The sequence below is a fragment of the Papaver somniferum genome, chromosome 5 (assembly GCF_003573695.1).
Source record: "Papaver somniferum cultivar HN1 chromosome 5, ASM357369v1, whole genome shotgun sequence".
NCBI lineage: Eukaryota > Viridiplantae > Streptophyta > Magnoliopsida > Ranunculales > Papaveraceae > Papaver > Papaver somniferum.
Window position 1 is genome coordinate 192,223,733 of NC_039362.1, and position 144,179 is coordinate 192,367,911.

The window sequence follows — 144,179 nt, forward strand, 5'->3', positions numbered from 1 at the left end:
GACTAATGATGGAGCAACAACGACACTCGGGGAAGCAAACTTTGCTTCCCGATTTTGAGAAAAATCTACATCTGTGGTAGGCCGCGGTGCCGGTTCATTTCTTCGATCTCTTTTCTTCTTTACACTATTGACCGCTTTTCTTAAAATGCCGCTCATATTCTATCAAAATTTTTTGATTCAGAAGAGTTTTAGAAGAAGGAAATAGTAGTGGTATGACTGAAAATGAGTTCAGTTGAAGCAATTTATAGGTTTGAAAAATACTACCGTTGGAAATATGGGCGTTGGAAAATCGACCGTTGGCGTTTTTGTCTCTAGCGCCCGCGTTGTTGTCTTCAACGCCAACGTTTCTGTCTCCAACGCCTGCATTTTTCCTTCCAATGCCAATGTATGTCTGAAGTTTGCTGACTTGATTATCAAACGCTAAGTGCTTTTAGCATAGTGGAAAAACCAATTTGGTTCCACCTGGCTCAACAAAAATTTTCATTTGACCATTGTCAAAGGAATTGCCCTTATCTCCTTGTATTGTAAGAACGTTCTCTTTTAGAATCTAGGATTCCTTCTGAGCCTTGGAATCCTATTCGGGCCAACTTTCTTTAATTTGGAAGCCAAAAATAGGTTCATCCGGACCCAATGGGATAATCCTCACGACTCCGCGGACTGTATAAAATCAAAATCTCTACCTGAAAAATTGGTATAGTCAGCATAATTTCTTTGACCATATTGGCATAGTCGATATTTATAGCGTTGACCAAAATGTCGTAGAAACGTGTTTCTTGTTCCTACCATAAGTATTAAAAAGGAATATTTTTTTATTACACTCAATACACTCCTTTCAAAATACATTTAATTCTGTCAAAGACCCTAAAAAATGAATACATTCTTAAACTAGTCCCGATTCATCCACACTTAATATCTTATTCCCTCTCTTCCCAATTCTAAGTGATAGTATTTTTTAACCCGATCTGAAATTAGACGGAAAAAAGATATTTTTTAATTAGGGAAAGTAAAGCAAGTCTTCCTTTAAATTTGTGTTGTATCATCGAAATTAGGTTATAGAATTTTGATTTGGTTGTGAAATCATGTCGAGAAAGATGCTAATCGATGGAGAAGTGAACAACTCTAACGAACAGGAGGAATATGACTATGATCTGTTTGTTATTGGTGCTGGTAGTGGTGGTGTTCGTGCTTCTAGAACTTCAGCTGGTTATGGAGCTAAGGTCAGTAAAATTAATTTCAACTGTAAGCTGTTGTGTGATTGTTGGATAATTGGTTGCAGTCTGAATTGTATATGGTTGTGAAAATTTCCTTTGAAATTATCTACAGGTTTTGACCTTACATGTAGATGGTGTTTGTTAAATAACTTCTCTATTAGGTTTGATAAGCAAAATTTATGTTGAAATTATGTTGCAAGGTTGCAATCTGTGAGCTTCCATTTCACCCTATCAGTTCCGAAACCATTGGTGGAGTTGGCGGAACGTAAGTTGTATTGTTTAAGCTTCCATGGTTTTATTTCTTTTATCAAGTCGTATCTTGTCAAAAATGTATATATATATATTCTCATGCTTTTGTTAAATTAAATTGCAGATGTGTTATCCGAGGTTGTGTTCCTAAAAAGATATTGGTGTATGGAGCATCTTTTGCTGGCGAATTTGAGGTTAGATGCTACTTGCATTAGGAACTACTATTTGTTTTGATCCATACTCTGCACGGTAGGCGCTAAATGTCTAGTTAATCATATTTTGTTATGCAGGATGCACAAAATTATGGATGGGAACTGAATGAGAAACCTAACTATAACTGGAAAAAGCTCTTGGAAAACAAGGTTAGTGTTGGCCCAAACTCGTCAGTTTTCTCTGAGAACCATTATCTGATGGACATAACCTTTATTAGTCCTTGACATAATAGTCTGCTTCATTTTTGCACAGGGCAGTTACCTCTTTTTAGCAATTATCTAATATGTTTGTTTTCTTATACTGTAGACGCAAGAAATAGTCAGATTAAATGGGATTTACAAACGGTTATTGTCAAATGCTGGGGTTAAAATGTACGAAGGTGAAGGGAAGGTAGTTGGTCCCCATGAAGTTGAGTTGACCCAAATTGATGGGACAAAACTGAACTTTTCTGCAAAACATATATTGGTAGCAACTGGTGGCAGGGCTCAGCGTCCTAATATTCCTGGGAAGGTATATATTTCTATATGGATCTTATGTTATTGTTTTGGTAGATAAAACATTTGTAGTGCCTGCGAAGGGAACCATTTGATCATAGTCTTGTCGATCTTTTCCCTACCATGTTTTCTTTCTCTATTCTTGTTTCCTTTTTAATCTCATGAGTGACACGACTTTTAGGAGCTGGGTATCACGTCTGACGAGGCTCTTAGCTTGGATGAATTGCCCAAGAGGGTTGTGGTATTAGGGGGAGGGTAAGCCACCATCTATTATCTTAGATATTTACGACAACTTGGTATAGTTAAATTGTTTTGTATGTCATAGGCTGATGAAATTTTTCCTTTTCTTTTTCGACATAGATACATTGCCGTTGAGTTTGCTTCAATATGGCGTGGAATGGGTTCTACTGTAGATCTTTTCTTCAGAAAAGAACTGCCATTAAGGTTGTATTCTGTCCGATACGTCCTTATCTTTTCTTTGGTTCCCTGTTTCTGATCAATTTGAAATGCACCCAAAAAATAAAACGAAGTTAACAGACAATTTTTGTCATCTCTATGATTGTCTACGATGCTTTGGTGCTTCTCTCATCATACTTTTGTTTCTTAATTATAGAGGATTTGATGATGAAATGAGGGAGCTTGTTGCAGAAAATCTGAAAGGCAGGGGAATTAATTTGCACCCAGCTGAAAACCTTACCGAGGTATTCTGGACCCTTTGTCACCGTTTTTTTTTTGTGTTAATTATCTTGATATATCTGGCAAGGCATTGCTTTCATCACATTATTGGTTTGAAGTTCCAAACAAATGCTGGGGATTAATTGATGGAAGTGGACGGAATAGAAGTGCATACAAATCTTTTGGATTAATACATGATTTTTGTTTCATGCAGTTGATTAAAACTGATGATGGAATAAAGGTGATCACAGACCATGGGAAAGAATTAATCGCTGATGTGGTACTGTTTGCCACCGGTAATGTGCAGCTTAGTTCTCATATTAGCATGGCTCCCGCTCATGCTTATAACTTGTGATATTATTATGTATGCAAGGCATCTATTACATTAATTTTCAATATGTATTTGTTCTCAATTTTTTATATTGCAGGTCGTATACCAAATACAAAGAGGTTGAATTTGGAAGCTGTGGGTGTGGAGCTTGATCGAACTGGAGCTGTGAAGGTTACCATTTGTTTTATTTGTTGTTTGATTCTGCATGTAGTGCTAGTTTTAAGTAGGTTACAGATTCTTGGAGAATTAATGGCCTGGGGAGTTTCCTTTGAGCTATTATGTTAATAATTTAGAATCTTAGGTGCACTGTTCGGCGAACATCATATAGACCATAATCTAGAGTCTAGATACATGGTTAATCACTCTTGAATTACCTCCGTTCACAAATTTTTATTGATCAAATGTTCTTCCAGGTTGATGAGTTCTCTGGCACCAACATCCCTAGCATATGGGCTGTCGGTGATGTCACAAACCGCATCAATCTTACACCCGTTGCTTTAATGGAGGGATCATGCTTTTCGGTATATTGATTGTTACTCAGCATGCCTTTTCTTTTTTCATTTTTTTTTCCTATTTAGAGAAGGATAACTTTTATGTCATGATGATATTTACTTAAGAAACAAAACAAATTTTTTTTTGAATGTCATAGTGATCTAAGGTTCTGTTTCTTTTGCATTTCCTGCAGAAAACTGTTTTCGGGAAAGAACCTAGTAAGCCAGATTACAGAGATGTGCCTTGTGCTGTGTTTTGGTAAGTTATTGATCTTATTGGCTATTGCATCTGCTTGTTCATGACAACAATCTCAACTTTCAATTCAGAGTTTTCCTAGGATATCTATCTTTGATAAGAAGTCTAATTTAGAAGAATTCTTTTGAACTGGTATGAACGGAGAAACTTCGTGTTGAGTGCTTTATATCTATTATAAATGTCAGTCCTTATTTTCTCACTTCATTTACAGAATCACAGAGTGTACAAAAAATATTACTGTCTATATGATGCTGAAAAATCTTTTGGATGGTTATGATTTGTTCCCTCAAAGCAAGAATAGGAAAATTAAGTACACGGTAGACATAAAAAATTGCAATCCCTGGAAACAAATCTCTCAAAGAAGCTTTTCCACTAATTACTTAAAGGTAAAATCTTCATTCACTATCGTCTTAGGTTGTTTTGCCATGTAAAAACAGAGAAATTGCTGACATGATGCAGATTTCATAGAGACCTCTTTGATTATCGATGCATTACTTCCCGCTAATAATTTTTGGCTCAAAATAGCTGATGCCGGAGCATCTTGGGATTATTATTTAGTTAGTTTTGTTTCTTAGTTCTTACTTATTAGCTCCTATAGAGGGCGTTTTGGTCAGTCTAGTTAGTTTCATGTTTCTTTCCTTGAATTTCTTTTAGAGAAAAACTTTTATTATTGTTTAAGAAAATAATTGACAGATTATCAAAGAGTAATTTGGCTTCTAGCCTTAGACTCGATTTATTAACGTCTAGTTTGATTTTCTATCCTTCTATTCTTCTATTTTCTGTTAGTTTATGCCTGTGTGTTACTAGCCAGTCCGCCTCAATAGCACTTCATTGTTATTTTTGATTGGCTGCAGTGCTAAAACTTCATTTTTTTTTTCTGTTTGGCAGTATACCACCTCTTTCTACAGTTGGACTCACTGAGCAACAGGCTGTGGAGCAGGCCAAGAGTGATACGTTGGTTTTCACATCAACATTCAAACCCATGAAGAATACTATTTCGGGGTAAGCATGATGTTTCTGTAAAACATCGTTCTCGTTTAAGTTGGACCCCCTAAATAGGAAAGGTTTCTTCTGCCAATGATGGTCGTTTATATTTATTCTTTTGGGATCATTTTTCAGCTTCAGTGCTTATGCATCATTTGTCTTTTTCGTGTTGTTTATTTAGGAGGCAAGAGAAGTCCATGATGAAACTGATTGTTGATGATGATACCGATAAAGTTCTTGGGGCATCCATGTGCGGCCCAGATGCAGCTGAAATTATGCAGGTATAATCCGTGCACACCTTCAAAGTTTGTGCCTGTAAATGACTACTAATTTCTAATGAGAAATTCATATCTTTTTTCCTATACATAATAGAGAATTCATGCAATTTCTTGCCTTCCATGAATCTACGCCTTCTCATTTAGCTTTCATTTTAAGTTATAAATTCGTCCAAGGGACAACAATCTATCAGTTCTATGTAATTTTAGTTTTTCAGTGTTTTTAACCAATCTCTTTTATGTTAACTTAATTGTGTTTTGGGCATCTTTATAGGGCATTGCTGTTGCATTGAAATGTGGAGCCACCAAGGCAATATTTGACAGCACGGTAAGCCAAATCCCTCAATTCAAAAGTTGTCTAAACAGGCTTGCATCAGGGTTTTTGAAACTTATAATAATTGACCATAGCTCATATCTGACAGATTGTACTTATTTAAAACCGAACGCTACTTGTTATTCTGTTGAGATTCTAAAACAGGTTTTTAATTCTCTACACAGGTGGGCATCCACCCTTCTGCTGCTGAAGAGTTTGTTACAATGCGATCAGTGAGTAGACGTATTCCTCCAGGTGGTAAACCCAAGACAAATTTGTAAAAAGATCATCAATGGAAATCAAGTTAGAGTGGGTAGTGCATTAGTTGGGTTAGTGTTCCACGTCTCTCAGCGGCAATACACGATTCTTTATTATGTTTTGGTTTCAATAAAAGTCGGATGTTCTAGTCATTGTATTGTTATTATGAACAAAAGAGAATGAGAAAGATTGAAATAACTATGGTTGAATGTTATGTTGCGTTACCATTTTGCCCGAGTGTTTAAGTTTTGCTGTCATTTCTTCATTTCACAATTCTCAGTACTTTGCCTTGAAGCATTCACCACTAAGAACTGGGATCTTCATACCAATTACACCCCAGGACGGTTGTTATGATAGATTTTTGGCATCTACAAGTTTACCCTTAAAATAAAAAACATTCCTCTGGAAGTCTTTCCTGGAAAGGAGCAAATTTGTTTTAAGTTGGATGTAAATCAGTCGTAGGCAACCCGGAATATCCACATGCGTCATATTTACGCGGTTCCACCTAAAATGAACTCCAGAAGAAAAGTAATTCTGGGATGGAAAAACATGTCAAAGCGAATTTGAATGTTAGTCGGTCTATTAATAGCGTGTTTGGATAGCACATCAACTCAGTCAAGGAAAGTCTAACTCAAATCTCTCAATTTGCCATTAATGAATCTGTGATTTCTGCAACTACCCATTTCCTCTTTTATTGTTCTTGTCTATTTCTTAGCTTTAATTCAGCTTTAACTTTTTTAGTTTCTTAGTTTTCTGTCTGAATCTCGATTTTTGTTCTTCATGTCTTAAATTGGTTTTTTTACCTGAATCGAGATTTTGCATGTCAGTGATTTAAGTTGAACTAAAGCTCTTGAGTTTCGATTTTACCCTTCTGGTTTGATTTTATGGCTTGTAGGTGTTAAGGTTTCACATGGTTATTGTTTCCTTGTGATGGTGCAAAGTAGTCATTGCTAAAGGTTGTCCCCTTAAAGGTTGTTGTTTTTCCAAGGTTCAGCTAAGTTCAAGACATGGCGGAGAAAACTATCTTTGGACTCGATTCTCGTTACTCTGTTGAAGCACAAAAATCTGGTACCCCTTCTTGTTGGTTGATAAGTGTAAATAATATTATGACATATTCAACACGACTCAATTCAAATCCATGGAATCGATCTATAAAAAGGAGAAGATTAAAGTCATAACTACAATCATAACAATAACTTCAATACTAAACCAAATACCAGAACTTCACTCAGCTCTCAAAACTATGGATCCAATTGGAGACTTGAAGTACGTTGAAGAGCAACTGATGGCAACAAATCTCAACAACCCTGGGTCAGAGGAAATTCGCCAAACTTTTGTTTACTCCAGTGTCAACCTAGATAAAGGAATCTCAAAATGGGCGACTAGCATTATTGAGAAGCTTCTTGCTGAAGAACCTCTGAAGACATAAAACTTGGAATTCCACCTCAAAAACCTTTGGGCTAAAAAAATCAAGAAAATCCAGATAAGAAACCCTTCACCAAATCATTTCATTGTCAGATTCTCTAATTGGGATCAAGTGAACTGGGTTCTTGAAAATGCTCCATGGTATGTGAATGGATGTCTCTTTATGGTCAAGCCATACAACTCTTTTGTACAAATACTAAAGATGGATTTCAGCACTCAAGAATTCTGGTTAGATTTCAAAGATTTACCACCATAGCTCTTCGAAGAAGAAACAATGTTCAAATTTGCAAAAAATTTGGGCGAAGTCATAGCTCTCGACCCTGAAGATGGAAATCCAGTGGACTCAAATGATGTAAGTGCTAACATAAAAATCAATGTCAAAACATCTTTAATCAGAGGGATACTAACGGAGAATGGTGCTGGCTACACTCAATGGATCCCATTTTATTACCAAAAACAACCTTTGTCCATCTTGTTTTGATCTAGACCATGGTGAAAATGAGTGTAAAAGGAAAGCAAACTTTGTCAAAGCTCTAGCTGACAAAGCTCTCTTCAAATTTGGACAAACCAATTTGTCCATTCAGGATGTTATGGCAATGAACCCAAAGTATGGAGATGGTTCTCCAATAACCATTAACAGGAAAATCTCCAAGAAGAAAGCTGCTGCAGGCAACAAAGTCCCATTCCAAAGACCATCAGACGACTATCATGTTACTGTTGTGTTCACTGAGGAAGATGGTAGTCATTCTGAGATGGGTGAAGGTTTTAATCAGATAAGAGGAAAAAGAGTTCGAGAAAATGTTTGAAGAGCAATCAATTTTGACAATCCTATATAAATGGATGTTGACAGTCAAGATGAGAATAGTGTATACCAGAATGTCCAAGATATTTAGGAGCTGAATCATGATATAGGAGGGTATTGAGACCTTCACTGCAATGCTATTACTGAGTACCATCAACAAGCAGGGAAAGAAGATCAGGTAACCACTTTCATTTTCTCTCAAATTACTCTGCAAGCACAATTTTTCCATTTAAATCAATTTATACAAATTTTCTACATTCATAGTTTTTATCTTATTCCAGTTAACTACTTAAATAAAATTTTTGCACAAATGAAAATTCTAGCTTGGAATTTCCAAGGCATTGGCCAGAAAGATACTAGAGACCATCTAATACATTGCATTCGAAGTAATGACCCAGATATTATTTTCATTTCAGAAACCAAAACAAATAATACAAAAACTAACTCTTTCATAAGACACTTTGGATTTACTAACTATTGGTCACAGTCATCTATTGTTTTTTCTGGTGGAATTGCTCTTCTATGGAAAGATGATATGGGAATTCAGTTAATAAATGAGCAGAGAAATCAGATAGAAGTCATGGTCACTGCTGGTCCTCTAAATTCTCAATGGTGGCTCACTTGCTTGTGTGGAAGTCCAAGATACCAAGAAAAGAAGGAGTTATGGGAGTCAATTGCAGCAAGAAGCCAAAACAAGAAAATTCCATAGATGTTAATAGGAGATCTAAATATCACAATAAATCCTCAAGAGAAGAACTCAAAGGAAAATCACGGACAATCAAGCATCAATAAACACATCCAAGTCTGGCTACTTCAGATTGATTTATTGGAGGTCAAATTCTTAGGGTACCCATATACTTGGAGCAATCATAGACAAAATGAAAAATTGGTGGAGGCAAAGTTAGACAGAGCAATGGAAAATACAAGATGGCATGATACTTTTCCTGCAGCAACAACCTACAATCTTACTGCTTTTGGTTCAGAGCATACTCCCATATTAATGCACACAAACCCAGCAGAAAAAAACTTCAAACAACCATTCAGGGTCTGTGAAAACTGGATACAACAAGATCCATGTAAAGAAGTTATTGAAAAACTTGGAGACAACCACAACAAGGCTCTGCTACTTATCAAACTGTCTCAAAGTTGAAAGCCACTAAAAAAGAAATCAAAAGATGAAATTATGAAGTCTTTGGAAATGTACACCAACACATCAAGGAGGTGGAGAAGAAAATTCAAGAAGCTCAAGCTAATCAGGGTCTTAACAACAACAACAACAACACTATGGAGAATCTACAAAAGGAGCTCAGACAGTGGTACAAAGTGGATTCCGACATGAAGTACCAAAATTCAAGAGAGAGTTTGTTGAAAAAAGAGAGAAGAAATACCAAGTATTTTCACTCAAGGGCCAACTACAGGAAAAGAAGAAACCATATTGATTCCCTCAGAGATGACATGGGTCTGTGGAATTCAAATAGAAAAGAAATAGAGCAACCCCTCAACAACCATTTCAGTTGCATCAGTACTTCCTCAAATCCACAAAGAGATGAAGAAATACTAAGCCTCATCAACCCATGTATAAATGAAGAATATAATGCTAGATTAACAAAAGTTCCAGACATGTATGAAATCAAAAATACTATCTTACAAATAAAATCTTGGGTTGCACCAGGACCAGATGGCTTTCAGGCAGGATTCTACCAACAATGCTGGAACATAGTAGGTAATGACATTACTCTTATGACACAATTGTTTTTTTAGAAATGTATATCTCCTTAAAGAACTCAATTATACCTTTCAAATACTTATACCAAAAGTTGAATGCCCTCAAGACCCATCATATTACAGACCCATTAGCCTGTGCAACATAAATTACAAAATAATATCAAAAATTCTTGCCAATAGAATCAAACCTATCCTAGATAAAATAGTCTCCCCATTTCAAGCAGCCTATGTCCCAAATAGATACATCTCAGATAATACAATAATTGCACATGAAATTGTTGATCACATGAAGAAAAGTAGAAATAAATTTGGAGAAGTTGGTATTAAGTTGGATATGTCGAAAGCTTACGACATAATTGAATGAAAATTCTTAATGGATATAATGAAGCAACTTGGTTTCTTCAACAAATGATCAACCAATGTATTGGAACAACATAAGTGTCTATTCTTCTCAATGGTTCTTCTTGTCAACCTTTCACTCCAACAAGATGGCTACGTCAAGGTGACCCAATATCTCCATATTTATTAATTCTCTGCATGGAAGGGTTCTCTAGAATGTTATGCAAAGATGAAAGTATAAAGAAAATTCAAGGCATCAAACCAAGAAAATACATCCCAAGCATTAATCATCTGCTCTTTGCAGATGATTGCCTTCTATTTTGCAAAGGCAAAGATCAAGAAATAAGGAACCTGCTACATATCATCAACAAATTCAGTGCTGCATCTGGACAAGTTATAAATTTCAACAAATCAAGTGTATTTTTCAACAAGCACATGCAACCTCAGATAGCTCATCATCTTACAAATTTACTTCAAATGAAGATAATGGGGGAATGAAAAATATCTTGGGCTTCCCCTCTTCCTAGGTAAAAACAAAAGGGAGAGCTTTAAGCCAATAGAAGAAAAAGTGCAAAGCAGGTTAAGTACTTGGCAAGGAAACATCATTGATCAAGATGGCAGATCAACTCAAGTGCAGTCTCTGCTAGGCACCATGGATAACTACCAAATGGGTTGCTTTAAAATGCCAAAACATGTAACTGAGTCCATTGACAGAATTCAAAGAAGATACTGGTGGAGAGCTGATAACAAGAAAAGAATGAATCCAATCTCATGGGGTTCTGTGTGTAAACCAAAAAGATTGGGTGGTAGGGGATTCAAAAATACCACAAAATTTAATGATGCTATACTTGAAAAGTTGGCTTGGAGGATGATTACAGCTGAAAACTCTCTTTGTGCTAGAATTCCGAAGGCTAAATACTTCCATAACAAAGACCCTCTGTGTGATGAAGTTACAACACAAGGCTCATGGATATGGAAGAGCATTTATAAAGTCTTTCATATTGTTAAGAAGTATTATGTGTGGTATGTTGGAGATGGAACCAAGATCAAAATTTGGAAACATAACTGGATTGCAAATATCCCTCACACACAGCTCTCAAATGCTTCTCAACACTCAGGAGAGAATGATATTGTTCAGAGTTTAATCAAGCAAGAATTCAAACAATAGGATATTCAAAATATAAATCAGAAACTCAGTCATGTACTGAGAGTAAGAAAATTCAAGAAATAAGAATCCCAACAAATGCCAGAGACATCATCAACTGGAGCTTAACAAGAAATGGTACTTTCACTGTCAAATTCACTTATAAAGCTTTGGTACAAGAAGTCAATGAATATAACATAAGCAGTGAAGCACAAAAACTCTGGATGAAAATATGGCACCTAAAGCTTCCTTACAAGCTCAATTTTTTTCTTTGGAGATGCTTAAAAGATATATTACAAACAAGAACCAAAGTGGGCAGATACATTCAAATGGAGGATTATTCTTTTCCATTCTGCAAGCAAGTTCCAGAAACTGATGTACACCTCTTTCTACAATGCGACATGGTTCAAGTTATTTGGTTTACCATCCTTCCAGAAGAAACACACTCTTTTCAACACTTCAAGTCCCTGCAAGAGTGGATCAAAAATTAGAGTCAAGATCAAAGCAGCATCTCTTTTAAAAAAGAGAAAAGTATCCTTTTAGCTACAATAATTATGTGGTAAATATGGAAGTTTAGATGTCTAACAGTTTTTGAAGGGAAAAATTTACATCCCAACAGCATTATCATGAGCATTAGAAATTTCTGCACTAAGTATAACATTCTAGGTTGAGAGAATAACTATACTAGCAGACATTAGACCAGAATAACTAAGAAAAAAAAAATGAGAAAAGCCTCTTCAAAACTGGTTGAAGTTAAACTTTGACGCAGCTTTTGACAAGCACTCTAAAACTTGTGGTATTGGTCTAATTCTAAGAGACCGTGCAGGGAAATTTCTGGAGGCCACGGTGAAAGTGACAAATGCTAGAGATGTTGAACAAGGGGAAGTTCTATCCCTTCTAGAAGCAGTGGAGTGGATAAAGAGTATAAGCTGGAGTAAAGTCATCATTCAAGGTGATTGTAAAACTGTCATTGAAGCTGTGATTTCAAATTTTGGTAACTCAAATTGGCAGGACCATAATCTCCTTTCGTATATTAGTAGTGTTAGAGCACTTCTCGGTCGAAATCGCATGCGTTGCTATCTCAAGCATGTTTGTCAATGTTAGTGATCAAAACTATAAGTCTTCATATCTAGCCTATTTATAGATGTCTCGGACTAGGACATAGATTGTGTAGTTAAGCTTAGTTTTCACGGCGTTCATCATTTGAAGACGAAGAACTACTAAGGGGAGCTTGTGGAACTTCATCGACAAAAGGTATGTGGAGACTTAAACTCATCTATCACTTGGAAAGTCTATTTCTACTCTATCTCCTATATTGAGACATAATTCGTATTACGTTATAGTTTTCTATATACACATTTGAGATTTCGAGCTGAGTGTAACTCGCTTACATATTTCTCGAAATATGTGTTGACAAGCTTTCACTTCGACCAAGTTCATCTTATATCATGTGAAAATTTCCGAGTAACATCTTACATGGTTTGTGAGATACAATCATTTGGTGTTGTCTTGGAATGTTTCATAATTGATTATTTCAATAACTTGAAAATTGCTTTGATGCTAATAGTGTGTGAAAAACGGTTATTGTCATCCTCTAAGAAAGTTTCAATGATTGAAATAAGAGTTTAGAACACTTAACCATTATTGGATATGTCATGTTGTGCACTCTTGAACATATATAATCCATCTCCGGGAACCACAGTATGCGCACCCATTTGCGTACATGTTGGTTTGATAAATCCGGGAACCTAAGTATACGTACCCGTTTGCATGCTGGCGTACAGGTTCATGTTCAACAATTTCTGCTGGGATTTAAAGTTTGCGTACCCGTTTGCGTACTGGCGTAACTCAATATTAGTCCGAGTATTTCAAGAATGCGTACCCGTTTTCATACTTAAAGGTTAAAGTTCTAAAATCGGTTTTAAATATAAACATTTATATAATAAAGAATGCAATCTTTGCAAACAGTGGCTATAATGTTCATGAATGATTCGAGTGAATCAAACCGATTTTACTTTAATTGTGTTCTTGTATAATTCTATGAGAATATAGCAATTGAACAACTATTTAGATAGTTTCATTTGAGCCATTTGAACTAGTTATGGTTAAGATGAATAAGGTTGATATGAGAGTAATCATATGGCTAACTTGGTTAACTATTTGTGAACCAACATGGTGTACACGTTTAGGTATGGTTACATAAACCTAAATGAGGGTACATTTCATTTGTGTAACAAGATAAGTTCGATATAACGGTTGAAAGATATTAGCTTGGTTGAATCGGGTTTTTCATCTAACGGTGAATATTGAATACTCTGTTACCAAGGTAACTTGGATTGCAAAACCTGATTTGAAAACTATATAAAGGAGAACTCTAGCAACTGGGAAACCTAATCCCCACACCTCCCGTGTGTTACTATTTGCATAACTAGAGTCGATTCTCCTCTAACCTTAGGTTTATATCAAGACCCTGTAGGTTAACGACTTCAAAGACTTCATTGGGATTGTGAAGCCAAACCCAACTATTTTCTTTGTAGTTGCGTGTTCCGGTCTTACCTGATTCTATCGTATTGAGTACAATTGAAATAATTGACTCGCGATTAATTTCTCCGATAGGCAAGATAAAAGTAATCACAAACATCTTTGTCTCATCGTTTGTGATTCCACAATATCTTGTTTTGCCATTCGATTAAGATTATTGTGAGGTGATTGATAATACTAGGCTGTTCTTCGGGAATATAAGTCTGGTTTATCAATTGGTCCATGTTCACCTTGATTTATCAAAAGACAGAACAAAAACTCTTGGGTATTTCAGTGGGAGATAAATTTATTCAATCTATAGACTTTTCTGTGTGAGACAGATTTGTTTATCAAGTCTTCGACTTTGGGTCGTAGCAACTCTTGGTTGTGGGTGAGATTAACTAAGGGAATCAAGTGCATAGTATCCTGCTGAGATCAGAGACGTAGGGAACGCAATTGTACATTGAATCAGTGTGAGATTGATTAGGGTTCAACTACAGTCCAGTCCGAAGTTAATTGGTTGTAGACTAGAGTTTGTAGCGGCTTAATACAGTGTGGTGTTCAATCTGGACTAGGTCCCGGGTTTTTCTGCATTTCCGGTTTCCTCGTTAACAAATTTCTGGTGTCTGTGTTATTTCTTTTTCGCATTATATTTTTTTATATAATTGAAATATCACAAGTTGTGCGTTAAGATCAATCAATTAGAGTATCCAACCTTTGGTTGTTGATTTACATTGATTGACTTTTGAACATTCGTCTTTGGTACCATTCAAGTAACTCCTCTTATATTCAATCGGTCTCGCAGATTTCTATTTTCTGATTGCGGATTGAATTAAGAGTTAGATATATTAAGCTATTTGATATACTTTACTCTAGATTGAGTCTGACTGTCTGGTTGATTCTCTAGAAAGTGTATTGGAGTAAGTTAATCGAATTTTTATATAGTGGTAAGAAGGTTGTCGTTCTCTCGGACTTGTGAAGATTGATTTAAGATTTAAGATTATGGAAAGAAATGAGACTATGGATTCCACCATTGACCAATTTTTAAGTGATTCAGTTAACAACAATATTTATGCAATTGATACTTTTAATTTGATTCTAAGATATTGCCAATATTAGATTTCCAAAATATTAATTGTTAATCGCAAGTATGGAACATCAAGAGCTCTAAGCTAAGCATGCACCATCAAGAAAGAACACAACTAATTAATCAAAATCTTATAATCAATTATAGTTCAGTGTAAATAATCATAAAGAAATTGCAATAATAAATTAATAAGAAAATACTACTTTATTATTGGAACAATGCTTCCTCCATAATCCCAGCATGAGATTCTAGTTCCTCATTATTACAAAGAAAACTAAATAGAATAAATAAAAGAAAATTGTGAAACTGGCTACCGGCTCACCGGATCTCCAATCATCCCCCTTCCTGTTCTCGACATCAATATATAGATTTCAACAAAATATAACCTTCCTCTTTTAATTCTCTTCCACATGTCATTCCAATGGGAGTGTGACACTTGTCTAAGAATACACAATATCACCTAATAAAGACTCGCCACATGTCCGACCACTTGCTTTTCTTTTCATGGGAAAGAAAATATTATACAATCACATACTGATCTTATATACGAGGTAAATACTCATTTTGTCATTATCTCTATTCCAAAACAGATGTCATGTATTAATGTGGTGAAGTATATATTATGCTCAAAATCAATCTTATTTAGTTGCAAAAGATATTTAGTTTCCTTTCTTCCTCCACCATGTCGACATACCTCGTACATTAATTATTGAGTAGGATTTTTCATTTTTCGTGATACCTCCTAAATCGTTCGAGAACTAATCACTAAGTCCTTCATCCTAAAATCCATGAGACCAAAATGCCCGAGCAAGTTAATTTTTTAAACCAACTTCAGCCCATCATCTCCTTCAATAACTTAAATTGGGCCTATCCCATTTAGATCCAAAAGTATCCAAGACCCCTGTACTCCGTAGTCCATATTTTCTTCTTGGAATCCTAGGTTTAGCCGATTTTCATGGAAGAGCTCATTTTATTCATTTACCTACAAAAACACAATAAATACCAAAATAAGCACCAACAACATATATTTTGGGTAGTAAATATGTAAGAATTAATCGCTCATCACACCCCCAAAATTATATTTTTCTAGTCCTCGAGAAAATTTATTCTAGAAAATAAAAACTCACTAGGTGGCCCTAGTGACAGAGTGTTGTCTCCGGAGAGTTTACCAGAGGTGTACCCACAAAACCTTTACTCCAGACCCTAGTTATCTACGCAGATTCTTGGAAGGCACTAAAGAATCTCCTTGGTTGGCATACAAACATTGACTATAGGAGGAAGTACCCTGATGCGAAATTCCAATTGTTGTACACGAGTTTGCACTCAGCATACTATAATTCATATATAAGTGACAGAGCTCTACTCAGATAGTTTATAGATATCATAACCGGAGTCAACCAATAACATGGAAATATTAAGAAGATTGATAAAGAGAAAAATAGATGGTTTAAAGTGAACGTTGTTTCTCATATCTGTCTGAAGGCCGCTTCTGCCAAGATGAACCTATCCTAATGGACTGAGATACCATTCTGACTAATATCAGCATAACTGGAAAATACAAGGGAACCAGTGGTCGATAAACCTAACTCTAGATCAACACAACTGGCATATACAAGGGCACCAGTGGTCGACTTTATTGAATTTATTCCGGTTGGTATGATGGTCTAGTCTCATTTTTTTTTGGTGGTATATCAATCACTCTATTTCACCCTAACAATGGTAACAACTTGAATCGTGTGCCCCACCAAATCACTTAAAAAATAAAAACTGAAGGATTAGGATTCAACGAGATATGACGAAACTACCATGTTTTTTTTTTTAAAATTCTAACACATGAGCTCTGTGCTTTTATGAATAGACTCTTTAGATGTTTCCATCTAGTCAGATTGGTTCCTCAACTCCTATAACCAAGATATTCCCATCCACTTAGATTGGTTAGTGCCAACCTTAATAAACATAAATTTCTAGGCTTTGGAGTTTATTTATTGCAACTAAAAAGTTTCTCCCATACCCCCAAACTTAAATCTAACATTGTCCTCAATGTTCTAAAATAAATTAAAAGCATGAACAAGGAGAAACGGTTACCACTCGAAGAAAAATAGTTTAGAAAAGATATTACCGTGTTGCAGATTGGGTTACCTCCCAAGAAGTGCTAAGTTTAAAGTATTCATCCAGACATCGGAAGGAATTAATCACCTCATAGAATCATAAACCAGTAGCCGGAATAACTGTGGGTCATCTGGATCAAAAAGTGCCAACCACAAGAAGAGGAAACTATAACAATCCAAGAAGACATCGAACATACCCTTGTTTAACACAACTACATCTAGTTGTGGTTCAGATTCAGGCTCTATAAAAGGGTCTAAATAAAAATATTTCATCCGTTGGATTTCCTCAAAGGCATTCTGAAGATCAGGCCGAAGAGTCTGGAAATACTCAACTAAGAACTTAGAAGCGCATAACAAAAGCTTGAATAATTGGGGATCCTCTAAGTCAATCAGATTTGACTCACACAGCTGACCACAATGAAAGAGGTGGTCTTCCTTAAGAAAATGTGTCGACCCTATTTTCCTAAAGTAATTAGGTTTAGTCTCAAAACTTAATAACCGACACATCTGAAAATCATAAGTTCCCACAATTGGAAGAAAAGTTTTTGGTGGGAAAACAAAGTCAATCTTGGTATCATAGACTGGGTTAACCACATCAACCATAGGATGGGTTTCTAACAACTGAGCTCTCTTATGGACACAACTAGGTTTAGGAAAAAGTGTATGAAGATAATCTTGTAAGATGGTTGAGGAACAAATGTCAAGTCCTACACGAGGGAACTTTCTAAGAGTTAAAGGTAAGGCGCCAGGAAAGTGATAATCACCCTCAAACTTAGAGTTTTCAGTGTCTCTAGGTAGACTAGTCACAATTTCCCTAATTTCTAAATCATTAGATTCCTGAAAATGGTCAATTGATTCTTCTAAGTTGTAATCAGGTGCATCCTCACTCATTTTTACGAGTTTACTTTCTTTTTCTAAGACTGTTGTTTCTAAATCGCTAGACTCAAAATAAACTCGTTCCTCTAAACCATCATTGGCTTCGTAATCAAAAGGAAGTACAACTTCGTCTAAAACGGTATTATCTCTAGTCAAATCCCCGTCCTTTTGAATAGGTGGATAATAATTAAAATTATCGGGATTTTAACCAGAAATATCATTATCATTATCAAGCTCAATAGGAGTAACAAATTCCTGATCACCACGCCTAAATACTTCAGATTCTTCATCAACATTGTCCACATCATACTCATCATTATCATAACATGTAAATGGATGAACCTTATCTACACAAGGAGTGTCACCAATTCTAACCTCGATATCTTATGCAAATAACTATCCTCATTTTCAAGAGTATTATTGGATACACTATATTGGAAATTCAAGTCATTTCGAGCAATACTTTCGTTCGTCTCTAACTCAAGTCTACGTGTCGACTCAACTATCCTCTCAAGGGTCTCTTCTAAAGAAAGCTCCCTAAGTGTTGGATCTAAGTTTTCACTTAACCTATTGAGGATATCTTCTAAAGAAGATTCAGTCGTTGCTGCAGTTCTTTCGTCCATAACTACGTTGTTCACCTCATCTAAGTTGTATGTCGATTCAGCTAACTTACGTGATGACTCAGCTAAATTCCTGACAGACTCTTCTAGAGAAGGAATAGGAACTGAAGGATCATAAAAAGGACTACTTTCAATAGTTTGATTGTATCCTCTAAAGACGAAGAACTAGTATTATAATCTTCTTGCCCATATGACCGATGCGCGTGTGGATAGTAATTCGGCTCACCCTGGTATGACCCAAAACCTTGAAAAGGTTGGCGTACCCAACCACTATTCACACTATGATCATAAAAAGAGTAATGTCCATGTTGTTCAGTTGGATAATCGTTGTATTGGCTATACCAGTTCGACATCCTAACTGCAAGGGAATTCTAAACAAGCACAAACAAGGCTGACTCGACCACAACAAGCCTATTTTATCTAGCAAACAAAAAGCATGATGGATCCACTTAGATTGTTTCTAGACTAGCTTCTATTCTTTCAAAAAGAAATTCGTTACAACCTGAGCAAACCTCTCTGGAATCAGTCCGAGTTAAAGTAAGTTGAATAGAGACGAGGGAAGCTCAGTGGAGCTTTGATACCCAAGGCCTCACCGGCGTTACAAGGCGGCGTATTCAACTCACAGTAACCATCATGAACTTCAAAGTATGCTCAAAAGAGTAATCAATATTTTTCGAACGAATTTTTTCTAATAAGCTCGTTACCCTATCGATCTCATTCTAGTCCAAATTTTAAGGCTTAGGTTCGCGTAGGTAACGTGTTCCTAAGGAGCTCAAGAAGGAAACGCTGATGAAATTCGAGTCCTTATCTTGATTTGGCCAGGCCTTGCCCTTTACTAGAAAATTAAATCTTATTTCAGGTCCTCAACTTATATGCATACGAAATCATCCAGTAAACCCGCTGACAAGGGATTCGCGGGTGTTTAGAGTTCTTACCTCCCGTTCCATACGGGGGATGTACCATTGAAGTCGACTCGGGCCACGACTCCTATGTCATGTAAGAACCCGAGAGGCCGAGGCGATATCGTAATCGCCGTCCTTATCTGCAAACAGTTTATTTAAAACTACCCTTCCGTAGGGTTTTAAAAATAAAGTCCAATGTTCAATGTCCAAAAGAAAAGAAGAAAAAAAAATGTCCAAAAATAAAATATTACAAAAATAAAAACCTTAATTACAGTTTCTAATAAAAATAAAAATATTTACAAAATCTTCTTCTTCACTCCTTTTGGATTTCTCTTTTCTTTTATTTTTGGGCTTTTCCTTTCTTTTCAGCGCTTTCTTTTTTTCCTTTAGCTTAGCTCCAAATCTGAAAGCAAACAAAAATACCAAAACGCGTAAAAAAGAACAAATACAATAAAACCTAAAAACAAATATATAAACAAATCCAAGTCAGCGGCGCCAAAAATTAATCGAATTTTTATATAGTGGTAAGAAGGTTGTCGTTCTCTCGGACTTGTGAAGATTGATTTAAGATTTAAGATTATGGAAAGAGCTGAGACTATGGATTCCACCATTGACCAATTTTTAAGTGATTCAATTAACAACAATATTTATGCAATTTATATGTTCAATTTGTTTCTAAGATATTTCCAATATTAGGTTTCCAAAATATTAATTGTTAATCGCAAGTATGGAACATCAAGAGCTCTAAGCTAAGCATGCACCATCAAGAGAGAACACAACTAATTAATCAAAATCTTATAATCAATTATAGTTCAGTGCAAATAATCATAAAGAAATTGCAATAATAAATTAATAAGAAAATACCACTTTATTATTGGAACAACGCTTCCTCCATAATCCCAGCATGTGATTCTAGTTCCTCATTATTACAAAGAAAACTAAATAGAATAAATAAAAGAAAATTGTGAAACTGGCTACCGGCTCTCCAATCATCCCCCTTCCTGTTCTCGACATCAATATATAGATTTCAACAAAATCTAACCTTCTTCTTTTAATTCTCTTCCACATGTCATGTCCAATGGGAGTGTGACACTTGTCTAAGAATACACAATATCACCTAATAAAGACTCGCTACATGTCCGACCACTTGCTTTTCTTTTCATGGGAAAGAAAATATTATATGAGCACATACTAATCTTATATACGAGGTAAGTACTCATTTTGTCATTATCTGAATTCGAAAACAGATGTCATGTATTACTGTGGTGAAGTATATATTATGCTCAAAATAAATCTTCTTTTGTTGCAAAAGATATTTAGTTTCCTTTCTTCCTCCACCATGTCGACATACCTCGTACATTAATTATTGAGTAGGATTTTTCATTTTTCGTGATACCTCCTAAATCTTTCGAGAACTAATCACTAAGTCCTTCATCCTAAAATCCATGAGACCAAAATGCCCGAGCAAGTTAATTTCTTAAACCAACTTCAGCCCATCATCTCCTTTACTAACTTAAATTGGGCCTATCCCATTTACATCCAAAAGTATCCAAGACCCCTGTACTCCGTAGTCCATATTTTCTTCTTGGAATCCTAGGTTTAGCCGATTTTCTTGGAAGAGCCCAGTTTATTCATTTACCTACAAAAACACAATAAATACCAAAATAAGCACCAACAATATATATTTTGGGTAGTAAATATGTAAGAATTAATCGCTCATCATAAGTCCTCTCAAATTGCCAAACGAATTGTCTGATGTGGTTGTTAGACCCCTGCATTTTCAATTGGTATCAGAGCAGGCAAACACATTAAAGACCTCATAAGTCTGTGTTTGTAGCGATCTGATATGGACAAAGGTGTTATCTCTATAAACGTACCACCAGTATTCGATGGATCAAATTACTTGTGGTGGAAAATTTCTATGCGTGCCTTTCTTCAAGCACGTGATTTTCAATCATGGGTTTATGTAGTTAATGGCTATGATGCTCCCGTTGTGGCAATAGGGAATGCGACAGTTCCTAAGGATATTGGTGCATATGACGCTGCTGAGATTCTTGCTGCAAAGAAAAACTCCGACGGTTTGAATTCCATCATACATGCCATTATCCCAGATCTTCAACACAATGTGACTATGTGCACTCGGTCTAAATATGCTTGGGATTTCTTAGAAACCGTATTCGAAGGGAATACCAGTGAAAAGGAAGCTAGGTTTCAAAACCTTAATTCCGACTAAGAAAACCTACGTATGGCAGATGAAGATTCATTTGATGAGTTTAATCATAAAGTGTATGAAATTGTTAATGCATCTTTTGCATTGGGTAAGACTATTCCTGAAAAGGACATTGTGATGAAAATTTTCAGATCGCTGCCATCTAGATACGATTCTAAGAAGCATGCCATCGTTGAAGGAAATAACCTTGATGCTCTCTCCAGAAACACTCTGGTTGGAAAGCTAAAGATATTTGGTCATGAGAATACATCCAAAATCGGAAAGGATGTTGCCTTAAATGCACAAAAGAACACTAAATTACTTGACAAAAGTAAAAGTGTTCATGTCTCTGAGGATGATCATTCTGAGGCTGATTCATCAGATGAAGATCTTGACAAGTCAGTCTCTTTGACCACAAGACAGTTTAGAGATCTCTTATTAAAGAGAAGTAAACAGTTTACCATAAACAAACCTAGGTCACCAGTTAAGCCTCACAATCGCATTCCTCCTAAAAACAGGGATGTTGACGAGGCTGATGACGAGGATATGCCACAGTGCTTTAAGTGTAAAGGTTTTGGCCATTTTTCAAATGAGTGTCCAAACCGTAGAAAATACATTGGGAACAAAGGTCTTGCTGCAACTCTTGATGCAATGTATGATCACTAAGATGCTAATGAATACGAAAGATCAAGTGTTGTGCTTCTTAGTGAAGATATTGATTTTGGTAATTGTAGCAACACATACATCAATCTCGATATTCTTCTAGAAGAAGACTCAACCAATCTGGAAGAAAAAATTAACCTTTTTGTTGGAAACTCTCTGTCTGATTTTTCAGGTTCCACTTTGTGTCTAGCAGCTTGCACATCTCGGGCGTCTGAATCATCTTATCCATTGACATGCTCTTATTGTTCACTCAAAGGTCATGAACTTTCAAAGTGTTTCAAGTACAAACACAAGATGAGATATGCCAATAAACTTCAATGAAGAGAAAATCGCCTAACAAATAATCTTAAACTTGTTCAAAAAAGTGCTGAGGTATGTAAGATTTTATCCTCTTCAAATAAGTTGGTTTTCCAAGGATAGGTCAAGACCACTAGATAAAAGAGTATGGTCTAAACATTTTGATAGACAGGGATCTATGAATTCCGATCAAAAGGGATGTGATAGACAGATTATTGTTCATCCCAACACAACTTAAATTGTGTTGGTTAGTGCATCTTTTCTCATGTGCCTGACTAAAAGATACAAGATTCTACACACCTCAGGCTTTTGAAAAAGAAAAATGGTTTTAAATTTCTTTTCTTTTCTTTTTGAGCTTTGCCTGTTTTGCAAAGTTTGGAATTCTTTCATACTCAATTGATATCGAAAGGGACTTCCCTGTTTAATCAATAAAATAGGGTTATTCTCAACAATTCGACTCTCTCTAGGGTTGTGAATTGTGCGTGAACCTTTGTGGTTAAAGATTACGTAACCCTACATTCATTTTCCTTCCTTGAAACTCTTTTTATCTTGAGACTGCTTGTTGAGCTTAAATTGTGATTTCCTCTCAAAAAGCCATACACTCATGTAAAATCCAAGCATCATGTCTTCTGATGGAAAATATGTTAATGTGATTGTTAAGCCATCAATCACGAAGGAAAATGAAAGATCTCCGTTATCTCAAACTTTGAAAAGAAAAAGAAAGAATGTGAGGAAGCCAAGAGTTGTTCCTTCAGATTCTCGGAATTTTTCCTGTGTTCTTGAAGAGTTGAAGGAAACAAGGAAGGAGAGTCAGCAAATAAAGGCTTTTGTTTTGAGAACTCTCAAAATTCAGAAGGCCCTGGTTCGACATCATCAGCCTAGAAGGTTTGTTGGAATTGACTCATTTCTCCACGAACCTTATGTTCCTATGGCTGTTGACGACAAGGAGTTCAGGGACGATAAAGAATTCTTCAGAGGTTTCAGTGTCTAGTACATCTTCTTATGAGTATTTATTTCTTGTGTTTTTAGAAGAATAACTAGGGTTTGGAATAGCCATTATTGTATGTACTCATAGATATGTCCGACGTTTTCATCTTCATGTTTTTTAGATTTATTTATTTAAATTCTAAGGTTCGGAAGATGATTTTTGCAATTTTAACCTTTATGATTTTATATATTGCAAATTGTTATGGGATATGTTGTTTACGTCTGTGAACCTGTGACTGTCTCATACTTGTTCAAAAGTTATCTCTGTTAGAGCATTGCTCGGTCGAACTCGCATGCGTTGCTATCTCAAGCATGTTTGTCAATGTTAGTGATCAAAACTATAAGTTTTGATTTCTAGTATATTATATCTAAGTCTCGGATTAGGATAGAAAGTGTAATTGAGCTCGAGGACTTCATGTCGATTCATCATACAAGTAGAAGAACTACTCAAGGAACCGGTGGAACTTCTCGACAAAAAGGTATGTGAAGACTTCAACTTATCTATCACTCAAAAGTCTATCTACTCTATTTCCTACTATTTGAGACAAGAAGTCGTATGCTATATATATACTTTGATTATACACATTTGGTATCATGAGCCGAGTATACCTAGCCTATCTATATCTCGAAATATGAGTTGGTAAGCTTTTCTCTTTAACCAAGTTTATCTTTACCATGTGACGAAAGTCATGATATGTTTCAATCATCTTGAAAATTGCTTTGACGAGAAATGGTGTAACAACTATATAACGTCCTCTAAGAATGTTTCAATGATTGAAATGAGAGTTTAGATTACATAACCAATGGTGGACATAAGCATTGTTGTGGAAACCCATTTATATATAAGTCATATTCCTTGAACCAAAGTTTGCGAACTTTGTTGATCAAGAGAACCGGAAGAATGGCGTGAGCCAAGTCTGCGAACTCAGTCCGCGAACTGCCGAAGTTCTCAAACCCGAGAATTTTTGCTGGAGTTAACAAACTACTTGCGTGAAACTAAGTCGACGAATCCAGTCCGCAAACTGGCGAAGTTCTCATACCCGAGAATTTCTGCTAGAGTTTGTAAACTCTGCCCGGTAACTTAAGTCCGCGAACCTAGTCTGCGAACTTGAGAAGGTTATATATCTGAAGATGATTTATGAACTTAAACTTAAAAAGACTAAGGAATGCAGTTTGCAAACCGTGGCTATAAAAGTTCATGAACCGATTCAAGTGAATCAAATCATCTTTGCTTCAATTGTGTCTTGTGTAGTACATGTGATTTCCATGCAATTGAATAACTCTCTAACTAGTTCATTTGAAGTCATTTTAACTAGTTATGGTGAAGAAGAACATGGTTGATATGGAATGCTCATTGATGGACACATTTTTGTGTCTAATTTGTCCTCAATGTTTCGTATTGTTAGTACTCGATTTCGTACTTATTATGGTGTTTTGTGTGTTTGTAGGTATTTTTTTGGAAATAAATATTGTTCGAAAATTCGGCTCGAAAAGTTGCTCGGAGCACCCGGGAGGACATTTGCTATACGGACCTCCATTTTTGCTAAATGTCACCCACAGCTATATGTAGCCCATTTTTGTCCACAACACCCATCTTCTTCAAATCAAATTTTTATTTTGGCGGGAAAGCTTTCCAAGACAGCAGCATCTCTTCTGATGGGATTTGTGGCGAGTTTTAGGGAGATTAAAGCGTGTAAATTGGTTGGAGATATCTGTTTTGATTAAATAAGACTGGTATGCCAGTTGGATTCGTCTAAATTTGGCTGCAATCGCGTGTGGAAGCAACCAGGGGAGGAAGATACTCGGTATTGTGTTGATGCTGATATGGAAAGATTGCATGCATTTTCAACGTCATGACCTATTCGTTGATGATCCGGGAGCATGTTTGTAGCATGTTGACATCCACAGACGCGTGAAGGAAGCAAGAATTGGAAGAAAATATTCCCTAGAATATTTCTCTTCAATGCCGATAATGGAAGATTTGCTGGAGTTATGGAGGATTATTTTCGGTTCTGGAAGGCTATATAAGATGTATAAGAGCATTAGAGAGGGAACGGAAAGTTTGGGAGAGGCGGAGAGCAACAACAGAAGAGAAAAAATCGCACCAGAGAACCACTATTTCTGCTGCTGCTGAAGAAAACGAAGAACAAAAGACCACCGGAGGCAGTCCTTCATGCTACAGTGACAACGACAGTCACACGAGGGTCGCAGAGATACAGCAACAACAACAGTTCAATTTTATCGTTCTTTGTAACAGTGTTTTCCAACAATTATAAACGTTGCAAACACCCGATTTTCATTATTTTCTCTCCATTTCATCTTTGTAAACAAATTTTGAGAATGAATCAATATTTTGAGCAAGTTTACACAATTGATAGACACATTTTCGTGTCTACGTTGTCCTTAATTTCATGTATTGTTGGTACTCGATTTTTTGTACTTATTATGGTATTTTATGTGTTTTTAGGTATTTTTGGAAATAAACATTCTTGGAAAAATCGGCTCGAAAAGTCGTCTAAAGCGCCGGAAGGAACATGTTATTCAGACTCTCACTTGTGAATAAGGGGCGCCCAAATGATAAGGGGTACCCAAAGGATATTTTCACCCAAGCAGCTGATCAGAGACACCCCTCATGGCATCTGCTATTCTCACCCCAGGACCGGATAGGGGGCACCCATCTTCTTCTTCACGGGAAAGATATTTGGCGGGAAAAGAAATCTCAACTGTGTGAGATTCTGGTCATGATATTATGGGGAAATTTGTGTCTTTAAGACATGATTATCTTCTTACCATGATAGTAAGATTTTGTACGTGTCTCGAATGGAAGGAAATCCTATATTTTTGGATATTTTCGAAAACAGGGAAGGAACTATTCACGGAATTAATTGAAGATATTCTCTTCATTATTTGGCTCAATTAAATGAGAAGATTTGGATATACCATACAACTCAGAAGACGTGTGAAAATGGAGAGGAAATATTCTCGTGAAATACTTTCATTAACTGCAAAGATCTTTTGGAGTAATTGAGATGATTGTCGACCTAAGATTGGCTTCACAATATAAATAAGAGTGTCTTGGGTATCAGTGAGGGATGAAGAGTTTGGGGATCGTTTAGAGCAAACCCGGTTTAATCATTATTTTCTCCAATTTCATCACTTGTAAACACTTTTGAGCAATGAAAAATTATTCTGAGTGTGTTTCCAATATGCGGAGCTAAACCCAATCCTTGGGGCTGTGGAGGAAGCCGTTGTTTCGGTAAAAGTGATATATTTTTATTAATTAATTACAACAATTCTATTGTGATTTTTGCATTGAACTTAAAATTGTTTATATGATTTTGATTAGTTAGGTGTATTTTCTCTTGATAGAACATGCTTGCTTTAGGGTTTTGATATTCTATGCTTGGATTAACATCTATTCTTTTGGAAATATATATGTCTAGGCAATACTATTAGAATCAATTTGAATGTTGAGTTGCATATTGTTTTATTAAATCACTAATATCAACCAAGTGATGAAATGGGTGTGTGAATAGTAATTAGGCTCATCATGATATGACCCATAACCTTCAAAAGGAGGATGTTCCCAACCACTATTCACACTATGGTCAAAGTAGTAATGTCCATTTTGTTCAGTTGGATATTCGCTGTATTGGCTATTGTACCAGTTTGACATTCTCAAAATAAACCCACTGACAAGGCTGACTCCACCACAACAAACCTACTGATTTCTAGCAAACAAAAAGCATGATGGCTCCACTTAGATTGTTTCTAGACCAGCTTATAATCCTTCGAAAGGGAATTCGTTACAATTTAAGCAAACCCCTCTGGAATCAATCCGAGTTAAAGTAAGTTGAATAGAGGCGAGGGAAGCTCGGTGGAGCTTTGATACCCAAGGCCTCACCGGTATTACAAGGCGGAGCAGTCACGCATTCAACTTACAGAAACTGTCAAGAACTTCGAAGTATGCTTAAAAGAGTAACCAATATTTTTCGAATGACTTTCCTGTTAAGCTCGTTACCCTATCGGTCTCGTTCTAGTCAAAATTTTAGGCTTAGGTTCGCGTTTGGTGTCGTTTTCCTAATGTGGGCAAGAAGAGAACGGTGATAAAATCCGAACCCTTATCTTGTATGGCCAGTCTTGGCCCTTTACTAGGAAATTAAAGCAGCCGTTTTCAAGTCCTCAACATATATGCATACGAAGGAAGATAGTAACTCGCTGACAAGGGATTCGCGAGTGTTTCGACAAACTTACCTCCCGTACCAGACGGGGGATGAACCTTTGTAGTCGACTCGGGCCACGACTCCTATGTCATGTACGAACCCGAGGGGCCAAGGTGATATCGTAATCACCGTCCTTCTCTGCAAACAATTTTTATTTAAACTACTCTTCCGTAGGGTTTAAAAAAATAATGTCCCAAAATTAAAGTCCAAAGTCCAAAAATATAAAGTGCAAAAGAAAAAGAAAGTCTAAAAAAAAAATATCTACAAAAATAAAAATGTCTTTTTTTTTTCTCTTTAAAAATAAAAAAAAATCTTCTTCTTTCGCTCCTTTCACTTTGCCTTTTACTCGAAGTCTTTAAGTGTTCACCAAAAGCTTTGGAAAAATTTTCTTTCGCTCCAAATTCCGAATTCTGTAAGAAAAAGACAAAAACCCAAAAACGTAAAGAGGAACAAATAAAAATAGAAACCTAAAAAAAAAATCTAAAAACTCTAGCCTAAAGACAAGTCTGCGTCGGCGGCGCCAAAAATTTGATGTATTTTCAAAGTTGTTGTAGTAATATGATTCGTTCAAGACTTGTGAAAGCGGATTTTTAGATTTTTTTAATAAATAAAAATAACGAACTAAATTAAAAAGATGTTGTGAAAATTATGGAAAGAATAGGACTAGGATTCCACCATTGGTTGATATTAGTGATTTAATAAAACAATAATTATGCAACTCAACATTCAGATTGATTCTAATAGTATTGCCTAGACATGTAGATTTCCAAAAGAATAGATGTTAATCCAAGCATAGAATATCAAAACCCTAAAGAAAGCATATTCTATCAAGAGAAAATACACCTAACTAATCAAAATCATATTAACATTTTTTAGTTCAATGCAAAAATCATAATAGAATTGTTGTAATTAATTAATAAAAATATATCACTTTTATCGAAACAACGGCTTCCTCCATAGCCCCAAGAATTGGGTTTAGCTCCGCATATTGGAAACACACTCAGAATAATTTTTCATTGCTCAAAAGTGTTTACAAGTGATGAAATGGGAGAAAATAATGATTAAACCATGTTTGCTCTAAACGATCCCCAAACTCTCCATCCCTCACTGATACCCAAGACACTCTTATTTATACTGTGAAACCAATCTTAGGTCGACAATCATCTCAATTACTCCAAAAGATCTTTGCAGTTAATGAAAGTATTTCACGGGAATATTTCCTCTCCATTTTCACACGTCTTCTGAGTTGTATGGTATATCCGAATCTTCTCATTTAATTGAGCCAAATAATGAAGAGAATATCTTCAATTAATTCCTGAATAATTGCTTCCTGTTTTCGAAAATATCCAAAAGTATAGATTTCCTTCCATTCAAGACACGTACAAAATCTTACTATCATGGTAAGAAGATAATCATGTCTTAAAGACACAAATATCCCCATAATATCATGACCAGAATCTCACACAGTTGAGATTTCTTTTCCCGCCAAATATCTTTCCCGTGAATAAGAAGATGGGTGCGCCCTATCCGGTCCTGGGGTGCGAATAGCAGATGCCATGAGGGGTGTCTCTGATCAGCTGCTTGGGTGAAAATATCCTTTGGGTACCCCTTATCATTTGGGCGCACCTTATCCACAAGTGAGAGTCTGAATAACATGTTCCTTCCGGTGCTTTAGACGACTTTTCGAGCCGATTTTCCAAGAATGTTTATTTCCAAAAATACCTAAAAACACATAAAGTACCATAATAAGTACAAAAAGTCGAGTACCAACAATACATGAAATTAAGGACAACATAGACACAAAAATGTGTCTATCAACAATGATGAGATAAACCCATCCTCTGGGGCGACGGAGGAAGCTATTTCGCCAATGAAATGTGGTAATCTCTATTTTATTTAATTTATGCAAGTATTATATGATTATTTTCCTTGATAAATAAATAGATAAAATGGTTTTTGTTAAACAATTGTTATTTCAATTGATGGAGCATGCTAGCCAATGGACCTTTTAGGCTTTTGATGAAAAAATATGGTATTACACATAAGGTAGCTACCCCGTATCATCCACAGACTAGTGGTCAGGTAGAAGTTTCCAATAGGGATATAAAACGTATATTAGAGAAAACAGTTAATCCTAATCGGAAAGACTGGTCGTCTAGTCTTATTGTGCCTTATGGGCTTACTGTACTGCGTTTAAGACTCCCATTGGAATGTCGCCTTATCGACTTGTTTATGGAAAGGCATGTCACTTACCTTTTGAGTTAGAACATAGAGATTATTGGGCTGTTAAGCAGCTAAATTTTTCACTCGACAAGGCAGGAGCCCATAGGAAACTCCAGCTCAATTAGTTGGAAGAGATTCGTAGAGATGCATACGATAGTGATAAGGAGTATAAGAACAAAATGAAACTTGTTCATGATAGAAATATCTTAAGAAAGTCATTTTCTCCAGGTCAAAAAGTTCTTCTGTATGATATCCGCTTGCATCTTTTCCCTGGGAAGTTACGTTCTCGGTGGACGGGTCCTTTTATTGTTCACACTGTCTTTCCTCATGGAGTTGTTGAGATCGAGACACCGGATGGTAGTAGTTATTCGAAGATTAACGGTCAGAGATTGAAACCCTTTTTAGCGCCCTTTCCTACAGGTGATATTGAGGAGGTCCCTGTTTACCCTTGATTGACCATCGAGGCGATTGTATGTTGTATATTAGTTTTTGATTTCTCTCTTCACCCAGGTACTATCTTTCCGACTTCTCTATTTACTAATTCCTCATGTTACTTTACTGTTTGGTATTGCTCTTTCATTAGAAACATTGAGGAGAATGTTAGATTTAAGTTTGGGGATGGGGAAGAAACTTTTTGTTAGCTTTTAGTTGCAATAAATAAACTCCAGAGCCTAGAAATTTATTCTTATTAAGGTTGGCACTAACCAATCTAAGTGGATGGGAACATCTTAGTTGTAGGAGTTGAGGAACCAATCTGATTAGATGGAAACATCTAAAGAGTCTATTCATAAAAGCACAGAGCTCAGGTGTTAGAATTAAAAAAAAACATGGTAGTTTCGCCATATCTCGTTGAATCCTAATCCTTCTATTTTTATTTTTTTAAGTGATTTGGTGGGGCACACGATTCAAGTTGTTACCTTTGCTAGGGTGGAATAGAGTGATTGAGATACCATTAAAAAAAAAGAAAAAAGAAGAGACCAGACCATTAGACCAACCGGAATAAATTCAATAAAGTCGACCACTGGTGCCCTTGTATATGCTAGTTGTGTTGACCTAGAGTTAGGTTTATCGACCACTGGTCCCCTTTTATATGCCAGTTGTGTTGATATTAGTCAGACCGGTATCTCAGTCCATTAGGATAGGTTCACCTTGGCAGAGACCTTCAAACAGATATGGGAAACACCGTTCACTTTTAACCATCTCTTTATCCATCTTCTTAATCTTTCCATGTGGTTGGTTGACTCTTATGATGTACAGAAACTATCTGAGTAGAGGTCTGTCACTTATATATGAATTTTAGTATGCTGAGTGCAAACTCGTGTACAGCAATTGGAATTTCGCATCAGGGTACTTCCTCCTGTAGTCAATGAGAGTATGCCAAACAAGGAGATTCTTTAGTGCCTTCCAAGGTTCTGCTAGATAGCTAGGGTCTGGAGTAAAGGTTTTGTGGGTACAACTCTGGTAAACCCTCCGGAGACAACACTAGGGCCACCTAGTGTTGGAATTTCGTGTACAACAATTGGAATTTCGCATCAGGGTACTTCCTCCTGTAGTCAATGAGAGTACACCACTAGAGCCACCTAGTAGTTTAACGGCTTGCTGCACGTGCTAAGTGTAGTTATTTTATTTTCTAGATTAGATTTGCTCGAGGACTAGCAAATAATAAGTTTGTGGGTGTTTGATAGACACATTTTTGTGTCTAATTTGTCCTCAATGTTTCGTATTGTTAGTACTCGATTTCGTACTTATTATGGTGTTTTGTGTGTTTGTAGGTATTTTTTTGGAAATAAATATTGTTGGAAAATTCTACCCGAAAAGTTGCTCGGAGCACCCGGGAGGACATTTGCTATACGGACCCCCATTTTTGCTAAATGTCACCCACGGCTATATGTAGCCCATTTTTGTCCACAACACCCATCTTCTTCAAATCAAATTTTTATTTTGGCGGGAAAGCTTTCCAAGACAGCAACATCTCTTCTGATGGGATTTGTGGAGAGTTTTAGGGAGATTAAAGCGTGTAAATTGGTTGGAGATATCCTGTTTCGATTAAACAAGACTGGTATGCCAGTTGGATTCGTCTAAATTTGGATGCAATCTCGTGTGGAAGCAAACAGAGGAGGAAGATACTCGGGATTGTGTTGATGCTGATATGGAAAGATTGCATGCATTTTCAACGTCATGACCCATTCCTTGATGATCCGGGAGCATGTTTGGAGCATGTTGACATCCACAGACGCGTGAAGGAAGCAAGAATTGGAAGAAAATATTCCCGAGAATATTTTTCTTCAATACCGATAATAGAAGATTTGCTGGAGTTATGGAGGATTATTTTCGGTTCTGGAAGGCTATATAAGATGTATATGAGCATTAGAGAGGGAACAGAGAGTTTGGGAGAGGCGGAGAGCAACAACATAAGAGAAAAAATCGCACCAGAGAACCACCATTTATGCTGCTGCTGAAGAACACGAAGAACAAAGACCACCAGAGGAAGTCGTTCATGCTACAGTGACAACGACAGTCACACGAGGGTCACAGAGATACAACAACAACAACAACAACAGTTCAATTTTATCGTTCTTTGTAACAGTGTTTTGGAACAATTATAAACGTTGCAAACACCCGATTTTCATTATTTTCTCTCCATTTCATCTTTGTAAACAAATTTTGACCATGAATCAATATTTTGAGCAAGTTTACACAATGATGAGCGAAACCCATCCTCAGGGGCGACGGAGGAAGCTATTTCGCCAATGAAATGTGATAATCTCTATTTTATTTAATTTATGCAAGTATTATATGATTATTTGCCTTGATAAATAAATAGATAAAATGGTTTTTGTTAAACAATTGTTATTTCAATTAATGGATCATGCTAGCCTAGGGTTTTGATGTCCCATACTTTCGATCTGTTATTTCTAAAAAATCAACTTTTGCGATATTAAGAATCAATTTGAATGAAGGATTTGCATAATTATAATTAGAGAATATAAATCACTTTGATATTGGTAATTAGTGGAATCCATAGCCCCAGTCTTCTCCATATTTTTCATATCACTTTTATTTAAGTTTCTTATATTTTCTATTTAAAATTAAGTCTAAAATCTGCTTTCACAAGTCTTGAACGAATCTTATTACTATAACAACATTGAAAATCACATCACTCATATGGCTAACCATTTGGTTAACTATTGTTGAACCAACAAGTGCATACGTTTGGGTACGGTAACAAACCTAGAAGCGTGCATGTCTAGTGTGTATAACAACCTAAGTTTTTGATCTAACGGTTGAGAAATATTAGCTTGAATCTAAATCAGGTTTTCATCTAACGGTGGATATTGATTGCTTTGTTACCAAGGTAACTTAATTGCAACCCCAGATTTGAAAGACTATATAAGGGGAACTCTAGTATCCGTGCAAAACTAATCCCCACACCTTACGTGTGATACTAGTTTGCGTGCTAGAGTCGGTTCTCCTTTAACCTTTGGTTTTCTTCTTCTAAAACCAGGTTAACGACTTAAAGACTTCATTGGGATTGTGAAGCCATACCGATACTACTTTTATCGTAGTTGTGTGATCTGATCTTGCATATTTTATCGTACGAGTACAATCAGATTGATTGTCTTGAGATTGATATCTCCGATAGGCAAGATATAAAAAGTAATCACAAACATCTTCGTCTCATTGTTTGTGATTCCGCAACATCTTGTTGCGCTACCATACGATTAAGATTGTTGTGAGGTGATTGATAACTCTAGTCTGTTCTTCGGGAATATAAGACCAGATTATATATTGGTTCCTGTTCACCTTGATTATTATCAAAAGACAGAAAAAAAACTTTTAGGGTTTATCTGTGGGAGACAGATTGATCCTTTGATAGACTTGTATGTGTGAGACATATTGTTTTATTGTCAAAGCCTACGATTTTGGGTCGTAGAAACTCTTAGTTGTGGGTGAGATCAGCTAAGGGAATCAAGTGCGCAGTATCCTGCTGGAATCAGAGGCGTAGGGAGTACAACTGTACCTTGGATTAGTGGGAGACTGATTGGGTTCATCTACAGTCCAGACCGAAGTTAGCTTGGAGTAGACTAGTGTCTGTTTCGGCTTAATACAGTGTGTGTTCAATGTGGACTAGGTACCGAGGTTTTTCTGCATTTGCGGTTTCCTCGTTAACAAAATTTCTGGTGTCTGTGTTATTTCTATTTCCGCATTATATTTTTTTATCTTTATAATTGAAATAATACAAGTTGAGCATTTAGATCATCAATTAGAATAATCCAACCTTTGGTTGTTGATTGTCATTTATTGATCCTTGGATATTGGTATTTGGTACCGTCCACGTTATTCCTTGTGTTTGATTAAAGACTCGCTGATTTCTATTAGCTTGAGTAAATCAAAACAAGAGAGAGATATTAACTCCTTGAGATACTTTTACCTAGATTGAGTCTGACTGTCTAGTTGATTCTCTAGAAAGTATTTTGGAGTTAGTCCATACAGATTGCTCAGCGAAATATTGGGTGGTGTTGTTAGACCCCCACTTTTTCAATTGGTATCAGAGCAGGCAAACACGTTTAAGACCTCACAAGTCCGTGTTTGTAGCGATCCGACTCTATGAACAATAGTGCTATCTTAATAAATGCACTACCAGATCCAAAGATTTCAGAATTCTCTTCCATGACTGATTTAATTAAATCTGTAGAAGAAATTTTATCTACCTCCACCAGGTTTAAAATCCCTTGAAGTGTTTTCAGGGCTTGAAAAGAAGCTTCAGAGCTTATCTCTTGAGTGAGTTATACCTCTAGAAAGAGCAAGAATCTCTTGACAGGCTTAATCAAGTTATGATGAATAATATTTATGTTGAGGTTGATATTGATTTACTAATTAGTGAGAGTAATGCTCCTCCTATGCATAATCCAATTAGTTGTGATAAACTAAACGAATTACAGGAGGATTTTAAATCTCAGTCATCTGAGTGTATCACCTCAAAGCATGAATTGATTCGTTGCTCAATTCCTGATACTTCCTATCAAGATAGTAGTATTGTCTTCTTTTATGAAGAATCTAGGACGTCTCTTTTTATCAAAAAATTTCCCTTCGCAATACTAAAAACTATCTGCAGAAACTGTTTTTATAAGTTGGAAAACAAGAAATCAGAAACAAAAATCTTTTTGGGTTCTCTTGAAGTTCTTTGATAGACTTATAAAAACAGTTCCTTGGGTGTTTCTCAATACTACAAGATTTAGGAGTTGTTGGAAAGAAAGTCTTTCTTGGTACCATGGTGAGCAAGACATTGTTCACCTCAACACAACTTGTTTGTGTTGAAAGTGCACATCCTCACCAAGAAATGCGCTGCTATATATACGGTGACGGAAGCACAACAACTGGGGCGCACAGATTATATTCGGTAAGGCTGTAGAATTAAAATGGACTCTTATAAAAGGTATGTCTATAAAATTTAGCAAGTTTTATGTTTCTATTACTTGTTTGAGTACTTATAATAATCCATGTACCTTGATTATCGTTCATTTCTACCTAACTTGATCTGTGTTTAAGGTTCTTAAATGTTTAGGTTTGAAAACATTAGTTCGGGATGTTTGGACTTCATGGTACACATACCAAGTATGCATAACATCATTTAAAACCAAAATACAGGGGTTTAAGTTCGCAAACCCCGTCTGCATACTGCTCCAGAATACGAAAATTCGTTTGCAAACCCGTATGCATACTTGACGTCGATATTCGGTAAACTTATTTTGGCCGTAACTTCTTCGTCCGAACTCGGATTGTCCTCATTATTTTTGCACTCTCTTCCTCTTTGAATCCTCTTCAAAATGAAAATGAGAAAACTTGAATTTGGATGAGTTAAGATTGGTATTTGTCCTATCTCTTGTTTTAGCTCCGTTTCGTTGCACTTGTTCCACTTCTCTTGAACTTGGGAACTTGGATTCTTGGAGTACTACTCTTCTAAGCTAATTTGTAGCTTTTATAAGAATGTTGTTGGTGAATCACAAAGAACGAAGTTCAATAATGGAAAGTAGTACGCAGTGCTATGGAATTCTTGAATATTCACCATCATCTTATGTGAACTATGATGCATGGTCGCTATTGACTTTGTATGTTCTTATTTGTTAAGAAAATATTTTTATACGCCTTTGGTAGCTATTCTTGGTATAAATCCGGGCGAAAAAGATTGATTCTACCCTCTAAGGACAAATCATCTTGTATGTGCGTTACGAGTTTGTCTTGATGTCTAGGAAACTTCTTATGAGAATTTATTCTTACTTTTGAGAAGTATTACTAGAGTTTGGAATAACAATTATTGTGATTACACGTAGCTATGTCCAAAGTTTCCATCTTCATGTTTTCAGATTTATTTGTTAAATTCTAAAGTTGTTTGGGAGATGATTTTTGCAGTATTAATCTTTATGATTTTTTATATTGCAATTTGTTATGGGATGTATGTTTGCATCTGTGAACTATGTTTGTCCCATACTTTGTCAAAAGTAAATTCATTCGTTGTCGGTATTTATGTATTGATAAAAGAGTGAATGGACTTTTGACAAATACAAAAGTTAAGCTTATTATGTCAATTGTTGATGGAAGATAGGTTAAAATCTTTTGTGAACAAGGATTATGTCTATTGATTGTCGTTATGCAAATAGTGCTGTAAGATAGAATGAATCCTTGTGTATTCCGCAGTATTGATCATCCCTGATCCATATTTTATGTATTACTGTGAGGTTCCGTAATGTATCTTATGTTGATCACTATGCAACCAAGTTGATTTTTTAGCTTAGTTGTTGTCCCGTGAGATATGTTATGTCGAGCATATTGAACTATATTAATCATCTTGTTTGGTTATTTAGTTATTTCTCCGTAAGTTTTCTTATGTCGAGCAAAACAAATACAATTAAATTGATTACTTTTGTAATTAGTTTGGTTGTGTATTCCAATTAGATTAATTATGGGTTCTCTTGTAATTAATCTAGTTGAGTATTTTCTTGTTTCCATAAGTTCTCTTATGTTGAGCATAATCAATTGAATTGATCATTTTTTATGTTTAATTTGATTGTGTATTCCGATTAAATTATTCATGGGTTTACTTGTGATTAATTGGATTGAGTTTTTGGATATAAGAAATCATTCTCATGGTTTTTTTGTGTCCAATAAAAATCCTTCTTTTCTTTCGAAATTAAGGTCGCTCTTGTTGTTCCTTCGGGAATGACATCAAATGGGGGAGAGTTCTTTTGGACTTGTGCTTAATGATCATATCTTGAGGGGTGTGCGGTTGTTTTATTTTAGAGGGGTTATCTTGTATCTTTAAACTATTTGATGAATGCATTTAGCGTCGGATTTATGATTGCATCTAAATTAGTTGGTATGTATTTTTCTTTTAGTCATGAAATGTCTCTCTCGGAAATTTCATTATGATCCCGTTCTTGTACCTTTGACAATTTTATTGACAAAAAGGGGGAGAATTAATATGTAGTTCACACTACAAATACATATGGTTTTCGGATCATTGTGTAAGGGGGAGTGGTTTCCATGTGAGATGGAGTATTGACTAATGGGGAGTGATACATATCACCATAGTATTATTGTTGAAGTTATGATACAATTGAACTTTGCGCTGTGTAATAATACTCTGACACTATATAATAATGATCGAGAACTATGTTTTCTCATTGTTGTAGCTACAGATCTTCAACAGTGGTGATGCTAAACTTACAACCTTTGGGATCATTGGAGTACTTGGAAGTGACAAAGATTTCGAGGAATGTTGAAGATTAGACATGTGGAATATGATCTACTAAAGTTTCTTTATCTTTTTTGTATTCCATATGTATTGATAGTTTTGTCACTAAAATTGACAAAGGGGGAGATTGTTATAGCATTGCTCGGTAGAACTCGCATGCATTGCTATCTCAAGCATGTTTGTCAATGTTAGTGATCAAAACTATAAGTCTTGTTTTCTAGTCTATTATAGCTAAGTCTCGGACTAGGATAGAAAGTGTAGTTGAGCTCAAGGACTTCATGGCGATTCATTATACAAGTAGAAGAACTACTCAAGGAACCGGTGGAACTTCTCGACAAAAAGGTATGTGAAGACTTGAAGTTATCTATCACTCAAAAGTCTATCTACTCTATCTCCTACTCTTTGAGACAAGAAGTCGTATGCTATATATATAGACTTTGATTATACACATTTGGTATTTCGAGCCGAGTATACCTCGCCTATCTATATCTCGAAATATGAGTTGGTAAGCTTTTCACTTTAACCAAGTTTATCTTTACCATGTGACGAAAGTCATGATATGTTTCAATCATCTTGAAAATTGCTTTGACGAGAAATGATGTAACAACTATATAACGTCCTCTAAGAATGTTTCAATGATTGAAATAAGAGTTTAGATTACATAACCGATGGTGGACATAAGCATTGTTGTGGAAACACATTTATGTATAAGTCATATTCCTTGAACCAAAGTTTGCGAACTTTGTTGATCAAGAGAACCGAAAGAATGGTGTGTGCCAAGTCCGCGAACTGCCGAAGTTCGCGAACCCGAGAATTTCTGCTGGAGTTGACAAAATACTTTCCTGAAACTAAGTCCGCGAACTGGCGAAGTTCTCATACCCGAGAATTTATGCTGGAGTTTGTAAACTCTACCCGGTAACTTAAGCCCGCGAACCTAGTCTGCGAACTAGAGAAGGTTACATATCTGAAGATTATTTCTGAACTTAAACTTAAAAATATTAAGGAATGCAGTTTGCAAACCGTGTCTATAAAAGTTCATGAACCGATTCAAGTGAATCAAATCATATTTGCTTCAATTGTGTCTTGTGTAGTACATGAGATTTCCTTGCAATTGAACAACTCTCTAATTAGTTCATTTGAAGTCACCTAAACTATAGTTATGGTGAAGAAGAACATGGTTGATACGGAATGCTCATATGGCTAACCATTTGGTTAACTATTGTTGAACCAACAAGTGCATACGTTTGGGTACGGTAACAAACCTAGAAGCGTGCATTGTCGAGTGTGTATAACAAGCTAAGTTTTCGATCTAACGGTTGAGAAATATTAGCTTGAATCTAAATCAGGTTTTCATCTAACGGTGGATATTGATTGCTTTGTTACCAAGGTAACTTAATTGCAAACCCAGATTTGAAAGACTATATAAGGGGAACTCTAGTATCCGTGCAAAACTAATCCCCACACCTTACTTGTGATACTAGTTTGCGTGCTAGAGTCGGTTCTCCTTTAACCTTTGGTTTTCTTCTTCTGAAACCAGGTTAACGACTTAAAGACTTCATTAGGATTGTGAAGCCAAACCGATACTACTTTTATCGTAGTTGTGTGATATGATCTCGCATCTTCTATCGTACGAGTACAATTAGATTGATTGGCTTGAGATTGATATCTCCGATAGGCAAGATATAAAAAAGTAATCACAAACATCTTCGTCTCATTGTTTGAGACTCCGCAACATCTTGTTTCGCTACCATACGATTAAGATTGTTGTGAGGTGATTTATAACTCTAGGCTGTTCTTAGGGAATATAAGACCGGATTATCAATTGGTTCATGTTCACCTTGATTATTATCATAAGATGAAACAAAACCTTTTATGGTTTATCTGGGGGAGACAGATTGATCCTCTTATAAACTTGTCTGTGTGAGATATATTTTTTTATTGTCAAAGCCTGCGATTTTGGGTCGTAGCAACTCTTAGTTGTGGGTGAGATCATCTAAGGTAATCAAGTGCGCAGTATCCTGCTGGGATCAGAGGCGTAGGGAGTACAACTGTACCTTGGATCAGTGGGAGACTGATTGGGGTTCAACTACAGTCCAGTCCGAAGTTATCTTTGAGTAGGCTAATGTCTTTAGCGGCTTAATACAGTGTGTGTTCAATGTGGACTAGGTCCCGGGTTTTTTCTGCATTTGCGGTTTCCTCGTTAACAAAATTCCTGGTGTCTGTGTTATTTCTATTTCCGCATTATATTGTTTTATCTTTATAATTGAAATAATACAGGTTGTGCATTTAGATCATCATTAGAATAATCCAACCTTTGGTTATTGATTTTCATTGATTGATCCTTGGATATTGGTCTTTGGTACCATCCAAGTTATTCCTTGTGTTTGATTAAAGACTCGCTGATTTCTATTAGCTTGAGTAAATCAAAACAAGAGAGAGATATTAAATCCTTGAGATACTTTTACCTAGATTGAGTCTGACTGTTTAGTTGATTCTCTAGAAAGTATTTCGGAGTTAGTCCATATAGATTGCTAAGCGAAATATTGGGTGGTGTTGTTAGACCCCCGCTTTTTCAATCTCTATTATGTCGGTATGAAAGTATTGATAAAATATAGAATGAACTTTTTATTTACAAAAGCTAAATCCTTTTATGTCATTATTTGATGGAAGAAAGGATAAAACTTTTGTTTACAAGGATTATGTCTATTGTATGTCATTGTGCAAATAGTGATGGAAAATATAATGAATTCTTGTGTATTCCGCAGTATTGGTCAATCTCGGATCCACATTTTTGTGCACATACTGTGTTGCTCTGTAAGTTCTCTTATGTCGAGCATGACCAATTGAGTTGATCATTTTTGTGGTTGATTCAATTGAGAATTTTGGATACAGATTCATGTTTTCATGTGATTTGGTTTTGTCCAAAGAAATCCTTCTTTTCTTGTAAAAGCAAGGTCGCCTTTGTTGTTCTTTCGGGAATGACATTTTACGGGGGAGATTTCTTTTTGGACTTGTGCTTAATTTCCAAATCTTTGTGGGGAGTGCGGCTGTGGAATATTTTAGGGGTTATCTTGTATCTTTATAAACTCCTTGATGAATGCATTTAGCTTCGGATTTATGATCGCATCTAAATTAGTTGATATGCTATTCTCTTTTGGTCATGAAGTATCTCTATGAAAATTTCTTGAGGATCCCACTGGTTTTCGTACCTTTGCCAATTTATATTGACAAAAAGGGGGATAATTATTGTGTAGTTCATACTACAAATATATATGGTTTACGGATCATTATGTAAGGGGGAGTGGTTTTCATGTTGAGATGAAGTATTGACTAAGGGGGAGTGATACCTATCACCATAGTATTGTTGTCAAAGTTGTGACACAATTGAACTTTGATGTTGTGTAAAAATACTATAACATTGTATAACAATGATTGAGAGCATTTGTTTTCTCATTGTTATCGCTGTGGATCTTCAACAACTATGATGCTGAGTTGAACACGTTTAGAATCATGGAGTACTTGGAAGTGACGAAGTTTTCGATCCGTGTTGAAGATGCCAAGGAGATCAAGCATTTGGATGAGAAGCTACAAATTTTTATTTATTTTGTAATCCATATGTATTGATAGTTTTATCACTAAAATTGACAAAGAGGGGAGATTGTTAGAGCACTGCTCAGTCGAACTCGCATGAGTTGCTATCTCAAGCATGTTTGTCAATGTTAGTGATCAAAACTACAAGTCTTCATTTCTAGACTATTTATAGATGTCTCGGACTAGGACATAGATTGTGTAGTTGAGCTTAGTCTTCACGGCGTTATCATTTGAAAACGAAGAACTACTAAGGGGAGCTTGTGGAACCATCGACAAAAGGTATGTGGAGAATTAAACTCATCTATCACTTGGAAAGTCTATTTCTACTCTATCTCCTATATTGAGACATAAGTCGTATTACAATATAGTTTTCTATATACACATTTGAGATTTCGAGCTGAGTGTAACTCGCTTACATATTTCTCGAAATATGTGTTGGCAAGCTTTCGCTTGACCAAGTTCATCTTATATCAGGTGAAAATTGCCGAGTAACATCTTACATGGTTTGTGTGATACAATCATTTGGTGGTCTTGGAATGTTTCGTAATGATTATTTCAATAACTTGAAAATTGCTTTGATGCTAATAGTGTGTGAAAAACGGCTATTGTCATCCTCTAAGAAAGTTTCAATGATTGAAATAAGAGTTTAGAACACTTAACCATTATTTGATATGTTGTGTTGTGCACTCTTGCACACATGTAATCCATGTCCGGGAGCCATAGTATGCGCACCCGTTTGCGTACCTGTTGGTTTGAGAAATCCGGGAACCTAAGTATGCGTACCCGTTTGCGTACTGGCGCAACTCAATCTTACTCCAGGTATTTCAAGTATGCGTACCCGTTTGCATACTTGAAGGTTAAAGTTCTAAAATCGGTTTTAAATATAAACATAAACATTTATATAATAAAGAATGCAATCTTTGCAAACCGTGGCTATAATGTTCATGAATGATTCGAGTGAATCAAACCGATTTTGCTTTAATTGTGTTCTTGTATAATTCTATGAGAATATAGCAATTGAACAACTATTTAGCTAGTTTCATTTGAGTCATTTGAACTAGTTATGGTTAAGATGAATAAGGTTCATATGAGAGTAATCATATGGCTAACTTGGTTAACTATTTGTGAACCAACATGGTGTACACGTTTAGGTACGGTTACATAAACCTAAATGAGGGTACATTTCATTTATGTGTAACAAGCTAAGTTCGATCTAACGGTTGAAATATATTAGCTTGGTTGAATCAAGTTTTTCATCTAACAGTGATTATTGAATGCTTTATTACCAAGGTAACTTGGATTGCAACCCCTGATTTGAAAACTATATAAAGGATAACTCTAGCAACTGGGAAACCTAATCCACACACCTCCCGTGTGTTACTAGTTGCATAACTAGAGTCGATTCTCCTCTAACCTTAGGTTTGTATCGAGACCCTATAGGTTAACGAATTCAAATACTTCATTGGGATTGTGAATCCAAACTCAATTATTTTCTTTGTAGTTGCATGTTCCGATCTTGCCGAATTCTATCATATTGAGTACAACTGAAATAATTGACTCGAGATTAATTTCTCCGATAAGCAAGATAAAAGTAATCACAAACATCTTTGTCTCATCATTTGTGATTCCACAATATCTTGTTTCACCAGTCGATTAAGATTATTGTGAGGTGATTGATAATACTAGGCTGTTCTTCAGGAATATAAGTCTGGTTTATCAACTGGTCCCTGTTCACCTTGATTTATCAAAAGACGGAACACAAACTCTTGGGTATTTCTGTGGGAGACCAATTTATTCAATCTATAAGCTTTTCTGTGTGAGACAAATTTGTTTATCAAGTATTCGACTTTGGGTCGTAGCAACTCTTGGTTGTGGGTGAGATCAACTAAGGGAATCAAGTGCGTAGTATCCTGGTGGGATCGGAGACGTAAGGAACGCAATTGTATCTTGAATCAGTGTGAGATTGATTAGGGTTCAACTACAGTCCATTTCGAAGTTAATTGGTTGTAGGCAGAGTCTGTAGCGGCTTAATACAGTGTGGTGTTCAATCTGGACGAGGTCCCGGGGTTTTTCTGCATTTGAGGTTTCCTCGTTAATAAAATTCTGGTGTCTGTGTTATTTCTTTTCCGCATTATATTTTGTTATATAATTGAAATATCACAGGTTGTGCGTTAAGATCAATCAATTAGAATATACAACCTTTGGTTGTTGATTTACATTGATTGAAACTTGAATATTGGTCTTTGGTACCGTTCAAGTAACTCCTCTTATATTCAATCGGGCTCGCAGATTTCTACTGATTGCGGATTGAATTAAGAGTTAGAGATATTAAGCTCTTTGATATACTTTACTCTAGATTGAGTCTGACTGTGTAGTTGATTCTCTAGAAAGAAAAATTATTGGAGTAAGTCCTCTCAGATTGCCAAACGAATTGTTGGGTGTGTTTGTTAGACCCCCGCATTTTCAAGTAGGATGGTAGAATCTGTCAGTAGTATTAGGTGTTTTTTCTTTCCTAGGACAGGTAATGAAGCGGGTGATGGCTTAGCCAAATATGCCAAGAAATTTAAATGTAACCAAGTATGGGCTGAGAACCCACCAAGATGCATCCACTCAATTCTTGAGATGGATAAATCTGTGTAACTTTCTTTTCTAGTAATGAATTTGCTTTTTATGATAAAAAAAATAGCACATCAGAAATAGCTTTTCGACTTTTAGAAGTCGAAAAGTTAGAAATCAGTTTGGTTATCAAATTTCTAAACGATTTCTAGAAATTAAAAAATTAACTTTTTGTGAAGCAAAATAGTTTTGCTTCTGACTTCGACTGACTTCTGAAAAAGCAAAAATCAGAAACAAATTTATATCCAAATACGCTATAAACTTTCTATGGTTGCGCTGCCCACAACTATACTAGTAGCATGGGAAATTGCTAAGAAACAACTGGATTAGTGGGTAAATTCTAAATTAAAAAACATCGTACTTTTTCAATTATCAAATTAGTAAAATTAGAACTAATTTTCGAAGAAGAAACACCGCTTTCCTATTCTTAGCTGGATTTAATGGAAATTTATTGCAAGATAAGGTGAAAAATTATCCAATTTGGAACAATGACTAAGCTTTTTCTTTAATTGCTTAGTTAAAACCTCGGTGGTTTATCGGTATTAAATTCGAAACATGCCTAGCTGAGCTAAGTTATTTGTATTTTAGTTGTTTGAATCAATCTTTCAAAGAAAAAAAGAGAAATTATAATGGAGCAGAACCTTGGGTTTTAACCCAAAATATCGAATAACTTTTCTTAAGGATGTTTGCCAAATTTGAGAGGGAAGACGATGAAGCTGCCTGTCATCATCAAAATAATTAAGGTAATCAGATTTCAGTCTCAAAACCTCTTGTTTCTTCTATCTCCCTCTCTGAAAAAACCTTCGAAAATTTCAGTCTTTTCTTTTTTCGTAGTTGATAGATATTGAAGAAATGCCGGCGTTTCTTCACGCCGGATTTCTGATCTTTGCTTTAGGATTAATTATATTACCAGTAGCTTTTGTTTATAGTGATCATCTCTATCTAACTCTTGAAAGAATTATTCCAAATGATCATAATATTGAATTGAATGAGTTAAAGAATAGAGATAGAACAAGACATGCTAGAATCTTACAATCTTCAATTGGTGTTGTTGATTTCTCTGTTCAAGGTTCTGCTGATCCTCACACTTTCGGGTAATCAGCTTTTTCTATTTCTGGGGTTTTGTTATTAGTTGAATGTGAATCATGTTTTCATTGAAAATTCTCGGAAAATCTTGATCTTTTGTGGGAAAGATTGTTATTTGGGCTTAAATTGATTTGGTATTGATTATCTGTAATTTTTGAATTCTGGGTTTTCTGGGTTTGATTCATATAGGTTATATTTCACCAGAGTGAAACTAGGCTCACCACCAAAGGAATTCAATGTACAGATTGATACAGGAAGTGATATGTTGTGGGTTAATTGCAATTCATGCAGTGGTTGTCCCAAAAGCAGTGGACTTGGAGTGAGATTTTGTTTTTTCCCCTTTTCTAATGTCCTTTGCTATATATGCCAATTTAATCTTGAGAATCTTAATAATATTGTGTATTTCTGGTTTGCAGATAGAGCTGCAGTTCTTTGATCCTGGCAGTTCATCTTCAGCTTCTCCAATATCATGTACCGACAGCGTATGCAGCTCCGTTGTTCATACTGTTGAGGCTGTTTGTCTTGAAAATTCTCACTGTGGTTACCAATTCCAGTATGGAGATGGTAGTGGGGCAGCAGGGTTTTATCTGTCAGACATGTTGGGTTTTGACACAGTTACTGGCAATTCTCTCATGTCTAACTCTTCAGCTCCTGTTGTTTTTGGGTGTAGTAACCATCTGTCTGGGGACTTCACTGATACAGATAATGCAGTTGATGGAATTATTGGTTTTGGGCAACATGATATGTCTATCATCCAACAATTATCTTCGAGAGGGATAACACCAAGGGTGTTCTCACATTGTTTGGATGGAACCGGCAGGGGTGGTGGTGTATTAGTTCTTGGTGAAGTTGTGGCAGAGGGTATTGTTTATAGTCCGCTTGTTCCATCAAAGTAATGGTCTTCTTAACCTACTAAATATTCCTGTTTACATGTCCCTTAATTTCATCATCCGTGCACGTTTTGCATTAGAGAATGTTGTAATGTTAAGTATGGTTGATTCCTCTTTTGATTCCTGCAGGTCTCTCTATAACTTGGATTTGCAAAGTATTGCTATCAATGGACAACTGGTGCCTATTGATCCAGCTGTTTTCTCAAACGGTCAAGGAACCATTGTTGATTCTGGAACAACTTTGGCACACCTACCTGAAGAAGCGTTCGATCCATTTGTCAATGCCGTAAGTTATCAGTATTAGTATGTCATTCAAGTTGTTCTTTCCTGATCAATATAAAACATATTTTTCTCGCTACAGCTTGTTGCTGTTGTTCAACAGTCCGTAAAACCTTTCATAGATAAAAAAGGAAACCAATGTTTTATTGCCCAAACCAGGTTCGTTTTTGAGAACTTTTTTCCAATCATATTTACTATTTTACCTTTTTACTGGTTTGTAAGGGTGCTACCTTAACCATTTGCATTATGTATGTGATGTTCAGTGTCAGTGAAGCATTTCCTCCAGTTATGTTAAATTTTGCGGGGGGTGCAACAATGGTTTTAAAGCCCGAAAATTACCTAGTACAAACATCTGGTCATCAAGTGAGTGTTTCAGCATGACCTTAGATATATAGCAAATAGTGGCTGTTCATGTTAGTGAAAATTTTAGAGTTCCGCCACCTTCTGAATTTGCGGAAAATCTATTGTTACAGGGTGAATGGTGTGTTGGCTTTCAAAAAGGTGACTTGCAAGGTCAACGGGTTACAATTTTAGGAGGTTAGTTCACTGAGCTGCAAAGGCTTCATCCAATTCTTCTCCTTAGCTTCTCGAGTAGAAGGTATGTGGTGTTCTGATGAGAACGATCTAATATTGCTATCTTTTCTCTTAACAGACCTTGTTCTTAAAGATAAGATTATTATTTATGATCTGGCTCGCCAACGCATTGGATGGGTAAATTATGATTGTAAGTTTAGCTTCCTCAAATCCCATAATGTCTATTGCTTATCAGCAATTCAGTACTATCCTTAGTGCATTCGACGATCTCACTTGGTACCTCTTCTTCTGTTACTAAAATGATTTAATATGCATACAGGTTCACAGCCAGTAAATGTCACATTGGGTTCTGGTAATGAGAAAATCAGAGAGGATGCTTTATACCAGTTAATAATACCAATAGCTGCCACTGCAATCTCACTGTATATCTCCTTGTTTACCAGGTTCTGATTTTTGAAAATTAGGATTATATACCAGTGCAGCCCTGTCTATTATAATGGATTTCAATGAGTCATAGGTCAACCAGAACTAAGAGTGAGATATGACCAAACTTGTACTCAGCATATGTTCATCAAAGAAAGATTAATTTGGCATCTGTTCTCCAAAAAATGCTGTTCACTTCTCCATTGACCATGGTCCATTGTATTTTTATTTTTTACTGTTATGGCATTCTTGTTTTGCATGCATCTAGCCCTTCCCCTGGTCATTACTTTTCTTTAGGACATTGCAAGCTGAAAAATGGGAGAATATGGACCCTCAAAACCCTGTCCATGGCATTGGATAAATAAACCTCACCAACTTCTCACCAGAAAAAAATCTTTGAGATTAGCAACACTTAGCTAAGTCTGCCATGTAGTAGTTTGGAAACACCTTTGGAGGGAGATATGAGCAATATGACTAGTTGCACTCTGCTTGAATAAAAAAATAACTAAAAATAGTGATTAAAGAAGGCAACTAAATAAAGATTAATTAATATTTCTATCTCATATTTCCAATGAATCCTACTAGGCTAACTAGGCTAGCCCTTCCCCTATTATCAAAGAAAAAGAAAATGTCACTTTGGACTTTGGAGTGTGATCTTGGTTAATAGATAGTCTCTCAGAGTCAGACTAAACTCATGATGATGATTACTTTTGTTTTCTTCTATCCAATCCAATATTATTATAATGTTCCAACCCTTTTCATTACAAGTTAAAACGCAAAGATTGTCCATTAGAGCAATACATATTTACGTGTATAATGTTAAATTATGTGACTTTTTGTACACATTGACAAGGTACCCTCAAAACATCTATGGCACTGGATTTGATTTGATCTCTCCAACTTCTCATTTCTCATACCCTTTGGTTATTCTGTAGTGACATGTTTTGTCCCTTTATTGAGTTTGAGTAGTTGGAGAGTTCATTCAATTGTTTTTTTTTTATCTCATTTGCTAATTTGTTGTCTTGGTTACCAGTTAATCGGTGGTATTCAGGTAAGCCTTGGTGATATCTAGTGTGGAATTGCAGTTTTCCCCAGTGAGGTTCTAGTTTTGCCTCTAATGGAAGGTAGTAATCTCTACTTTGATTTAGTCTTTTTCTTTTGCAAATATGATGGTTTTGTCAATTCAGGTTTTTTTAGTTTTTTTTTTTTTTTTTGCAGTACTAGATGGGGATGCAATTAAGGACTACTTACCTTCATTCTTCCAAATTCAAATGAACCAGGAAGATCATTTCTCGCCTACACTCTTTGTAGGTCATTGTAAATGGTATATATCAATCAACTTTGTGACAGAACCCCTAATTTTCTGCACTACTATGTGTTGGGTACATTTTCTGCTTTGATGGATACTAATCTTGATCACGTATCGGGTAGGCGATGTGGGAAGCAATGTGGATGATTACTTATTGGTCTATGTGGTTGCTGACGAGTGGACGGAATCCCGATATGCGAAATTCAGTTTGTCTGTGGTTGGTGAAGCCAATAACACATTCAAGAAAGGTACATTGTGTTATTATTATCAGATGGTAACATCTATGTATAGGTTCTAAATTTTAGTTGGTGTGTATGCTTATAGATACGGAAGAGGAAAATGATTGGGGTTTTGATGAGTTTATAAGGTTCAATGAACTTACGGATCCTAGCAATGGGTACATTGTTAATGATGCTTGCTCTATTGAAGTAGAATTGTGTTCGTTTTCGAAACAAGATTCCAAAGAGGTTGGTAGCTTGTAGTTCCCAAACCAATAATTATGACATAAATTAGCTATCCTCGATATATTATGAACAAATTCATTTACTGTTGCATTTGTTGATTTTGTCATTCAGGAGTTGGTGCCCGTGGAGCTCATAGAAATAGAATCCGACCATTCTGGTATGGAGTTTCCACATGAGAAAACCAAGAAGAGAAAGGAGCTAGAGGAGGACGATACTTCATCTGTTCAACTCAAAGGTGTAGTTTCATACTACCGGCTTCCACTAATATACCATGTTATCAGATTTTCATTCCAAAGATAAAGATCTTGTGATATAAATAGATAAAATTTATGAAAGTTGCAATGACCGTGAAGTATTTCAGGTGTTCTTAATTTCAACTGAATACTGGAATTGACAGCTATTTGAAGTAAATTGTTTGAGTAATTTTTATGTAATTAAGAAATGTCTTGAATTTTTTTTTTGTTCATTGTAGAAAGCGGCCTGCAGTTGATAGAGCTAAGCCGAAAGAAGAAGAAGAAAAAGCTATAGAAAGTGGCGAGGAAGCTATCCAAGATGAAGAACAGGTTATAGAGAGTGGCGAGGAAGCTATCCAAGATGAAGAACATGTTATAGAAAGTGGCGAGGAAGCTACCGAAGATGCAGAACAAGTTATAGACAGTGGCGAGGAAGCTATCCAAGATGGAGAACAAGTTATAGACAGTGGCGAGGAAGCAGTCAAACATGGAGTTACAGAGAAGTGGCCGGGAGAAGGCCGAAGGTTTAGTAGAAGGTTAAGGGGGAAGAAGAAAAAGCTGCAGGAAGTGGTGGAATCCTAAATGGAAAAGAAGTTGCAGAAATTGGTAAGGAGAATAAAAGGATCATAGAAGAGAGCATGTCATCAGAAAATAGTGAATCCGAGAAGCAACCTGCAAAAAGTGCCAAAAAGACTACAAAGTAAAAAGTTTCTAAAGTTATAAAAAGTGGCAAGGAAGCTACCCAAGATGGAGAACAAGTTATAAAGTGTGGCGAAGAAACAATCAAACATGGAAAACAAGTTACAGGAAAGTGGCCGGGAGAAGGCCGAAGGTTTAGTAGAAGGATTGCGGGGAAAGAAGAAAAAGCTGCAGGAAGTGGTGAAATCCTTAATGGAAAAGAAGCTGCTGAAAATGGTAAATTGACCACATTGTTTTGTGTTTTCAGATCTTATTCGCGGAGCATATAAAGAGCGGGGTTCAGAAAACCCCGATTGCTGAGGGACTTCCTAGACTTGCTAGGTGGAACCTCAAGGATATTTCCAATGCTATACAAACAGATTTCGAGAGTCTTGATAGTTACAATTGTAGCACTGGATCATTTAGGGTACGTTGCAATTGCACTTACACAACTATGCCTACATTCATTGAACCATTCTCCGAAGCAGAAAAACAAATATTGAATGGCATGAGAATGCAGCAACCACAACAAGATGAACTACTGCCTTGTGAAGTTGTTATGCGATCAACGGTGCAAGATGAAGGAGATGGAAATGTTGATGAACCACTGGTTTGTGAAGCAGAACAAGGTCAGCCTCAACAAAATGAGGAGGAGGTACGATCATCAACAGTGCAAGGAGATGAAGGAGTTGGAAATGTTGATCAAGAAGAGCTACTCATACTGCAAAACAATTAGGGATGATGATCTTAGAATGTCAATAAAGAATTTTTCATTACAGCTCCTTCTGAATATGTTGCCTCCGGCTAAACTTAACCAGAACCGGTCTCAATCAACACAACGGCGAGTCCTTCGGTACCCCGGCCATCCGATACGATAATTCACCATTTCCTATTCCCATTCTTTTGGCGCCCATCCGATACGATAATTCACCAGTTCCCGCCAAAAAAAAAAAATCCACTCCCTGTCCTGAAGGGTCATAAATGTTAAAATCTTTTTGGGTCCTTGTCAGAAGGGCTTTGTCTGAGTAAAGCTATCTTCTTTCATCTCTCTCGCTCATCGACTATTTTACTGTTTATCCATCCTTCTTTCAGCAATTTTGGCTCCCATTTCTGACTGATTAATTTTCAAGTTGCAATTCACTCTTCTCAAGTTGGATTTCTTCAGGTAATTTTTTTTTTTCTGCACTAAAAAATGAAACCCCGTCATCAGAATTCACACGAAAGAGTAATCAATCGCTCAAATTTGTATCTTTATTAGGTATAAAGTTGTCAAAGACTTAATCTTGACCCCTTCTGAAATTAATTCTTCATTTATTTCTCTGGGGCAAAAAGCTTCAGTTTTGCCTCTAATGGAAGGTAATGGTACTTGCTTTTGATTTTTCATCTTTTTCTTAATATGCTGGTTTTGCAATTGTTTTAGTTATTTCTTTCATTGTTTCATGCAGTAGAAAATCAGAATCCAGTTAACGGCAACGACGGGGATTCGACTTCCACATTGAAATGGAGGATTGAGAATGTGTCTAAACTGGATGAGGAAAATCATTTCTCTCCGATTTTCGTTATAGGTCCTCATAAATGGTATATCAATCAACCCTTTTCTATACTAGTATTGAATCTATTTTACAATATCTGGTTTAATCAATGCTCAAAAGTTGCTATCTATCATTGTGTTAGGTGTTTAGTGGCTTTTCGTAGAGGGTGCAATGTCAACGGTTACTTATCGGTCTATGTGGTTGCTCTTGAGTGCAAGAATTCGCGATATGCCAAATTCAGTTTGGCTATCATAGATCAAACTAATAACGAGAACACATTGAGAAAAGGTACGAAGCATTATATATGTACATCATACCAGTAAAATGGATAATTACTCTAGGTTCTAAATTGTTGCTCTTGTGCATTGGTGTATAAAGATACAGAAGGCGAGATGATCCAGTTCACTGACGATGAAAATGATTGGGGTTTTGATGAATTCATACAATTAAAGGAACTCGAAGATCCAAGCAATGGGTTTATTGTGAATGATGTTTGTATTGTTGAAGCTGAATTACGTATAACCTCAACACAAGAATCTAAAGAGGTTGGTAGCTTGTTGTCCCTAAACTGATAATTATGATTCAAACTAGCCTCAATATGTTATGAACTTAAGAATAAATGAACTGTTGTATTTGTGGATTTTGTGATTCAGAAGCGGGGGACTGATGAAATCATGGAATCCGATGAGGAGAAAGATCCAGTTACCTTACTAGCTAGTACTTCATGTCTGGATAACGCCTCAGCATTTATCTGTGCATTTTGTCAAACCTCTAAAGTATCAGAGGTATATTTATTTCTTTTCCTGACCTTGAGATGAATACATATATGTAGAGCAGCAAAGGACACTTTGGATTTGTCAGCCATAATGTTCATCTCTATCTTGTCAATTGAGAAGAGATCTCTCTTTACATTGCTTAAGTACTGATTCATGCCTAAAGAATACTCTTTTGTTTACGAATTGATTTTCCATGTTTCTGCGTGGGCGCGCACATTCAGGATTCTGGATCAATGTTGCGTTTTTCCAATGGAAAAGAAGTTGAAGAGGATAAGGTATCTGGACCAAATGTGATACATGTTCACCAAATATGCTTAATGTGGTATGTTTTGATGTTCTTGTTTAATTTTTCTTGAATTTCATCTTATATCAGTTCTATTGGATTATAAAATCATGTGCGGGGATGTAGGGCTCCTCAAGTGTATTACGTTGGTGAGACTCTTCAGAACTTGGAGCTGGAGGTGGTCAGGGGTTCTAAGCTCAAATGCAGTTGTTGCGGGTTAAAGGGCGCAGCTCTTGGATGCTTTGAACACTCCTGCAAGAATACATATCATTTCCCTTGTGCATTTGGGACTTCTGATTGCCGGTGGTATAATGTAAGTTACAGCATTAAGCATGCATCCTTGCATTGATTTGTGCGCCAATTTTTTCCTCGTGTGAAGTAATTAAACTACTTGACTATGCCTTTCCTAGGCGCGAAGCTAACTTCTTTTATGTGGCATTGCCTGGTAACAGGAAGGTTATCTAATTTTATGTCCCAGCCATTCTGATACGAAGTTTCCACATGAGAAAACAAAAAAAAGAAAGAAGCTAGCAATGGACAATTCTTCAGCAGTTCACAGGTATAGTTTCGTATTATGGGCTTCCACTAATAGACCATGCTTATCGGATTTTGATTCCAAAGATTAAGATCTTATGATCTAGTAGTAAGATTCAATCACTTTATCTCGAGTTGGTACTCTCATGCTTGTCAAATTGAATATTTTTTTGACTAATTTATCTACAAAAAAGACATTAGAGTGCATATGCTCTGAAAACAAAAGTGAATTAAATTGATAAGAGTTGATGAATTGGCTTTTTTTTTTGTTGTTGTTGTTTTGTTCCAAAACTGAGACTATATGATCTGTTGATTTACAGAAAGAGCTGGCAAGCAACGGCTGGTAGTAAACTGGTTCTCTGCGGGTCTTCCCTTTCAGCAGAAGAGAAGGTGCACATTTACTCGATTTGGCGTTTCATGGCCATCCAAGTTTCCCCATGGTTGCCATTCTGAAAACTTCTTTTGATGTTCTTTTCATGGTTCTTATACAGCATCTGTTGGCCAACTTTGCTAAAATATCCTGTGTAACCATTTCCGAAAACATGAAACCAAATGTGACCCATTTGATTGCATCTACTGATGAGAAGGGTGCTTGCCGCCGCACTTTTAGATATCTAAAGGCCATCTTAGATGGGAAATGGGTTCTCAAAATAGATTGTAAGTTCTCCTAGTTACATTCTTATCCTTAATAACAACGCCAGTTTAACAATGAAGCATACATCATTTTACGTTTTCCACTTCTTTTATTCCATTGTGTTGCTATACAGGGATTAAAGCATGCACAGAAGCAATGGATCTTGTCGATGAAGAGCCTTATGAAGTTGAAGTTGATATTGATGGATGTCGAGATGGGCCACGGAATGGTAGACTTCGAGCCAGTAAAGGGGTAACTAATCTCTTACTCAGGCCATATGAGATTTCTGATATTTTTTTGTTCTAGTTACGGGTTCATAGGTCCAAACAAAAACCGTAGCGCATCTGAATCATATTAAAAAATATGGCATTTTTATTCATCCTCTATTGCTTATTAGATTGATATTTTTCGCGCAGGCGCCAAAACTGTTCAATGGCCTACACTTCCATTTCAGTGGCGAGTTTGTTCCTTTATACAAAAAATCCCTTGAAGAACTAGTCTTATATGCCGGAGCTAGAGTATTAACAAAGAACACTTTACTCTCACAGAGTAGTGATGAAGGAGAATGCTCTTCAACGACTTTGGTTGTTTACGACTTCGACGAGGAAGTGTCATTTACGGTTCTTCTGGAAAGGCGCAGAGAAGCAGAAGATCTTGCTAAGCAATCTAAATCTGTTGTTATTGGGCATACATGGATACTAGAATCACTAGCAGCTTTAAAATTAGAACCACTTCCTCGACGACATGACCTGTAAATTGATGAGTGATGTTAGTGTAAGAAAGTTAACGGGAAATTTTTTGGAACTTTTCTCAATTTTCTTATTGTATGCAATCGTATAGTGGTAATGTATTTGCTTCTGGTTTATGCGCATTCTGCAGAAGTTTTGCCAACAGGTATGAAGTGCAGTGCAGGGGTAATGCACACAGTATATACTTGTTATTCTTGACCAAGTGCAAATACATATAAAAGCTTAAAAGGTCAGGCCGGTGATCTAGAAATAAAAAAATGATGCCATTCCCACATTTTCTACTCCAGTGCTTTCAATATTACTTGGTTTCAGGCTTGAGGCAGAAGATCATGTCACGGTTTCTTTGCATCTAGGCTAGTCATTAGTACTTTTTTGTAGTCTTAGAAATGATGACTTTTTGGTGTGTAATCTTGGTTAATAGATTTTGCAGTCGCAGTCAGTCCTCTCTATCTATTTCTCTTCTGTCACTTCTCACAGAGTCACAGTTCTGTTACTCGTCATGATTACTTTCGCTAATCAAGTAAGTTAACATAAAAAAAATTAAAAATTCGAATACTTAAACAAGAACACTATAATATGCTTCTAAGAAGGTCTTTGTCTTAGCACGTCGGGATACCAGAAATAGAAGAAGAATTATAGGGGTGGGTTTTGGGTGCCACTACCTTGTGTGTTGTCGGAGAATCTTCAGGATATTAATCATTTCCGAAACAAAAATATTTTGTTTGACAAACAGTCGATTTTTATTTTGTTTTTAGAAGGTGTTCGATTTACATCCGAAATAACTTTTTGTCTTTTGAATTTTAAATGTGTAAAAATTATTTCTGGATGTGTACGCAAATTCGCTATAGTTGAACACCTTAAAGTAAACACCCCATAATCCTGAAAGTCAGAAATAATTTTTAAAGTAAAAAAATTACTTTCAAAGGTGCAACCAAACACTTACTTAGCAGAGGCGAAAAATTACTACTTTTTAAGCAGTCAAACCATTTTTTCAACTTCTGTGTCTCTGTATTAATTAAGTAGATTAAGTAGTTCAGAGTTCATTTGATTTTAGAGACTAGAGAGTTCTGTCTCTGGTGTTTCAACTAGAATTTCATGTTGCATGCTATTCTAACTTCAGTGTGAGTAAGAGATTCCTTTGCAGATTTTTTTATTTTGTTGCAGTTTGATTTGTTCTATGACTAAAAGTTTGCCCCAATTCTGGTTTGAGGGAAAAACAAAAAGATTTATCCTTTTTCATCATCTTCTGAATGCTGGGTTGTTTTTACAATGTGATTATTATAAATCTTTTTCATTTTTGTGGTGTTTTTCATTCTTTCCACAGTATCCAGAAACTCTGCTACCTAGGGTTCTTCAAGATATTGCAGTCAAGTGTGGGGATCAAAGGTACAATTTTTTTTATTTTTTTTTGCAAATTTATTCCTTTTTATCCCATTTGTTAATTTCTTGTTCTGATTACCAGTTAATTGGTGGTGTTTCAGTACAGCCTTGGTTGCTAGTGTGGAATTGCAGTTTTCCCCATTGAAGTTCTTCTACTAATGGAAGGTAAAAATTTAGTGTCTTTTTCTTGTGCAAATATGTTGATGCTTTTGTCAATTCAGTGTTTTAGTTATATTTCTTCATTGTTTGTTTGTGTTGCAGAACAAAATGGGCATGCAGTTAAGAACGAATTCCCTTCGTTTGTCCCTTCATCTTCCAAATTCATTTGGAGGATACAAAATGTTTCTGAATTGAACCAGGACAATCATTTCTCCCCTACATTCGCCGTAGGTCCTTGTAAATGGTAGTATATCAATCAACTTTGTGACCAAACCCCTAATTTTCTATTTCTATGTTAAGCACATTTTCTGTTTTGATGGTACTAATCTTGATATCATACTGTGTTAATTAGGCAATTGGTGGCTTTTCGTAAGGGAAGCAATGTGGATGATTACGTATCGGTTTATGTGGTTGCTGTCGACTGCACAAACTCCCGATATACAAAATGCAGTTTGGCTGTTGTTGGCGATCAACCCAATAACACATTCAAAAAAGGTAACTAGTGTTAGTATCAGATGGATGGATAACTTGTATGTATAGGTTCTGAAATTTTAGTTTGTATGTACTCTTATCAGAAGGCCGGATGGTCCATTTCACGAAAAAGGAAAATAATTGGGGGTTTGATGAGTTTATACGATTCAATGAACTTGCCCACCCTATCAATGGGTACATGGTTAATGATGCTTGCACTGTTGAAGTAGAATTGTCTTCGTTTTCGAAACAAGATTATATTAAGGTTGGTAGCCTGTTGACATAAATTAGCTAGCCTCGATGTACTATGAACAAATGAATTTACTGTTGTGTTTGTTGATTTTGTGATTCAGGAGTTGTTGCCCATGGAATCCGGCCATTCTGGTATGAAGTTTGCACACGAGGAAACCGAAAACGGAAAGAAGCTAGTGAAGGAAAATTCTTTAGCTGTTCAAAGGTAATGTTTCACACTACTAGCTTTCCCATTAGTATGCCATGTTTATCAGATTTTCATTTCAAGGCTAAGTACTCCAAATACCAGTATTTGCTCTTGGCGTCATATGTACCGTGGTGTTACCTTTTCTTCTTTTTTGCACGTCTGCTAACATGACCTGATCCAATTAAACCTCGCGTCATAGGTTAGACTCTAACTCAATTTACAATAATTAGTGATCTATTGTAGTTGTGAGTGCTAGGACGATCCGGTGCATTAGGAGTTAGAAAAAATTTGTCAATGTGTCTATCACCCCCTTTCTAACTTATTCACTTCTAGTATTTCTTCTTCTCCTTCCAGGTCTAACTGGGATAAAAGTGGAGGTGTTCCAGAATCTTCCGTGTCTAGAATTGACGGTCAGCCAATTCCTCATGTTTCTACTGCAGTTCCTGTTAAACCCAAGCCGAGTCCTCTTGTTTCTGCTGCAGTTTCAGTTACACCCAAGACGTTCAAGGAATCAGATGGTTACCGGAAGTATTCCATTAGTGAAATTAAAGAGAGGTATCATCTTGATGAAAGATTCGAGGTGGAGTTCATCGAAGGTGAAGATAAGCTGACTGACGCACTTGTCAAGAATTTTCCTTGCGACAAAGACAACCTATTGATTGCGGTCGGTCAGTTGGAGGCCGGTCTACGTTTACCTCTGTACTACCCGGAAAATCCTTTCTATTATGAGGTATTGAGTCAACGTGCTGATAAGAGGGGCATTTTTCAGTACAACGGCAATTTCTTTCGCTTTCTACGGGAATGCCGCAAACGTAGTAAGGGCTGCACTGGGATAACATCTGAAGTTCCTAAGTTTCGTCGCGAGGATTACACGGCTACCAACTTCAACTGGACTTGGGCTGATAACACAATGGGGAGGAACCGGTTTCCTTGGTGTGTCGGCCCTCGCCGCATCCCATATAGCCAGGATCAGGATTTCTCCGGTAAAGCCGAGCTCCTTCCTGAGTACAAGAGGAAAAAGCGGTTTGGTATGGTGCGACTTGATCATGACGAACAGTGGTTCCGCACTCCCTTGCGTATTAAGGGTCCTTGGGTGATGGGCTGGTTAACTTCTGGAGATCCCCGCACCAGCTTTGAGAAATTCTATCCTCCTTACGAGCCATGGACTCTAAACATGGTTGCTAGTGGTGAAGTGGTAGGTTCGTCCCTTTTGTTACCCTTTGTAATCCACTCATTCTTCCTACTTGTGACTGTTTTGCTTGTTTGCTGCTCTGCGTAGACTTCTGTAACTGTTCCTGATGATACTGATGGGACTGACACAGATGGTGATGATCCCGCTTGGACGACACCTCTTGTTCATCTGAAGCGAAAGCCTGCCCCTGGTGACCAGAATGTTGAGGTAAAAAATAACATTTTCACGTAGTATATATGATCCCCTGTTTGTTACCTAAACATGTATTGGAACTTCCTTGTCGCAGGATACAAGTGTGGAAAGGTCTCGTCCTGATAGATTGGATGTCCAGTCTTCTAGTAAGAATTCTGAAGATCTGGAGATCCCCAATGTTGTCGACGCTCCTTTTGTGAACTCGGGTGTTCTTGATTCTGAAGCCAGGGATGAGTTCCGTTCCACGACCATGGGTTTAGCCGAGATAGAGGCTTTCTTTCAGGAATTTGCTCATGAGTCTACCTTCTCATCTGTAAGTGATCCAGAGTTTATGCTTCTTTTTATGTTGAGCATCGCAACCTCTACCTTGTTCTTTTTTTCCCCTATCACAGGTTGCTAAATTTGTGGAGCAATGCCCTAAGTTGTACGACTTGTACCTGCTTTACCATAACAAATGCAAGGATCTTGAGAGGGAGAAGGATTTGCTGGTGTCAGAGGTTCACGATCTTAAGTCGCGGATGCAGGGATTGGTCACTCGTGAGGAGGCAGACGCTGCGCTCGCTAAACAAATTGAAGCCACTAATAGTAGTAAGTGTTTCTAGATTGCTCACTTTTCTTTTGTGAGTTGATGAAGTCAATGCGAGTCCGAACAATCCTTGATTTTGCCTATAGAGCAAAATCACTCAATTAGAGGCGAACCCTTATCTAACCAAACTCCCAATTCAACCTTCATGATAGTCTGTACTGAATTCCCCGTGTGGTAAATTCCTTAAGTGATCTTAAGAGACATTTTAGTGACAATGCTGACGCCATTGTTTATACACATAGGGCCAGTCTAGAAAAGGCCAACACTATAACAAAGAATACTACCAATGCCGCAACCTCTAAGAGTGCCACAGAAAAACAAATCATTTTCAAGAAAATCAAGAACATTCATATTAGGCTTGGCGAGGACTAGTACCAATCATTGCGTACGGAGCATAGGTCCTTCGAAACTAACTAAGAAATGTAGACAGTACTGTATAATTTTATATAGAATCTTAAAGGATGAGTTCAGTAACTTTGATTTGTGTGCAAGGCAGTTTGGTTGCGCTATACTATCATTCTTATCCTTTACTTCCCCTTTTGGTTGTGTAGGTGTCCAAGAGCATCTGGCCATTGCGAATGCTAGGATTCAAGAGCTGGAAAGCCTAAACCGCGCTCAATCCCTAGAGCTCGCCACTAGAGCGGAGAGGGCCCAGGAAATTATCAAGTTGGCTGAGGGATTATGAAGCCTGGTGAAAAGTGCAAAATGTTGTTGAGGATCCGATCTTTTTTGTGTTTCCTTGTGAATATTCAGTAACCCCTCCTCTAACTTGTGCAAAGTAGTCGTCTTTTTGTTAATGTCATTCTAAATGATTTTGGATGAAATATTCCATATCTTGTAGGTTCTAGTCGTCTTAATGGGATACCATTTTACTTGGTGAGAAATTTTGGTGCATTCCAAGGAAAATCAGTACTCCATTAGCGGCATTTCAAGGCTACTTAGTATGGGTCTTGCCTTTAAATGTAATTTGTCACAGTTGGGAAAATATTTGCAACAAGTGCAGGAAAAAAATAAAAAATCCTTTCTAATATTTTCGATAAAAATAAAATCATAGACCTTCTTTATAATATTGCTTAATTTTAATATATTATCTCTTTCAAAAAAAACAAAACCGTGGGGGAAATATCAATTCCTTCGAGGCCTAAACATACTAGAAACATAAAAATCAATCTCAAAAGAAGTAAAAACATTTGGTTTCTGAAAAAATTATCCTTTTATACCTCTAAAAGTCAATCTAAAATAATATATTCGAACTAATTACTGACTTTTTAATTTTAAAAATTGGATAAAAAGTATTACATTAACTAGTTGGAAGCCTAACAAGCTAAGCTCCAACGACATATTAGTACATTACTTGAACAGGTTGCCGTACTAATCTACCAGTGAGCCTCATGAATAACTTAGTCAAAGGATCTGAAACGAATAGGGACCGAGATTGTGTCATAAGGGGACAAGCTAACACTACCTTTCATGTTAGGGAAATGGGGATGACCAGCCGAGATAGGTGTGCGTTTATTGAAAAAATAAGTTTTCAAAATGGTATGTGGAAAAATTTGTGGGATTTTTTTTATACACATCAAAATGCAAGATTACTAACAGGGGTGCCAGTTTGTTCTGGGTTATAAATAAAAGATAAAAGATTCTATCTGTAAAGAATGGGTATACCCCCAAGAAAGTTTGCACCCACTTATTAGCGTCCTTAAGAGAAAGAAGTACCTTCAAACAAACCATTGTCCATTCCGCCTTCTCATTTCTTCTGAAACGCTTTGGTTATTGAGCAGTGACATCTTACCAGCTTCTGTCCCTATCTGTAGTTATTATTGAGTAGTTAATAAGAGTTTCTTTTTCTTGCTTCCGCTGGTTCCAGCATCAACATGAGACCTACTATCTATCCCAACATTCTCATCTACACCTACAGTAGGATCAACATCCTCAGCAACAACTCCTACATTATTCCCTACGTTTGATACATTCTCAGCTACATTGTCACCTATATTTTCCTCACTAGAGTTATCCCTATGTGCATGTGTTTCTACTTCTGAGATTTCCCCATGAAAGTGCCATGTTGTATACGACTGATAGATACCATACTTCATCAAATGAAGTGAAGTCTCAGTAAGCGTCACTAATGCTTTACTGTTCTTACATCGACCACAAGGGCATAAGAACAACGCATTTGCACCACCTTTTTCCTTAGCAAACTGTATGAACAACCTAACACCTTCTACGAACTGCTCTGATTTATTGTCACATTTCATCCACTTCTTATCAGGTATCAATGACATTTTTTGATTCCTAAAGACAACATCTATGTTAAAATTTAGATAATACCTATATCCAACATCTTTATAAAACTCAGCAATCATATCTATCAGTACATATAGATCACATCAAATAAAAAATTACTGAATCTACTTCAAGTCTACCATACAAAAACATTTTGTCAAGTTACAAACTTCATCTGCAGTTTTATCTGATTTTTAGTTAAGTTATAACTTAATAAGTTTTCACAAAATTAAAACTCACATTAAACTGCTAACAATTTGTATTATTGACAGAACTAACCAAGCAAATCAAAATCAAATCTGACCCAAATACCATTCAAAATCAAAAATAAAAAACACCCAACTCATAAAAAATCAAAACAATTTAACAACCAAATCTCAGATACAAGCTATTGACCTAAAATTAAAATCAAAACATAAAACTAGATTAGAAAGAGAAAACATAACTAGGTTAATTATGCTTAGCAAGTTCCTTCACAACTGTGCTTCCTCTTGCAGCAATTTAAGTGAAAGTCATTAAAAAAAAACAAACCTAACTGCCGATCTAACATAATAAACCCTAACTATTGAAACCCTGCAGTAATTAAATTACCTAACTTGTAGCTATACTTGGTCGAGTTTAACAACAGAAGAGACTAATGGCAGCAGAGTTTTCTTCAGATCCAGAAGAAGATGATGGAGAGATACGGTGAAAAAGAGAAGATAAAGGAGAGAGAGCAGCTGTCCTGTACCCGATTTTTGAAGGGATAAATCACGTCCTTTTGCAGTCAAGAAGTCAACTAGTCAATGGGTTAAAAGTGTTCCCTGCTAAGCATGTGACTCGCATGCCTACACTCCAAGTAGTTGCTAATCGCAACTGCTACTTTGCTGTTGCTAGTTTCGAAACAGAATTAAATGTTGCTAAACTTTGGCAACTGTTGTTTCTGTTGCGAATTCACAACTGTGATAGGGCTGTTGCTAATCTAGGATGCTATTCCGTGAATTTGGTGTAGTGAGTGGCACCTGCATGTTATAAATTTTTGGCATCCACTTGAAAACCAAGTCCTCGATAAAAAAGAGAACCTTAAAGGATATGTTAGCCATGCCCACACAAAAGGATATTTATTTTATACAGAGTTGTTCTATATTAAATTTCATCTTTCATTTTCCCACTTTCGTCTCCACGAATTTAAGCACACAGCGTAGAAAAATGAACTACAACCATCACACTAGCTAGGAGCTTTAAGAAATATGCCCACACCTGGAACTCAATCTATTAATAACAATGTAACAACACCTGCATGCAATAGCTCAAGTTTTTCTCCCATTTATTCCTTCAATGCATGCAAGAGGACAAAGCTGAGTTGAACACTTGAACTTAAGCAAGGCTAAAAAACTGTAGATTTCTGGTTCCGGTAGTGATCCCATTCCAACAAACCTCAAAACTTCCCAAATCCCAAAAGAAGAGAAGGTGCATATTTACATGATTTGGGTTCTCAAAATGGATTGCAAGTGCTCCTAGTTACATTCTGCATGCACAGAAGCAAACAATCTTTTCTATGAAGTTGGACTTGATATTGATGGATGCTGAGATGGGCCCGAAATGGTAGACTTCGCGCATCAGTAAGGGGCAAACTAATTTATTACGTACTCTCTTAAAAACAAACAATCCTATTATTAGCGCTTTAAAATCAAAGGTTTTTTTGGGGCTTTTTTGGGTTCTAACGTCCTAAAATGGATAGAGGAAAACCAAATCAATAGTAAAGGTCAAATGTACCCTTTCCTAAAAATATATTATAATCTAACCATAAAAAAGAAAAGAAAAAATTAATCTTTTCTTCTTCTTCACTTCTCCTTCGTTTCATCATGATAAAATCATGATGAAAATGAGGATCATAATTTCATCATGATGAAATCGTGATCATTATGAAACTTAAATTATAATTCTTCTTTTTCTCTTCTATTTCTTCTCCATCACATCGTGATTCTTCATTGTATCGTGATGAAGATGATGACCATAAAAATAACATCTATTATTTTTCTTTCTCTCTTCTTCTTCATCTTCTCCATTGCATATAGAGATGATAGAAAAAACCAAAACTAAGAAAACCCATCATTTATTTTTACTTTTGATTGACTTAAAAATTCGATTAATTTGAGAAAAAAAAAATTTCTGAAACTGTATAACTGCTGGGAGTTCAGACTTTTCCAACAGTGAACCCTGGATTACGGTTGGGAAGGTACATGTTTCCCAACCGTGAACCCTGAACCTACCTGTACGGTTGGGAAAGTAAGAACTCCCAACCGTAAAACAATGTTTAAGGCTAGATTTTCCTAGCCGTAAGCTATTCTGATAATCATATAAAAAAATATAAACAGAGGTTTAATTTCGGTTAGGTTCCCCAGCCGTAACTTGAATTTTTGGATTGGAAAACCTAGCCGTAAATGTTACTGATACTTACAAAAAATTGGAGAAAAAATCCTAGCCGTAACTTGAATTTTGCGGCTTGTAAAACCTAGCCGAAACTGTTGTTACGGCTAGGAAAACCCAGCCGAAAATACTGTTACGGCTGGGAAAACCCAGCTTTAACTGGTTCTAAAAACAAAAATAATCAGAAAAATGATTTCGGTTAGGAGTTCTTATTTCCCCGCCGTAAACAAAAAATACGGCTTGGAACACCATTATTTCCCAACCGTTTTTTCGTTATATGGTTGGGTCGACAAATTATCCCAGCCGAAAACCAAGCCGAAGTACAGTTAAGGCTGGGAAAACCTAGCCGTAACTGGTTCTGAAAACCAAAAAAAAAATCGGAAAAACTTTCGGTTGGAAAAACCAGGTCGAAACATGGACTCTCAGTTGGGTCGACAAACTATCCCAGCGGTAATATTGATTCACGGTTGGGAATCTAAGAACTCCCAGCCGTAAATACTTCCAGAAATTGTTTTTTTTTTACCCGAAATTCATCGAATTGGACTTTTTTAACCATTTAAAACAAAAATAAATAATGGATTTTCTTAGTTTTCTCTTTCTATGATGATCATCATCTTTATCATGATATTTGAATGAGAATGAGAAGAAAATAGTTTTGGGTTTTCTTGATGATCATCATCCTCATCATGATGAAATTATGCTCATCATCATTTCACAATGTATGAATGAGAAGAGAAGGATGGGGAGAAGATAATAGATTTAGTTTTTTTATTTTTTATGATCTTCATCATGATTGTAAATGAGAAGGAGAAGATTATAGATTTAGGATTTTTTTATTTTTATTTTATTTCATGAAAATGAAATTTAGGTAAGAGTATAATAGACATTAAGAATATGATGTGATAAGAGATAACCTCATTTACTATTTCATGTCCCCGAAAAGCGGCAAAAAACCATTGACTTTTAAAGCCCCAATAATAGGATTCAAAACAAAATCCTAGCATCTGAAACGTATTAAACATTCTGGGATTCGTCATTTCACCCTCCCCTGCTTATTAAGTATTTGACTATAAGCATTTAGCGAAGATTGATATCTTTTGTGCAGGCACCAAAACTGTTCGGTAGCCTGCATTTCTGTTTCAGTGATGACTTAATTAATTTGCTCCTTTGTAAAGCATTTCATTAATATTTATCCCTACTAAATGGGTTGAATATAACAAGGAAGGTCATCTAATGTGTCCACAGCCGACTTGTCGCACTGTCATTTACAGGGACAGAGGGTAGTATTATGGCCTAATTAAGTACCTTACATTTGGGAAATAAATGAAAAAAGCTGTTGGTTGATTTTGTAGGAGAACTATCCAAATTAAGGAGAATCTTATATAAAGTTTAAAGTGTAAACCTCGATTGATAACAAGATGACCATGCAATATGATCTTGCTTCTCCACATTCAATCTGATACCACGATGAATAAGGACAAAAAAGGATTCCATGAAAAGACATACACATTCAATTCTTTTTCATCTCTAAATTAATACGATCGAGAGAAATAATTATGCATTAATTACTTAGCCCATTGCTCTCTGAATATCAATATAAGGAACAAAATCTAATTAAAAAGAAAATGTGAAGAATCAACCCTAAAGACAACAAAGAACTAAATAGAATTTTCTCTCAAAGAATCTAAGCGAAAGGTAAATGTGTTTTTTTTTTTTTTTTGCTCGATCAGAAGGTACTAACGCTTTACCTACTTATGTTTTACTATCTTCATTGCACATTTGCACTAGCTAGCTAGATACCAACGCTTGCTTCCCGAATGTTAATTTTTTTCTTCATCAGTACAGATTTGAATGCACATCACGGCTAAGGATACAACCAAGGAACTACACCAACCAAAAGTCAAAAACAAAATCTCGATCTTATTTCTTTTTAAAGGAGTTCTTTTTTCACCTACCATAGTTTTCAATATTTTTGGAACCCCTTTCCACTTGATCTGATCTGGTTCTTTTCATGCTTTGGAAATTGGGTTCGCCACGGTTCTCCACAATCTCACTGAGGAATCCTCCATTCCTTCGGATTCATTTTCCTTAGCTCCCTTCGTCACACCAACTAGAGTACTCGCACCTTCATCAGATTGTTTAAGGGTCTTCTATGAGGGATTTCATGAATAGCTTTCACCTGCACACCTTTCCAATTCTCCATTCCATTACTTTAATTGTCTATCTCATACAACTAGAAAATGAGAAATGGACTTCTTACTCTAGAAGGAGAAAACATAAAAAGAAGGGATCAAATTGCAGGTACCAACAGGCAATTTAAAGACATTTATTGTCTTAGAATATTTTATCCGAGTCTACTAGTGCCTATTGCTGGTCATGTGGAAGACATCCAAGAAAAAATCAAATTGCCAGAGATCAAGGATCAAGAGAAGAAGATCACTTGATAATGAGCAGTATGAAACACTAATGGGTTCTTACACGCCTGTTGCAGCTTCTTGTTCTTTATCCTTATCATCTTCTTCTCTAACACCACTGCAACTTTAGAATTTGATTCTATAGCGGTGTAAGGGTTCAAATAGCATGTACTCTCACAACTTTGCTTTTTTGGTTTCTTCTTCCTTCTGGAGAAGAGAGTTCAAAATTTATCTGAAGATTGAGCCTCATCTCCAATCTCCTTCTCAACAGTAATATATCCCTCTTTCTGACCATCCACACCCAACACTACTGTATACTCTACCCTATCCTCAGAATTTTAACCGTTTTTAGTTAGCTTCAGTAGCTTCCTTTGTTGCTTTCGCCAGTCGCTGCAGAGCTTCTCTATGTGCTTCTTTCTTTTTCTTTTCTAATAAATTTAATTTAGCCCTTGTATATATATAGTTCTGTAGGGATAATAAATCGCTCAAGCTTCTTTCTTAATAGTAGTTGTTAATTTCTCTAGGTCAAAAATGTTGTGTTATAGATGGAGGATAAAAGATATTTCTAAATGGGAGGAGAAAGATCACGCGACTCCCATTTTCACTCTAGGTCTTCAAGAATGGTACGTATATGACCAAACCCATTTTGTGTAATAGTAGTTCTATGTTCCAATTTATGCTGTAATGAATACTAAGTTTGCTATCATTGTGTTAGGAAATTGGTGGCGTTTCACTTCAATGGTTACTTGTCATTTTACATTTATACTGTTGGATGTAAGGACTCGTGATTTGCCAGATTCCGGTTGGCCATTATAATCAGATGAATAACCACATAGCATGGAGAAAAGGTATGAAGCATTATATATATACACACATAAATACATATCAAATGGATTACTAATGTAGGTTCTAAATTCTAGCAATTGTGTATTCATTATATACAGAAGGCACCCGAATGTCCCGGTTCGGAGAGGAAAGCGGTTGGAGTTTTGTAGACTTCATTCGGTTGAGGGATCTAAACAATCAAAGAAATGCGTACGTCATTGGTGATGCATGCATCATTGAAATTCAAGTATATCTGAACTCGATAGGAGATACGGTCAAGGTTGGTATAGCTTCTTGTTCCTAAACCAGTAATTAAACTTCTCATCTAGTCTTTCTCTTAGGCGTGAAGGTAACTTATTTTATGTGACTGGGTAACAGGATGGCCGTACGAAAACCAAGAATAATGAGAAGCTAGGGAAGGACAGTTCTTCATCTGTTAAAAGGTTAATAAGTTCCCTACCACTGGCTTTCACTACCATGTGTTTCACTAAATAGTTAAACATGATTTTATAGATCAGTAAGTTTATGGGCGCTCGTAAATTATATGATGATCGCATGCATTATATGCAGAATTGTACATTTTTTAGCGAGTATATCCATGGATTACAAAATTATTCGTGCATTATATAAGATAAGAGCTGATGCGGAAGAGTTGAACTTGATTTAGAATTATTTGTGAAATTTTAAATAGTTAAACTCGAGTTTCACTTGGTTTAAATAGTTAAACTCGAGTTTCGCTTGGTGAGTTTAGAAGTGCCCTTGAATCAAAGGGTGATCTTGTGCATTATAAAACGAGTGGGAGACTTGACCAAGGAGTTCAACTAGATGATTTCATGCATTATTTTCCTTGTTCAGATACTCTTATCGCAACCTTTCTACCTTATTTACCTCTAGTATATCTTCTTCGGCTTCCAGGTCCAACTGGGATAAAAATGGAGGTGTTCCAGATTCTTCCGAGTCTAGAATGGACGGTCAGACGATTCCTCGTGTTTCTACTGCAGTTTCTATTGCACCCAAGGTGCTCAAGGAATCATATGGTTATCGTAAGTATTCCATCGGTGAAATTAAAGAGAGGTATCATCTTGATGAAAGATACTTGGTGGAGTTCATCGAAGGAGAAGATAAGCTGACTGACGCACTTGTCAGGAATTTTCCTTGCAATAAAGACAACCTATTGATTGCGGTCGGTCAGTTGGAGGCCGGTCTACGCCTACCTCTCTACTACCCGGACAATCCTTATTATTATGAGGTTCTGAGTCAGCGTGCTGATAAGAGGGGCATTTTTCAGTACACCGGCAATTTCTTTCGCTTTCTACGTGAATGTCGCAAACGTAGTAAGGGCTGCACTGCGATAACATCTATCGCTCCTCAGTTTCGTCGCAAGGATTACAAGGCTACCAACTTCAACTGGACTTGGGCTGATAACACAACGGGGAGGAACCGGTTTCGTTGGTGTGTCGGCCCTCGCCGCATCCCATATAGCCAGGACCAGGATTTCTCCGGTAAAGCCGAGCTCCTTCCTGAGTACAAGGGGAAAAAGCGGTTTGATATGGTGCGACTTGATCATGACGAAAAGTGGTTCCGCACTCCCTTGCGAATTAAAGGTCCTTGGGTGACGGGTTGGTTAACTTCTGATGCCCGCACCATTTTTGACACTTATCCTCCCTACGAGCCTTGGACTCTAAACATGGTTGCTAGTGCTAAAGTGGTAAATTCCTCCCTTTTGTTCTTCTTTGTTATCCCCTTATGCTTCTTTCTTGTAATTGTTTTGCTTGTTTGTTGTTCTACGTAGACTTCTGTTTCTCAAGATACCAATGGAAGTGACGGAGATGGTGATGATCCCGATTTGACTCCACTTGTTTGTCGGAAACGACAGCCTTCCCCTGGTGACCAGACTGTTGAGGTAACGAATATTTTATTTATTTAGTATATATACGTTGAACGTTCCCCTGTTTTTTTTCCGTAACATGTGTGGGAATTACCTTGTTGCAGAATACTAGTGCAAAAAGGTCTCGGCCCTATACATTGGATGTGCGGTGTTCTATTCAGAATACTCAGCATGAGAAGGTTTCTCTGGAGTCAGAGGTTACCAATCTTAAGCGGCGGATGCAGGGATTGGTCACTCGTGAGGAGGCCGATGCTTCGCTGGCTAAACAAATCGAAGCCACTAATGGTAAACTCACTTTTCTTTTGTGAGTTGTTGAAGTCATTCTTCTGGTAGTTATCAGTGGTTCTCCATCAGTTTTCTTGTTACAATAATACCACGAGTTTGAGCAATCTTTCCTCTGTGTAACTGTCCAAGAGCAGCTGACCGTTGTGCATGCCCGCATTAAGGAGCTTGAAACTTTAAACCAAGTTCAAGTCCAACAACATGAAGATATGCAACTTCAATTGGCAGGTAATGTTGAGTATATTATATATGAAGCCTTAAAAGGATCGGTTCAATAAGTTTGATTTGTTTGGCGACCATCATTCTTATCAACCTTTACTTCCCCTCTTCCTTTGTGTAGGTGTCCAAGAGTATCTGGCCATTGCGAATGCTCGGATTCATGAACTTGAAAGTTTGAACCAGGCTCAAGCCCTACAGCATGCAGATGTGCAGCTTCGACTGGAAAGTAATGTTGCCGATCTTGAACCGCAGCTCAGTGGTAACGCAGAGCAGGCAAAGGAAATTATTAAGTTGGCTGAATCTTTTGGGATGATGAAGCCTGGTGAAAAATCCAAACGTTGCTGATGACCTGATGCCTGTCACTTGGATGCCTTTTATCCTTTTTGTGTTTCCTTTTCCTTGTGAGGCTTCTGTACGTAACCCTCTATCTTGCGCGAAATACACTCCTTTTGTTAATGCAAAACGAAATGCATGTGGCAGTATAATTGTTTTGGATGAAATATTCCACATTTTGTAGGTTCTGTGTACGTCTCTATGTATGTCTAAGCTATGGTCTCATAAAAATGAAGTATTAAACGTGTCTAGGTAAACTACATAGTGAGTCTTTGAGTTCGGCTAGAGAAATTAATCAAGGCCTATAGTAGAGGCAGAGGGTCAGTCATGTTTGGAGATTCGTGCAAGAAATTAACTAAAGCCTAGAGGTTAGTATCGTGCGTGCAATTAACTAAGGCCTATAGAAGAGGCAGAGGGTCAGTCATGTTTGGAGATTCGTGCAAGAAATTAACTAAAGCCTAGAGGTTAGTATCGTGCGTGCAATTCATTTTCATCCCTCCCACTGTCATATCATACGGAAAAATTAATTAGCACAAAAACTACACGGTACAAACACCCCATCTTTGTGAATGCTGAAGCACACTCAAGTATAGTCCATTCGGGTGCCATATGCAGTGAATAGTACTTGGTTCAAACTTCTGCCGACTATAGTGGTGTATATATAGTAATTTATTAGAATTCAATCTTATTTTTTAATAATGAAAAACATTAGTACTAAAGAAAATATTATTAATATAAATGAATAATTATGATTAGGGGTAAAATGAAAGTGAAAATACGCCTTGGGAAATGTAATAGACTATACATGCATCTCTTCCAACTTAGGTACGTACATCTCACCGGTATGGGTTGAATCCATCATTTTTGAATGATTGTCACAAGGGGTACCAAATTTTAAGGGGGTTATCGGATTCAAATAAGGCAAAACAATCTTTATCATTGGATTCACCAGATTGGTAACCTCATATTAAATTTGGTAATCCCCATAAGAGTCTTATAGTTTTGTCTAGAGAAACCAAAGGTTAGACATGCTCGGTCAGGTCACGTGTATAGAAAAGATTGAAGGCGCGTCAAAACACGTACACTTCACTGATCATTTGGTTTTATTAATATTGGAATGTGAAGATTCATCTCTGCAGACAACAAACAAGAACTCATTGCTCCTCTCAAAGAATCTCTCTGGAAGGTATTAGTTTTCTGCCATCTTCATTGCACTGGCTAGATAGTAGAGACTAGCGCTTAATTTCCAATGGTTTTGTTTTCATGATCAGTACACGAAACAGAATCAGAGGTTTGTTACTATACCATTGAAGAGCAAGACTTAAGTCTAATTATCTTTGATACTATATACAGAGAGAACTAATGGAGTATATGTCAAAGCTTCAAAGATATTCTGATCACAAACGATGGGGTTTTCCAAAATATACATCAACAAAAGATGGTCCTGGGAGATATAAAGCTTCTGTAATCGTCAGTGGTTCATCTTTTGATACACCTGGTTTTTGTAAATCTTCATTAGACGCTCAGGATAAAGCTGCTAAACTTGCTTTTCATCATTTTACTTCTTCTAGTGATGATCCTCTTCATCTCCCTGCTAAAATCATTCGCACAGATTCTCCTTCTCCAATGCCTTCTTCACCTGCAGGTACCTTTCTTTAATCTTTAACAGTCAAATGCTTTCATTAATACATTAGTAATAGTAATTACAGACTGGTTTTGTTAATTCTGAATCCATCAGTTTTACTCTCATTCTCCAAAGAGTTAACATTGTTTTTTCTGAGACAGATAGAAGGATACCTCTCGTTTGTTCTCAGGATCCTTAATTATTAATTAGGATTTTAGGGTTCAATTTTCTGGTGTATAATTTGTTGCCGTTGGTAACGCGTCAAAAACATTTTATTTCAGTTTTACGATTCAAAAGAGTATCAGATGAATTCCACAACAACTTAATATTTACTTTCAAAGATGTTTCCACAAAAGTAGGGAGGTAATGGGAGGATCCGTTGACATGGTTATTCCACAATTTCAATGATAGTTTGTTCATAAAATTCAATATGACACTGAAATTAAAGCTAATTAATTTTTTGTTGATATGTTCCTCTTATAAAATTTTATGTTCATATAACAAAATTTAGTACTCATTTACAGAAATATTTAACTTAAAATTCATGTGTTTGCGTTAGAAAAAGTGGTGCCGGTGGATCTCCTCACCCTCCTATTTTCACACTATCTCAGATTTTGGACACTAATTTTTGTTATAATAAACAAAAACAAACTTATTCGAAGCTAATATTTTGGGATATGTTTGTCACATAAAATTCTACATACCAACAAAAAAAAAATGAACACATTATGAAACGTATAACTCCATCATCTAGTAACCGTTAAAATTAAGTTTGAACATGATAACTTCCGATATTTCGGAATGTGTCTTTTTAAGGGTGTGTAGAGCTTTGTAAGATGAACATATTCTCAAAATATTATCTTCAAATAGACCGTCATTTAAATTTTATTAAGAGCGCGTGGGAATCTCCCTTATTCATATATATATATATAGATAGAGGCCCGAAATATTTTTTACAAGAAAAAGTGACATTGAAAAAAGGTGTTTCTCTCTAATTTGATTCTAGGTACACAATTGTCATCATGCAACATCAAACCATTAGTTATGAGCAAACAATGCCAATTATATATCATTATGCAATAAGATCAGTAGAGCTTTTCTTTACCAATTATTCAGGGAGATGTCATAGTTATGTTCCTAGTTAGATGATGTTACCTCTCACTAGCTGGACTGTTATAAATTTGCTAATACAAAGATGCTCTAGGTTGGTCGTCAACTGAATCTCCAAACAGTAAACCTTTTTATGTTATTTCCTATCCGTGTTATTCCTTTTTAGCTTTCGGTCCTGGTTGAACTGTACTGTTGCAGCACTTGTAATTCTATCCAGAACCATGCAACCAATCGTTCAGACTGCTGCCCTTGTAGTGATATTTTCCTTTTGGAAGGATGGTAGTTTTGCAAAGTGATTTTTTCTTTCTTTAATTTCTTAGTTGTTTTTTGCAGTACAAAATGATCAACATGCAGTAAACCACAAGGCCACTTCATCTTCCACATACAAATGGAGAATTGAAAATGTCTCCAAATGGGAAGAGAAAGTTCATTTGTCACCTATCTTCTCCATAGATTCTCAAAATTGGTATATCAATCGAACTTTGTGATGAAACCCCTTTACTGTAGCACTAGTTCTATGTCTTAATGAATACACAAATTTGCTACAATTGTGTTAGGCGTTTGATGGCTCATCGTAGGGGATGCGATTTCAACGGTTACCTATCGTTCTACGTTACTGCTGTTGACTGCAAGAACTCGCGACATGCGCAATTTAGTTTGGCCGTTCTAGACCAAGCTAATAATCAGAACACACTGAGAAAAGGTACTAGTTGTCATTATATATACACACATAGACGTATCAAATAGATAACTTTTATAGATAGTTTTAAACTCTAGCTCTTGCGTATTTGTATAAATAGATACAGGAGGCCCGACGTACCGCTTCATAGAACAGGAAAGGGATTGGGGTTTTGAGGACTTCATTCAGTATAGGGAACTGAATGATCCAAGAAATGGGTACACAGTTAATGATGCATGTATTATTGAAGTTCAATTGCATATAAACTCAGCAGAAGAATCTATCGAGGTTGGTTGCTTGTTGTTTTTCTTCTCCATTTTGATGGATAAAAAATTTAGTGCCAGCGAATTTCAAATTGCAATAGTTGGAATCACCACTTAACTTTACCACTATAGTACGGTGACACTTGCTTGGTTACTTGTTACTCCTAAACCAATAATTATAATCCAAATTAACCACGATAGATATTGTACTGTTGCCTTTGTTGATTTTGAGTAGAAGCTGGTGCCCGATGAGCTCATGGACAAGGAGAGGTGTCCCGTTACCAGTAGTTCCTTACTAGCTAATACTTCTGTAGTTTTGGGTGATAGTACTTCATCTGTTTTATGTGCATTTTGCCAAACTTCTGAAGTATCAGAGGTGAGTTTTCTTTCTGACATTTTTTTTTTTAAATTTCCGCTGACCTCGAAATGAACACATATATAAGGAGGACATTAAAGCTGTAATACTTACACTATCTGACCGATGATTATCTTGTTGAGATTGTTAGTCACATATTGTATGGATTATCTAAGATTCTGCGGTTTATAATTTTTAGGGCCACTCCACTCATTGTCAATTGGTTTTAAGTTTGATGCACGTATTGTAACATGATATCAGAGCAAGCTATTTATGTTTGTGTCAGTCCCACATTGTCTGGGTTATTTAAGATCCTGCGGTTTATAATCTTTAGGGCCACTCTCCACTCATAGTTTTGAGTTGGATACCTGTATTCTTGACACATGCATCTCTACTTAGTGAAAGAATATATATTCTCTCTTTTCCTAATTGATCTTCTTCCATGTTGCTGTATTGCACATTCAGGGCTTAGGATCCATGTTGAATTTTACCAATATTGGGAAAAGAGTAGAAGAGGACGAGGCATCTGCACCAAATGTGATACATGTTCACAGGAGATGCATAAAGTGGTAAATTTTTCGGTTCTTGTTTAATTTTTTTAAACCCAGTGGACACTGTAATCATATTTCGGGGTTGCAGGGCTCCTCGTGTGAAGTATGTTGATGAGTCTGTTGTGAACTTGGAGCTGGAGCTTGCGAAATGCTCTAAGCTCATATGTAGCGGTTGGGCGTTAAAGGGTGCATCTCTTGGCTGCTCTGTACGTTCTTGCAGGAATATATATCATGTTCCTTGTGCAGTTGGAAGTTCAGGGTGCCAGTGGGATGATGTAAGTTGCAACATTAAGCATGCATCTCTCTCTATGTCATCATAACATGTGGTAGTAAGACCAACTATTAACTATTTTTTGTGGCATTGTCTGGTAGCAGAAAGGTCGTAAGATTTTATGTCCCCGCCATTCTGGTATGAAGCTTTCACATGAGAAACCAAGAATGGGAAGAACCCAGGGAAGGACAATTCTTCTGCTGCTCAAAGGTAAAGTTTCATGCACCTATAAAACTATAGAAAGAAGGATAATTTGCACAAATAAATGAAACAAAAATATGCGTCTCTCACCATCCTACCCCGGTTATTCCTTTGTAAGCTTTCTATCTTGTTTCCTTCTTCAAATATTTCTTCTTCACCTTCCAGGTCTAACGGGAATAAAAATGAATGCCTTGTGGTTTCGCTTCCAGTTAGTCGGAAGCGAAAGCCTTCCCCTGGTGACCACACTGTTGAGGTAAAGAATAATTCCCCTCCCCCGGGTTTAGACGATATGGAGACTTTCGTTCCGGAATTTGATCATGTGTCTTCCTTCACTTCTGTAAGTGAACCTGAATTTATTCTCCTTTTTATGTTGAGTATCTCCGACCGCTACTTCTAAGTTGTTTTTCATTTATTACCCCAGATTGCTAAATTTGTGGAGTACTATCCCAAGTTATACCAGTTTTACTATACTAAATCAAAGGATCTTGCTACCAGCTTGTCTGGTACTCAGCGTGAGAAGATTTCATTGGAGTTAGAGGTTAGCCATCTTAAGACGCGGATGCAGGAATTGGCCACTCGTGCGGACGAAGCAGAGGCTGCGCTGGCTAGAAAAAACGAAGCCACTATTGGTAAGTATTTCTAGGCTTCTTTTTCTTTTGTGACCTGATGAAAAGAATTTAGTAAGTTTGATTTGTATGCAAGGTAGATTTGTTGAGCTGATGATAGTCGCCCTTTCTCTGACTAGCATTCTTATCAACCTTTACTTCCCCTCTTCCTTTGTGTAGGTGATCAAGAGAAGCTGGCCATTGCGAATGCTAGGATAAAAGAACTTGAAAGTATTGTTGCAGCGCGAGGATTACGTGAAGCGGGCAGGGGAATTATACTTTATGTTAGCTGGATCTTCTGGGATGAAAAGTTGAAACGTTGTTGACAACCGGATGTCTCACTTGTCTACAGATTCCCTTATCCTTTTTGTGTTTACTTTTTCTTGTGAACATTCTGTAACCCTCTATCTCATGCTATGTACGTAACGGAAAATTCATAACTATACCCAAACTTATATTCATTGTTCTTTACTAATAATTATTTGGTTTACATAGACTTCATTAAAGAGTTTTTGGGATCTCTAGATCTAGTTTTGGGGAAGAAGAAGATAAGAATAAATAAAATATGATCCCTTTCTTTCTCTTGCTTTTTCCTTTATGTACTAGAGAGTAGAAGTGAATTTACAGGTATATCCTTTGCTTACTAATTAAGCTAACTAAGGCAAGATACTATGAAGACTATCCTAGGGATGTTATACTACACCGGCTTTCATTGGGCGCCACATGTCGAGTATGGTTTTTGGTATCTACATTTTGCCCTTTTTTTCCTTGAGTATTGCTTGAAGAGCGATCCTTAAGAAAAAATTCGTTTTGGTATAGTTCTTGGAGCGAGACGTGTGGTGCTTGAGTGGATGACTTTGACCTTTGTTGATGAAGGAACGAGCGAAAGAATAATAACTTGAAAAGTATATACTTGCCTCTTATTCATTTGTGAAGTTCTGAAGCTTCGTTATGGTATAGAAGAACCATTCCTTGATCTTGTTCAGAAGTTTTGAAGCTTCAAAATTGAAGTACCATTCCTTGACCTTATTGCTGTCGTTGGAACCATTCATTGCTTCGCTTCTATTTTCCCATGGTATGTTTGGTTGTTGATTCTTCATGTTGGTGAGGAGTGGCGAGGTGTCACGTTACATGTAATGGGATAAAATTGATGAAGTATGTAATGAGCGAGATAACTTCGTTAACGTTATCCCTTTGCTTTAGAGAAAATAATGCTGCAATATCAGGTTTGCATGGTCCATTTCTTGCACGTTTATTCATCATTTCCAGCGGCCCCGTAAACTCTATTGCCTTTTCTCTTGCTGAGACATTGCTCGTTGTTCCACTCGATGTTTCCCTTTTAACGATTGCCATTGACTGCTGAGTCCGATATTCCTTTTCCTTGAACTCCTTCTTACTTTCTTCTATGGCTCTTTTCAAGTCCTGTTGTCCACTTCGCTCACCCTGCCTCTTGTTTCCTTCGTCTTTCTTGATAAATCTCTTCTTCTAACCGCTCCACCTCTTTACCTTCTTCTTGCTACTCAAACTTCGTGTTTCATCTCCTTCGTCGTTACTTACTATCTCTTGTGTTGACATCCTTTTATTATTGGTAACGTTTGCCTTTATTCGACCTCGTGTGGTTCGCTTATCTTTGATAACAGGTGTTTCTTTTTCGATTATCGTCATTTCTTCTTCTTCAATTATTTTTTCCTTCTTTGTTTTCCATTTTGCTTTATCTCGGGATGGCTCTCCTTCTTCAAACCTTGGTCCTTGGTTATTTCTTTGCTGGTATCCCGCGTGGATCATAATTCCTTCGTCGTGACTCCTCATGCCTAAGATTTTGATCAGTCCATTCTTGATCTCCACTTGACACAGCTATCAACTTCGTAGATATTACGTTTTACGGCTCCCCTTTCTCGTATTTTGAGTCGTCTTACACAACGCGTATCGTTCTTGCTAAGAGCCGATAAGTTCCTTCTTTTGTCGGGATTAACATAACCTCGCTAATCTTGCCTCCGCTTTTCCTCCAAGGCTATGTATTCCTCCTGATACTCCCTCAATTCATTCATTATTAACGAGCTTTGATCGTGAAAGTTGGTTTTGATGATTTTTTTCCAAGCTTCTTCTTCTTCGTTCTTGTGCGACGTTCATTGTAAGTGGGAGTCCGGGCTTTGCCAATGATAACCTCGTGTTAATGTTGCCTTTGGTGAGGAGTTGATGGTATCGCTTCTTGTTCTTATCTTGCCTCGTTGTAGCTTAACGACCTTTGATTTATATCAAATACATACATTTTTGAAAAAAATCCGTGCTAAGTGTATAATATGCATTTCCCCGTACTTGTGTTCCTCCTTTAGCTTTGGTAGATGAATTAACTTAAGCTATCCGAAGGAAAAGCCATATGTTGCTCCTTTCTTGCCTCTTTCCTTGTTTAGCTTAATGCCTTACGTTCATTGAGTCTTGAAGGTATTGATCTTGCTTCGTGTTATTTTTGGTTCCTCGTTGCATGGTTTTGGTTCTTCGTTCGTTCATGGATCTTTGCATGCTCATTTTCTTTGTCCCATCGATTTCGCTTTTGCTCCAAGTTCTCTTCATACATGTCTCCGTTCAACTTTAGCTCGTGCATTGCATCTCTTCATTGCCTTGGATTTTGTTCCTACATTGTTAGCATGTATAACATAGCAATAGTATAATCATAGCGATATGGATATTTACTCAAATTATAATAACATGCTAGATTTCCTCTTTATTGTTTTCTTTATGCTTCTGCGAAGTATTTTGTTCATCTTTTGCGAAGTATGAAGTATGTAATATGAGAAGTATGAAGTGTGCGAAGTATTATGGCCATGCCTCATCTCCAGGATAATCTTCAAGTATTATGGCTATGCCTCCTCTTCAGGATAATCTTCGAGTATTATGGCTATAGGAGGTCTTATTGCGCCTCCTAATTAAGGTCTTACTTTTCCCCACCCTCTCATTAGGGTCTTACTTTAACGAAGTCTCAGACACTCATTATTCTTACGAATAACGATCCATCAACCTCGCCTTAACATTCTCTACTGAGGTCTCACTTCGCAACAATACAGCAGGCCTAACTATTCCCATGAATAATAGCCCCATGATATTGCCGTCTATTTTGGTCACGCAACTCCCTAATCTGGAGGGTGCCGTCTCTTTATGTCCCCCCTGATTGCCCCTTCAGAGAGGTTAACCCTAACATGCATGTTGGTCTCCTCCCATCCGGTTATTACGACTGTCAGTTGTTTTCGTGACTTATTATCCCTTTCTCCGATATGGCTATTGGTTACGAAGTCACACCCTAGGTGGAGTTTCTTTGGGACCGAGTGCATCGTAGCCAGGACTTTCCATGCAGACATGGCCGGTAACGCTCTAGACGTCCCACGCACCCGCAGATCAACCGAATACGTCGGCTCCCTAGTCATAACTCTGCACCCCTTACCGCAAGCCATCATAAAAGGGACCCTCAGCGGACACGTCTTATCATTACCCCTAACTTCCTTTCTGAGAGTTGTTCACGACGTGCGTTAGGACTTTGCCTCTTACACTTTCGTGCGAACTAGGGTGCACGCCGTGGATTCCCAGCCTTCCTAGGCGAAGGGTTTAAGGTTTTTTCGAAACCGTTTCGTGGATCTTATTTGCCTCCTAATGCGAGGTCTTACTTGCTTGTTTTGAGGTTTCATTTGGCCTTGCTGGACTTGAATTACTTCTTTTCTTATTTGTCTTTGATTTCATTCCTTTTACGGCTTTATTCGTGAACCTTGAAGTTGTATCATACTTGAATCGGGTCATCGTAGTATTATACTTTGTGTAGCATCTGAGTGAGCTGGGTTGGAGTTAGTGTGTTTGTTGGGTTGGAGCTGATTTATCTCTTCGTCGATGATTTATCACATCGACGGTTTTGCGCGTTTCCTCTTTGGCACTGCAATCATCCTTTCTTCCACTTCGTTAATGATTTATCATATCGACGGCTTTGCGCGTTTCCTCTTTGGAACTGCAATCATCCTTTCCTCCTGGAGTAGCTGAATGTTTCCGTCATCTTGCAAACTTGTCCTTTGCTAATGATATTTCGACAAAGCGAGCTTTGCTTTATTATATTCTGCTCCTGATGAAGTGCACCTTCCTTCACTTTTCATTTGCTCGTTAACTGTCTTACCTCGCTGGAAACTTTGTCAAAGTAATCTTCTTCAATATCTCTTCTTCTCTAACAGATCCTCGCCGTAACTGTCGACAATGTTTTGAGAAGCTCAGTTTTGGGTCGTCACGTTTCCCTTCATCCTCACATCTTATTCCTACTAGCGATCTCCTCAGATTCCTTTCTTCTTCATTATCCCTTGGTCGCATCCTTCTTTGTCCTTTCTTCGTTTCCGTTATCTTCGTATGTATTTTCCCTTTCACGTAAGTTTCTTCTTCCCGATGAAACCGTTCTTGCTCCCGAATCCCGTACCTCCTCGTTAATCGCTAGTCGCTCTCTCTTCATCAAGTTTGCAGCGTCGGCGTGTCGTCTTGTCTCGCCAATCTAACGTGTTGTCCCACTAGATCTCTTTCTCGTTCTCTTTATTGACGTAGCGTCTCTCTCAGCTGTCCCAATGTCACGTCGTTTTCCTCGACATTCTCTTCCATCTCCCCGTGAATTTCGTTTTAACAATTAATAAATTTAGAGATATTGAGGTGAGAATACTCCCTCTTTTGGCTGCCTTGCCCGTGGTTCATGAAACTAGCTCCTTTGGTTGCTTTGCTGAGATTAATGACGAATCAAATCTGTTCTCCTCGTCCACTGAATTGGACATTCCTGACTGACGAAGTAGTATATTCGCAAGTCCTTGGTCGAGTTGATCTACCAAGTTGCACGAATCCTTCTTCGTATAATTACTTCTCCTGCGTCCGTTCATGTTGAAAGGCAATTTCAATCCTGCTTCGTGTGTTTCTTATGATGCTAGGAACTCCATAATTCCCTACGAACTGAATTCTCTTCGTTTGGACCCTCCTTCGTTAACTAATCACAGATGAGAGATTGGTACTCATTGGTTTTGTCACTCCGCAAGTGATGCTTGACTGCTAACGAAGTAGATTCGACTGGGTCCTGTTCTGAATCTGCAATCTCAGCTATCTCGCTGTTGGGTTGGTGGTTTCCGTGAACTCATGGTCACAAATTTTTTCTCCGTTAACTGAACTCTTCTTTTGGGTTAATGGATTGCTTGTAGTTCCTTCCCTGCAAGTAAAGGGTAGAGATTCATACCTCCCTTTATGCAATGGTTTTTCTTGTAACTTATCTTCTTTCTCTATCTTCCGTTTTGTGGATCGATTGATTTCGTCCCTTTCCGTCGTCTTCCCTTCCATTTTCCCTATCTCTCGTTTTGTGAATCGATTGATTTCGCCCCTTTCCGTCGTCTTCCCTTCCATTTTCCCTATCTTTCATTTTGCTTCCACAAACTTATTGTGCATCACGTCTCTTATAGCTGAATGTTTGCCTCATTTTCCTCGCTGATATTTCTCCCCTAGGACTCCTCTGCGAACTGACTGGTTGGGTTTTGGATACGAATCGATTTACTTCGTTGGCTGCTTCTGCGTGTCATCACTCTTCTTTGGTTGCCTCCGAAGTAGTTGAACCCTTTCATCAAATCATGACTGATTATCCTTTTGTTGACGAAGTTAACTTCGAAAAAGCGTTTAATCCCGAGTCTTCCTTGGTTGTTGCTAACCAGATGCTGGACAAGTAAGCTCTAAATTCATCTTCGTTGAACACATCCTTTTGGTTGTATCTCCCATGGGTTAGTTGACCAGATAAGGATTTATTTCTGCTGGAGGTGGATGACGAAGTAGTTTTTGCTGGTGTTTGTTTTCCCGAGGTAGCTTTAATCCCACGAAGTAGCTCTTGACGAAGTGCCTGGATATCACGAGTTGGCATGTTTTTCACGAGCAAATAACTCTTCGAAATGACTCGTTTGCGCCGATGTGATGGCCGAGGTGGTTCTGTTTTGAGTATGTGAACGAAGTGATATATATGAATCTACCGACGAAGCACTGTACTGCCATTATCCACTTGTAATTGACGAAGTAAGAGTGATTGACGAAGTAAGATTTAATTACTGATTCCTAAACCTATCTCCACCATGTTCTTCGCAGAATTCATTTTACTTCACGAACTATTCTTTTTCGTCGATCATTCTAGCGATATGAGACGTTGATGAAATTAACTTGGTCATTGCATCTCTTCTCTTCGCTGAGAGTTACGTGTTGATTTGCTTCGTTGACTGCATCTCGTGTACCTCCTTCTCTTGCTCGTTGTTGGGTCTGGTGACGAAGTAGCATTAACTCTTTTGGTCGAAACACTTCGTCTGCATACGTTCTTGCGCAAAGCCACTCTCAGTCCTACTTCGTATGGTTGTGGCTGGAGTTGCCGTGAATTTGTTGGTGTTGTAACGAGATAGCTTTGTTGTATACGAATAAAACTTTGCACTAAATCTACGAGATATCATCTTCATTCAGCCATTTCTCCCCAACTGTAAAGCTTTCTCGCCGGAGGCAATTCATTTCTTCCTGTAACTTACTGTTCACGAAGCTTCACCTAATACCTCGCTGTAGCATCGAACAATTAATTAAGGAGATGGTCAGGGTTCTCACTAATTGATATGGGAAATCCTAAATCAATCTCAAGTTCAGAGACTAAGCGTTTTCGAAATCGATTTCGATAGGTTTGTAAAAAGGGTTTTATCGAGTGCAAATCTGTAACCAAATATTGTTTTAAATCAAGGTTCTGAAACGGAAATTAGGTTTTTGTTGAAGAACATAAAGATTTTTCAAAATTTCTCAAAATCAGATCTAAAAAATTTCAAAAGAGAAAATAAATGAGTCATGGAGATAGATTTTTCTTCTTGATCTATGATTAACGAAGATCCTTTCGATCTTGTACTGTGTTGTTGTTTTGAACAAGTATCATGTATCTTCCTTTTCTCCGTCTTCTTCAAGTTTTGGAGGAATTTGTTATCTAAAGATGAACATCTTCAGCTGAAACTTCTGTTTTTGCCCCTAATATTTGAAGATCCAGTGAGATCTGTTGCTAACACTGGCTAGACTTCAACGAAACTCTCTTGAATCAATAAAATCAGGTAGGTTCGTGTTTCTAGCGCTAAAATGTAACTACGGAAAATCCATAGCTATACCCAAACTTATATTCATCGTTTTTTACTAATAATTATTTGGTTTATATAGACTCCACTAAAGAGTTTTTGAGAGCTCTAGATCTAGTTTTGTGGAAGAAAATAAGGATAAATAAAATATGATTCCTTTCTCTTTCTTACTTTTTCCTTTATGTACTAAAGAGTAGAAGTGAATTTACAAGTATATCCCTTGCGTACTAATTAAGCTAACTAAGACAAGATACTATGAAGACTATCCTAGGGATGTGATATTATGCCGGTTTTCATTGGGCGCTGCATGTCGAGTATGGTTTTTGGTATCTACAATGTATCCCGTCTTTTTTTCCCCTTTGAAGATTCTATAATCACATTTGAAATGCCGGCTTTTGGATGAATTATTCCACATTTTGTAGATTCTGTGTACCTCTCTATCTATGTCTAAGCTATGGCCTCAGAAAAAGTTCATTTTCTCCCCTTTGATTTGTCTTTCATATAAGAACAAACATAGTAATCAAAACCAAAGCAATGGCCCTTATCCCTGCAATTCAATGGGTAATGGAGTTAAATCTGGACTTTAGAGTGTATTGTCTTGTTTTTATGTGATAAAAAGTCCATGTCTTCTTTTGTTGCTAAGTGGGGCTGTATATATGCAACAGGAGATGTGCCAAAGTTGTCGATGCTCTAGGTAAGCACAGTAGTGGGCTAGTGGCAGCTCTTTGCTTAAATTCGAAGCTTAACCACAATGCCATTTTCTAAAATATGAGCATCACTCCTGACTTGTATAACTAGCTTCTACAAAACTTTAGTATATGTTCCTCTTATAAAGCTCTACATTCATATAAAAATTTAGCATTTATTTATTACAAATTAACTTAAAATTAATTGTCGTTTAGATTGAGAAATATTGATGCTGAAATTGCGAAATTGTACGAGAATAAGTATGTTAACTGATCAAGACGCTGAGCCTTTTTACTTTGGTCATGCTAGTAATTGCCTTTTCCTCGATTATCATTTTTATCAGCCTCTACTTCCCCTCTTCCTTTGTAAACGTCTGCATTCAAGAGTTTGAAAGTTTGAACAAGGCTCAATTCCGACAACACAGCTTCAACTGGAAGGTAATGTTGAATATATTATATATACCCTGGTTGGGCTGATAGTGTCCTTTTCTCCGATTATCATTCCTTATCAACCTTTTATTACTCTCTACCTTTGTGTAGGTGTCCAAAAGCAGGTGGCGGCTGCGGATGCCCAGCTTCAAGAGCTTAAGAGTTTGAACCAGACTCGAGCCCTACATCATGCGGATGTGCAACTTCAACTGGAAGGTGACGTTGAGTGTCTGAAATCGCAGCTCAAGCAGGCCAAGGAAGTTTACCGTAAGTTGGCTAAATCTTTTCTCTGTTTTTTTTTTGTGAAGATTCTATAACTCTAACTCATGTTATGTATCCCTACAAGAAAACCGATCTCTAGCGACAAACACGATACAGACATAAAAGGTCATTTTTAAACGCGATAGCACTCCGGCGGCTAAAATTATGTAGTCGCATTGGTGTCGCAAGAAAGCATGTGACTAGAGGTTCGCAGCGACATTATTGTCGCTCGAGATGTCTTGCTATAATAATCAGCGGCTGTAATACTAGACCGCCATACCCTTCCGGTGACATGCGCATTTCAGTCGTATGGTTGTAACTAAAGATTTATAGCTAGCGATGGACCATTAGTTACACAATACTCGCAGAACATGTGATGTGACAAACTAGCGGCTACCTATATGTTGAAGCACGAGAGGTTCAACGACCATATTTAGGTTGTAGCACAAGAGGTTCAGCGATCACATTGTTGTTGAAGCATAAGAGGTTGAGCAACTACATGTTCGTCATGGCACAACAGGTTTAGCGGCGACATATATGTTGAAGCACGTGAGGTTCAACTATAACATTTTCATTGAAGCATGAAAGGTTTAGCGACTACATTTTGGTTATAACACAACATGTTTAGCGGCTGCATATTTGTTGAAGCACGAGAGGCTCCACGACTACACATAGGTCGTAGCACAATTGAAGCATAAGAAGTCCAACGACTGCATTTTGGTTGAAGCTCAAGAGGTTAAGCAGCTACAGTTTAAGCAGTTGCAAGGTGTCTATATAGATTTCTATCCACCAGTAGCTTTCAATTGATAGGATGTTCATATTTGGTTGCAAGAGGCTACTAGATCCAACCACTAAACAAAAATTTGGAAGTAAGAAACTAGCAATTATATATAGATGTCCAAATCATCGAACATAATAATATCCAAACAAAAAGACTAACATACTTGAGACCATATCCAAAAATCTCGATATTTTCCTCTTCGTCCTTTGTTTCTTCCTCCTCATCCTCATCCTCATCTTCAAGTTGTTGCCTTTCATCTTCTGCTTCACTATCTTCATTTGGATCCAGTGCATTCTCAGGCAAAGGAGCTTGGCTTAAATTCTTTAAAGCCACATTTATTAACTTGATGAAATTGGACCCACTATTTTTCATCCTTTCTATCTTCCTGTTTGCAGCATCAAGTTGTTCTTTGACGGCAGACAATTGTTCATCAGTTCTCAAATTGAATAATAGGTTAGAAGAGCTGCTTGCTTTCGGCGCCTTTTACGACCAAACCGACTAGAATCAACTACTCTGTTATATATATCCCCCCAGTGAGCAGTCAATTTCCTCTTTGCTTTATCTCAAGCAAGTCATTCATCTCCTTCTACAACAAAGAAAAATCAAACCATTAAAACAAAGCATAAGAATATAATAAAATACAAAGTTCAACTTCTACGAAAATTAGAATGACGCATAAATTTGCTCTTAAGTGAACAATTTATTAAACTCCTAAAAATACTTCATGAAAGATGAGCTAAGTTATATTGTATATTATTTAGCGAACAATATAAGCATAAATTTGTTCACAACCGAAGTAACTACTTCTCCACAGCAATACTATAAGTCAGTTTACATCGCAATACAAGCTCTTAAGAACATCAACAACTCTTTCATAAACATGGGAATAATTGCTGGAATTAAGAGCTTTTTTATTCATGTACTATTATCCAAGTAACAAACACATTAAGTAATATGTTTCAAGTTTGTGCGAAGTACCACAAGTTCGAGCTTAAAGATAACAAGTTCTAATTAGTACAGAGTCACACACATGGAACAACGATAATGAATCTACCATAACACAGTTACATCGTTAATAAAACTTAAAAATATACCTTCCATTCTGCACATAATGGAGGAAGCTTCTGATTCTCATCCTTGTGGGTCTCGTTGAACATCGTCAAAGGATCAATAGCTAGACCTTTTACCCTCTTTTGAAATAGAACTAGGATGTGTAAGTAAATAAGATGCAAAAATAAAATAATTTTTTACAGAAAAAAGACGGAAAAAATTAAGCATTTTGAGTATACCCTTTCAAATATCTTTCTTGCAAAGCTCTCGGTACCATTTGTGTGGTTTAGAGCTTGTCTCTTTCTCGCATCACTTGGCCTCTGCGATCCTACCTATAAAATAAACAGAAAAACGAATTATGAAACAGGAAAATAGAATTACACGACTTTACAAAACGTTAAATACTGATCAGAGCCAAAAACTATTACCTGGAATTCAGGTGAGCTGAAGTATTTACACATGTCGGACCAGTCTTCTAAGTTCTCACAGTTCTCAGGAGGATTTGTTAAAGCAATTTGAAGATCACGCTTACATTTCACCCTGAAATGTTTACTCAAACTCGACCTGTAATTCTTATAGGCTTTATTCATATGCTTTCTCAATGCCTTTTCAGCAAACTCGTCATCAGGTTCAAGCGTGTAATGCTCCTAAAAAGACAGAAGTTACTATAAGATTTTATAAAAAAACCGAGTGGAACCAAAAAGAAAAGAGAAAAAAAGTACATATCAGTTTTTTTACCCTAGCCATTTGAGAGACTCTTTTCTATATTCCCTTGCGACATATCTCTCAATAAACGAATGGAAAGAGGGAAGGTCTCCCGCTGCCTAGACCACACTACCAGCGATAGAATCAATTCAAATGCATTCTCGCCCACACATTTTTCTCCAAAAACTAACTGTTGAGATTATTAGTTCCACATGGTTGGTTTCAGCCTACACAGATGCAGATTGGGCTGGATGTCCTGTTGATCGAAGGTCGACAACGAGTTATTGTACTTTTGTTGGTGGAAATTTGGTAACATGGAGGAGCAAGAAACAAAATGTAGTTTCCCGATCTAGTGCAGAAGCAGAATATCGAGCCATGGCACTAACGACTTGTGAAATAATTTGGCTCCGATCCTTGTTACGAGATTTGGGTTTTGCATCGTCCCAACCTACCAAGATGTTTTGTGACAACCAAGCTGCTATGCATATTGCCTCAAATCCGGTGTTCCATGAGAGAGCAAAACATATTGAAGTTGATTTCCAATTTGTTCGGGAAAACTTGAAAGCCAATGTTATCAGTACACCTTTCGTTCCTAGTGCTTTGCAGTTGGCTGACATATTTGCGAAAGGACTATCCGCTGCTAAAATGAAAGAGATATTGGGCAAGTTGGGATCAATAGACATCTACGCACCAACTTGAGGAGGAGTGTTGGAGAAGAATATGGAGAAGATTGATACTGATATATATTGTTTCCAAACAAGTGTTTACCGTTAACACAAATTTCTCTCTTTAGCAGATCATATTTTCTCTATATCAGGAAGGTTATTATCTCTATGTAATAGATGTACCCATATCTCCATTGTGCTGTGTAACAAATTCTTAATAAGAAAGAATCATCTCTTCTCTTGTGGATGTAGGCTTAAAGAGCCGAACCACGTTAATCCTTTGTGTCTGTGTTCAATCTTCACTCTGCCAACTGATTCTAACATGGTATCAGAGCAGGCTATTTGCGACGAGTCAGTTGACCGCACCTTTACTCCGCATCACCCAATTTAATTATCCACGTGTTAGACCCAACGAGGCTACACGTGAGGGGGCATGTTGAGATTATTAGTCCCACATGATTGGGTTATCTAAGATCCTGAAGTTTATAATTCTTAGGGCCTCTCCACTCATTACCAATTGGTTTTGGGTTGAATGCCCGTATTCTAACACTAACATCACATGCAGGATTTTTTTTTCATAAGTAGTCTATCCATGGCTTTTAGCATTCTAGTGATTCCCCTTTTCATTGTCAAGAAGAAACAAATAAACCTGCTGGTGAATGTTCAATATCCACATGTGAAGGACTAACTGGTCTTTATCCACATGTGAATGATACATTGGGTCCTTGCGAGTAGAACCACCTACATACCCTCCTCCTCTTCCCCGCATTTCTAACAAAACAAAGAAATCAGAACTTAATGAATAAGTCTAACAACGAAAATTAAAAACTAAGCTCACGATCTCTCAACTGTGGTTTATGGAAAATGAAAACTTTATTGCACTCAACAACTTTAGTACGTCGTGCAGAACTTACACTTAGTTTACAAAATCAATTTGAAATCACTTAATGGTATACATTAAGTCGGAAATTATCACGATATCTACATATAATTTGAAATTATTTCAGAATTTATATCAAGTATAATTAACAAGTTTATTCAATAAAAAGAAATGTCGAACCAAATATAAAATTGGATCATTATCATGTGAATTAATATTCTAATCAAGTATATATATGTAATGACATTATAACAACGATATTGAGATATATTTTCCAAATATTTAGGCAATATATGTGTTGTTATAAAAATAAGCTAGCATAAAATGCCAAAAACTAACTAGAATAGTGACTCTTTTGTGAAATATACACAAAATGTGATGTATTATACCTTGTAATATTATGTATTTGTGCATGCTATGACGTGCTTTCTTAACGTGTTGTGCTGGGCTGGGCCACGTGCTTATCGATGCCGCGTGCTGTGCTATTGTGCTGATTAGACCACTACACCAAATCAAGGATTTTCTTATCAAAAAAAAGTGTTACCAAAAAATAGAAGCTAATTTCCCTAACTAAAAAAAATGGTTACCTATATGCAGTTATATAATGTGTTAGTATTTTATCTAAGGCTTTTTTTCCATTAGGGAAATTAAATAACCTAACACTTCATTTCCATTACAATATTTATCCTAACTATTGACATTTTACACTTCCTATTTATTTTGTAATGTAAAGATTGTGTTATAACCTTTGCTAACTCTTTATATAACTGTTCAAGTGACTAATAAAGAGATGACATGTGTCTTATTTTCTGGCCAATAAAGAAACATCATGTGGCTAATGTTTACAGGGTACATTTAGGTGACCCATCCAAGTTCTGGCTACCTGAAAATGTCATGTTCCGGTGACCTGAGGTTCCAGCTACCTGAAAATGTCAGGTTCCGGTGACCTGAGGTTCCGGCTACCTGAAGATGTCAGGTTCCGGTGACCTGGAAATATACTGTAGTTCATCTCATGCATGTTCTCAGATTCAAATTCAAGTGCAAATATATAACAACAATGTTGGTGAAACTCATATCCAGTTCTATTTGATCCCAAAAGAAGCAATTTACATTGCAACCATTCTAAATTCACAGTACAAAACTGAAACATTTGGGAAAATACAACCAACAACCTTCTTGATCTATAATTATTTCCCAACCTTCAGCAGCAACCAGCAATGCAAAGTTCACCAAAGAAAACTGGACTGAATTCCCTCCCAAGGATGAAAGCTTCCAGAAATCAACCTGCAAAGTATGACAGCAAATATACATATTAAAATTTGATTGAAAAAACAAATAAACTATCAAAATTTGCAACATGAATTTATTTATCTGGTCAGTTAAACAAAGAGACAATTTGTCACTCCAAATCGATGAAAGAAAGATTTGCGAGAAAATAATATAGTGCTAATGAAATATATAGATGCCTGCTTACCAGAGAAGGGTTCAATTGATACGATGCATATCACGTGGTGGTGTGTTTTGTGAATTATATTCTACTAATGGGATCTTTGACCCCATTGGTGAAGAATCAATGTAATTTTGTGAATTATATCTAAAAGAGAAGCAAGTTGAAAATACCTTTCAAACTAAAATAGTTACCTACCTTGCTGTGCTCAGAGCAACAAATACCACCAGGTTTCCCACTAACTCCTTCACGAGACTTAATGATGCTCTTACATCTCTTTACATCAGCTCTTCATCAACTTGCTCCAACACTTTCCATAGTTTTACTATTAAATCAGTCAATTGTTCATAAATCAACAAAAGAAATACGTTCAACTTTAATTCACTCAAATTCCTCTTGACAAATATACATCAACATGATCATAGTAGAGAAGAATCCCAAAAACATTAAGACCTAAAGTCAGAGAGAGTACTGTTGTATACCTTCAATGTTTCACTATCCTCTGCCAGTTACCTTTTAAGTACCTGGAGGGAAACACCAAAAAAGTTAACAGCAAATAAAAAGTTGTATTTAAGTTGTTACGATTATAAACAAGAACTACCAATATTAAGTCATACACAACGAAGAAATACTCACTTCTCATCAGATGTTTTGGTTGCACAAGTCTTAGTTTAGCTCGTTTCCTGGCAAAATCTGCGTAACCAACACCCAAATTGTTCAGAACTAGTGACATGGGTAAAGAAACTACACATCGCGTAGAACAGAAACGACGTAAGAATGAACTGAGGACAACCTAAACTACAAGCAGAGCAATTAGCATTGTTTGAAACCCTTCAAGGGGGTGGAATGGACACAATAGTTGAATTGAAGGTTGTTCATAAACTAGCAGTTGTACATGCAGCTACTGCCGACAAGGTTTAGTGGTAATAAAAGGGAAAATTTTAGAATTGTAAATGAATGCAAGTATCGTTTCTTCTATCCTAATATGTTAAGAGATGTTCTGTACCTAGACCCAGCATCAGAGTTGCTGATGCTGGGCTGGTCGCATTCAGGAGGTTGAAGCTTCAACTGGAAGGTAATGTTGAACTTGAACATATGATACATATCATATATAGAACCTTGAAGTTTTATAGCAGTAATTTTGATTTGTGTGGAAGGTAGTTTGGTAGTTGCCAGTGTTGGGTGCAATAATCAAAAACAAAGAAAAAATCAAATAATTAAAAGTTATTGATACTTAGCTTCTTTATAATGGAAGTGATCGATTTGATGAAACGGACGAGCTCCTCAGATCTCCGCAACAGCAACAAGGAAATTTTTTGGAAAAACAGAGTGAATCATGTGTTCAACACGTTGCCCTTAAGACATTAGCGCCCGGCTACACTCAAGAGTGATGCTATAGTCCTCATAGGACGGGTATCTGCAGGATAAAACACCCTACTACACCTACTGCTAGCATAAGTAGTAGATGCTCAACTTGAGCTTGGCAACTCCGAAAAAAAACCTTAAGAAAAATCGCGAACGCATAAGAAAACAATACAAAATATCTTCCCTTGGGGGTGATGAGCACGCAAGTGTAACGCATTTTTACCCATAAAAACATTAGTTGGGACTCAATTTTTCTCTAATAAACTTGTTTTAGTTGTTTTTGGAAAAATAAGCTCTCATGGAGAATTGGCTTGAGAAAACGTTTTTGCACCCTTGCGAGAAATTACTAAAGGCACCCCTAAATGCTATTGCCACCCCCAGAAAACAGGTCAAAAACACCCAAGGAAATTGCTATGGGCACTCCTCAAAGTACTAAGGGAACCCCTGTTGATAAAGGCACTTATCGGCTGGTTAAGGTCACTTCACCTTCTTCACGTTCAAAGTTAAGAAATTGCGGGAAATTTACTTGTCACCTGCGTAACTCTCTGAGATGAATTTGGAAAGATTTTCACGAAGATTTTAATGGGATTGGAATTTGTATTGGTCTGTTGTAATAAGACAGGGATGGTAAGAGAATTGGAAACGTTAAAGAGGAAGTTTTCTTTGCTGATTCTCGGTAAACAGAGAAGGAGATATTCTCTTAACTGCATGATATTTCTGGAATATATTCTGTTCGGTATTCTGTTAGAGAGTTTCGCGAGAATTAATTGTGGTTAACCTATTAAAAGTAAACGTGGACTGCTGACCGAGTTATAGTTGAAAACTAAGAAGATTTCTTTAGGGAGTAAGAGAGATACTCGGATTTTTGGTTGTATATTTGGCAGCTGCATGAGCTAGAAAAGAGTTTACTCCATCTAAGACGTTTTGAGGTTCAAATTATCATGTGTTGGATTGTGGAGGCTGGGAGAATAACGCGTGAAGACAAAATAATAGAAGAAAATATTCCCGAGTTAATACTTTTGATGTGAGAAGATTTGGGAAGATTATTTGCATTTACTCGGTGATATATTGGGACTGGTGAGTATATAAAGGAGAGACGGGAGTCTGAGAAGGGGATCGAGAGTTTTGGGGTCGGACGGAGGACTAGGAGAAGCTGCAGAGGGGGGATCGGGAAGTTGCAGGAAAGTACCGTGTTGTTGCTTCTGAAGAAGGAAGAGACGAAAAACATTAGACCAACAGAAACAGTCGCAGTTCTGCTACACTAAAAATCTATCGTTCTTCTACAGTCATAAAACATTGTAACAGTGACCTCTGTAACACCAGTACAGCGATGCAAATCTCTGTGTTATATAATTTCTTCAATAAAACACCTTTTGAGCTATGGATTATTATTTTGTGTGTGTTTTTGATATGAGGAGCTAAACCCCAACATTGGGACAACGGAGGAAGCTGTATTACATCCATGTGGTAATTTAGTTAATTCTTTATTTACTTTTTACACCGATTATAAATGATTTATGATTTCTATTAATCAATTGTCATCTTGTTTGATAGTGTATGCTTAGTCTTAGGTGCTTTTGATACACTATGCTTGTAATTTACAATTGTGTTTTACGAAATCTATTTTGCCAAAGAATATAGTTAATATTTCTTGTGTTTGGAGCTATAATTTCCTAGGATTAATTTCTGAACTACTTGAATATGAAAAACAATGAAATCCCGAGTCCCAATGAATTCTTCATCCCGTGACATATTTTTTATATAATTTCTTATTTTTATATTTAATCCTAGAATCAATCTCAACTAAGTCCATGTGAACCACAACTCTATTTACCACTATCAAAAATATCATTATTTTGGCGCCTCCGACGCAGATTTGTTTTTAGATTAATTTTTAGGTTTATTAATATTATTTATTTATTTTTAAAATTTTGTACAGTATTTTCATTTTATTTTATTTTTAGATTTTAGTTTTTCCTTTTTATGCGTTTCTTTTTGTATTTCTTTTCAGGGATATTTTGAGGATGATGACTTCTTCTGGGGAGACGTCACCTAAGATGACGCTGGCGAATATAAGCGTAGAAAGTCAAATTATCAGGAAATATCATCTGAGATGATGCTTGCTGAATATAAGCGTAGGCAACGGTATGGAGTTTTTGATCCACATGTGGTAAGTGAAGAATCTCCTCTAGAGATATATGATAAGAATTATAAGCACACACCACTTAGCTTGGAACTAAGATTGAGAATTCTGGAATGCCAAAAATTATTTAATGATGATGATGATCAGTCTTGTAGTAACTCTCCGTTGCAGAAAGAATTTATAGATGACCCTGTGGATGATTGTGTAGATGATTTGCCTAATTCCATAGATGAATCTATCTCACAAGATAATTCACCGAACTTAGAGGTTGTTTCTAGACCCCTAGACTTCCAAAAGTTACCTAATTTAGGGTTAGAATTGTGTGCTTCTAAAATTTTATTGGAGTACTTTGCATCTAAATACCTAAAGGACTTGCCTATTCCTGATACAGTGCATGAGCCGATTGATAAATCCCCGGTCTCAATAGAATCCCCTTATTTTGTTCTTTACGCACTTCCTTGTGAAGTAAAAACTTGGTTTAGGAGTAAATCTTGGTTTTTGATAGTTTCAACGTCTCCACGTTTTCATGACATAAGTGTGAAGCTGTCATTTGTAAATGTTGTATTTTGGGTTGATCCCCAAATTTTCAGATTGTTAGTTTATGGGGATCCTTTTTGTATATTCCAGTAGGTATACTTTTATTTTATTTATTTTTATATTTTCGTTTACTTTTTGCATTATGAATTTCCCATCTTAAGTTTTGCGTTGGATGACTCAATTACATTGAGGACAATGTAATGTTTAAGTATGGGGGAGTGGTTAACTTTTTACTTTAGTGTTTCAGGAGTTTTATTGCAAATCATGATCAGTTGTTGAGCGGGTCTATTGAAGGTTTGTAGGTAGTTTCTGACCAGCTGTTGAGCGGGTCTTAAAAAAAAACAAAAAAAAATGATATGACCAGTTGTGTAGCGGCTCTCTCTCTATTATTTTATGACCGGCTGTGTAGCGGGTCAATTTTCTATTTTGCTCGAGGACTAGCAAAATGTAAGTGTGGGGGAATTTGATGAGCACGCAAGTGTGACGCATTTTCACCCATAAATACATTAGTTGGGACTCAATTTTTCTCTAATAAACTTGTTTTAGTTGTTTTTGGAAGAATAAACTCTCATGGAGAATTGGCTCGAGAAAACGTTTTTGCACCCTTCCGAGAAATTACTAAAGGCACCCATAAATGCTATTGCCACCCCCAGAAAACAGGTCAAAAACACCCAAGGAAATTACTAGGGGCACTCCTCAAAGTACTAAGGGAACCCCTGTTGATAAAGGCACTTATCGGATGGTTAAGGGCACTTCACCTTCTTCACGTTCAAAGTTAAGAAATTACGGGAAATTTACTTGTCACCTGCGTAACTCTCTGAGATGAATTTGGAAAGATTTTCATGGGATTGTAATTTGTATTGGTATGTTGTAACAAGACAGGGATGGTAAGAGAATTAGAAACGTTAAAGAGGAAGATTTTTTAGCTGATTCTCGGTAAACAGAGAAGGAGATATTCTCTTAACTGCATAATATTCTGGAATGTATTCTGTTAGAGAGTTTCGCGGGAATTAATTGTGGATAACCTATTAAAAGTAAACCTGGACTGGTGACCAAGTTATGGTTGAAAACTAAGAAGATTTCTGTAGGGAGTAACAGAGATACTCGGATTTTTGGTTGTATATTTGGCAGCTGCATGAGATAGAAAAGAGTTTACTCCAGCTAAGACGTTTTGAGGTTCAGATTATCATGTGTTGGATTGTGGAGGGCTGGGAGAATAGCGCGTGAAGACAAAATAATAGAAGAAAATAATCCCGAGTTAATACTTTTAATATGAGAAGATTTAGGAAGATTATTTGCATTTACTCGGTGATATATTGGGACTGGTGAGTATATAAAGGAGAGACGGGAGCTTGAGAAGGGGATCGAGAGTTTTGGGGTCATATGGAGGACTGGGAGAAGCTGCAGAGGGGGGACCGGGAAGTTGCAGGAAAGTACCGTGCTGCTGCTGCTGAAGAAGGAAGAGACGAAGAACATTAGACCAACAGAAACAGTCGCAGTTCTGCTACACTAAAAATCTATCGTTCTTCTACAGTCTTAAAACATTGTAACAGTGACCTCTGTAACACCATTACAGCGTTGAAAATCTCTGTGTTATACAATTTCTTCAATAAAACACCTTTTGAGCTATGGATTATTATTTTGTGCGTGTTTTTGATATGAGGAGCTAAACCCCAACACTGGACAACGGAGGAAGCTGTATTTCATCCATGTGGTAATTTAGTTAATTCTTTATTTACTTTTTGCACCGATTATAAATGATTTATGATTTCTATTAATCAATTGTTATCTTGTTTGATAGTGTATGCTTAGTCTTAGGTGCTTTTGATACACTATGCTTGTAATTTACAATTGATGTTTTACGAAATCTATTCTGGCAAAGAATAGTTAATATTTCTTGTGTTTGGAGCTATAATTGCCTAGGATTAATTTCTGAACCACTTGAATATGAAAAACAATGAAATCCGGAGTCCCAGTGAATTCTTCATCCCATGACATATTTTGTATATAAATTCTTATTTTTATATTTAAGCCTAGAATCAATCTCAACTAAGTCCGAGTGAACGACAACTCTATTTACCACTATCAAAAATACCGTCAGGGGGGTCCCTCTAAAATATAGAGCAATCCCTTTCCATAGATTTTACAAAAATAGTGAATTTGTTTATATAATTGACAGATACAACTTAAGAAAATGAACTCTCCGATGTGGGACTAAAAGGTTTATATAGCCTCTTAAAATTACTAAAAAATGGAAACTCCACAATGTGGGACTAAAAAGTTTCATTCATAAAGAAAACAATAAATTAATTTTATTTAGTTAAAACCCTTAAAATAATAATTTTATTTAGTTAAAACCCTGGACATATCCTGTTTCTCAGAATGCTCTAGAGAATCAAAGCTCATATTCCCATAGGAAGCGGCCCCACTTCCTCATTCAGATAGGTGAGTCCATAAAGAGTGTTACACCCCACTTCAATCTTAAATTGAAACTATAGAACTCATTAAGACTTCTTAAAAGTCATCCTTCACATGCAGTCACACTATCACGTCTACACCATAGGGAAGGGACATATAATGAAATTCTCTGATAGTGTTTACCTTTACTCACCACAAATTAGTTGTCTCATTCGAAACCTTGATATTGGAATCTCCAGTCAGCAAGGTTGAGTATCCTTCATGGAAAGTTTAATTTATGAGCTTAAGCCCCATCCCCCTCGATGCATTTTTAACTATCTCTTTGTACAAACCTTTCGTCAAAGGTTTTGCGATATTCTCCTTGGACTTTATCCAATCAATGCAAATAACGCCAACTGAGATTAGTTATTTTTAGATTTAGCTATTATAGCTTGGCTAACATGTATATATATAGCTGGCACAGGCCTATGCCAGAGAGGAATGTCTTCTAAAAAGCATATTAGGCACTCGGCCCCCTCTCGTGCTTTATCTAACGCAATACTCTCAGATTCCATAATGAATTGAGCAATATATGTTTGTTTGAAAATCTTCCAAAAACAAACCCTCTTGCTAGAGTGAAAACATATCCACTCGTAGACTTAGACTGAGTCAACTATCCAGTTTGCATCACAAAGTCCCTCAAGAACAACAAGATACCTTTCATAAGTCAAACAAAAGGTAATAGAGTATTTTAGGTACCATAATACTCTACTAAGTTCATCCCAATGCTCTTGTTCTGGACTACAAGTATATATACTTAACTTACTCACAATATAGGCAATGTCTGGACTCTTACAGTTCATTAAATTCATCAGAAATCCTATAACTCTTGATTACTAAAGTTAAGATATACTCCATTACCCTTATTTTTCTCGAGTCTACAAGAAGAATCGTATGCAGTAAAAGCATGCTTACAATCAGACTGATTGTATCTCTTAAGCACAAATACAACATAATGAGAATGATTAAGACTATAAATGTTTGATTATCTTCTAATCCTCATCCCTAAGATTACATCAAAAGGGCCTAAATCTTTCAAGTCAACATCCTCATTCAACGCATGCTTTTAGTGGAATTAATCACATCTATGTTTGTATCAAGTATAAGCATATCATCAACATACAAGCATACAATCACACAGGCATCCTTAACAAGTTACTTGTAAATACACTTGTAATATTCATTAACTTAAATCCACTACACATTATCACATGATAAAATTTTCCATGTCATTGTTTACGTGCTTATTTGAAAACCATACAAAGATTCGTTCAATTTACAAACTTTGTCTTCATAACCTTTCACTACAAAGTCTTTAGGTTGGTCTATGTAAATTTCTTTATCTAATTCACGGTTTTATAAAAGCCGTCTTAACATCCATCTGATGTATCTCCAAGTTGTTTATAGCAGCAATATCAATTAGCATCTCAACAGAAGTAATTCTCGTCACAAGTGAATAAGAATCAAGGAAATCTAGACCTTGTTTTAGATTATAGCCTTTAGCTACCAACTTAGCTTAATATTTTTCCAAAGTTCCACCTACCTATCGTTTTCTCTTAAAGACTCATTTACATCCCATGGTCTTACTCCCTGGAGGTAAACTAGCAAGCTCTCAAGTCTGGTTCTGACGGACTGAGTCAATTTCACTAAATGAAGCTTCTTACCAAAATGGGATTTCAGTAGATATCAAGACTTCTTTACAAGTCTGGGGTTCGAACTAAGTTGGGCATGTTATGAAGTCTGTTTCATAAGAAGTCTCAAGTCTAATTGTTTTACTTCTCTTAGGCTCAACATCAACTTCATCTTCCTTTAAAATAATTTCTGACTATTTGAAAATAAATCTAGGGGATCAACAACACATCTCTAATGAGGTACAGGTTTAGAATAAACATATTTAAAGAACTAAGCATCCCTAGATTCCGTAATAATATTCACACCAAAGTCAGAAAAAATCAGAACACACAACCAAAAAACTATGTGTAGAAGTATACTCAGCATACCCTATATGAAGACACAATCAACATTTTTGGTTTCAATATAAATCTTTTAGGAAGAAGAATGACAACCTTAGTCAAACACCCCCACACTTTGACACACTCATAAGAAGGTCATCTACCTTTTCCATAAATCATATGGAGTTTCATCTGATCCTTAAAAGGGTACTCTATTCAGGATATACTAGTTAAGAGGACTGCCTCCCCCCACAAGGTCGTAGGTAATCCAGAACTAATGGAAATTATCATATCCTTAAGGATATGGTTGTTATGTTCAAGGCTTCTAGTTGGTTTTCAACTTCAAGTTTGTACATCTTAAGGCTTCTAAGGCATCATCCTTATCCCTAAGAAAAAATACAAGATTGTACCTCGTACAATCATCTACCAAATTTATAAAATCATCTTTTACCACAGTGGTCTTCGTTTGAACTCATGTCAACTAGGACTAACTGAATTAATTCTAAGGACTTATAATTACTCTGAACATTTTTGCTAAAAGTTTTTATAGCATATTTTGATTCTACACAGATTTCACTATTGTGCTCAAAATCCAAACTAAATTTGGGTACGCAGCCTATGCTAGCCAGATTATGCATGGACTAAAAAGTTTACGGTTCCAAGTCTACCACGCAAAACATTCAATCACACAAGAAATCACAAGAATCAACTATGTTCACTTCATCAGTTTTTCCATTAAGTTTATATAGATCCAAAGTCCTAAAAATCTTGCCTAAAAAATCACTACCTAGTTACAACAAGTTTTAAGGTTTAACTAAAATTTTAGATCTTTTACCATCTACAACAGAACAAGATACAAGATTCTTGCATATGCTCGGAACATGAAACTTTCATTCAATGTGAAAATATTACAGATATGAGCTTCTGCTCGACCTTTCCCTTTTATGCAATCTCTGTCGCAGATGAGTTAATCATAAAGAGTTTCTAGACATCCCATATCCTCTAATAGGAGGTGAACAGGTATTTGTTTCAACAAACATTCTTGGTGGCTCCAAAGTCCACCTACTGGTCTCTCACATTGGTTATTAAAATAACTTCCGACATCATGCCACCGAACTCGTTCTAGTTTGTTTCAACTAAATTAGCATTAACTTTCTACTTATTAAGGTTTTTATGTTGTCTATGATTTACTGCCGTGTGGCCAGGAATTTTACAAACATAACAATCACCCTTAATTAAAGTAATGCCGGATTCAGTTTTACGAAACATACCTTTCTTATGAAAACTACGCTTAGAATTGTGTTTGATGTTCTTGTCTTTGTCATCTTTGGAAGATTTATGTTCAGCCACATGCGCCTGGTAGCCATGTCTCTTTTTCAATTTCATGTCACAATCTTGGTTTATACTCTAACTAGGGAGACGGTAGTTTCCCAACCACATCTACGTTGCTCCACCTGGTCAGCTTTTCCAACACACAAAACGTTGCATGTCGAAACATCGGCCAACCTCTGCTAAAACCAATCAGTAACATCCACGTGGAAACTACCACCCTTACGTCAATAAATTTCCAACGTGTCTTCCAAATTTTGAATACCATATTCGAATCATCTCACAATAAGTCTAGATTCTTCCTTTGATACGAAACGAAGGATTTAGTGCTGGTCTGCCATCATCTCTATAGATCTTTCCACGTACATCATCATTAACACCTGTAGCTTAGTAGGCCAGGTAACGATACCAAATTCATAACTTCCTTCAACTGAAATAAAAATTTCAGAATTATTCATGTACATGACGTACACTAGTTTAACTTTTAGTAGCACCTTAAACTTGGTCTCCACTTTCTTTGTTGTCGTCCACCCTTGCTTGTGTAATATCTTTTCTTCCAAATCATTGGTATAAATTCCACAAAACTTGTTAGTTGACAGCATATTCACCGCCGGGAATCAAGATCGGTTATCATCCCAACGTGATCAGAGAACATGATTACCGTATGAAGAACACCCTCTTGATAAAACGTATCTATATTAATATCCTCAAGTTTATAAGGAACAAGGACTGTTTTAGGGTTCCGGAAGAAATCACCTTGTCTTGAGTTAAGAGTATCCCGTCATTTTTCACATCCATGATTATTGCAAATCGATAATGTCTTAAAATTGTTGGGTGCAATAATCAAAAACAAAGAAAAAATCAAATAAGTAAAAGTTATTGATACTTAGCTTCTTTATAATGGAAGTGATCAATTTGATGAAACGGACGAGCTCCTCAGATCTCCGCAACAGCAACAAGGCAAAACTTTAGAAAAACAGATTGAGTCACGTGTTCAACACGTTGCCCTTAAAACATTAGCGCCCGGCTACACTCAATAGTGATGCTATATCCCTCACAGGACGGATATCTCCAGGATAAAACACCCTAGTACACCTACTACTAGCACATGTAGTAGATGCTCAACTTGAGCTTGGCAACTCCGAAAAAACCCTTAAGAAAAATCGCGAACGCATAAGAAAACAATACAAAATATCTTCCCTTGGGGGTCCCTCTAAAATATAGAGCAACCCCTTTCCCATAGATTTTACAAAAGTAGTGAATTTGTTTATATAATTGACAGATACAACTTAAGAAGAGGAACTCCCCGATGTGGAACTAAAAAAATTTATATAGCCTCTAAAAATTACTAAAAAACGGAAACTCCACAATGTGGGACTTGAAAGTTTCATTCACAAAAAAACAATAAATTAATTTTATTTAGTTAAAACCCTTAAAATAATAGTAATTAATAAATATTGTTTCCAACAGCCCTTAATCCAATTATTACTCTCATCAACCTTTACTTCCCTTCTTCCTTTGTCTAGGTGTCCAAGAGCAGTTGACTGTTGCAAATGGCCGCATTCAGGAGCTTGAAACATTGAATCAGGATCAAGCACTACGGCATGCTGATGTACAGCTTCAACTAGAAGGTAATGTTGAAGGAATATTAGATCAGTAAGTTTAATTTGTGTGGAACGTAGTTTGGTTGTAGTTTTGTACTGATAATTGTCCTTTCTCCCTTTTTCTTTGTGTAGATATCCAAGAGAAGGTGGCTGTTGCGAATGTCCGGATTCAAGAACTTGAAAGTTTGAACCAGGCGCAAGCCCTACAGCATGCAGGTATGCAACTTGAACTGGAAGGTGATGTTGAAGGTTTGAAATTGCAGGTCAAGCGGACCAAGGAAGTTTACAGTAAGTTGGCTAAGGATCAAGTGAACCAAGCATTTGACATAGCGGAAGCTTCTGGGATGATGAAGCCTGGTGAAAAGTTCAAACGTTATTGATGACCTGGTCCACTTATCTATGTTTTTCCTTTTGTGAAGATTCTGTAACCCTATATCTCATGCTATGTTTTCGTGCCTTTTTGTTAACCTCTTTCGAAATGCCGGTTGTGGCGGTATATAACGATTTTTTATGAATATTCCACATTTTGTAGGCTTTGGATATCTCTCTATGCATGTCTAAGCTATTCTTTTTTCCCCTTTGACTTGTAATCAAAACAAAAGCAATGGCCTTTATCCATGCAGTTCAATGGGCAATGGAGCTGAATCTGGAGTCTGGAGAGTTTCGTCTTGTTCTCATGTGATAAAAAGTCCATGTCTTCTTCTATTGCTAAGTGGGGCTGTATAAATGCAACAGGAAATGTGTCAAAGCTGTTGATGCTCTAGCTAAACATAGTAGTGGCAGCTCTGTGTACATTCAAACTCAGAGATTAACCACAATGCCATTTGCTCATCTATGAGTATCACTCCTCCTGACTTGTACGTATGACTTGCTTGTAAGAGATACCAAAACAAATGTGGAATCACACAACACAATGTGGTGTGACTCGCTGAAAAGATCGGCCGGGGTACACGACTACACGAGCAGAGGGTCGGATTAGTTGTCATGAGTATTTCAGCTGGAGCTCAATCCATTAACAACAATGTACATAGAAGTAGTATGTGAGCTCAATCCTATAAATTGAGCTGTTTTTAGAACCGTGAATATGGAACAACAAGAAAACTGGTTCCGGTATTGGCCCCATTCCAACAAACCCCAAAATATCCCAAATCCCAAAAGAAATGGTCGGGTATTAATTATCTTGGGCTATGGTTTGAATCCGGCCTTTTCAATTTAAATTCTCTTCTTTCTTTTTTTTCATTTTATTATTTTTTAGGTTTCTGAATTTACTTCTTCAAACCTACCTTTCGTCTCCCTCTGTCAGTTCCTCCTCTATCTCGAACTCAGAAGAATAAGAAGATAATAGAGTAAGTTTTAATTCCTTCTTCGTCTTTGAATTATGGGTTTAGCTTAAATTCCTGTTTGGTACTAAAAATAATTGATTTTTGAAAGACCAAAATTATACCTAATAATAACATGCAAAGATTTTCGTTTGATAAATTGATTAAGGTAGTAGAAATTGGAAGGGAATGATTTTGTTTAGTTTTATTTGCATGAATGGGTTCTCAAATCTTTACTAGGGATTGATGTATGTGAACCCTGACTTTTGTATGTTAAACCCTCACAGGACTAGTTTTTTTTTTTTGTGAGTAAATTGGGTTTAGGGGGGAGTCTATTCTGGTTGTTTTGATTAAATTTTGATATGGGTTTTGAAATTTATAGTCAAGTTTTGATTTTTGTAGTGGTTTGATTTCATGGTAGTAATTTGAGGGAATGGGTTGTTGTAGTTGAATTTTTGCATGAGTTTGTAAAGTAAATTCAAATTTTCAGATTGATGTGAGTGATGACTGATATAGTGTTTGTGAGACAGTGGAATTGGAGTTTCATGGTGGTGAGACAGTGGTTGCGACAGAGAGTTCAGCCGGAGGGGATTCTATTGTTTGTGAAGGCGATGCAAATCAAGAGCCATGTGAGGGTATGGTGTTTGATTCGCCGGATGCGGCTAAAGCTTTTTATGATGAGTATGCTAGACGGATAGGGTTTGTAACGCGCATTGTTTCATCCCGACGTTCTGAGCGTGATGGTTCGATTATATCTCGGCGGCTTGCTTGCAATAAGGAGGGGTTTAATCTTAATAGTCGGAAAATTGGGAGAGTGAGGATTAGGAATAGGGAGAGTAAGCGAGAAGGTTGCATGGCGATGCTTCTGGTGAAGAGAGAAAAGGTGGGGAAATGGATTGTTACTAAGTTCGTAAAAGACCACAGTCATCCACTGGTTATCAGTACTGGTGTCAAGGAACGTCCAACTCCGGTTAGTTCTCTCCGTCATTTTTTTATGATGCTCTGCTCTTTGTTTTCCTAAATATAAGACTTGCATAGATGATATTGTCTGGCATTTAGAAAACATATAGTGGTGTCCACCTTACTATTCTGTCTTAGACCTCTCTAAGTTTAGAAAACATATAGTGGTTTCCTTAAAGACGGCATATAGGGAGGGCTTGCAGATTCAGTCTGTAGAAAAAGTGGTTCAGCACATTTACACAAAAATTATGGAGTTAGGTAGTGCCCATGAAGTTTCATCATGCATTAAGTGTTAAAAGACCTTCCTATGCAAAGATCTCAATCTGAGAACCAGGGTGCGGCGTATCATTACATTTCTTGCTTGACTTTCCTTAAATCTACCAAACGAATGTGGAAGAACTTTTTGAATTTGCATTTTTAGAAGTACTACAGCATTCAATCCTACTTTTTAATTACTGATGAGACAGGGATGTCAGGTGCGTTTGTAATCTATTGGATTAGTCATGATTGATTTTTAGGGGTTTCCTCAGTCACCTGTGTTTCTTATCAGATTGTGCATCTTATAAGAATGTGTCTGTCTGGATATCTCTTTGAATATAAGATTGTGCATCTGCTTACATAAGAACCTGGTATGTATGTGCAAGATTAGAATGTCAGTGGATGTTCTGTATTGTACCAAATTCCTGTTTTATGGCTCAGTTGAATCGGAGTCTTGGAATATATTACGTCACACAGGAAATAAAACTTATACTTGTTTCAGCTGCCAAGCAGGGTAATCATCGTTCTTAGTCATAAACATCAACTTTTACAACCTCCTACTTATAAAAAAAATGACTGGAATGTCTTTGTATGATAATAGTTCCCCTGTGAAATTTGTTGTGTCTGCCTCTGCATGGCTAAAGGGAGATACATTCCCGGTTTTCCTTGTTGTAAGTTCTCATGCTTACTTTAGTGTTAGAACTCCCACGTTCAGTAGCATTGTTTACGTTGTGCGTTTCAGATGTCCTGGTTTCGTCTTGTTTCTTAGCAGTTTTTATCACCGAATGAAGCTAGAGGTTTTTTTCCTTCTAGATTTTATAAATGGAATCTGCTTAAGAGACCCAATGTAGCATATTCAAGGGTGCTAATAACTTGCTTATTGGGATATTTTTCTTGTGATTTGGCATTTTAAGAGTCACTGTTAGAATCTTTCTCTTGGTGACAGAGCTTGATTTGGGGAGGTAATGTACTTGCTTATAGACATTACTGTTCTCATGAAGCAAGTACGAGATTTAAAATAATTTTCAGGCTGAATTTTCCAAAACAAGATTGTGTACTTCAGCATATGTTGAAGCATTGCAGGTAAATGTATGGCTATAGTCCAGTGAACTCTATAGTTTTGGATTACCGTTTATCAACAAGGCTTGGGGGTCAGGGACCTGCAAGAATACAGGAAGAGAAAAAAAGGCGAGAATTTGTGCAGTCATGTTGCTTGCTGTTCATCATAATGTTTTGATATGATTCTTAATTGCTGGCATTTAACTTTCCAGGCCTTTTCATCATTAAACTTTTTCTGGAACATTCAGTCTTTAGCAGCTTAGAACTGTTGCATCCAGGACTGCCTTTGTATAGTGTGTTTTGCTTGTTGGTACTTATATCATCTTTAGATCCCTAGGATTTGCCGCACTCTGTTTATATTTATGTTAAAATTTTGAATAATTCTATTGAAATACTTGATTAATGTAGGACGAGAAAGACAAGAGAATTCAAGAGCTTTCTTCTGAATTAAATAGAGCAAATCGAAGGTTAGCAGCTTGTCGAGAGCAGCTACAAACATTCATGAAACTCGTGGAGGACCACACCCAGCGTCTGTCAGGTACAGTCAATGAAGTTGTTCAAAACATCAGAGAAATCGAATCTGAAGACCAAAAACCACAAGTGGGAGAAGTTCCACCGTTTCCGAACCCATATCCTAACCAGCCCTTTCAAAGTTAAAACACTTTATGTACAATTTCTTTTATCTATTAGTAAATTGGAATCAATCTTTGTGTCATTCTTCTCTTTCTCCTTAGCCTGTACAATATAGCTATTGAAACTTTGTAGCAGCTTCTTCGCTGAATTGTCGTGTATATATTGCGAGTTGAAACTTACTGGAAAAAAAAACATAAATTTCACTCAAAATCTTGGCAGTTCTCCGGAAAGCATAAAAGTTCAGAACTTGATGCATAAACTTTTCTGTCAAAATGATAATGCAGAAGGGCTGAACCCATCAATTGCGCTACTTGATTATAAGTCAACATAATCTCCAACATAATGTCCACCAAGGGCCATCAAAAATCAAAAGCGCACACAGAAAAGCAAAAATGCATTATACAGCTAGAAGCACACCAGAGCTTGAATATCTCGACAAAAAGCAATCAACACCGACTAAAGTTTATGCCAAATGCCAAAGCAGAGCAGGTTTTGTTTGATTTTCCTTCAAAAACTGACCCACCACAGCATTAAAAATTACACTGTAATCTCTCAGAATTACAAAAAGTTAAAAAATAATGTACTATTATTACTGTTATTCATGTGGGTTTTAATCCCTGAAACATTGAATCCCATTTGATCTCTTGAAAGCTAGTGGCAGATGCCCAATAGGCATCATCATCATCATCGCCGTCATTAACTTCCTGGTGCATATCTTCACTGCGCACGTCGTAAAACACCGAAGGACTTGCTCCAGTGCTGACAGGATATCGATATGCAGCTGTTGAAGGACTTGCTCCGGTACTGCGAGAAAACGGATATGCAGCTGTTGCAACATTCGGACTCATAATCCCATGTGTGAGCATCAAAGATGGAGACCTTCCCTGTTTCAGCATCATCAACCTGTTACTGTGATTATTGCAAGTATTAGTAGTAGTGCGGCTTCTCTTCAGTAACATAGCTCTTCTCCATCCTGAACCGTAACTACTAGGTCTAGGCGGCACGGCGACAATTGCTGCCGGATTCTGATCACCGTGAGCTATTGTTTGAATATACTTGACCACGAACTTCTTCGCCTTCTTGAACATATTAGCTATCTTCACAACTGAAATAGCATTTGGGTTCTTTCCAATACGTTTTTCTTTCTTTGCGAGTTTGATTATCTCGAGCCGGTGTTTCGCAATGGAAATCCCCATACTCTGAAGAAATTCATGGTTGAAGTAAGTTATGTCTTCTTCTTCGAGCTCGTTCTGCGCGAATACTAGTCCGTATTCGTAAACGAGTGATGACTCCAAGTTGGATTTTGATAACCATGAAAACCAGTCCATTTTGGTTTATTTTTTGGTGTGATGATAGTAACTAGTTTGCTTTACTAAATGAGATGTTTTCATGCATTTGTAGGAGTAATTGATGGTGTTTAAGAAAGGGTACAAAAGGAGGGATAGAATAAGGATAGAAGGGGTAGTTGATTAAGGAGACAAAGTGGGGAGGTGGGAATAAGAGAAGATTTTCTCAAAGAAAAAAGTGATACCGACCTTGAGATTTTCCTTCATTAAACTTCATTTTCTTCTCTTTTTTTAGCTTTTGAAATTAAGTTCACATGTTGAACAATAAGATCATGAGAAATGACAAAGTTGCAAACTATACAATGAGAGAAATTTGCTCCCTACTTGTTCATTGGAGGCGACGTTGTGTGTTTTCAACCGTATATTTTCCTAATAAATTTATCGCCAGTCGAACGATTTTTCGTTCAAGGGTGATTAGGGTGCACCATAAAGCGCAAGCATCCTACACTCCATAGTCCATTATAAGATTGCTATAAAGTCAAGTGCGTATGAAATGGACCACGATGGGAACGCGTCAAATGACTCAAGCCCCCACAGGGCCACAATGCAATCAGCAGCACCAAAAGTGACATATACAAGCTCGATCAACGCATGAAATAACTCCATTAAGTACCTGCTAAAAAGACCCCACCCCATGAGAGACCAGCAGAGCACTGAGTGAAGTTTAGAAATGAGCATTTTGCAACTAGTTCCACTCCACGAGTAGACTAAACAAATTTCAGTCTCTGAAACCAGCCAATAGAAAGCCTATACTTCAACTTTTTTAGGTGAAAAAAGCCCGTAAGTTTGGTTCATGCCAAAGACAACAAATAATGCCCAGAGCCAAAGGCACCATATCTAGACAGAGCAAGTTTTAAGCGCGTGCAACTGTAAGGTATATTCGGGGTCTGGCTATTTTTGTTTTAATGTAAAGATTTGTTACATGGAAGGCAATTGGTCTGTGGGGATGAGGATGCATGAAGTTGAGAAAGATGGTGAAGAGACGATATCATGAAATTGATTATTCAAGAATTGAAGTTTGGCATTCTTATAAATGATTCACATTTTGTCTGAGCTTTCTCCAATGGTATTATTGTCTATGTGGTGACACAAACTAGACATCTACCTTACTAAGAGAAGCTGACCAGTTATCTTATTAATATGACTTGGCTAGAGAAATTTAGACCCGTAACTTTGGGCCTTTGGCCATCTAATACATACATTTTTCACTAGATCCAATTTCAAGCATTTCGGAAGGATATCATAAAATGATTGTCCAATCCATATATTTTCTGCCTTTTTTCAGAAAAAATAAATAAATAATAGAAAATCTCCGAAAACTTAAGAGGGAAATATCGATGATTTGTTACTCTTTGACCTCCTCCATAAAACGTTATTTAATTTTATTTTATAGTTTACTTGATTTTGTTCATAAAAAGGATGAATTCTTCGAAAAAAAAGACAGAATATAATATATAATTATAAATAGTTAATAAATAAGTTAAGATTAAAAACTTATTAGAATATGTTAACATTCTCTATATGAACCTCTGCAACTAAACATTTACATAAAAATTGTCTGCCCAAAACTATGGCATATCATCCACACCAGTGTAGTTAATATCGTCCATATCGGCCGATATATCGGCGAAATTCCGGATATCGCTCTTGGAGCGGTATGAGAAGCACTATACCGGCGATACGATATCTGCCCGATAATATCGGCCGATATGCGCCGATACGAGAGAACCGATCTTTCCGGTATAAGGATGTGTTATGCATTTTAGGTATAGAATGAGGCTAGTTTAGAAACGTGTAAGGAGAAACCCTTAAAAGTCCGGTCAAAATTTAGTTCTTCAGAGTCGAAATGTTGTTATTCAGACGAAAAACTAAAATTAAGTAAGTGAAAGGAATTTTTGAATGGAGTTATTGTTCTCCCAGATCCATTTTGTATACTCTTGAATCAATCGCGGCAACATCTGCTCTTCAGCACGAGTTTTTCATTCAACCATTAAACCTAGCTCTGAAATCCTCAAATTCTCTTGAATTCATCATATATTTTTTCTCTCAGTTCTCAATAAACACTCATATCAACCATTTCTAGTAAACTCATATTAATTCTACCGTCAATTCTTCTCCGCTTTCTCTATCAACCGCATCAGCAACAACGACGCAGCTTTTTTCCGATGGAATATGGAAGGTTAAGGCTTTGAATTTCAGAGATTCTCATCTAATAGAAGATTGGGGTTTTGAATCATCTGATGATTACTTTCTTCATTTTCTTTGATTTTGTTTTCTGTGTGTTTTTAATGGTTGATTTGTATGGGTAACATGCCTTTTTCATTTAAGTTATGATGATTTGATTATAGGCAGATTTGATTTGATATACCATCTTATTGATTTTGATTGCAGAGGACATAAGAAGACTTTAGGTTTAGTGTATTGTTTGTTATGAAAATAAAAATTATGGGTATGAAATTTAGAACCGATATTTCAACGATAATATCCCTGATATAAAGTCGTACCGGTGTATCGGTCCCGGCCGAGATAAACCGATATCCGATATTAACTACATTGATCCACACTTAGAAATTGTCGGCCCAAAACTATGGTATATCATCTACAAATTGTTTAAGGAGGTTAGCCGTAGAATTCAAGGAAAATGAAAGGGTATCCTTAATGTGGATTTAGACATTTTTCCTTACACGCATTCTATTAGAAAAGCTTTTAGATATTAATCATTGTTTATCTGTTTATATTTATTTGCATGTACATATTCACGCACATAATGTTTTGTTATAATTGTAAATGCATTTCATGTTTATCTTCGTGTTAATGTGTTAATTTGTTCATCTTAAACAGACTGTTTTCTGAACTCATTTGCCTGATTTGAGTAATTGTGCACATTTAAACCATATGTATAAGCATTTGGGTACATCCACCATTGCCGAACTTCTCCAACGTTGCTCCCACAGAAAACTTGTCAAAAGGGAAAAGCAAAAAGTTAATTAGAATCAAAAGCTTAAGTTGGCACCTTAAAAGATTTTCCAAACGTTCTCATGTTTTTCGTATTATCTTGTGTTGCGCTAGTCCAGAAGGGGTCATTTATCACGTTTTTAAATGACAGATTAATTATGCGATTAGATAATTACAATCAAATTCCGTCATATAACACAAAAATAGTAGGACCAACCGTTTAACGCAGATAAACTTTCATTCTCAAACGTGATAAGATGATTTTAAGAACAAGAGCATCCATCATCTTAAAAGAGTCAAGTTTACTGTTGCTATGCTAGGATCATTGTTAGAAACCCTGTTTAAGAAAACAGAACGGTGGAACTATGGTGTGTAGAGTGTTTCCTAAGTTCTTAAAGTTTCAATGTTATGAAGGTTTAGTTTCACTTTTGGGAAATGATTATAATCGCTAGTTGTTTAAGCAATAATGGTTTTTTAAAGTTTCTTGTAAAGGATTGCAATCCTGTTTAGTTTCACTTTTTGGGAGGATTGTAATCTATCTCTGTATTTTGTTTAATCTGGCTTTGTTTTCTTTCTGTTCATTCTTTTTGTTTTTGTGTTTTTTTTTTGGTTTTTACCAAACTTGCACTTAAATGGGCCTTTTAGCTCTGATAAAAGTGTTACTATCCTTAGTCAATCAGAGTTGAAAGTGGAGAGTATCTTTGCATGATGGACAAAAAGCCAATAATCAACCACATCTCCGCACGAGAGTCCCAAACCCTCTTATATAAACTTAGCTCTTTGTAACTTTGGGCCTTTGGCCATCTAATACATACACTTTTCACTAGTACCAATTTCAAGCATCCTATTCAACCGGAAGGATGTCGTAAAATGGTTATCCAATCCATGTACAGTTTCTATCTTTCTTCAGAAAAAATAAATAAATAATATAAAATCTCTGAAAACTTGAGAGAGAAATATCGATGATTTGTTACTTTTTGACCTCCTCCATAAATGTTATTTAATTTTATTTTATAATTTTACTTGATTTTGTTCATAAAAAAGGGATGAATTCGTCGGAAAAGAGAGGCAGAATATAATATATAATTATAAATGGTTAATGAATAAGTTAAGATAAAAAACAATTAGAATATGTTAACATTCTTTATGTGAACCTCTATAACTAAACATTTACATAAAAATTGTCTACCCAAAACTATGGCATATCATCCACATAGAAATTGTCTTCCCAAAATTATGGTATATCATCTACAAATTGTTTAAGGAGGTTAGTTGTATAATTTAAGGAAAATAAAAGGGTATCCTTAATGTGGATTTAGACATTTTTCCTTACATGCATTCTATTAGAAAAGCTTTTAGATATTAATTAGCTAGATACTATCTCTTGCTCGATATCTCTCATGTAAGATGACAAACAGTTGAGCTGCAACTTCGCAAATCCAAGTAATTAAATCTAAAGAAAAATAATTAGATAAAACAAAAACAAAAGGAGAAGCATAACCAAATATTTCTTGTGAATCAAGTGCTTATTTTAAACAAATTAAATCTTAAAATATCGTTTTTAAAAAAAAAAAACCGATAGTGTTAGCCTCATAGTTGAATCTCTCTAGAACACCAAGAAAAAAAGAAAAGAAAACTGGTAGAAAATCATACCAATTAATTGAATTTTTTTATGGTTCTATTCCGTTCTACAAGTTATTTATTTTTTCGATCATACTGAGTTCAATCATCCCAGACAGTGAATTTAGCAAGTGAAGTTTCATTTGAAATAATTTATTGATGTTCATTTCCAAAACCTTGTTATTTCTCATTAATTGGAACATTAAACCTCTGATCCATCCTTTGCTTGTGTCTTTGATCCATATCTTGAAGAAAATATAAAATTTCTACGAGCATACAACTTTTTCAACTTAGCATTTAAAAAGATAATGCAGATTCCCTGGATCCTCCATAAGATTCATTGAAAGCATTATAAAATCAAGGAAGATCAATAAAGCTCTAAAAGTGATGCTAGACTATAGGATTCTTCCAATGTTGTTTTAGTGCAGACATGGGACTTATAAGTTGTGTATTTTTGTTGGTTTAAAGTTGAAGAATAATTAATCGGTGTTTTCCTTGTGTCCTAGAGGAATAATAGATATTTTAAGGTTAGACATCCAGGCAAAGCGATATAAAGTTCATCCAAAACTACTATGTACAAGTACGGGATACTCTTAATGCCTCCTAAGATAGAATTTATCTGGAGTTTACAATGTGTCCATCAGTCGAATTTTGTCATGTTAAGATCTTGTTATGGCTTAGGCAATCGCTAATTATTGGTGTAATTTGTTTTGTAATTTTATTTACATTTTCATTTGAGGATTATTTTCCAGTTACTATTTGATGGAATCATAATTGGACACAATTAAATTGCATCAGCATCTCTAACCATGTTAGACATCTGCAGTATTGCGGTCTCTTAATCTCCCTACGTATAACATGTGACTTATATGTTAAATTCTCCTCAGCATATGCAGTCCTCTATGTAAACCGACCAATATCTATGCTTTTCACCTCGCGCAAACACACATTATCAATATTCTACTATGCTGGATTTTTTTTCTTGCAATATATTTTTTCTCAGTCTCATACTTATAGTAGTGATGTTGAGCGTGGGTCTTTTTTCTAGAGAAAGATATATACATCACTCAAGGTGAAGTTTCGCTATTCAATTACAATCCAATGACTCATCATCATTGAAAAAATGTTGGAATCCATTAAGCGAGATCTTCTTTCTCGATGGTGAGACTCAACTGGGGCCGAATTGTTGTTGCACAATCCAGGTTATGAAATACAAATTGAACCAAATATTGGAGAAACGCCTAAGAATCAATATCGACTAGCAAACAAATGCAATAATTCTTATATTTTCTTAATCATTATTTATTTTCATGTAGATATTCACGCACATATTGTTGTTGTTATAATTGTTCATGTATTTCATGTTTATCTTCGTGTTAATGTGTTAATTTGTTCATCTTAAACGTAATGTTTTCGGAACTCATTTACCTGATTTGAGTGATTGTGCACATTTAAACCACATCTATAAGCATTTGGGTACATAGACTATTGTCGAACTTCTCCAATATTGCTCCCACGGAAAACTTGTCCAAAAGGAAAAGCAAACAAATGTAATAATTCTTATATTTTCTTAATCATTGTTTTTTTTGTTTATATTTATTTGCATGTACATATTCACGCACATAATGTTGTTGTTATAATTGTTAATGCATTTCATGTTTATCTTCGTATTAATGTGTTAATTTGTTCATCTTAAACAGACTGTTTTCTAGACTCATTTGTCTGATTTGAGTGGTTGTGCACATTTAAACCATATGAATAAGCATTTGGGTACATCAACCATTTCCGAACTTCTCCAACATTGCTCCCATAAAAAACTTGTCAAAAAAGAAAAGCAAGAAGTTAATTAGAATCAAAATCTTAAGTTGTCACCTTCAAAAATTTTCCAAACATTCTCATGTTTATCGTATTATCTTGTGTTGGCAGTAGGAATCTCTTAAAAGATAATAGTTTTTTTAGACATCAATATGACATTCCAATCCCATTATCCAAAAATGTGAGAACTGGAATTTTTCTTCCATATTTAGCATTGTAATGAGATGTGACTAAAATGCTAACTCTACATAGCAATTATGAAACACGAAGTTTCCCTAGCAATCGAACATGGATAAAAAATTGTTTTTAGTGAAAAGTAAGTTACCTCGTGGCTACGGCACTTTTTAATTGTCAATAATGTGTGCAAAAGCTCTTAGTAACTCATCATTCGCGTGTGTTTCTCCAAAATAACATCAAGTGTTTTGATTTTACAAATGGAATTGTTAGATAAAATAAGTAGGAAAAATAAACAATGGGCAAGTTACTTATGAAACAGAAACTTAACCGGATGTTGAAGAAACACTTAGAAATCGATAACAACAAGTCAAAAAAATAATGACAAGCAAAAAAAGGTAATAATTCTTATAATCCTTATTGATTTTCTCATATTGATTTGCATCTACATATTTATTCACCTATTGTTGTTATATTTATTTTTTTAATGCCTATCTTCGTATGCATGTGTTGGTTAGTTTACCTTAAAAATATTTTTGTCTAAGTTCATTTGCTTGATTTGAGTAATGGTACATATTTGAAAAGCATATGTGTGGACGAAATAAACAAATCCTTTTTTAGAACATGAATCCAAAATAAAGGAAAATAATAAAAAATAAAACAAAATATCAAAACGACTAGACTAGCTAGTAAAAAAAAGAATACGTAATACTCAAAATAACAACACCAACAACATCAACAAACAAACAACCAAGGAAACAACAATCAAACATGAAAAAACGTGAAATTCAGCTTGATTATAAAGTATAAACAAAATCAACAAAAAAAAAGCTAAACTATGAAAATGCTTATAAATCTAATTTACTCGTGCTTGATAAAAATCAAAGAAAACAAAATCGAAAACACAAAGCAAAAACGAAATCGAAAAAAAAACCTAAAAACACATCGAAAATGAAATCGAAAATTGATTACATAAGAAAAAACAAAAAGAGAATATAAAGAAGAAATTCGTAACTAAAAGTAGAATATAACCAACTTACTGAATCAAATTGAAAATTCTGACACCATTTTGTTTCTCAAAATCGATACGCAATTGTCCAAGATTCAACTTGTTAGAGCACTGCTTGGTCGAACTCGCAAGCGTTGTTATCTCAAGCTTGTTTGTCAAGTTTTGTTGATCAACTTATAGATATGTCTACTTACACGAAGTAAAATCAACTATATACTTGATTTATAGTCTACTTATAGATATGTCTCGGATTAGGATATATCTGTAGGTTAGCTTTAGACTTCACTGCGTTCCCTAATTGAATACGAAGATATACTGAAGAGCTTGGAGGAACTTGATAAACAAAAGGTATGTGGAGACTAAAACTTATCTATCACTCAGAAGTCTATTTTATTATATCTTCTAAAGAGACTAAGTCGTATAGCTATATAGACTTTTACATTATACACATTTAATATTTCGAGCTGAGTTTATCTCGCTTATCTGTTTCTCGAAATATGTGTTGGAAGCTTTTTTTTTTTAGCTATGTTCATCATATTCTTGACGAGTTTAGTTGGAAATAATTTATTTGTTGGAAACTAAATATTAATTCAAAAGATGATCATGTGAAAATTACCTTGAAACATCTTATATGATTTGTGTAAGACAGTCATTTGACGTCGACTCGGGAAGTTTCATATTGATCATTCGATCACTTGAAAATTACTTGAAATCTAATTGTATGTTTGGGATAACCATTGTTGTCTTCCAAAAATGTTTCAATGATTGTAATGAGATTTTAGAACAATTAGCTATGTCTGGAAACAACACAGTATGCGTACCTATTATGCGAACTGTATTGTTATGATACAGGTCCGGAACTCCTGTTTACGTACCTGGTATGCGAACTGATTCACCTGAGAAGGTCTGTATTTTCTATTTGCGTAGCAGGTAAGAACAGATTTATTTGAGTTGGGTCCGGAACAGTTGTTCGCGTACCTGGTATGCGAACGGCTTGTTAAGGCCAAGGTTCAGAGATGTTGTTCGCGTACCCGTTTGAGAACATAGTGGTTATGTTTTAAAATTGGTCATGTATGATTTTCATACTCATGAACTAAAAAAATTTATGAATTAAGGAATGTAATCTTTGCAAACCGTGGATTAATGTTCATGAATTGATTCTTGTATAAGTACGTTGTACAATTACGAATCAAGACGATTTTTTTTAATTGGTTCATATACATTTATATTCAATGATGAATAATTGAAAAAATTTATTTGAAACACAATTAGATTCATTTGATTATCTATCATGATTGATTGATCTTCATATTTGGTCTAGAAGTGTTTGATGAATAAGGCAAAGACAAAAGTGGTCATATGGATAACTTCGGCTAACTATTATTGAGCCAACTCGATATACACATTTAGGTACGGTTACCCATATATAAATATAAATATATTTCATTTGTGTGTAACAATATAAGACCATCTAACGGTGGAGAGATATTGCTTTGGTTTTAAGTAAACTTAGCTTGAATCTTAAATCAGAAGTTCATCTAAAGTTGGATATGAATTGCTTTATTACTAAGCTATACCTAGATTTTATTGTAAGCAACCCTGATTTGGAAGATTATATAAGGGAGAACTCTAGCAACTGGAAAAACTAATCCCTCCACTTTCATGTGTCATAGTTGCAAACTAGAGTCGATTCTGCTTTAACCTAGGGTTTTCCTAAACCTCTACTAAGTTAACGACTTTAGACTTCATTTGGGATTCGTGAAGCCAGATCCAACTATTTTTTCTGTAGTTGCGTATTATGATTTTACTTGCTTTATCGTATTGAGTTTTATCTTCTCAAAGATTTACTCGAGATTTAACTCCGATAGGTAAGATATAAAAATTAATCACATAATTTTTCGTCTCAAACTTTTGTGATTCCGCAATAACTTTTTCTACTACCATATAGTTAAGTTATTTTGAGGTGATTGATATTTATGGGATGCTCTTTGGGAGTATAAGACCGGATTATCAAACTGTTCCTATTCACCTTGATTTATCATAAGACGAAACAAAAATAAAGAATAGACATTTTTGTGGGAGACAGATTTTTTTATTAGTCTTCGACTTTGGGTCGTAACAACTCTTAGGCGTGGGTGAGATCATCTAACGGAATCAAGTGCGTAGAATCCGACGTGGTTCCAGAGGCGTAAGGAACGCGACTGTACCTTAATCGGTGTGATACTTGGTTAGGGATCAACTACATTCCAATCCGAAGTTAACTTGTAGTAGGCTAGTGTTTGTAGCGCCTTAATACAGTGTGGTATTCAATCTGGACTAGGTCCCGGGGTTTTTCTGCATTTTCGTTTTCCTCGTTAACAAAATTTCTGGTGTCTGTGTTATTTCTTTTCCACATTATATTTGTTTATATAATTGAAATATCACAGGTTGTGCATTGTTCATTCGATTGATAAATCCGACCTTGTTTATGATATAAATTGATTGACACATGGGCATTGGTCTTTGGTACCGTCCAAGTTATTTGTCACATCATTAAGACTCGTAGATATCTATCTGTTTGATTTGCTAATTTTTTTGGGAAATAGAGATATAACTCTTTGATATCTCTATGGATTGAGCTCTCTTTATAAGTAGGTGTTCTCGGAATAATATTGGAGTTATTCCATACAGATTGTCGAACGAATTATCGGATGGTGTTTGTAGCAATCTGTCTCTATGGACAGAAGTGTTACCTCCATCAATACCGGAAAATGTGGGGGTCTAACAACCACACCCAACAATTCGTTTGGCAATCTGAGAGGACTAACTCCAATACACTTTCTAAAGAATCAATTAGACAGTCAGACTCAATCTAGCGTAAAGTATATCAAAGAGTTTAATATCTTTGTTTCACAATGTAATCAACAAATCAAACAGATATAAATCCGCGAGCCTCATTATTATGTGAAACAACTTGAACGGTACCAAAGACCAATGTTCAAGTGTCAATCAATGTAAATCAACAACCAAAGGTCGGATATTCTAATTGATTGATATAAACGTACAACCTATAATATTTCAATTATATAACAAAATATAATGCGGAAAACAAATAACACAGACACTAGAATTTTTTTAACGAGGAAACCGCAAATGCAGAAAAAACCCGGGACCTAGTCCAGTTTGAACACCACACTGTATTAAGCCTCTACAGATACTAGCCTACTACCAATTAACTTCGTACTAGACTGTAGTTGAACCCTAATCAATCTCACACTGATTCAAGGTACAGTTGCACTCCTTACGTCTATGATCCCAGCAGGATACTACGCACTTGATTCCCTTATGAAAAGATGAGGGTACCCAAATATACCTCACTCTAAAACTTTTCCTACCTATTAGTCCTTTGTCCGAAAGTGATTGTCTATGGACTGAGTCGAGACAATACAACAAATCGGTTCATACTTCGTGTGATCGTCTATGGATACGAGATAGAGACAATACAACAACGAAGTATGTTTACTTGATAAAAAGGTTTGAACTTAACCAAACACAATAGGATTACTTATCAAGTAAATAGGAACTAACGTATGTGCAATTTATGTAATTATAATAAAACAATTATAATGCGGAAATATAAATTAAATGACACAGCAAGATTTTGTTAACGAGGAAACCGCAAATGCAGAAAAACCCCGGAACCTTGTCTAGAATTGAATACTCTCAGGATTAAGCCGCTATACAAAATAACACAACTTCGTGTAGTTGATACCAAGCAACTAAACCTATTGTTCACCTAGTTCCATCTGTATTCCCACGCCTCCAACTTATGAATAAGTCACGTACTTGGAACAATTCCTTTGGTTCGTATTCCAAACAGTAAAGGAATAACAAATCTGTTTGGTATCAGCTCTCTTCAACCAAGTGATATGAGTCGGACAAAGGATCTTTTATTTATCTTAACATAAACTCCTTCGTCGGGTCCTTAGATATATCTTATGTTCAATTAACAAAGTAATCATTAAGATTTTGCGATCAACACTCTTAATCACAAAGAATTGTATTGATGTCGATATACACAACTAATCAATCTAACCTATCACAAGGATAAACCGATTATAGTTGGATCCTCTTTACCGAAACAAGTATGATTATGAATCCCAAATCAGAAATCTTCAAACTCTTCTTTGTCTTCAAATCTTCTTAGATCTTCAGTAAAATCAACTTGAATCTCTTGTGATCAATCACGCACAGAACGGAGTCTATTAACAATGGATTATCAAAAGATTGTCTTTAGATCTACAAACAGTCTAGATATCCCTGTCGAAACTTTGATCTAGTTTGAGTAAATCTTATATCAGAAGAGAAGATCCTCAAGCATAAACAAACTAGGTGCAATCAAAGTTCAACCACCGTTAGTCAATCAAATCAATCGAAAACAAAAGATAAATTGCAATTATCTAGTTTCCCACCAATGGTACTAATAGTGCTTCTCAATCCCAAAGAAGACTTTAAAACGAGCGGACGTAAGAGATTTCACCTAATAAGGTTACTCTCCTCTCCGAATAGGCTGGCTTCACCATTAGCAGCACAACAATAGGTACTTTGCTGTTACGAAGGATTAGTTTTCTATAAATGAAAACTTCAAGTATTTATAGACTAGGAAGTTTGGACACCAAGGAATTTCCAAAATCGGAAATATTCTCAAGATATTCATTAAGGCACAAATTCGGTTTCCATAATTCCTGGAAATGCTCTGTCCAAAAATAATGACTAAAATCTCTCAGAAAATATCTAATTAGTAAATGCACATTACTAATTCTTATTTTCCTAAAAATGAAATTAATAACCTTAATTAAAAGATTCTTAACTTATTTGTGTTTCTCTCATGGGATTCTCTTCCCTTGGCTATTAATAAATAACTTTGAACAATTAAATATAAACATTCACATCACGTGTTCACAGTGTGTCAACATCCTTACTTTGTAAGTCCTCTTTCATACTGACAACCTTGAAACCGATTTTTCACACTTATAAACAAGTTTAGAATTAGTTCATTTGACTTTCAAGAACTATGTGATTGATCAAACAACATTCAATCACAAGACATGGGTGTAACGGTTCTACCAAAACAAGTTTCGGTTCTACCTCCATGTGAGTACTGTGCTTAGTCACACTAGCTTTCCAAAATTCGGTTGACTAGGTACTAGGATCGAATCCCCACATATATATGGTATCTAACTTATATGTGTTGCACATGTCCATAGGATCTGTTCTCCTTTGCCTAAAAACGTGTTGCACATGTCCATTGGATCGGTTCCCCTTTCTGCTATAAACCTGCTGCACCTCATACAAGGATCGATTCCCCTTTGTGATGTACTTCACCTCTTACTAGGATCGGTTCCCCTTTACCCATAGTTGGTCAGACACAAAACAAAAACTCGATTATACCATCTCAGGTGATTACTTAAGATCGGTTTCTCTAATAAAAGTCATACCAATACATAAGTCAGGCCTTCGTGAATAGTTTTACCAAGAACACAAAAATTCATGAACGGTTATACTAATCACACATATTAGTTGTTCACAAGATACGCAATGAATAACAATACCAATAACACCTGGCGATTTCCTTTTCGATTCACAAACCAAGTCCATGAATTTCCTTTTAGAACACATGTAAAACATTGTTCCCTAGGATGAAATCCTCACCTTATACCCATACATAATCACAATAGCATTAAAATGATTATTGCAATGTCTTATCTACAAAGTTTAATGGTTAAGAAATAAACCTCGTGTTGTATTCCTTAATACTATGTCTATCTAGAGTTCAAACATGCTTCGCAGTTTTGTTTTCAATATGCACGACTTGAAACATACGTTAGGGAATGAAACAGTTCAAGTCAAATAACAATAACCTCAAGTGGAAGGATGATGTTGTCGTTGTAGCTCCTTTCTTCTTCACATCTTCAAGTCTTCGCAATACTTGTAAAGTCTCATTATCATAATACTTTCAAGCTAACCTATACGAAGTTGACTCTAGTACATAATCAAGCGACTCTTAACTTGAGTATTGATTCACTAAAATATGATAACCAAACTTGACATATCAACGCTTGGTGGGTTCAACCGAGCTATGATCTAACAATTTAAATTCTAAGTTATTTGGAAGATGATTTTGCAGTATTAATCTTTATTGGCTTTATATATTGCAAATTGTTATGGGATATGTGTGTTTACATCCATGAACTTTGATTATCCCATATATTCTCAAAAGTTAAGTCTATCATATGTCTTTATGCAAATATTGATGAAAGATAGAATGGAATTTTGACTCCAAAGATTAAGTCTATTATATGTCATTGTGCAAATAGTGATGAGAAATAGAATGAATCTTTGTTTATTCCGCAATATTGGTCTTTCCTTGATCCACATCTTTGTGTGTGTACTGTATTGCTCCGTAAGTTTTCTTATGTTGAGTGTGGCCAATTTTATTAATCATTTCCTTTGTGGTTAATTCAATTGAGATTTTGTTCATGTTTCATGCGATTTGTTAATATCCAAAGAAATTCTTCTTTTCTTGTAAAAGGTAGGTCGCTCTTGTTGTTTTTTCGGGAATGCCATTTTATGGGGGAGAGTTCTTAATTGAACTTGTGCTTAATTGCCAAATCTTTGTGGGGAGTGCGGCTGTGGAATATTGTGGGAGTTTTCTTGTATCTTTATAAACTCCTTGATGAATACACTAAGTCTTGACTATGTGAAATTATCGAAACAAAGTTGATATGTTCTCTTTTGGTCATGAAGTATCTCTATGAAAATTTCATTAGGATCCCACTAGTTTTCGTACCTTTGCCAATTTATATTGACACAAAGGGGAAGAATTAATGTGTAGTTCACACTACAAATACATATGGTTTACGAATCATTATGTAATGGGGAGTGGTTTCATTGTGAGATGAAGTATTGAATAAGGGGGAGTGATACATATCACCATAGTATTATTATCAAAGTTGTGATACAATTGAACTTTGATGCTGTGTAATATTACTATAACACTGTACAAAAAAGATTGAGAGCAATTGTTTTCTCATTGTTATGGCTATGGATCTTCAACAACTATGATGCTGAGTTGAACACATTCAGAATCACTGGAGTACTTGGAAGTGATGAAGATTTCGAGTAATGTTGAAGAACCAAGGAGATCAAGCATTTGGATGAGAAGCTACAAATTTTATTTATTTTGTAATCCATATGTATTGATAGTTTTGTCGCTAAAATTGACAAAGGGGGAGATTGTCAGAGCATTGCTCGGTCAAACTTGCAAGCGTTGTTATCTCAAGCTTGTTTGTCAAGTTTAGTGATCAAAACTATAATTCTTGATTTCTAATCTACTTATATCTATGTCTCGGACTAGGATAGATTGTGTAGTTGAGCTTTACACTTCACGGTGTTCATCAATTGAATACAAAGTATTAAGGAGAGCTTGTGGAACTTCATCAACAAAAGGTATGTGGAGACTGAAACTCATCTATCCCTCAGAAAGTGTATTTATACTATATCTCCTATTTGAGACAAAAGTCGTATAGCTTTATCGTATTCGATTATACACATTTGATATTTCGAGCTGAGCTTAACTCGCTTACATATTTCTCGAAATATGTGTTGGTAAGCTTTCAATTTAACCAAGTTAATCTTATATTCTTAACGAAAGTCAAAAGATGATCATGTGAAAATCGCCTGGTAACATCTTACGTGATTTGTGTGAGACAGTCATTTGATATAGACTCGAAATGTTTCGTATTGATCTTTCGATTACTTGAAAATTGCTTTGATGCTAATAGTTTGTGTGATACAACTATTGTCGTCCTCTAAGAATGTTTCAATGATTGAAATAGAGTTTAGAACATTTAACCATTATTGGATTATAGATATAGTATGTGTACTTGCATACATGTTGATCCAAGACCGGTGTAGTATGCATACCTGTATTCGTACTGGCGAGGTCAGATCATGTCCGGGAGCCTTGGTATGCGTACCCGTACAGGTACCTGCGAACTCAGTTGAAGTCTGAGAACTATTGTATATGTACCCGTACGCGTACTTAACTTATGTTTTAGATGTGTGACAGTATGCGTACCCGTTCGTATACTGTCGGACACGGTCAAAGTCCGGCTACTTAAGTATGCGCACCCGTTTGCATACTTGAGTGGGTTATATTCTAGAATCGGTTGTGAAATGAACTAATACATTATATATAATGAGGAATGCAATCTTTTGCAAACCTTGGCTATAATTTTCATGAATTGATTCGAGTGAATCATACCGATTTTGTTTCAATTGTGTTCTTGTATACTTCTATGAGAATATAACAATTGAACGACTCTATAACTAGTTTCATTTGAGTCATTTGAACTAGTTGTGGTAAGATGAATAAGGTTGATATGAAAGTGTTCATATGACTAACTTCAGTTATCTATTGTTGAGCCAACCTAGTGTACACGTTTAGGTAAGGTTACCTATATCTAAATGAAGGTACATTTCATTTGTGTGTAACAAGCTAAGTTCGATCTAACAGTTGAAAGATATTAGCTTGAATCTAATCAGGTTTTCATCTAACAGTGAATATTGATTGCTTTGTTCCAAAGCTATCAAACCCTGATTTTAATACTATATAAGGGAGAACTCTAGCAACTGGGAAACCTAATCCCCACACCTCATGTGTGATACTAGTTGCGACTAGAGTCGATTCTCCTTTAACCTAGGTTTTTCCTAAAACCCTCATAGGTTAACGAATTAAAGACTTCACTGGGATTGTGAATCCAGACCCAATTATTTTCTCTGTAGTTGCGTGTTCTGATGTTACTTTATACTATCGTGATTGAGTACTATCTTTTCTAAGATTTTCTTGAGATTATCTCTGATAGGTAAGATTAAAAGAAGTCACAAACATCTTGGTCTCATTTTTTGTGATTCCACAATATCTTGTTTCACTTCCATACGATTAAGATTATTGTGAGGTGATTGATAATGCTTGGCTGTTATTTGGGAATATAAGTCTGGTTTATCAATTGGTTTCTGTGCACCTTGATTTATCATAAGACAGAACAAAACTCATAGGTATTTCTATGGGAGACAGATTTATCTAAATCAAATAAAATTTTCTGTGTGAGACAGATTTATTTATCAAGTCTTCGACTTTGGGACGTAGAAAATCTTAGTTGGGGGTAGGAATCAAGTGCGTATAATCCTGCTGGTATTCAGAGACGGAAGGAGCGCAACTGTACCTTGATCAGTGTTAAATTGGTTAAGGATCAACTACATTCTAGTCCGGAGTTCATTGATAGTAGGCTAGTGTCTGTAGAGGCTTAATACAGTGTGGTGTTAAAAGATGGACTAGGTCCCAGGGTTTTTCTGCATTTACGGTTTCCTCGTTAACAAAATTTTCGGTGTCTGTGTTATTTCTTTTCCGCATTATATTTGTTTATATAATAGAAATATCATAGTTTGTGCGTTAAGTTAAATCAGTTATTGAATCCGGCCTTTGGGTTGTTGATTGAATTGATTGACACTTGGATATTGGTTTGTGATACCGTCCAAGTTATTTCTCTTATTTAATCGGACTCGCAAATTCTTATTTGTTTGATTGCAGATTGAATTGAGAAATTGAGATATAACTCTTTGATATAATTTTTGAAAGATTGAGTCTGACTGTCTAATTGATTCTTTTGAAAATATATTGGAGTTTGTCCATATATATTTCTAAACGAAATATTGGGTGGTGTTGGTAGACCCCCGATTTTTCATGTATTCATAGTCAATCACACAAGTTTCTTGTTGTCGTATTGTCTCGATCTCATATCCATAGACGATTACACGAAATGTGAACCGATTTGTTGCATTGTCTCGACTCTCTTGATACACAATCACTTTCAGTAGAGGACTTATAGGTGGATAAATAAAAGATTGTGGTGTATTTGAGTACCCTCGTCTTTTCAGATGAGTTGAAAACAAAAATATTTCTTACTGGTTTATGATGTTTGTGATATACTTCATGCATGTTGATTGGATGTGATCCAATTTAACTTGTTTATTTAGATAGACATCTTATAGATAGTCGTAAAAATCGACTATCTATCATTTGGTGGTCTTTTTCAGGATCTGAATATGATATATTATGAAGTAATATTTGATCATCTCGATCATTTAGATATTCGTTTATCTGAAACGATACAAATATTTTGTTAGTTTAAATGGAAGAGCCTTTGTATAACTCAACAACATATTTTATTCTGTTCTTGAGATTGATAGAGCGGTTACCGAATACAGATTAATCCTTTATTGTTGTTTCCGAATACAATCAAAATAAGTTGAGTGGTAGAAGTCTTAACAGCGGGTGGAACAACCTAAGATAGTGGAATATATCTTAGGATTCACGTACGTCGACCAAAGGATACTATAGGAACTAGGTAACTTGGATTTAGTTTACTTGGCCTCAGCTATACGAAGTTGGTAGTGATATTTGTGTAACGGATTACTTCTAAGAGTATTCAAAACTGAACTAGGTCTTGGTTTTTTTTAGCAATTATGGTTTCCTCGTTAAAAAAATCTTGTGTCATGTTATTTACTTTTTCATCCGCAATTATAAGTATTGTTTTACTATAGATAAATACACTTATATGTTAATCAAATATTTGATTTGATCCCATACTTGGTTCTGTCCGAACTTATACTAAATATCAAGTGTATAATCTTGTGGTTGCTATCTTTTTAACAGTCTTTGTCTATATTAGATCATGCAAGGTGTGTGTCATATATATATATATATATATATATAGGTTGGTATCGAAAAGATTGTGGTGTACTATTGGTACCCTCGTCATTTCAATTGGTATTAGAGCAGGAAAACACGAAAAGATCTAACAATCTGTATTTGGTGCGATCCAACCTATAAGACATGAGTCAAAGTAAGATTAAGCGAAACAGAAGAAAAAAAATCAATTAACGTATCACAAGAGATTATTAAACCCTCAAAAAATAAATTGTTTTGAACTAATATTGTTAAGGACCTTTGAACACCTATGCTAGAATCATATTTTGAGATTTTTAACAAGACAAGCTTGACTCAAAATTTCTACTTTGTAAATCTACTAGAAGTCATACTACATAGTATAGAATGGTAAGATAATGAGTAAAATAGATTTGTTCAGTCTTCACATACCTGATAGAGAAGTTCTTCAAATGCCTTCGTCCATCTTCAATCTTTGAGGGTGATGTCTGATACCCAACTACCAAATTCTAACCTAGTTCAAGACTTGATTTAATAGACTAGAAATCAAGAAATAGTTTTAATCATCTAACATTGATAACAAGTTGAGATGGCAAAACTTGTGGGTTCAACCGAGCATTGCTCTAATAGAATCAAACTGAAACGTTGCAGACCTCCTATAAAAGTTTCACCAATTACCTTTTTACTATGTCGATTAGGGGAATTTTCTTGGTAAGTTCTTTAATTCCAATTAGTTTCTCTTGTCAAGTTATTTTCAATTTTTATATTTTGAATAATTTTTTTTTTGGGAAAGGTTTATTTTTAATTTATCTTCTGAAATACTATAGATTTTAATAGAAGTTGAAGTGATATAAAATAAGGAAATAAGACCGCTTCCAAAATATACTATAATTTAATAAGGAGATGTTTTAGGGGAAGAATATCTTCCGAAAGATATGTTAATGGAAACAGGTCGTCATATATATGTTGTACGTGATTTTTTTTCCCGAGAAATCCAGTGCATTACTATAAAAACTTTGGAGAGTCATTTAGTATATTAAGTGGAATCATCCCAAATAAGGAATGTACCAACTGGAGTTTTCCACTCATTTGGAATAATTTATAGATGTACATTTCCAAAACCTTGTTATTTCTCATTCGTTCGAACACTAAATCTTCGATCCATCCCATGTTCATGTCTTGAACCATATTTTGAAGCAAATATGAAAGGTCTACAAGCGTATAAATTTTTCAATATTGCATTTAAGAAGATAATGCATATCCTTAGGATCCTCCATGATACGATTATAAAAAGCATTAGAAAATCAAGAAATAAAGATATGATCAATGAATCCCTACAAGTGACGCTAGATGATAGGATTCATCCAATATTGTTTCATTGCAGACATGGAACTCATAAGACGGGTACTGTTGTTGGTTTAAGGTTGAAGAGTAACTAATTGGTGTTTTCCTTGTTTCCTAGAGAAATACTAGAGATTTTCTGTTGAGACATCCAGGCGATGCGATATGTAGTTCATCCAAAACTAGTACATACAAGTATAAGATACTCTTGATCCCTCCTAAGATAGAATTGATCTTGAGTTTACAATGGTTCATTAGTCTTTTTCATGTTAAGATCTTATTATGTATTAAGGACGCCGCTAAATATGGGTCTAATGTTGTTTGGTAATTTTATTTTTATTTGATAATTATTTTTTTCATTTATAATTTGATGGAATCATAATCACATACAATTAAACCACATCAACTTCTCTAACCATGTTGAACATCATTTACAGTTGTGCAGTATTGTGGTTTCTTAATCTCCATTCGCATAATATATGAATCATAAGTTAAATTTTCCTCATCATGTAGTCCTTTATATAAACTAAAGAGACCTATATCTTTCACCTCGCGTACACGGATACACATTCTCTACTGTGATGAATTCTTTTTTTTCTTGAGATATGTTTCTCACTCTGCTACATCTAATAGTGATGTTAAGCATGAGTCATTTCTATAGAGCAAGACATATTCATCATTCAAGACAAAGTATTGATATTCAATGAATCATCATCATCATCATCATCATCATCGACTTAAGCGAGATGAAATCTTGTACTGGCAAGGTAATCATTTTCATTCTCAATGGTGAGACTCAATTGGGGCCGAATTGCTGTCGTATAATCTAGGTTATGAAATAGAAATTCAACCAGATATGGAAGTAACGCCTAAGAATTAATAACGAGTACCAAACAAAGGTAATAATTCTTATATTCTTTCAATCATTATTGATATATTTTAATCAAAGATAACAAAAGGTAATAATTCTTATACTCTTTTAATATTTTAATCATTATTGATTTGCATGTAGATATTCATGCACCAATTGTTATTATTATATTTTTGCATATGTTTCATGTTTACCTTCATATTAATTAATGTGTTAATTTGTTCATCTTAAAAATATTATTTTCTAAACCCATTGGCCTATTCGAGTGATTGTGCACATTTAATAACCGTCTGTGTGAACAAAATAAAAATATTATTTCATAAACATATATCCAAAATAAAGAGAAATCCATCACCCTTTCGCCATTCACTTCCATAGTTGTTACCATATCTTTCCAAAAGAAATTGGGAACCTGGAGCCCTTGGATGGACAAATTCAGTGTTGATTCTCGCTATAAGAACTTCAAGAAAGACATGAGTGAGAAATCAAGGTACCTAGAACTTTTGTTACGGATCACAATGTCATTTCCGGTCCATCGAAAAGCATCTTTTCCTGTCCCGAGCAATCAAACATGGAGAAAAAGTTTTTTTTAGAAAAAAATAAGTTACGTCGTGGCTGCGTCATCTCTTTAATTTTCGAGAATATGTGCAACAGCTCATGGTAACCCATCATTCAAGTATGTTTCTCCAAAATAACATCATGTGTTTCGATTCTATAATTGGAAGTGTTAGATAAAATAAGTTGGAAAAAAAACAAGGGACAAATTACTTAAGAAATAGAAACTGAACTGGATGTTAATGAAACGCCTAAGAAACAATAACGACAAGCAAACAAAGGTAATAATGTTTTTTTTAATTCCTATTGATTTGTTTATATTGATTTGCATTTACATATTCATGTACCTATTGTTTTTGTTATAATTGTTCATTTTTTTTATGTTTATCTTCACATTCATGTGTTAATTAGTTCATCTTAAAAATGTTGTTGTCTAAACTCATTTACTTAATTTGAGTGATGGTGCGCATTTCACAACCGTATGTGTGAACAAATAAAAAATTATTTATAAAAAATGAATCCAAAACAAAGGAAAAAATAAAACAAAAGATCAAAATGACTAGACTAGCTAGGAAAATGAATAATACATAATATTCAAAACAACGTAACAACCACAACAACATCAATAAACTAACAAGCAAACAACAACCAAACATGATAAACACATGGAAGTATTAATTATGAAATATAAACAAAATTAATGAAAAACTTTAGCCAAATCATGAAAATGCAAATAAATCTAGTTTCCCCGTTTTGGATAAAATTCAAAGAAAACAAAATCCAAAACACTAAGCAAAAGCGAACTCGTAAAAGGAAAAGAAAAACTAAAAACACATCGAGAGCGAAATCATAAATTGATTACATAAGAAGAAGACAAAAATAGAAGAAAAAGAAGAAATTCATACCTAATAGTAGAATATAACCAACTTACTGAATCAAATTGACCTTAAACTCGTCACTTAATCAGGTAACCTGCTTTCTATTTTTCGGTTAATGCGACCATTTGTTTGACAATTAGAGGTAAAAGAAGGATGAAACACAAAATATGGATGTTGTACTTCCGACTTCAAGGTTTTATGAATATTTCTTTTAGACAAAATTTTTGACCCCTTCCCAATGAATTGGCGAGTATAGGTATAATGAAGTCATCTGACAATGTAAATGAATTCAAGGTTTGTACCTTTTGATTTAACCAAGAATGAACAGAAATAAGGTTCTCATGTTGCTTAAAATAGAAAATTTTATTTATCTTATCGGGAATGAATTCATCACTACTTATGGGGGTTTTGCAACTGTAAGAGTTGCATGTTCATCACTATCAAATACCTCCAATAAGCATCAATAATAGTTAATGGGAAATGTCATATCCATCTAATTTCAAATTAAAACTGAATTAAGATTACTTAAAAAAAAAAATACTACCTCCGTCCCAAATTGGTTGAGCTAGTATTACAATTTATAATTATTTTATCTCTCAAACTATACCACAGATATTCGTAAATTTTATATGATTGAAAAACATTTTAAAACACCTACGTAACGAATATAAACATGACTATTAAATGATTTAATAGGAATTTTTTTTTGAAAATGACTAGCTCAACTAATTTGGGATGGAGGGAGTATACATTTCGGGTCATCTTATCGTAGGTGCAAACAAAATGCGATGTTTATTGAAAAAGTCCGACACCATGTTGTACTTCCGATTTTTTCTGAAGATTTATTATAGAAAATGAATTGGCGAGTATAGATAGGTACTTGAAACAATACCTTCTAGGTATAATGAAGCCCTTTAACAACGTAGATGAATTCAAGGTTTGTATCACTTGATTCAACCAAAATGCACCGAAAGATTGTTCTGATGTGCTAATAATAAAAAGCGGAAAGTTTTATTTACTTATCGAGACTTAATTTATCATTACTTATGGGGTTTTGTATCTGTTAAAATTTCATGTTCATAACCAACAAATACCTCCAATAGGCATCAATAATGGCTAATAAGAAAGGTCACATTCGCTTAATTTCAGGTCCTCCTGTCATAGGTGCAAACAAAATACAATGTTTATTGAAAATATCTGATACCCCTTTCTCAACAAAATTCAATTGAGAGGCTATTTTAGGATATCTTTTCTTAAATTAACGATATTTGTGTGGCTTTCTCATGTGACCCTGTTATTTATTCTCTTGGCGCTCTCTCTCAAGTTGGGCTCCGAAAAATTCAAGCTTCTCAAGCTTAGAGTCAACTGAGTAAAAGAGAGTGAGAAAATGGCTAAACACTCAATTGTCATTCTAATAAACAAAACTGATAACATGAAAGTATTTAGAGTTTTAACGGAAAGTCCATATAAAACTCTTTCTTTGACCTGCTTTAATTCTCAATGTCATGACTCCTTATTAGTAGGGTCCTATAATGGAGATGAAATTTCTTAAATTGTCAATCTGAAATCCCACGTGGATCAACAACAAGAACAGGCTTTTTAAACCAATTGGAGATACCCTAGAAGATTTTATTTCTTTCATATTTGAGTAACTTCAACTAATCATGATTTCAAATGGAACTTTTTTGACACTAGTATTGGAGATGCTCATAGTACCTTATTTACTAACACAAATCTTAAAAATTAATAATATACCATTATAACTGAATATATTATACGTTGGGAAGCAATTTTTAGGATGTCATAGAGATCCAAATACTCCTGCCAACAAAGTCGATTTCTTGTTGTAAAACAACTTGATCGACAAAAAAAGATGTTAGAGCTATAATAATGAGCCATAAGGCAATAATTATATCACAATGGTTCATTATCTTATTTCGATCATCGATGATTTTTCATAGACTGAGAAAAATAATAAAAAAGATCGAGAAAAAAACTATCAAAAAAATTCGGTTCCCATTTTTTGGGTATGGATTCTGGTGGGACCGTCCCTCATCCCATAAGTACCATGAATCCTTTTTGTGTGAGTCTTTTTTTTCTCGGTTTGTTTAGAATTTTCGGTCATTCATCAAATTTAGATCATAGGATAGACCTAGGGTTCTTATGTCAAATAACCATTTTCTAAACTTATTTGAGATGATCTATTTCTTCCATATTTGAATATCCTCAAATAACCATGACTTTCACATGAGATTTTTTTGACACTAGCATCCGAGATGCTCCTATCACCTTATTTATTGGCAGAAATTTGAATAACTAATAATATACCACTACAACCGAATAAATTTTATGCTAGGAAGCAATTTTTAGATCACAAGATAAGTCACATGTAACTTTTGAGTCTTAAGGATCCAAATAATTTTTCCCATGAAATAGGTTTCGTGTCGTAAAACAACTTGGTCCATAAAAAATATGTTAATAGATAGTTATATTACGATGTTCCGTTTATCGATGATCTTTCGTGGACAAAAAAAAAGGAAAAATGTATGGATTCTGTTGGGCCCTCCCTCATCCTTACAAGAGGTCCAATTTCTGTGTCAAAAATTTTTGATGGACCGAGACAAAAACCACAAGAAAAAAACCGTTAAGACACGCCCCTTGCTAAACTCTCGAAGGACGGACCCACTGGGATCACATATCATGAAATTCTGTGAGGGGCGGTTTTTTTAAAGATTTTTTGAGAAGATCGTCTAAAATCTTTGTTTCCGTGTGAGTGGTCTTTTTTTGTGTGTGTGTTTTATGTCTTGGTTTGTTTAAAATTTATGTTCATTCATCAAATTTGAGTTATCGGATATATGTAGGGTCCTTGTGTCATATTCTTGTATTATCTGGATTTGGGTTACAAGATAATTTTTACCATTGTATGACACATTTTAGATCAGAGTAACAAACTTTAAAGTGGTTGGGTATGGTTGGTGTGACGTGGCTGAAAGTGACGCACAATGATTATGCGTTACAGAGTTGCAGGACAAGTCAGTAACCCGCAATAATGGCGCAATGCAAATCCATAATAGTGCAATGCAAAGCCATAATAACGTATACTGTATAGACCGTCAGTGCTAAGAATGGCATAACCCTGCAAGGACAGTGAAGCACAAAGGTAGTGCTACACTGTAAAGCACATTGGCTAAGTAATGAAGCTGATTGGCCGACACAATGAAGCTTCATTGAGGGAAAGGCAAGAAGTGGCCAAAGTGACATATGCAACATGCGATGTTGGCATCGATGCATATCCATGGAATTGAGTTGGCCCAAGCTCAAGGATGATGCAAGAGTTAAGATTAGACCACGAGTTGGTCCATGACATGTATTCAAGATTGGCCAAAGCTTGAATAATGCAAACAAGCTAGCAATGCAAGAGTTGCATTATTATTGTCAAGCTAATTGGAAAAGTGAAGCATATATAATGCATGAGTAACTAGAGTGAGCTTAAGGAGCTGTCCTCAATGTTTGAAGCATAAGGATTTTCCGTGCAAGAGCTTAGAGTGATAAGCATGCAGGGCCAAGAGGGCCTAGCGTTGGAGCAAAGCAGAATCCAGTATGGCGCAACAAGTGTGCAATACGGCTCAAGTGACGGTTACAAGTTGGTTACTGGCTTCACAAGCATGCCAATGACGCATGATGAAGTACAACGGTTATAAAGGAGTTTATAAGTGTGGGAGAAGAGTTCTAACTGCTAGATAACAGGTGTTGCATGATTGGCGCGAGTTAGTAGAGAACTGGCCAGTTGGCACAGTTATTGGTGGTTACATAAATGCTTTATGGGACAGATGGCTGTCCCATGCATGTGCAACGGTTGTGCACGTTTTATCCAAGTAAATCTGCTGTATAAATATTCCTAAGGCATGGAAACTCAGCAGGCTTGCATATGTGAGTGAGAGACTCAAGACAGGAGAGTTTTTGTAAGGCTAAGGCTTGGTTAAAGGTGAACATGTCTGTGTAAGTCCCTAGTGGGCAAGTTTTGTATTTCTTCCCTTTGATGCAATAAAATGAAGTGATTGTGTCATGTTATAAGTGTTCTTGGTTGGATGATTGTTGTTGATAAAGTATGGCATGAATTGAGTGCATTATGGGGTGCATTTGATAAGTTTAAGAAAAGAGAAAGAAGGCTAAAGACTTCCGATGGTAAACTCGAAGAGTTGACTGTTTGCATAGGTGCAAACTTATAAGGCTGAAGTGCAAGTGGGTGAAGCTTTATTCACAGAACCATTGTGCTGCCGGGTTACACTTTTGCAGAATTGCAAGAGGCATTTGAAGGTGTGACAATTCAGGTATCGGAGCTGTGTTTGGTACACATCTCGAGTGTATTTGTTGGATAATACACTAGTGCTTCTTTCTCTCTTAATCTATTTTCCTGTGAGCAAGTAAGTGGCGCATTATTTTCAGAGTTTTGCATTAGAAATGAGTTCTAATGGCATAATGATCGACGAAGAACTACCGGGTACGTTTGATCAGCTTGAGGAGTATGGTGATCTTGGTGATCTAACCATTGACTTTGGTTCTGATGACATTGATATTCCTCTTGTTTCTGAAGATAAAGGAAGGCTGGATTTACTTGAAGGAAGAACATCGGATTGGTTTAAAGAATTTGACAAAAAGGTAGGTGCAGTCGAGGACAAGGTTTCTGATGAAACCTTGTTAAATTGCGAAACAAATGCTGAAGTGACTGAATTGGAGTTGCAATTCAGTGACATAAATACCATACTAATAAGCCATGCGAAGAAAATGTCAGAGGAAGTGGCAAGCATTCGCGGGTTAATCAGCAATGGCATGTGTTGCATAGGAAACGTGCATGGAGAAAGCTCAAATCGAGTCTCCGAGCCAAAAATTTACGCATGGTCCAGAAATGCTAGAGCAATTGAGAATTTCTTGTATGACGTTGAGGCATACTTTGAGGAGAATGGAACTGGGGAAGAACAAAAAGTAACTCTCGCATGCAATTACCTTGGTGGTGATGCAAAGGTTTGGTGGAGAACTATGCTGCAAGAAGATGAAGCTGTTGGTTTTGCCAATCCTATGTCATGGGATGACATGAAAGATGGACTGAGATGTCAGTTCTGGCCAAGCAATGGTGCTTGGTATGCAAGGGAAAGTTTGCGTAGGCTAAAAATGACGAGTAAACCACATGCCTATGGTGAAAACTTCCCCGCATTGGTGCCAAAGACATGTGGCATGAGTGAAGAAGATCAGATGTTCCAATTTCTGGCCGGCGCAAGTTCAAGTGTGATTTCTGAACTTAAGAAGCGCAAATTTCAGAGTATCCAGATGGCTATGCAGATGGTAAGAGAGCTTCCCAGTAGGACAACAACTGAAGATGTGCAAAGATGCGAAGGAAAGGCCAAAGAAAAGGAAAAATCTGTTGGCAGTAAGCGGAAGCATGAACCGAAGGAATATGAACTACTCCCTTAAGACCGGAAGTATAGGGTATGTTTCATTTGCAAAGGTTTGCATTTCGCTAGAAGCTGTCCACTCAAGGGGCAACTGAGTGCATCAGTTGGGGATGACTATGGGAGTCATTCTAGAAAGACTCGTGAAGGCCGAAGTGAAGGTTCAAAGAGGATACCTCGCAGCGAAGTTGTCGCTCACTTCGACGAAAGAAACTAATCTAAGAACAAGAGTGAGTGTTGTTGTCTCCATTGTCAACACTTTGATGCCAAAAACAAGAGTGTTTTCTTGCCTTGTTTTATGTAGCTTTAGTTGTTCGTTGTTGCAAACTCTGTATGTAGATTTTGGTTGTACAGACTTTTATTTGAGTCTTCAAGTTTGTATATATATACTTTGCTTTGGTGTAAGCAAGTTGCTTTGTTAATGAAGTTTTAGCTTTCCAAAAGTGATCAGTGGATCAATCATGTAATAGTACATGGTCTTGCCTATTTATTTACGATGTAAAGCTAGTTCATGGGGAGATGCTGCAAGTAGCATACTTAGCCTAATGTATGCAATGACAAGAAAAATTGAAAGATAATAAGAAAAGCATATGACAAGAGTCTTAGTTGGTGTAAAATTGATGTTGTTGTTTGGGGATTGCAAAATGGCACAACAGAAGATGGGCGGAGACGGTGCAAGCAATACAACAAGTAAGAAATCATTTTATCAACAAGCATGAGTTGGGTAGAACTCATGGCCTTGACGAAAGACACACACTTTCCAGGCAACAAGCAACGCGGTTCAAAAAAGCATTTGGAGACATATTGGCTTTGAAGGCATGGCACATGGACAGCTAACGGGTTAGATAATGATATGTCCAAAAGATAGTTAGTCACAGTTGCGTAGATGGGCTGTGCAACTCAATAGTTTTGCTGTATGGAAGTTGAGCAAAGAAAACTTGCGATTCTAGTTCGGGTATGAAACATGGCATAAGTATAAAGAGTGTTATGCTTGGCGGCCACATTCATAGAAATGAGTTCTTGAATGATGCTTGCATAATCAGAACGTAGCAAGGCATAAAGTATTGAATTCAGGTGTCTTATACAAAGACAACCCCTGTTTACTTTGTGACATGCTTAATGAGGATCACGGAGAACAACAGTTCAAGGCATGGGCCGACAAAACTGATTGAAAATGAAGCCAAGTCGTTTGTAAGTCCTTGTCATGATGAGTTAGATGCAAAAGCCAAAGTCGGGAGGCGAAAGACTATGGCAATGATCATGGTGATCATGTTAAGAAGAATCATTCAGTGCGTACACTTAGGCGTAAATGATTCAATGCGAGATTCAGGCTTAAAGGGAGTCGTCTAAGAAGAATTTTAGGTTTGCATTTGGGTATTGATGCATGATTTGAGTAGCAGCGTAAGCGTAGTGCACGACGCCGAGAAGTGGCTTAAATAGATGAGATCAGTGACAAAGCAGTAAAACTAAGTGATGCTGATGCTAAAGCATAGAAGCTGGCTAAGGGCGTTTTGAAAAAGCCAGCAATGATTGCTCAATTTCAGAAAGGGTTCTGAAAGTGCATGCAACGAAGATTGAGACCAATATATAGTTTATGCTTGGCTGCGTTCGACGAGGGCGTTGAACGGATTAGGTGGGGGAGGTCTATGACGTGGATTCAAGTGACGTATAATGATTACGAGTTACAGAGTTGCAGGCCAAGTCAGTAACCCGCAATAATGGTGCAATGAAAAGCCATAATAACGCAATGCAAAGCCCATAATAGCGGTATACTATATAGACCGTCAAGTGCTAAGAATGTCATAACCTGCAGAGCCAGTGAAGCACAAAGGTAGGGATACACTGTAAAAAACATTGGCTAAGTAATGAAGCTAATTGGCCGACATAATGAAGCTTCATTGAGGGAAATACAAGAAGTGGTCAAAGTGACAGATGCAACATGCGATGTTGGCATCGATGCATATCCATGGAATTGAGTTGGCCCAAGCTCAAGGATGATGCAAGAGTGAATATTAGACCAGGAGTTGGTCTATGGCATGCATTCAAGATTGGCCAAAGCTTGAATAATGCAAACAAGCTAGCAATGCAAGAGTTGCGTTGTTATTGTCAAGATAATTGGCAAAATGAAGCATATATAATGCATGCGTAACTAGAGTGAGCTTAAGGAGCTGGCCTCGATGTTTGAAGCATAAGGATTGTCCGTGCATGAGCTTAAAGTGATAAGCATGTAGAGCCAAGAGGGTCGAGCGTTGGAGCAAATCAGAATCCAGTATGGTGCAACAAGTGTGCAATACGGCTCAAGTGAAGGTTACAAGTTGGTTACGGGCTTCACAAGCATGCCAATGACGCATGATGAAGTAGAACGGTTATAAAGGAGTTTATAAGCGTGGGAGAAGAGTTCTAACTGCTAGAGAACAGGTGTTGCATGATTGGTGCGAGTTAGTAGAGAACTGGCCAGTTGGCACAGTTATTGGCGGTTACATAACTACTTTATGGGACAGATGGTTGTCCCATGCGTGTGCAACGGTTGTGCACGGTTTTGTCCAAGTAAAGCTGTTGTATAAATAGTCCTAAGGCATGGAAATTCGGCAGGCTTGCATATGTGAATGAGAGACTCAAGATAGGAGAGTTTTTGTAAGGCTAAGACTTGGTTCAAGGTGAACAAGTCTATGTAACTCCCAAGTGGGAAAGTTTTGTATTTCTTCCCTTTGATGCAATAAAATGAAGTGATTGTGTCATGTTATAAGTGTTCTTGGTTGGCTGATTGTTGTTGGTAAAGTATGGCATGAATTGAGTGCATTATGGGGTGCATTTGATGAGTTTAAGCAAAGAGAAAGAAGGCTAAAGACTTCCGCTGGTAAACCTGAAGAGTTGACTGTTTGCATAGGTGCAAATTTATAAGGCTGAAGTGCAAGTGGGTAAAACTTATATTCACAAAACCATCATGCTGCCGGGTTACACTTTTGCAGAAATTTGCAAGTAGCATTCGAAGGTGTGATAGTTGGTATGCCAATCATCTTTGCAGGAGAAAAACGATGAACCGGCGGTCCGGCATTCTGTATCCATTTAAGTGCACTGGCAAAGAGTTCCCGGCTGTCTAATATCCATAAAATGTCGCGAATCCCAACAACAAGGAAACCGCACGTGCTCCTCACTGAACCGGGGAAGAAAGAAAAAAAGTCTCGTGTGCTTTCGTTCTTTGTTCACTTTCACAAAATTTTTCCCAAAACACTCAAAAACCCTAATTTTCATCGCTCGCCCAATCTCATCATCACTTTTGATCCGTCGATCTCATCTGCAATTAATCTCACTAAAAGGTACTCTTTTAATTGTACTTAATGAAATCCGTTTACTAATTTTTGGTTTGAAAATGAATTTTGTTATTTGAATGAAGATTATATATTGTTCTTGGTCTAGTAAGGAATTGGGTCTTGCTGAATGATCCATTTAGTTAAGTTAGAGGATGGGGATGGGAAAATTTTAGTTGATTCTCTTGTAGAAATTATGTTAAATTGAGAGGGTAGTTCCTGCAGAAACTCATTTTAATCACATTAGATAAAAGGGATGTAATATTATATCCGATTATATCCGGTGCATCGAGAAATTTAGATAATGTGATGAACATTTAGGTGGTTGCATTATGAAACCTAGGGTTTTCTGTAAAGTGCAATTATGTCTTTCAACTCTTTCCTTATTATCTAGGTTAATGGAGCTGGAAATGGGAGTTAAATTTGTCTCGGTGTTTTCAGTTATGGCTGTATTTGATCTTGCAGTAGCTTAAGAAAGACAAAGAGATATTCCAAAATCATGGGATGAAAAGTAATCCAATGTTGTTATTGACTGTGTGAGGCTTGATGGGTGCGTGAATAATATTCATTTACGATTTCAACATGAGTGACTTTCTGTTGATTTGGTTTCCTTCATTTTAAAATTCACAACTGTTTTTTAACTAACTACAGGAACACAATAATGGGCACGTCTGCTCAAGGATTTGATCTAATGGAGAATGGCAGGGAGATTGAAGAAGAAACTTCAAATGATATTGAGCTTGAAACAGTTGAAGAGTGCGACGACACTGGTGAAAACACGAAGATGGTTGTACTTTGTGATGACGATTTAGTTAAAGCTGATTCGTCAGAGCCGTATGTTGGGATGGTGTTCAAATCTGCAGATGATGGTAGGGAATATTATTCTGAGTATGGCAGGCTAAATGGTTTCACTATACGTGTTAATCGCAAAAGAAGATCGCGTATTGATCGTGCGGTTATTGGTTTTGATTATGTATGTTCAAAGGAAGGATTTCGGCGAAAGAAATCATCTAAGGAAGAAAAGGTTGCTCGACTATCCAGGCAAACTAGAGTGGGATGCAAGGCAATCTTAGTGATAGCGTACAAGAGAGATCTTGAAAAATGGGTTGTTACCAATTTTGTTAGAGAGCATAATCACGAGCTTATGGTTCCAAGTGAGGTTCCAGTCCGACAGATAGATAAGGGTCCACTTAACGAGGTAAGCTTTCGGTGAAGTACTTGGTCGATGTTTTTGAATGTTTCCGGATGGGTTCTTTCCCTTGAAATGAATAGTATATATTAGGGGATTGGACTGTTCATGTATGCTGGTTTGTCTTTTAGAAATTACTTGCTAAAACTTAAGGAAAATTCGACTATGGGTTATGGATACTCCAGTATGACTTTAAGAATTGAAGGCATTGTAGCTAACAAGAAACAGTTTTGAGTTTGACGAATGATCTGGCTTTATAATTAAACACAGGAACTATGGATTGTATAGTATTAAAACGACAAATATACATAGGGGTGCACAGATACATGATCCTCAGTAGGAGAACAAGAATAACTGTAATCAAGTAGCTTTGAGTCTTCCACATTTTTGAAAAAGAACATGTCGCTTTGTGTCGTATATACACAAGTACTGGGGGATGACCTCTTTCAGTAATTTTGTGAATGTCTCCTGAAATATTCTACCCAGTTGTTTTTATTTTTGATTTCCTACAGTTGATCGGTATGTGAGGAGGTTTTTCTTTGTGGCAGGATGAGAAGGATAAACGAATTAGGGAATTGACAACAAAGCTTTACAATGAGAAGCAACGGTTCCAACGACAGTGTGCAGCATATGAAGAGCGCTGCGATGCATATAAAGCTCAGTTAAGTAAAATCATGAAAGACATTGATATGCACACCGACCACCTTACCATGACTGTTCAAACTGTTGTTCAGAGTATTAAAGAGATAGAAGATGAAGAATCAAATCATTGGGAGACCCAAGCAATTCAAAGTGAGTACTCTTTCTTCCAAGTCTGTTTAGGTCGTGGTCCTCTATTTATGTTATTAACATGCTCTTGACTTGTGAGTGTATAAACATATGATATTTTCTAATCCATATGGTGCTTACAGAATCTTGTTATAGTCCTGATCACTGTTGTAATAATGCACAAACATATTTTCGTTTAGCATCTGTCATATTCTTGTTAATATTTCATTACCACTTACTTCCATCTAAGAGATTACATGTGAATCAAGAGCTTGATAAGTTCCAACTTGTGCTAAAATACTGCAATTTGTGGTAGGTGAAACAAACCGGTAGCATTTTAATTGGAGGTGATAATGTTATCCAAATTTGCCTACGATGCTGGTGCTGCTAATTGAAGTGCTCCATCAAATGGCTGGCAGGTGACCATTTAATCCGCAGTTAGCTCGTGGATAACCCCAAATTAAGCTTTTGTTTGGCATATACTAAACCGCATGTGTGTTCATCAACAGAGCTGTTCAGCAGGGATAGTCTATCCAAGGTTAACTGAAAAGCATTATCTGTACAATGAGGGTTTACCCCATTTTCTGACCAGGATTACCCTGGCTCTTATCCACTCAATTGTATACCTTTGTATTTGGATTTCTGGTTTATGATGCAAATGAAATTTCAGCTAATATTGTTGATCTTTTGGCCAGATGATGTGATTTGATAAGAGAATCAGATTGTCACCTTTTCCGCAGATCCTCCAAACATCATATTCCCCTGTATTTTGGCCACATTTTGTATCCTGAAGTAAAATGTTTTGTTCTTGGCCCTGCGGCCCTGCCATCATTATCTCTGATACTTTAGCACAAAAAGAGAAATAGAGGCACGGGTAGTTAGTCTTGAAATGTCGGCCCGGATCGGCCCGGTTGGTTCTCCAAAGCAAAACAACTTAATATAAATAGATTTACATTGAGATTCTAGAGAACAGAGGAGAAAGGGCGATACTGTCTATAGAAAACATAGAGAGGTGAAGCTAAGAGTAGAGAAATTAGGGTTTTAGAAGCGGCAGAAAAAGAAAACATGTGGACAAAAACTGAAATTCCAGAATCGGTTCTCTCAGAGAATCTTGATGGCAAATAGTTTTCAATCTGAATCTTAATTTTTTTTTCTGCTGCTCAAACCCTTTGATATTTCTCTTACTCAGATCTCACTTATTCTCTATTTCTATTAGAGTTTTATCACCAGCTCTATCTCCTCGGCCTCATGATGTTATCCTGAAGGCTAAATTTCCATGTTGATTGTTTATTTTTTTGGTTTTGTTGGGTTTTTTAAGATTTGGTTTATTTTTCAACTTTAAGGTTTTTGGTATGAACATCTAGGGTTTGTAAAAACTTTTGAAATCGCAGAGGGGAAAAAATTTGATTAATGGGTCTCAGTTTCTTAATATTATTTTCATATTTGATTTTGGTTCTAGTTTTTTTTTTTTTTTTTAGGTTTCTGGTAAGAACATCTAGGTTTTTTTTTTGGAATTGAAAGAAGGATAAGTTGAATGCTTGGTTTCATGGGTGTTTGATGAAATACCGAAGAGAGTAGGGAATTTATATGATTATCAGAATGCATGGAGTTTAAGTTCTTGATTTTAATTTTAAGTTTGAATTATTTTTTTGTTGAGCACTTGGCTTGATGGGTGTTTGATGAATTGTCCAATAGAGTACAAGTTGATGATTATAATGAGTTAAGGGTGTATGGTTTAGATCTGGAATATCTGTTTTCTTTCGTGGAGTAGTTAAAGGTAAAAATCAAGTTGAATTGTCAATGGTCAAAGGCTGTTTTGGAGCACCCATTGCTGGCCATGAAACCACAGCTGTGACATCAACCACAAGTGGTCACTCCGTCTCTATGTTTTTGCATTAGATCACAGATGATCACTTGGTTGCACTGTCTCTATGTTGTTGCATCAGATAATATTTAGTTGCAAGCCCTCTGTGTAGCATGAGACCACTGTTGGTCACTTGGTTGCACTGTCTGTATGTTGTGGTGGTTGCAAGCCTCTTTAGGTGCATGCTTGTGCACACCCCTGCTTGGGCACCCCAGTCACCTTTGAGAGGAAAATCTGTCTGGCTGAATGCGGGTAACTAGGGAAATGAACGGTTGAAAATACGTCACATCGCCACCGGCGATCAAGTGGCATGTTTTCTATCATTTTGATTGTACTGTTATGGCAGTTTAAATTAGAAAGATCTACTCCCTTTTGAAGAAGAGTCAGATCATACAACAAAAATGATAGAAAACACGCCACTTGCACGCATTTGGCGATGTGGCATGTTTTCGGCCTTTTATTTCTTTAGCCATTCGCATTCACCCCAACAGATTTTTTCCTCAAGAGTGATTAGGGTGTCCACGTAGGGGCGTGCACGGGCGTGCACCATTGGCTTCCATGCATTCTGTTGTACCTAGTCAATTGAGCTGCCACTTTATTTTACTCTCTTTTAGCATGACTAAAAGTAAATTAAGTTTTTACATAGTTGTTGAAGCTCTTCCAAGATCGTTATGCATCGCCATTTTAGTAACTTGTAGACAAGAATCTTAGAAATTTTGCTGATTTACCCATTTTCTAGCAGCATATGTAGCTTGGAAACCATTGCCTGACTTATTCACAGCTTTATGCCAATTGTTTTGTTTTTCCATGTATTGACATACTGATTATATGGGTTACATTTATCCAATTTATTGAGGTATAGTGGAACTGAGCCCTGTTTACAGGGAGAACCCCTTGGCGAAGCTATATTTCAAAGGACATCAATGGATCTTGCTGAGCAATTTATTTTATTTTTTGTCGTTTCAATTTCATTAAGTGTTAGTTGTTTCTCTTCAATCAATACTGTACTAATTATTAGTGACTTAAAAAGCACAGTGATGACACTATTGTGGACTATAGTTTCTGATCGGGGAACTTCACCCTATTTTTTTATTACAAACCCTTGGCTGTCTGAGCACACATAATATAGTAATTGTCATATATCCTTGTGTTCATTGCATAATGCTTGTGATGATTGTCTAATCACCTGAGATGTAGTGGAACTGTGGCTCTTGTTTACAGGGAGAACCCCTTTGTGAGATTACATTTCACATGAAATTGATGGATATTATTGAGGCGGTTAATGTTGTTATTTTATCTTTTTAAGTTTGGTTTCACTCCCCTTTTTATGTTTGAGTTTTAACCATTCTACATTTTGTGGTAACTGGTAGCCATATAGACTAAAAAAACTCATGAAGTGTGTTATCTTACAGCTTCTTCTTTCGGAATTTATGAGACCGCAGTTAACTACAACACTATATGTTTCATGTAAGGCTGATTATATCCAAGCTTGGGTTTATGTGGATTTGATTAATATGTCACTCTTATTATGATGTATTACTTAACACACTGTGCATGTGGCACCTCTGCTTCTCTCGAGAATCTATGAAAGTCCTAGTGCATGTCTTAAATTTTTGTCTTTTAGTGTTAGTACTGCAGGCCTACTTTATTCAACAGCTTGTTTGTCTTAAAAAACAAGAATGAATTGTCTTCCCTTTTGATTTCTTTAGAATAAGATTTGATGGGAGTGTAGGTGGGCAATGATGATCAATGCTGTTTTTCTGACACCTCTTGTATGAGAAGAACCTTAAAACAGTTCTTCCTTGAGCACAGTTAGCAACTCTTTGAGCTCTTCTACTCCGTATCTTCCTTTTGTTCTATTATTGTAGACTATAGTCTCACGCTTCTGGTCACTAGAACCTGAGAAATGTCTGTTTTCAGTCAGGTACTTTTTGAATTGAGCTATATCTTGGCACTTTAACTAAGCTTTAGGAGTTATGTTTCAAATGAAAAGCCAATTTGCAGGCGAAGTCGTCTAATTCTAATGATGATCATATTTGCGATTGAAGTTGGCAATAGCAATAAGCAATTCTCTGTGTGCCTATCAAATCTCTTAATTTTGAACAAGGCATCGAACTAGTTGATGTGTTCAACCTGTATTTGTTTCATAATATCAGTTTTGATGTGTTCTTAACCTGTATTTGTTTTGGTCAATGTTTGTATTATGTATTCATAGATATGAGACTTAAAGTTGTTGGCTTTTCCTGCACATGTTTGAACTGTGCTGTCTTTTGTTCTCCATATGGATGTTGAAATAGATTATAGATATATGTTTCACTGTAGAAAAGTACATGGTAAAGATACATTCCTTCATCTGCTTTGGTTTTGCAACTCTAGTCAAATTGTTTGGAGCTGGTTTGGGGTAGGTGTTTGGATTGTTAAATCCAAAATCTTGTGATGATGTTTGGGTTTTTGCAAAAGTGAAGAGCCCATAGTAAAACAAGTAAGGTTGACTGTTGTCTTTATAACTTTGAAGAATTGTGGATTCAGAGGCCCTTTCTGAGCAGACTTAAAGCTAGAATCCTTGGGTTGGTCCTTGAAGGGAGTTATAGAATGGAATCAGTCGTTTGGTTCAAGAAGAATTACATTAAGCATCATTAAGGAATTGTCAGTGGTTGGTTACTGTTGTGGGTGATGCTCTCTTTTGTTGTGCTTTGCAGCAATTGGCAATTCTTGGAACTCCGCTTTTGGAGTTATTGTTAAAAATCATTTTTGTCAGGTAAATGGTACAGTTTCAGGCAGGTGGTATTGAGTTATTGTTAATAATTGTGCAGGTTCCATGGGCAATTATTTGAAGATGGACCAAAGCTGTTATGTTCACTGTTGTCAGTTGGTTAATTTTTCAGCAGACTTTTTTGGCTTAGGGTAGTTGAGATATTAGTCTTATTTGTATTTTGATAATAATGTGAATTGTTATTTAATGTGCTAGAGAAATTATAATCAAGTTCAACTTGTTGAGCTATTTTGACAAGGATCGGATCGGATCCGATTAACTATTTCTGGTATTCTATAATCGATAAATATAGGAGATAAACTGCAACTTAAGGTCTGGCAAGAGAGTTATCTACGTTAGTGGGTGCTAATATCGAACTTTGAACTTCCTAAAACATTAAAAAATAAGGCATGTGTTAGAGGTTAGCCATCCATCAAAGACATCTTCATATAAAAATATGGAAATTCTTTTGAATGCACAAATTTGCAGAGTCGGAGCTTAGACATCCATTTTTGAATTTCTCCACCCTGGCCGGCTATATAAGTTGTCGACTAGTCGCACACTGATTACATCCATCCACAAAACAAAAAAAGCAAAAGAGGTGCTCATCATGAACTTCTCTTTTGCATTCACCCTTTTTGTAGCTTTCTTTCTGCTCTTTCAATCTCACCAATTTCCTACAGCTGAGGCTGTGAGACATGGTTTTAAAGCTGTACCGGTATACGTGTTCGGCGATTCTTTGGTCGACAGTGGTAACAACAATTATCTCCAGACGCTTAACAAAGTCAATTTCACACCATATGGAATTGATTTTCCATATGGAGCTACTGGCAGATTCACTAATGGCAAAACTGTTGTAGACTTTTTCGGTAATTTT

General features: G+C 36.3%; 8 protein-coding genes and 2 non-coding genes across 12 annotated transcripts in view; 9 read left to right on the plus strand and 1 right to left on the minus strand.

The window, feature by feature from the left end:
* Positions 1-926: 926 nt before the first annotated feature.
* On the plus strand, positions 927-5,995 carry LOC113284112 (glutathione reductase, chloroplastic-like). The gene is made up of 16 exons (XM_026533525.1): positions 927-1,217; positions 1,412-1,476; positions 1,585-1,654; positions 1,751-1,822; positions 1,980-2,183; positions 2,349-2,422; positions 2,528-2,611; positions 2,781-2,868; positions 3,057-3,138; positions 3,271-3,344; positions 3,587-3,694; positions 3,859-3,923; positions 4,809-4,922; positions 5,086-5,185; positions 5,454-5,507; positions 5,678-5,995. The coding sequence occupies exons 1-16, from the start codon at positions 1,080-1,082 to the stop codon at positions 5,771-5,773; spliced, it is 1,488 nt and encodes a 495-aa protein (XP_026389310.1). The 5' UTR covers positions 927-1,079; the 3' UTR covers positions 5,774-5,995.
* A 4,698-nt stretch (positions 5,996-10,693) lies between these two features.
* LOC113280427 (uncharacterized mitochondrial protein AtMg00310-like) lies at positions 10,694-11,209 on the plus strand. The gene has a single exon (XM_026529049.1). It carries the CDS (start codon positions 10,694-10,696, stop codon positions 11,207-11,209), a length of 516 nt encoding a protein of 171 aa, XP_026384834.1.
* A 33,503-nt stretch (positions 11,210-44,712) lies between these two features.
* LOC113284113 (aspartic proteinase-like protein 2) lies at positions 44,713-54,406 on the plus strand. Of its 3 annotated transcripts, none has more exons than XM_026533526.1 (18): positions 47,096-48,196; positions 48,291-48,396; positions 48,504-48,629; positions 48,706-48,848; positions 48,957-49,080; positions 49,318-50,921; positions 51,015-51,112; positions 51,202-51,334; positions 51,431-51,576; positions 51,667-51,833; positions 51,942-52,073; positions 52,286-52,386; positions 52,474-52,660; positions 52,800-52,906; positions 53,202-53,271; positions 53,373-53,538; positions 53,649-53,767; positions 53,932-54,406. In XM_026533526.1, the coding sequence occupies exons 7-18, from the start codon at positions 51,106-51,108 to the stop codon at positions 54,268-54,270; spliced, it is 1,674 nt and encodes a 557-aa protein (XP_026389311.1). In that variant the 5' UTR covers positions 47,096-48,196; positions 48,291-48,396; positions 48,504-48,629; positions 48,706-48,848; positions 48,957-49,080; positions 49,318-50,921; positions 51,015-51,105; the 3' UTR covers positions 54,271-54,406. The 3 variants fall into 3 exon arrangements, with proteins under 3 accessions (XP_026389313.1, XP_026389311.1, XP_026389312.1); XM_026533527.1 differs by having other exon boundaries at positions 51,205-51,334; XM_026533528.1 differs by lacking the exons at positions 51,202-51,334; positions 51,431-51,576; positions 51,667-51,833; ... (6 more) ...; positions 53,649-53,767; positions 53,932-54,406 and adding exons at positions 44,713-44,954; positions 45,136-45,265; positions 45,363-45,838; ... (4 more) ...; positions 46,768-46,839; positions 46,969-47,071 and having other exon boundaries at positions 48,106-48,196.
* Positions 54,407-56,617: 2,211 nt separating this feature from the next.
* Positions 56,618-59,689, plus strand: LOC113278387. The gene is made up of 6 exons (XM_026527240.1): positions 56,618-56,731; positions 57,068-57,908; positions 57,993-58,112; positions 58,192-58,410; positions 58,490-58,685; positions 59,235-59,689. Exons 1-6 carry the CDS (start codon positions 56,640-56,642, stop codon positions 59,366-59,368), a joined length of 1,602 nt encoding a protein of 533 aa, XP_026383025.1. The 5' UTR covers positions 56,618-56,639; the 3' UTR covers positions 59,369-59,689.
* Positions 59,690-101,627: 41,938 nt separating this feature from the next.
* On the plus strand, positions 101,628-104,821 carry LOC113284115 (protein FAR-RED IMPAIRED RESPONSE 1-like). Its single transcript, XM_026533530.1, has 3 exons — positions 101,628-101,759; positions 102,263-102,702; positions 104,418-104,821. Coding segments are annotated over exons 1-3 (690 nt in total). The 5' UTR covers positions 101,628-101,758; the 3' UTR covers positions 104,667-104,821.
* An 18-nt stretch (positions 104,822-104,839) lies between these two features.
* Positions 104,840-106,157, minus strand: LOC113284114. The gene has a single exon (XM_026533529.1). The coding sequence runs from the start codon at positions 105,968-105,970 to the stop codon at positions 105,242-105,244; it is 729 nt and encodes a 242-aa protein (XP_026389314.1). The 5' UTR covers positions 105,971-106,157; the 3' UTR covers positions 104,840-105,241.
* A 30,443-nt stretch (positions 106,158-136,600) lies between these two features.
* Positions 136,601-139,364, plus strand: LOC113278388 (protein FAR-RED IMPAIRED RESPONSE 1-like). The gene is made up of 4 exons (XM_026527241.1): positions 136,601-136,738; positions 137,381-137,927; positions 138,467-138,710; positions 139,003-139,364. Exons 2-4 carry the CDS (start codon positions 137,391-137,393, stop codon positions 139,017-139,019), a joined length of 798 nt encoding a protein of 265 aa, XP_026383026.1. The 5' UTR covers positions 136,601-136,738; positions 137,381-137,390; the 3' UTR covers positions 139,020-139,364.
* Positions 139,365-142,285: 2,921 nt separating this feature from the next.
* On the plus strand, positions 142,286-142,380 carry LOC113284987. The gene has a single exon (XR_003328507.1). It is a non-coding gene; the product is annotated as a small nucleolar RNA snoR1 (small nucleolar RNA).
* Positions 142,381-142,552: 172 nt separating this feature from the next.
* On the plus strand, positions 142,553-142,679 carry LOC113284952. The gene has a single exon (XR_003328475.1). It is a non-coding gene; the product is annotated as a small nucleolar RNA snoR86 (small nucleolar RNA).
* Positions 142,680-143,807: 1,128 nt separating this feature from the next.
* LOC113278389 (GDSL esterase/lipase 7-like) overlaps positions 143,808-144,179 on the plus strand; it is a 2,414-nt gene continuing 2,042 nt past the window's right edge. The window contains exon 1 of the mRNA XM_026527242.1: positions 143,808-144,171. Within this exon, the coding sequence (XP_026383027.1) occupies positions 143,913-144,171 (259 nt within the window). The 5' untranslated portion in view covers positions 143,808-143,912. The remainder of the gene's footprint in view (positions 144,172-144,179) is intronic.

Excerpts from the sequence above, each read along its gene's own strand:
- LOC113284113 (XM_026533526.1), top strand. Across the intron at positions 51,577-51,666 it reads CGAGAACACATTGAGAAAAG|ATACAGAAGGCGAGATGATC; the intron begins GTACGAAGCATT and ends TGGTGTATAAAG. Across the intron at positions 53,768-53,931 it reads GACTTCGAGCCAGTAAAGGG|GCGCCAAAACTGTTCAATGG; the intron begins GTAACTAATCTC and ends TTTTTCGCGCAG.
- LOC113284112 (XM_026533525.1), top strand. The coding sequence starts at position 1,080 with ATGTCGAGAAAGATGCTAATCGATGGAGAAGTGAACAACTCTAACGAA. Across the intron at positions 4,923-5,085 it reads ATGAAGAATACTATTTCGGG|GAGGCAAGAGAAGTCCATGA; the intron begins GTAAGCATGATG and ends TTGTTTATTTAG. Across the intron at positions 5,186-5,453 it reads ATGCAGCTGAAATTATGCAG|GGCATTGCTGTTGCATTGAA; the intron begins GTATAATCCGTG and ends GCATCTTTATAG.
- LOC113284114 (XM_026533529.1), bottom strand. The coding sequence starts at position 105,970 with ATGGACTGGTTTTCATGGTTATCAAAATCCAACTTGGAGTCATCACTC.
- LOC113280427 (XM_026529049.1), top strand. The coding sequence starts at position 10,694 with ATGGATAACTACCAAATGGGTTGCTTTAAAATGCCAAAACATGTAACT.
- LOC113278388 (XM_026527241.1), top strand. The coding sequence starts at position 137,391 with ATGGGCACGTCTGCTCAAGGATTTGATCTAATGGAGAATGGCAGGGAG. Across the intron at positions 137,928-138,466 it reads ATAAGGGTCCACTTAACGAG|GATGAGAAGGATAAACGAAT; the intron begins GTAAGCTTTCGG and ends TCTTTGTGGCAG.
- LOC113278387 (XM_026527240.1), top strand. The coding sequence starts at position 56,640 with ATGGAATCCGGCCATTCTGGTATGAAGTTTGCACACGAGGAAACCGAA. Across the intron at positions 58,113-58,191 it reads CTGGTGACCAGAATGTTGAG|GATACAAGTGTGGAAAGGTC; the intron begins GTAAAAAATAAC and ends TCCTTGTCGCAG. Across the intron at positions 58,686-59,234 it reads AATTGAAGCCACTAATAGTA|GTGTCCAAGAGCATCTGGCC; the intron begins GTAAGTGTTTCT and ends TTGGTTGTGTAG.
- LOC113284115 (XM_026533530.1), top strand. Across the intron at positions 102,703-104,417 it reads TCAAGGAACGTCCAACTCCG|GACGAGAAAGACAAGAGAAT; the intron begins GTTAGTTCTCTC and ends TGATTAATGTAG.